The sequence below is a fragment of the Gouania willdenowi genome, chromosome 3, assembly GCF_900634775.1.
Source record: "Gouania willdenowi chromosome 3, fGouWil2.1, whole genome shotgun sequence".
In the NCBI taxonomy this organism is placed as follows: domain Eukaryota; kingdom Metazoa; phylum Chordata; class Actinopteri; order Blenniiformes; family Gobiesocidae; genus Gouania; species Gouania willdenowi.
The window spans coordinates 31712761-31834656 of NC_041046.1; the positions used below are offsets into that span (position 1 = coordinate 31712761).

Below are 121896 nucleotides of genomic sequence, written 5' to 3' on the forward strand. Positions count from 1 at the left end.
ATTACTCCTAGTAGCCAAAAGTTACACAGTGAGCCTTTAAAGCTACCTTTTGCACTGTAAACTGGTAATATATTGGTTTTTTTTTTTTAAGCAATGCAAAAGAAATACAGACTTTTACCTAACATGATAAATAATTGTGATCATAATCGTGATTACGATACTGATCAAAATAATCGTGATTATCATTTTGGCCATAATCGTGCATCCCTACCTGGAACCCATGTTGTGTACTTTTTGTCTTGAGCAGTTCATAATATTTGAGAAGCAGCTGAAAACTTAATGCATGGGTACATGCATGAACCTTTGTTTCTGTCTTGCTAAATAAATACTGCATGTGTGTAACGTGATCCGCTGACCTGTCAATTACCAGCATGAACGAGCATCAACATTCATCCGTTCACTAACCGTAACAAACCGTAATGTTTAAAGACGCAGAAGCTACAGGAGATTACTTTTGGGCTTTGTCTCCTGTTTATTTTTCCAAGGGCAGAAGCCGGGTTTGACTGATGTCCAGGCTGAGTTGGACAGGATGACTCGCAAACAGGACTCCATGGTTTCAGCTAACAATGTACCACCGCCAACGGAGAACGAAGTGTGAGGGCAAAGGAAGCTGCTGCATCGTTCCCTGCGTTAATACTCTGGAAACCTAAATGTACATGTGAGCATTAAAAAACAAAAAACAAAAAAAAAAAACCATTGACCAAATTTCCCAAACGCCTGTATCAGTGTACGGACACACTGGCTTCACCAAACGAGTTCCCGATGCTATCAAAGGTTTTGGTGAGATTGGAAGAGAGAGCTGATGTTTGGCTTGGTTTCTCTCCTCTCTCCCGCTGCTAATTGTTATTTTATGAGGGATGTCAGTTCATAGGAATGTGCTCTGTTGAGCTTTGAACCCTCAGTTTTAAGGGGTCGTACACTCTGTCGATGTGGGTTTGCAGAGTGATACTATACTGTTTCTGTGGCCTCTGGTTCAGGTGATCTCATGGAAGGAATTTGATATAGATTGGAAAGTTATTGAAACATTACTGAAATTTGTGAAGGAATTATTCAAATACTGGCAAGAATGTGTTAAAAGAAAAAAGGTGGACATGATACTGATGTATTTATACAAAGTTCCACTAGTTTATTTACTGTATGCAGCGATTTATAAGTATAGGGACTCATTCATCTATATCATGTGATAAGTTAAAGCACCACTGACATCATGACACTAATACCACATGTTCTGATAGCCGATACCATATCATTTCTCTGGTCAATTCAAAACAAATGTAAATATAAATCCATGAATAAAATAAAAAAATCAGGGTTTTTTTTTTCTGCCAAAATTCTAAGCGCAGCATCTTAGATCAAAAGTGACTGGTTTAAATTTCACAGGATTTGAGGTTTGCAGCAGAAAGCCTTCTTTAGTTAGCGCTCTTTGTTTGGGGGGGGGGGGGGGTAACATCTTTTCCTACTATTACTCCTAAGTGCCTCGCACAGTCAGCAGCTTGTTATAGCAGAGGTTCTCGTCTACGCAGGAAATGGATTGTAGCACCATTGGTTGAGAGGTTTATGTCCATTTCTTATCATCCAAATAATTTATTTTACATTTTTGTTTATGTACAATAAGTCTGTGGTCTGATTTTTGTTTTTTTTTCCCTCCTTAAAAAATGTCTGTGGCCTAGTGTTTAATAAACCTAATGCCTTCACGTAAACTGCATAGGCTGTGGGTAGCACGGAGAAACCACACGGTGGAGCCTATGAGTTACTAAGACTTACTGTGGTTAAAACCACCATTTGCAGCCAAAACACACAATTCTTTGCTGTGGTTTGGACAAAATGAGACGACGTATCCTGTGTTCGCGCTCTCCTCTGTTGGCTTTCATGTGTCCGATTCACACGTCTGATAAAAACATTCCCACTTTCTACATGATGTTGCTGTAGAAACACATTTGTGTAGGAAATCCTGGTGTGCAGTCAGGTCCGTGTTTGTCTAATCCTTTTCGTGCCCATTTATGAATACAACAGCCTTTGACTTCAATGTACAGCTAATGCTTTGTCACTGAAGAAACCCTCATGCCTTTGACGGGAATTTTCCTAATGATTTTTATGTCCTCTAAGAGTTACTTATTTGTTTTGTGTCTTTTATTTTTTAAATGAAACATTATACTGTACTATATCAAATTATCTGTAACATTCTTTATGGTTTCAAGAAAAATAACTACACATACACTCCTCAGTTGAGTCGGAAGGTCCTACTTAGTCCCCTGAATCAGCTACATAAATAGCTTTTAGACATACTTGCATACAAAAAGCAGCAATGCTGAAAACTAAAGTGAATTTGAACAATAAACCAAAGAACAGTTATTGTTTCATACATTCATTGGTAGGAGCCATCTAAAGTGTAACCAGTTTTTGTTTTGTATTACGCCCTTTTATTCCAACCAGACCTGCCTCTAAATTTGTGTTTTAAAAACAAAGCCTGAAAAATGGCAAAAAAGGGCTGATTCTACGTCGAGATTCAGTTTTGATCAGTTGTGTAAAAAAGAATCATTTAGGACATGTTTGAGGTTGAAGATCTGTTCGTCACATCATCAGGTTGGTAACAGCTGCACTGCTTCTGTTGTGGAATAAGCACATATTTATAATCAACCAGCAGCAGTGGGGTCACATGTTGGAATAAGTACTACTTTTTTTGAATTTTACATGGGACACTTACATTAGTGTTCTGTTTTACAGTTAAAAATGACACAATCCATGCATTTTTTCTCACTTTTTGTTAGCATGTCACAAATCCAAGAATGGAACCTAAATGTATTAATTTATTATGGTTTGCTGCTGATGCACTCTTCTGTGCTTTTTTTTTAAAAAAATAAATAAATATCCATCGATATGTCATCCTTCTGCTTTTACTCTGAGAATTAGGATAGGATGAACCGAACATGTCCATTCAGACCGAGGTTGATTATTTTCTATAGATTCACTCCTTTATCTGCATTTGGGCCTTGCTTTATTTTATTTTGTTTTTCTTGTCAAATATGATTTTGGTTAAATAACATTTCCCTTTAAACTCTAAACCTGACTGATTACCTTGATTTTTGTTGATACTTGGCCACAGTTGGGGAGGCAAAAAAAAAAAGGCCTGTAAACCAGTGCAGTAAAGAGCGCTCATGCTACTTTGTTTCAAAGTTGCACTTATTCATTGTAGAGGAAAAAATACAATGTTACTCTGGAAGTTGAACAATGAACAAACATAGATTTTCTATTCAAATGTCTCTTCACATTTTAACACATTCGTCTTTGACCACTTTATGAAAGTCGTTCATCTGTGTGAGACTTTGAGCTTCTGCTTCCAGTCCTTTTGTATATCATGACTTTTTTTTTTTGGCTGCATTTTTATGTCCTGGATTAATTCAGAAGTTTGATTGTATATCTTTACTACAACCCTGTAACTTCTAAGCGTCCATGTGGACTCAAGCTTCTTTTGCCATCAGAAATGAGGAAAATGTTTATCAGACTCCTGGCTTCAATAAAACCAATAATTTAAATTTGTTTGCTTTTTCTGATTTTCTTTCAATTAAGTGGTGTATTAATTATCTACAGGATTATCAGAATAACCTTATTTTTGTCAAAGAAATAACCGATTCATGAAAAATGATTTCTGTTTGACTGCATTACACACTGACATGATTATAGACTAGGTTAAAAAGTAAATCTGGGAATATTATTTGGAGACGTTGTTAAGGCAACAGATGGACGCTTCCGGTATCTTTAGACGATTTTGGTCTCCAGGGCAACCGATGATACCCAGATTAACCAGTGGAGGGAAGTCACGAGCAGAGACTTGATATCAGGAGGTAAATGAATGTGTTGATCAGGCTTTCTCAAACTGTGGTCCACGGGGCACCGGTGGGCCTCGAGCGACCTTTAGTGGTCCGTTAGTTTGTTGGGCAAATATATTATTTCAAAGCTTCACCACTTGATTTGTGAAGTGTTCCTTGATTTGAAAATGTTTGAGAAACACTGCTGTAGAAAATGTTAGACTATTGTTGGTCAGGGTATGTTTCACTCTTTGATGCAGCAGTGTTTAAAATTCTCCCAACTGAAGCCTGTCTGAAGGTCCAACATGAAATGCATTTAATTTCAACCATTTTCTGTAACTTCATCATTCCTGGCAGAACGTTTCAACCACTCTGAGTTTTCTGGGAACATTTTCTGGGATTATACAAATTAAGAAGTGGCGATATATTGTGCAAATATATATTGTGATATAAAAAGTCACAAGATCAATCGTCAGTGGTGCTACATCTGTCTTGTCAACTTAAGGACACATTGTCAATGCCCAAAGGTCTCAATTTCGGCCTGAAATACATGCTAATATTGTTGGAAAAACAACATATCTATATCATAAATCTGTGCTATGTAGATATTAAAACAAAAACTTGTGCAATATTCATATAGAAAATATAATAAGTAACAGGTAGACATGGAAGCCCATTCCCTCCAGTAAAAAACAAAACAAAAAAAACAACTAGAGAAAAGTAAATTAATAAAAAAAATAATCTAATCATAATTATGAGATACTAAGGATATGCTAATTAAATTCATAATGAGTTACTATCTCATAATGATGACTTAGCATCTCATAATTATGACTTGAGTTCTTTTTTTTTAATATTTTACTTTTCCTAGTTTTTTTTTTTTCCCCCTTCTTCTACTGGCGGGAATGGGTCGACAAAATGATTGGTTTGGGATCCCTGGTATAAATTGGACACTGGGTGGTAGAGAGACTAGCAGTGGAGACAATGGAGGATGGACAGCTGGGACTGAGGGACAGAAAGGCGGCGTGTCCCGGGCTGTTAAACCTGGTGCTGGTTCCAGTGGGCGGAGACAAGCTGGCTCTCATCCACCGCCTGGTAACGCGGTGACTACGGGGGGGACAGTCGTGGTTGTCCACTGTGTCCAACTGAGCCCAGACAATAGGACAGCACACGGAGCTCTCTGGGTCCCTCTGAGCCACAATGGCTGCATGTTTTCGGACCGCGGGAGCGGGTCACGCAGTTCGACACTCGTGTTTTTCAGCGCTGTGGAAGTAACCAGGCTCGTCCACGGGACTCGTACAAGTGACCCGCCCAACATAGTTATAAGTGCGTCCGTGGAGCTACAGACGCAGACGAAGATCCGCCGTAGGTTAACATCACACGGACCTCAGTCCGTCATGTCGGAGCTCAGCCACCGCGGTGGGCTGTAGAAGTGGACCTAGTGCCGAGCGTTCTCCATCCACCTCCACGGAACAAAGTGTGCTCTGCCTTCACAAACTGTGGGCCGGGAGCTACATCACTCTGTGTCGGTTTCACCCTTTTCTACATAACCGTAAAAGCTACTGTTGGAAACATGAGGACCAGCGAGGACACCGAGGGCTTCGACGGAGAGGCCTCCAACACCTCGATGATCTCCGGGGCCAGCAGCCCCTACCAGCCCACCACCGAGCCCGTCCTCTCCAGGAACGTCCTGGGTGGACTGAGGTGCGACGTGGAGTACCTCAAGTCATACTTTGGGATTCTGAAGGTGGTTGAAGTGGTGAGTGAAAGAATTACAACACACATGACGTTACAAATAAAGCATGTAGTATTACAGAATAGCTCTAGGTCGTGGTTCTCAAACAGAGGTACGTGTACCTCTGGGGGTACAGGAGCACATTGCAGGGGGTACTCGGAATGATTTAACAATTAATTTTAAAATAATATGGACATGTTCTTAGTTCCTTTTTAGGCTTTCCCCTCCCCTGCAAACTAACTGTAAACATACTCAATAAAATACCATATTTTCTTGTAATTTATTGAAACAATGTTATTGTACGTTGTAGAGGCCAGTTCTATCACACTTTTGACAATAATTAGCTATGTTTTACAAAGGAGACTGTATTTACTTCCTATTGAAGTAATCACAAAGTAGTAGTTTAACTAAATTCCACTCATTGTTTTGAAGATGAAGCCTTAGGGAACCAATGTTTGCGACACAGGGTATTAGGAGAGCCCGCTGTTCCACAAATGAAAACGCATATGAAATTATGGTGCGGGTACTTATGATATGAAGAGGGGGTACACATGATTTCACAAAAATGAAAAGGGAGTACACGGGACAGAAAAGATTGGGAACCATTGCTTTCGGTCCAATGTGTTAAACTCGAGGCCCACAGGCCAAATCCGGCCCTTGAGGTCATCCATTGTGGCCCACAGGATAAAGTAAAAATGACAGAACTATTGGGTAGGGTGACTGTCAAAAGCTTTGAGCATCCGTGCGTGCACCCCAAGTACAGTTGTATCTGTGGATTTTATTTCTTTGAATATAAATCAAGATAACAGATAAATAATGTATCAAGGTCTCAGGCATTATGTGTCGTTTAATGCACATGCTGCATTTCTAGTTTCAAACACTAGTGGCATAACATATCAAAATGCTGGATGCCAACTGCTGCTTCCAAGAAAAAGGACAATGGTTGACTTCGGCATACTCAAAAAGTACTCGTTTTCTTGAATCTACCATGTAATGAGAAAATACAAGATAGTAGACAAATAAGTTGTTTGTTTAAAGGGGACATATCATGGTTTTAAATCCTTCCTTTTAGATATAAATCATACAGTTGTGGTCTATATAAAGCGGAACTGCACTGCTTGGGTCTGAATTCCTCATTATTATAGCTCCACAGGCCCCTTTTCTACCCCTTTTCTGATGTGCTTCTAAGAGCAACTCGTTTTGGTGCGGTCTCTTTAAATGCAAATGAGACACTTCATACCCCGCCCCCTCTCCAGGTTCAACTCCACCCTGCTCGGCCATTTTTGTAGTTTGATAGAAGAGATATGGCTATGTAGCGGTGCAGAAAAAGTTTATTCACACGTTATTTACACAATGTCAACAACGGAAGACTTGTCCATCCAGCTTTACATGTTTGAGCCAGAGTCTGACCCGGCGGAGCGAGATGAAAATGAAGATGATGAATCTGCAGAACCCTAACAAGTGAGCTAACACAAGCACCGAGCTAACGCTAGCGCCAAGCTAACGTCACAAAATGCATTTTAATACAGTCTTTTTGGAGACGAAAACGGCAAAATGAAATGACTAATGAAAACTTTAGATTTAAATTAAACCACGTAGGCCATATCATCAAGGATCTAAAACGAGCACACAGCGCTAACATATGAAGACGGTGCAACTGCTAATGCTAACAAAACAATGACAGGGACGTCTTATCACACTTTTTAGCGTTATTTACAGCTTACCGAAGTGCTCTGTTCGTCGTCTCCAAAGATAGAAGGAATTGAACCCTCAATCAGACAGTCTTCGGCAAATCCTTCTTTATACTGGCGGAGGTTGCTGAAGCAGTCATCCTTGAAGTGCTGCGCGCACACAAAAATGACCGTACCCACAGATGTGGGTACATTTCCGTGAAAAATAAAACTCAACCAGGCACTTTGAAAAGGTTCTGATGCTGGGAGACGGTGTAATGAAGCCTGTGGGTTACTACATCCAACAACCGAACATTTTAATTTCTCCTCTCGTAACTTCTGCATCCTGGAGCTTGGACTACAAAATAAAAGCGAGAAATAAAAATGGCGGATTGCTCGAAGTGTTGGGCCTGGAGTCGATGTCCTAATTTGGCAGTTCCGCTGACGTTATTGTTCAAAAAACGTAATAGAGAATCGAAAAATCGAAACAGATTGAAAAATATGACCAAAACAGAATATAAAGATATCAACGGAGCACCTGAAGAGACTAATTTGAACTTTTCTGTGCTTCTAAACGATCTAAATATACTTCAAAATGCATTTAAGGGCTAAAAAAGTGGATTTAGCATGATATGTCCCCTTTAAAAAGCATACAAATGAATGTAAAGACTAACTACAGAAAAGCAGAACATTTATTCATCCAGAAATTGAACTATTAAAAATATTAAAAAAAATCACATAAGCTACAAAGTTAGTATTCTACCTAAGCCTGTAGGCTGACCATATCTATGGCTAATACCTTCAAGAAATCTTTCCAAAGCCTGAATTTCAATCTGTGTAAAAACAAAATAGTGGTAATATATTATACTAACTCCACCCATATGTGGAGGTTTTCTGACCTTATTCACTACATTGACATCCTTGGCTATCACAAAATACTGGTATTTAATCAAATAAAGCAGTTTTACAGATCTGAAGTGTGGACATGACCAAAGCTGTGACTGAAGCTAGGAGAGTTACACTTATTGCTGTTACCATCACCACAAAGTTGATATACAAATGTGATGGCAGCGAGGAGGAATGGTTTGCACTTTGGCCTCTTAGCAAAAAGATTGTGTGGATTTTGTGGATCAACAATTGACATTACTAATCAAACACAGATGTTAGGGATTTGCTCAAGGTTATCCAAACATGGAGGTGCATTCAGTTTTAGCAGCTCAGATCAATCAAACACTAATGTGTTGTTTTCTTCAATTCATATGCATTGCCCTCACATTATTCATATTTAGATTGAGGAAAACCTACCAATACCTATCAGTGAAAATATTGTAATCATACTGTAAATCCAAGTTTTGATAGATTTTTGTCTTGAACCACAGCTCGCTGCGCTGGTGACTCAGGATTTTGTAAACAGCCACACATTTATACTAGCAAGCTAAGCTAACCTTTGAAAGGCAAGGCACTTTGTCTTTCAGGGGTGTTCAATCGATTCACACTATGAAAGTGTGTTCACACTGTATAATTGTACTTTTTTTTGTAATTTGATGTCTTTATGGGATGCAGAAGCAGTTTATTTGATTTGCTGATAAATTTTCCAGGGTAAAACATTCTCTTTGCATTACCATTAGTAAACCGGAGGTCTGAACTGAGGGAATAGATTTAAAATGGGAACTATCTCTTCTTCTAGAACCTAATGCTGCACTCTTACACATGTGATTCAGTTTTTTGACTTCTTTCAAATGCCAGTGTTTTACATATTTTCCCAGCGTGTGTGGCTGCGTGTCCCAGATTAGGAACTCTTGCACTGTGCACACACCTGTAGCGTTTACATGTGCTTGTGGGAAGTCAGGATAGGAAGCCATCTGCTTTGAATAAATTGAAGTTAGAGACTAGGATGATTGATAACCACAGTCTTTGGCTGTTTAGTCACTGATCATATGATTCTTTTTCACGATATACAGGTACCCATTTCCGCGTCATGTAGTTTAGATAACTGTACTGGCTATTAAACTTCTTGAAATCACACTAAACATGTGAAATAGGGTTAATAGAGTCAACTGCTGTTGATTCAAAATGCTTCAGGTGACCGTGGCTCAGGTGGTAGAGGGTCGTCTTCTGATCGAGAGGTTGGGGGTTCGATCCCAGTACCTGACTATGTGTCGAAGTGTCCTTGGGCAAGACACTGAACCCTAAGTTGCTCCCAGTGGTCGACTAGCGCCTTGCATGGCAGTCCTGTCCCACTGGTGTGTGAATGTGAGAGTGATTGGGTGAATGAGCTGATATGTAAAGTGCTTTGAGACTGCTTCAGTGTGGTGATAAAGCGCTATAAAAAATCAAGTCCAAAAATCAAGTCCAAGTCCATTCAGAGAATTTACATAAATGAGGTAGTTGCACAGAAATCACGCATGATTAAGTTTGCCACACTGCTAATCCCTTAGCTACCAGAGTAACAGGAAAAATACCAGGACATGCATGACATCATCTAACTACCATCAATCGGCAAATCACTTAAAGTAAGTTTTGCATGAAATCCCACTCAGCCATGTGATGAGAAGTACAATTCTTCTCATGTGTCACCAGGTAAACTCATCACCATTTGTACTAATACACCAACAGCTAAGCCTGTCTTTGTGCCAGTGCCTCTACTAATCTGAATGGGGTTTTAATCTGAACCGTTTGTTCATCACGATTCACAACACATTAAAAACACTTAAGATGATGCTTTAGTCTGCTTTCATTTTCAGTCACAGTAAAACATGATCACTACATGAACGATTAGCAAGATTTTCAATGAGATTATTGGCAGAATTGCATTATTTCTCCGTTTGTTAGATTTTCTAGACATCCAATCACCCGTTTTCCAGTTGAAAATTATGCATAAATTAGGGATGTAACGATTCACTCAACTCCCGATACTAGGTGGTTCACGATACGATTCTCTCCCGATTTATTTTACAAAATGGGACTGTCGGCAAATGATGACCAAAAAATATTCTTTTTTTTTTTCTTTGAAAATAAAAATACTGTACTATTTTCTTTTATCTTTCAGTGTCAAAAGAATCCCTTGATAAACTATGCAAAACAATGCAATTTAATTAAAAATAAATCCTGAATGAAATAAATAAAGGAATGGTACAAATGACGAAGAAGCTTATTCATTTAAGTTCTGGCTCTACAGTAAACTATGCAAAACTGCATAATAGTTCCTTTTCTTTTTAAAAGTGCAACTGAAAATGAATTTTGTGCCTTAACAATTGGACTGTAAAACAAATCTCATATCAAAGAAATAATGTGCCACTCTTACCTTGGATTTCACATGTTCTTTCATTTTTGTCTTAGAGAAGCCAAAATGCTTCCACACTTCTGATTTAAAACATGGTGGTGCGTCCTGAATTTCAAATTCTAAAAAGATAGTGCCCTTTTGAAGTACTGCGATTCAATTTCAGAGTATAGACGTGAACCGTGACACCTTTGAATCGATTTTTAACTGCCTCACGATTAATCTTTACATCCCTAGCATAAATGCTTGATTTTGTACCAAAACATAAATGTGAGGCATTTCCGTGTCATGTTGAGGCCTGATTTTAAATAAAGAGCAGGAAAAATTAGGTCAGATTGCTTTTTCCGTTTTAGAATGTGAATTCTGTTTCTTCCGTCCGTTTTCCACGATCCTAGAAAATTGAAGGTCCAATAGTTTGAATTGCATATTTTCCAATATTAAGCTGCAATGCATACACAGAGGCCTAATGTCATTCATAGTTTGAACAATGGGTCTGGAAACATTCAATGGTTTCACGCGTAATTTCTAGCAGTCACAGTACAATGGGTGAACACCAGTGAACCAGCATAATCACCTCCTTTATCTACCACTGTGTGAGTTTTACGTTGGTCGGTGGTTCAGTTTGATACTGATTTTCTGACCTCTGCCATTTTCTTCCTCTGCTGACAAAGTCATCCAAGTTCATGCTCGTTGCTGTCCCAGTGGAGGCCCTTTGAGATTTCCCGCCAAGCATTAATGGCTTTGCTGGCTTTCGTTTTCACCGTTCTGTCCTGTAATTGTTTCACTGTGTGCCAGCTGGGGGTGGGGGGGTTTGTGATGATGTTGGAACCAATAAATGACAAAGCACAGTTGAATGGCGTGCTTTAAAAGTTGTTAAAGAATCTGAAAACATCCCTTCCCATCATACAGGATCTCTCCACGAGTCAACAGACAGCGTGTCTTTAGCTTAGAAGGCAGCAGTTTGTGTTAATGATTGTTCTTTGTGAGTACAATAATGATTAATAGTTTATGCACTTCTGAGTTGATGTGGTGGTTTGCCTAAGACTTTTGTAACATGAGATTAAGCAAAGGTTTGGTTCTTTTCACAGCTTTACTAGTCATTCTTTCAGGGCAGAAAGCCTAAATTTCCCCACCCACCTTTTCTGCCAAATCTTATACAGTTCTCATTGAGTCTTTTTGAATAATTTTAAGCCTATCATCCTAACAGTCGGGTTGGCTTGCAGTCAAAAGCTCTCTGACCTCTGTCACATTTCACTCCACGGACGTTAGAGCTGAGAGTTAATTTCATTCCAACTCTGAAGGTTACAACTTGATGTTTGAAGGAGCATGTCGGTCCTTGGATGACTTTATAGACACAGGCTGCTGATGGTGCTGCTGCTGAGCCTGTACCACTAACAAGCAGCTCCCTGAAGACTGTAACCTGATCAAGGTGTGTCCATCCAAAGAGCGGGTTTGTCTTTCTGCTCAAAGTGGGACCAAAGTCCAACTGATATACTTCACTCCATGTTCCTCTAAACATTAATGGGTCTGATGCATTGTTACTCATTATATTCAGTTTGTTTGACAGATTATTCATCATTGTTTCCTTTACATTATGGGGGATATTCTCAGGTTGCTGTGTAATGAAGATAACAGCTGCTAAATGTCAACTAGCACTTCCTTCTATTAGCACAGATGATATATGGCTTTGTGTTTAAACATTGTTTACTCAGATAGAGGAAGATGTAAAAACAATAATTCTTGTCATAGGTGTCCAGAGGTCTCCTTTTGTGTTTTCTTCAGTGTGAAACTCAGCCTAAGGTGATGCTAAATTCAGCTTTTCACAGACAGGCTCACAGTGTAGCTCATTTATGCACTTGGATTTTTTTCCCCCACAATGTAGCTTAATGGATAGCTGCGTATAATGTTGCAGAGTCACCTTTAGTGAGGCCTCTTCTCCCTTTCTTTTATTGTTCTAGCTACAACAGATGGCCTCTAAGAAGGGGATCTTAGTCCATGACAGCTTTTTAAGACTACTTGTACCATAATCCCAACAATAGGCCTGGGCAATATATCGAGATTCAAGATAAATCGAGAAATATCTGTTTTGGCAATATAGAAAATTACAGTATCGCCTATAACAGTATTTTTTTTATTTTATACCCTATTTTGTATTAAAATGCTTGTTTCAGGAGTCGCTGGTTTTGCTACTTGTTTGAACAATACAACATGAAAAGCACAGTGAGAAGGATTACTGAGTGTTTCCTAACCCAGACTTAAATAACACATATTACAGAACTCAAGTCACTCACAAATGCTGTCCTTTATAGTAGAGAAAGCCTAAAGAGGCAGATGTTGTGCAGCTGTTTGTTAATAAATGTGCTTGTGTGGCATTTTGCCTCATCAAATTTAATCCAGAATTTTCTTTCCGTTATGACTTTATTGCATTATACGATATAAATCTTGATATTTTTTATCGCCATTTTGAGAAAAAATATCAAGATACGAGTTTTGGTCCATATCACCCAGCCCTACCCAACAATGACGATATTCTCTTCTTTTGAGAGAGGGAAGATTAACTTGTGCAGATCAATCTGTCATGAGTTGATAATAAATATAAAAACCACACTTGTCTAGTATGGCTCTTTTCATACTGCGCCCACTCCTCTGTGGAGTGGCTGACACCTGCTACACAGAGGTTTCTGAGGAGTGGTGTGCTTTCTTAAAGAGTGATGTCATCATTGTGTAGCCTTAGCAACCCACTACTCATGTTTGGGTGTAATTCATTTAGTCAGATGGAAGTGGGTTTGTAATCAGAGGGTTACTGGTTCAAATCCAACCTGTGCCTTCACTGTGGGATGTTGAGCAAATCCCTTAACCTTAACTGCTTGTGTTGTATGTCGCTTTGCATAAAAATGTTTGTTAAATAAAATTGTAGAACTACAAGGTCTATACACAAAATTCAACTTTCCAGTCTAGATCAAAACAAAAGAGCAGGCTGTATTTGGTCCTGTTTGCTTTGCCACATTTTTCAGAAGACCAGAGTTTGCTTGTTTGCACTACACCAGAGTTCTAGTGACCTTTTACATCTTGCCAAAAGACCGGATTATCTGAAGAAACAAAGCAGGGTTCGGAGCAAAGAGGTATGTGTGAAAGCACCCGAAAAGTCCCAAGTTGATCTTAAAGCAGTATTGTTGGGGGTTTTTTCTAAACTTGTTTTTAACTTTTCCATTCCTAATGCAGTGAAATAAATGACAAAGTAACCTGGTCTCTTGACTGTAAGAGCAATTTAGGAACAGATAGGTTAATTGTGTCTTTCGTATCAGTTTAACTCCCTTAATGGCATTCAGGACCAGTTTGAGACTACCATACAGTATGTTTGTGTTCCAAAAAACTTCCATGTTGGGCTTTATTCCCATACTGCATCTATTAATTATGCAAGCAACATACAAAGCGAGATAAAGTTTTAATTTATTATTTTTAACGTCTTCATGAAGAACCCAATGTAAATATAGTTGTTTTTTTCTATCCGTAGATCAAATTATTGCATTATCCTAGTTTGCATAAAAACATTAATTACAAAATAACAGAATTTTGAGCAGTTGCTTAACTGCTTTTATTGACATACACAACTGGTTAAAAGTTTTAGAACGCCCTAATTTTTCCAGTTATTTAGTGCAATTCAATTCGTGCAAGTCCAACGAATAGCTTGAAATGGTACAAATATAAGGACTGAACAACCAGAGGTAAAAAAAAAAAAAAAAAAAAAAAAGGTTTGTCACCCAAAACTGAAAAATAATGTACATTTCAGAATTATACAAAAAGGCCTTTTTCAGGGAACATGAAGTGTGTTAACAATGTAAAGCTGTTGTGCAGCAATGAAGGTTGAATCAGCCTTTAAAGCTGGTGCTACTCATTCCTACAGGTGTTCCAACTTTTCTTGGTGACTTCCAACCCTCTGTCTGCATAAAAGCAGTGGTGGAACAGTCTCACAGTCCTTATAAGATAAACAAATATGATCAGGAGGATATCCTGGTATTTAAACTAGTTAAAACACTGGGTAAATAACTTGTTCTCCACAATCAGATGTGGTCTAACTTGATTTAATGTCAGCTGCTTGGGGTCAGTCCTGTCACAGTGAACATTCCTGTTTCTCTCTGGGGTTCCAATCAGTTTTCTGTGTATAGTTTTGCTTGGGTCTCTAGACAGACTTTCTTACATCACAGAATTGTAGGAATCAGGGCTCTTGAGTTGGGTCAATGGGTCTCTGATCTAATCTTGGGAGCAATCAGTTGACACACATCTAGTTTTATCATCAACACTATGTTTAAAGAAAATGCTTGACGACTGCATAGTCCAAAGTTGCATTTCAGAAAGAATTTCTTACTTTTTTTTAAATTTTTTGCATGATTCACAAACATGTCAGTGTATGTAAATGTCTGTGTTTGGCATACAGACAGTGCCAACTGAAAGTATTCCCACCCCTTCACATTCTTCACATTTTGGTTTGTCACAGAACAGGGACGCACCAAAGTGAAAGTTCTTGGCCGAAATCCAAAACCGAAAACCAAGTCTGAAACTGCAAAATAACTGTTGTTGACATTTAGTATGATTGTGTTTATGGCTATGAATGTGTACTAACCTCCTTAGAATGGAAGCATTGCTATTGCATAAATTGATATTAACGCTTCAATGAATAAATGAATTAATAATATACTAGCCCTGACATTCCAACAACCTACAAATAAAAAATCAAATACTAAATGAAACTTAAGCCCACTCTTGTACATACAATAACATTAAAGTACAGGTCTATAAGACTATGGTCTACATCAGTGGTTCTCAAACCTTTCTCTTATTTCTGAATCCAGCTATCCCCTTCTCAGACTCCAACATTTTGCTTATAAAACAATTTCAAAACAACTATAGAGCGCAATGATGGAATGAACGAGTGATGACACACATTTTAAAGAATCTCATTTGGTAAATAAGTGGAACTAAACAGTATTTGGTGCAATGGTTCCCAACCTTTTTTGGACATGACCCCATTTTGATATCAAGATTTTCTGGTGACCTCATATTAGTTTTTGACTATGTTTGAGCAGAGATATTTTAGTTTAACTAGATTCACAAAGTGAAAGTATAGAAATACAGTTTAAGATTGTTTTAATTAAAAAAAAGAATATTTAAACATTTTCATAAATCTATTTAAATTTTTCTGAAATTTCAAGCGACCCCACATGAGGTCCCGACCCAAAGTTTGAAAAACACTGATTGAGTGGCTCTGAATAGATTTATTTTTATAGTTGTTATAATTTTTTGTCATATCACATCTGGGGTGGGACCAGCACTGACACTTTATTTGTTAATTTTCCACTCTCTCTCTCTACCCCCTGTAGTGCCGTCGTGTACCCCCATTTGAGAAACACTGGTCTACATTTATCACTGTTCGCTCCACCTGACTTTGTCCATCTTGTCCCTATTTTTCCCACTTCAGGCACTGTCCCTTCTTGGGTTTATCTGCATCGAGACCATCATGATGTGCTCTCCCTGCGGAGGTATCTACTTCTTTGAATTTGTCAGCTGCAGTGCCTTTGTGGTGACCGGAGTCCTCCTCATCATCTTTTGTCTCAATCTCCACACCAAGGTGCCACATATCAACTGGAGCCTCACGGTATGCACTGGGAACCATTTTCTTCGCTACAGTCTTTGAGTGTGGTAGAAATTAGGTGTGTTTAAAATAGACAACAAAGGTACGGGAACTATATTGTTTGAAATATGAATAGCCTGCATTTTAAAAGCTTTATTGTAGGTTTGGTTCAATGCACAAAAGTACTGTTCACCCTTTAGTACATCACGTGTGTACTAAACATTAACAGTAGTCACGATGAAAGGTCAGGGGATGTTTTTGCAACAAAAGACAGTTGTTTTTCACCATCTTTGTTTTAAATACTGGTAGTTGTTTGCTAAACTTCACTTCTATGTAAAACAGTTGCAGTAGACTTTAAAGTACTACTATGACTGAACTTTTGTTTAAAGACTGATTTTGTGTTTTTTTTTTTTTGTTTGGTAGGTGCCTCCTTTATTATTCAGTAATTTAATCTTGTTTGATGTCTTTTTATCTTTCGGCCCGCTGTTGATTCAAGAGTGTGTTTGATTTTATTTCCGATAATTGCCACTGCTCTTCTCTGGTGATTCTGGATCACAAACTCAAACCACTGCATTGCAAGTCATTTCCCACTGAATAAAACAATCCTTCCTGAAATTCAAATTAGGGGTGTCCCGATCCGATATTGATGCCTGATATAGGTCCAATATCAGCCAGAAAATGAATATCGGATTTTATCGGACTGCATCTAAAATTTCCGATATAAGCGCACCGATTCGTTTTTGTTGTTTTTTGAGTATTGGCAAGGATGTTGCAATACGATGCGTATAACGATACTTGGGTCGCGATGCGATATTATTGCAATATATTGTGATATTCTACCCAGTTAATATCAAAATTAATGTAGAGATGAAAAATCAAGTTGCTGTATATGTTCGTCAGAAGATATTGCTCATTCAGAGGACAAATTGAGTCAAAACCATTTGCTTCAAAACATCCTATTTATTATTTATTATTAGTGTTTTTGCACATTTTCACTGAACAAAAGAAAATGCAGTGTTACACACTGCCATCATAGAATAAAGTGCAACAAGTTTCTTTTCACTGAAACTACTGTGTAGAAGTCTCACAGTAACCATGACAACAGGTAGGTGAGAACATTAAGGATAAAGCACCCTGAGTTACTGACAATGCACAAAAATAAGAAAAATTAATTTATCCTATTGTCAGTTTAAACACTGATCTGAACAGATTATATGAAAATAAAATGTCTGTGCATACATAAATATTGCAGGCATTACACACTGCCGTCATAAAATCAAGTGCATCAAGTAACTGTTGCAACACATTGAAAGCATTGTAACCACTGAAAATATTGCACAAATACACACAAATATTGATTTAAAAAAAAAAAAATCGATTTTTTTTCACAACCCTAGCCCTCAGTTGTTCCCACCATATACTGTCCGTAAAAAATAACTGAAGTGAACTTGAATTGCTGACTGTTGTTCTCTGTTTGAGTGACATCACTTGATCAAGCCTTTTCTAACATTCCACACTACAAAATAAGTAATAAAAGTATGTATGATTCATGCTCATATCAAATCAGATCAATATTGGTATCGGCTAATACTCAAGGCTTCAATATCAATATTGTATCAGAGGTGGAAAAGTTGTATTGCGACATATTTAAAATTCTTTAATGTAAGTCCTGTTTCTATGTTCACCAAAATAAAATAAAAATAAAAAAAAAAACAATTTGTTTGCAGTTGGCATTAATTAGATTCCTATTTTCTGCAACAGATTAGACTGCTCACTTGCAGAAAACATGAAAACAAGCACATTTTTACAACCTACCAGATAAGCGTGACCATAGTATTATGAATCAGCATCACTGCAAAGAGCTCAGCTGGGGAATATTCAAATAGATTTTCACGCAAGGTAGAAATTCCCACAAACCTGTGGGCGCATTTTCAGTGTTATGACCAGGAAGTGCATAGTCAGCTGTAAGCAAATGAGCTGGTGGGTGTTTCCCCCATAAATGATGGTGTACGCTGTGCTGCAGCTGATTATATTTTCCACACGCTTTGAGGAAACGCATTCTTTGAGCTTTACTTCCAAGGGCCACACAGCTTGCATCTGATACTGTACTAAAATACAATAGATGTTTGTAAACCAGAAGTCAAAATCATAGCATGGCTATCCAGTTGCATTCTCTAGTACAGGGGTTCTCGCCAGGTCTCACCCTGGGACCCACATTTTGCCACGTTCATTAAATCGAGACGCACTTTTGTTTTTTGTTTTTTTTTGTTGTTTTTTTTAGGAACTCAACCAACCAAATTTAGTTTTTTTAAAAAATAAAAAAAACTTTTGAAAGCACACTTTTATAATCTTATTTAAAACATAAATCTATATATTTTCCAGTGCTGCATGCCCATCAAAAGAAAGGTTTCTTTCAAAATAAAAGACTAGTCCAACATGAGACACTCAAGTAATAATTTATTTTGAACAGCTCTCCGCGACCCACCCAGTACAGGGCTGTGACCTACTTTTGGGTTCTGACCCACCAGTTGAGAATCGCTCCTCTAGTACACGTTTATATGCCAAAATCAGCCTATGCACTTTTTCCTGAGACCTCTCTGTGTCACTTGGAAAAATTAGAGCCAACTGTTTAACCTAAAAAAGAAGAAACCTACTTATTTATCGATACAATTTATTTATCAGAAAGTAGTAAGCCCTGGAATAAGGTGAATACCCATGAGCATTGTAAACATTACCAGTTAAAGGCTAAAACCAGGACTTGATCCAACATATTCTGCACGGAGAAGCTGTGTGATGCAAGCCTTTGCTACAAAGTCCATTTAATTCTGCATTCAGTGATCAAGTCCATGTTTTTGATGGCAGGCCACCAGTGCTTTCCTCTGCCAAATAATAGTGGGAAGCCTGAAGTTCAGGTATTTGGGGATAGAAATGAAGCGATGGCAACGATACGCAGGAAAGTTCCAAACCTCAATGGAAGAGAAACAGACATTCCTGCTAGTATTTTGTGTTGAGAAGGAGAGCAGCAGTTTTGCATACTATGCCCCCATGTCTCATGTTTTCAGGTCGTTTTGCTTTGAACAGTTTCTCATTACATTGAATGCATGAACGAGTCTGTTACAGTAGACGAGGAACCATGGGTGTCTCTGAATAGAGCTTTCATAATGGTAGCAGATGCTTGGATAATGATGGTTCAGTAGTTATTTCATGTCGCCTCTGTGAAGACCACAATCATCTGCATTTTCCCCTTTTGTCATCCGTCTATCGCCTACATCCACTTCAACCAGATGAGAGCCACAGTGGCCTGAGTGGGAATTGTAGGTTATGACATAGTCTGCATGTCTCGCTGTCCATGCTTTTGTTGACGGTGCTCCAGCATCCTGACAGAATGCACAGGTATACTAAAGGGCTGGATTTCCTTTTATGCAACTAACTTCCGGGATTTAATCGGTGTGTTCTGTCCTACAAAGCTAGCTAACGTCTTACTGGGCTAAATCGCCGTGGTTACTTAGGCTGAACTACTAACCTGGTCAGGAGTAGGTTTTTTTTCTGGCTAGGAAATGAGCGAGTATCAATGTCCCGCCGCCTGACCAATCAGTTATGTTAGAAAATGACCTGCCAAATGAATAGAGGATCATTCTGTGAACACGTCAATGTGTGGATCTGATGTGACACTGACAGAGACAGAATATTTAGACATCAATGTAATCCTTTCATTTACTTAATGGCCTCCTATAGGAAATGTATAGATTTGTATCTGATAGACTGACCTACATTCGTCAGCTGATAAAGCCTGCGTGCATTGGGCGCTTTCAGACCAATTAATTAGTTAATTTATTTATTTATTAATGTATTCTGTGGTGACGCAGAGCCTCATTCCTGTAAGATAATACAAATATTGTCCACCCTATGATGTAGGCTGAGCTGTATGAATGCAGCATCAGAGCCACAGACAAGGTGAAAGTGAAACTCATCAGTGTCCGTTTACTCTGTGTATAATTTCTCTAATAAATCAAGGAAGTTCTGCGTGCGTGTGTGTTTGTGGAGCAAATTTGTCCCCGACGCTGTGTCTGTTCAACCTGAAACTTTTTTGACTGCTTGCACATACGCCGAGTGTGTGCATTCATTATTTTGGACTTATTTGGCGATTACGTTTGAAAATGTTTATTTTCAATTTATTTTGACCACAACCACAAAGAGGAAAGGTTTTATCAACACCTTAACACCTACAATAAACAGCACTAACCATATCACACACACACGCACACACTGGAAGTGTGAGCCACACACATGATTTATAGATTAAGTTATTCTCAGTCTGCTCGCTAAGTTACATCTGTTTGTAAATTAATTACTAACCTTGGATGATAATCACCCCTGCACTAAGAAATGTTTAATGCTAAATAAATAGTTTTATTTGTACGAATGTATGTCTTTTATCAGATTCTATCTAAACAGCCGCATTGGTGCAAACTTTATCAATTCATCATGCGCATGTCCCATTGAATTAAACCAGGGAAATTGCACACGCTATTTTACTTTGCACCTGCAAAATATACCCCTTTATAACACTACAGAGTACTGAGTATGTACACCTCTTTGTACATCCAACCTTCAAACACATACTCATTTGGCCATAATTGACAACTCTTCTTAAGCTCCTCCCACTATATGAACACATACATCCGACGGGCACTGTACTAGTCACTAATTTAAGGATTAACCACTCATCAATTCTTGCATTAATTCCTTGCTGCTTTTACTGCAGCAACAGTGTTGTTTTTGTTCCGAATTATGGATTTAAATGCTTCATATTTTTAAAGAATTATTCCTGAATTGTGGCGTAAGTTGCTCTGCACAGTTTCTCTGTGATTGTGGTTGGTCTGACGCTATAATCTCCACCTCTGTCACAAGATCGCCCAGTTAGCCAGGCTGAAATCAACTAGCTTAACTTAGCGAGTTGTAATCGAGATTCGTAGGACAGCTTCTCTCTGACTTACAATGTTTGGTTAGCTGAAGCCCGCTAACGGAGATAAATCCAGGATATAACTATCTAGCTTAGTAGTACAGGCCCTAAATGTTTTCAGACTTGAATGCATTCTTCAAAAAATGGCATCAAGCAGGAAATGAAAGCTTCATCATGACCCACTGACCAATATTTTCAAACACTTGAACTAATATAACAGACAGCAAAGTCAACAACACAGAAACAAAGACAGCTGATTCTGATCACAATAGTGTGTCCTTTATTTATTCTTTTTATAGCTTCAACATGTTAGACTGGAAATAGTTATATGGTCTTAATACTATTTTTTGTTATTATTAATCCTATTATTTTTAATGGAAGCAAATGTGTTTCTAAGCATGTCATCTGGTATGCCTTTTATTATTATAATAGATTATTTAAAAAGTGTTGTAATTATTATAGTTGTTGTTTTAGTTGTGTGGTGGTCATTGTGCTTCATCGACTGACGGCTGTGGTTGTTTTTAGCTTTGCTCATCAAATAGATAATCACCACTTGATTCCAGAAACCAGTTTGACTTTAATTTTGATCCAATAAAAGCTTTCTTTGTTTTCAAAGCCCAGTTTTCTTTCCAAGCAGTCAAATGACCTTAAATACCCACTCTCTGTATTAATCCCCAAAGATGAATCAAGTTGAGAAACATGTGGGAAATGCAAGAGGGGTTTGCATTTCTGGCCATGTGCGATTTGCTGTCAAAAGAATGATTTCATAATTGGTGCTCTTCTGCTCCTCCAAGAGTTTCCATTGTCGCGCTTGAATGAGTCACTGTTGTTTCTAATATGAGAGCAGAGCAGTAGCTGAGAGCTCGATATTCCTAGGAGACTAAAGGCCAGGACTATAGCAGAATTAACAATTACTTTAACATGCACCAGTAATCAATAGAAAGCAGTGGCAGCTTTTACAGAACTGCTTCTACTCCATTATTCAGTCTTTTATGAGCAACGTATCTAGTTTGAACCAAAAAAATAGGAGTAGTAGTAGAACTACCTGAGATGTTAAACACTTATAAAGCTGCTACGTCACATTGTTTAATAAAACAATTGATAAAAAGTCCGCAGCTCTCCAGATAAAATCCTCGTTAAGTTTAGATAAAACCTACAATAAAACCAAGAATAATTCTCACCTTTTTCTCATTTTTTTAAAATTAATTTTTAAATTGCTGTCAAAATTAACAGTGGCGTGTGTTTTTTTTGTGTGTACTTCTGTTTCCACAAGGCATTAACTGGAAGCTTGGGTTAACTGAGATCAGGGTCGGGGTCAATTATAATTGTAATTGATAATTCATTACAATTATGGCATAGTTTTAGTCATATTTGTAATTTTAAGAATCTGTCGCCATTGTAATCGTGATTGAATTAGAATTGAGTTAAGATAATTGACTTTGTAATTGTAATTACCATGGAAATTCAATAAAAACTTTCAATTACAATTCAATTAAATGCAAAACAGGTCAATGGCTTACACATATGTAGTTAACAAATGTTAAAATATGTTTCATAGGAAGTTTTACCACTAGCTGTCAGTGATTTTTCACACTCATACAGGTGGTAAGGGTTAGAGTTAGGATATAATAGAACAGGGATGATACATTTTTACAGAGTAACAGTACTGTGAATGTAACTGATGCTTTGTACAAACAGTTTATAGTTATTGCTAAAATCCAACTCTTTTCCCCAGTTGGTGTTTTACATAAGATATTATAATAAATGCACTAAAATTGAAATGTAAAGATGCTAAAACGACATCATACACACGCAATACATAAAAGTTAGTGGAATTGTAATTCAACTTTAGTAAGTTTTAGTGGAAAAATAAAAATTGTGATGAATTTGTAATTTGGAAAAAATGCCGGTTATTGTAATTGAATTGTAACTGAACATGGATAATTGAAAACGTAATTGTAATTGACTCCAACCCTGACTGAGATGGATGGGTGGATGGCTTCACGCACAGTGTAATCATTTTAAAATCATTAATGATAATATTATTATTATCATTATCATATACCTCTACTTTTTTTTCTAAAAAAAACGTGCAATCCAGATCTGATCCCAATGAAACGCGGTGAGGTACGGTAAGTGAGAGACCAAGCAAACATAACTGAGCCAAATATCACAATTATCGGTCAATCACGAACAGAGAAATTAATTTTAAAATGTTGCCGAAAATGACAGATAAGAATAATTACATTTTTAAAACTAATGCAGAATCAGTATTTTGATCTTGATCCTCTCCAAAATGTAATGGAATCTTCCATTTCATCAGGTCTATCGTTAGTAATTGTGATGTAATCTTCCTAAAATATTATTAAACGCCACTGAAAGTTTTACCTCCATGGTGGAGGTAAAAAAAAAAGTACTTAGTTTGGACATCCACTGATTTTTAGAATCCAACTCCTTTTACATGTTGAATCCCAGCCGACTGGAATGACTGGATGTTAGAGGCTCGGGAGTCGGTGGTTTGGTTGATTCTGTGCTTGTGTTGGTCTGGTGAACGTGAGGAGCTGAGGCTCAAATTAAAACCGACTGAGACTAAACCAACAGGAACCTGAGGGAATGTGGCGTCTTCAAGTTGTGTAAATGGGACACTGGATAGTTTGCCATTTCCTGTTAAACCAGTTAGGCAAGACAAATGGAGTGTGTGAGTGTGAGTGTGAGTGTGAGTGTGAGTGTGAGTGTGAGTGTGAGTGTGAGTGTGAGTGTGAGTGTGAGTGTGTTTGCTTGCAGTATGGGACAGAGCTGACTGTGGAAGTAAAGTGGTGAGGCTGGGATGAAGGTGTATAGAAGTAGCTGTGTGTTCTGTTTGATAATGTGTCACTAATAAAAAATACTTGATCACACTTGTGCGCTTGTGTGTGTGTGTGTGTGCTTGTGGTCATCACCTTTCTGGGTCATATGAGTGAGTGACTCGTGATGCACCCAATCACGAGGGCCCAAGTCCCATTATTAACCCTGTCCTCTCTGTGTGGGCGGCCGTAAACAGGAGTGGAAAACATGAAAGGGAAATATCTCATGTGTAACAATGAGGGGGATGGTGTGTGTGCGTGTGTGGGGAATGTTTGTGTGTAATAGGAGGTGCTGGCTGTTGAATGTGGGTCATCGGCCTCTTTCAGATCCTACAGTGTTCAGCTGCCAGTGAAACTCTCCACATAAACCCAGGCTGATAACTCAGCAGTGTGGAAGGGGGACATTTACATTCCACCAACTTTTCATAAATTAACAAAAAAAAAAGAAAAACTAAATTATGGCAATTTTTTGGCAGTTTTGCCGAACTTGACGACTTGGAAAAAGTACAACTGTCTCTGCAATAGTAAATAAACCCCATAACCACTTTTTCTTGGGTATGAAGTAGTTTTATTGATTGATTTTTGTCCAACTCTTGACATTTCAGTCAAAGTATTTGAATTTGATGTATTTTAATGCTGAGTTCACACCGAATGCGTCTGCTGCACGAAACGTTTCGCAGGATCGAAAAAATGTCCCCATTCACTTCATATGCGCGTTTGAAGCGAAGCCCCGCCCACCAGCGACACATCCAACTTGGTGAGTTTCACTGCCCGCTGAAGCGAGGAGCTGCGCTCCTTTTTCTCCTCTCACAAACATAAACAACTTTCAAAGATAAAAACTACAGAGAGAACTTTTACCTGCTACTACCACCTCTTCGCTGATTCTTCTCCACACCTAGTCCTTCCTAGTCCGGTCTCGGTTATAAAGGCCGTGTTATACAGATCCAGGTGGTCACACACATACTCCATGGTTGAATGGGTGAACAGACAGGTGGCCGAAGTGTGGCTTTTGTCATGCGAAACACTCGCAGGAGTTCAATATTTTAAACTCATGCGAATGTGACGAAAAATTGGGAGGGCACTCGCAAGGCCAACGCACTTGACGCGTAGATCGGACCGCTCCGCCGCACAGGAAAGATTTCACCTCTGGGCCGCGTCTATCCATTGACTTTGTATGTAATCCGGACGCACGAACATTTCATGACGCATCCGGTGTGAACGCAGCATAAGAGTGAGTGCCCTCTATGGGTTTAATTCCAGTTATTACAATCACATTTAGAAGTGATGGCCAGCTAATGCAGTGGTTCTAAAACTTAAGTACCCACTTTCTCTTATTTCTGAATCCAAGTACCCACTTTTTCCTACTGCAATATTTTGCCTAAAAATCTATTTAAAAACAACTATAGAGCATAACAGGGTCCCCACGGTCATGAAATTCCTGGAAAAGTTAAACATGTTCATAAATGATTCCTTACCCCTTTAGCACCGAAAGAATATCTGTAATATTACGTGAATATCTGTAAAAGTCACGTTTTTCTATTAGCTTTGTCTGCTAGCGCATAGCATCTCTTCTTCACTGCACAGAATAGCTGCATCCCAACCGAACACTGGGTTACAAGTGCCCTCTGCTGGTCAAAACAAATATCTGGCGGCTGCAACTGAAGGAAAACAATCATTCTCTCTAAACATTTCCCCATTAATATAATACATCTTAACATTCACAACATTACTGAATTCAACTAAATTAAATAAATATTAATGAGTGTTAGCCTTTTACATTTTTTTTCTGGACATCCATTTGTGACATTTTGGTGGCTTCTATGTTGACCCCGCCCCTCTTATAAAAACTAGCACTCTACAATCTGTGGTGAGTAGTTTGGATTGAGATATGTGAATGGAGAGCTATCGTTAGTATTGAGTAGCTAGTTAGCATAGCATAGATTGTTTTTTGGAGATTTTATAGTGTAGACTGGGCGTGCCTTAGCTGCTCCAGTAGCCCCGCCCACAATCAAGGCATTAAAAAATATTCCGCCGAGACGCTAGGGCTTCACAATCAATCGATTTTCAATCGTGATTATAATTTGGGTTACCACGATTAACTTAAATCTGATCGTTGGCAATATTTACATTAAAATACGGGCTCTGCAGATTTGAAATTATTGGGTTATTTTTTTTTAGTATAATTCTTATTTAATTTTGCTCTGTAAACAGCACACATATTGTTTGTTTAAAAGTAGTGTTTTTTTTCCCCTAACATGATATGTTTATAATCGTGATCGCAATAACAATTAAAATATTCATGATTATAATTTTGGCCATAATCGTGCAGCCCTACTATAGAAGCACGTCGACCAAAACCTCGGTTCAGTTGCTCTTTAATCAACATGACACTATAAATGTGCTTCAATGTTATCAAGTGTTCTAAAAAAAACCCACAATAATCAAAAACGCACGACAATATAATGAGATATTTAGGTTTAATTGCTGAGCTCTAATGGACTGTAATGACTGATGTGACTTGAAGCGTGTAATTAATATAATATACACATCAGTCAGTGTAATTTTAGCGTTTTTAAATAATTTTCCATCCACTTTTCAGTCGTAGATATTTCGTCTAATTTCCTGTTCTTCTTGCTTTCAGGACCTGATTAATACAGCTGTCAGCACCTTGTTCTTCTTCCTGTCCTCTCTGGTGTTGGCCTGCATCAATCACAAAAGTGGAGCTGAAATAGCAGCAGTGGTGAGCAGCCAGTGTTTTTATACCTCTTTCTGCATACTGGGATCTATATCTGAACGATTAATTGCATTTGCGATATTAATGCGATAACATAAAACGCAATTTTCTAATCGCAAAGGCTGCAATTTTTTAATTTATTTAATTTTTTCTTGTCCTGTTAAGTTCAGAGAGTGTTTAAGAAGTGCAGTCCACATTTAAGTTAATTATATATGTTGAAGAGGTAAAGCCACGGATTTGTTTGCTTTATTGTTCTACTCGTGCTTTAAAATGTATATTTTATATTTATTTAAAGTTTAAATAAATCTGAAATTGTTTATGTAAACGATTGATTACAATTCAATTACGATTACAGTGACCAGCATTTTTTCCAAATTACATTTAAATTACAATATTTTTTTCTCCTCAGAAAGTCAATTAGTTACGTTCTCAATTACTAGAGTTCAATTACAATTAATCACAATTACTGAGCCAGAAATAAATAACCTAATAAAAGTTAACCTTCCTCTTGTGTTAGCTTTCTGTTAGCATCTCTTATGATAACAGGTCCTAAATCATCAGTAAAATACACGAAAAACAAATATCTATCATCTAATTAATTTCTTGTCTAGTAAAAATAAGCTACCTAATCAATGAAAAATAGGTTTTAATATTTTTATTAAATGGTAAAATGTGGGAAAGCTTGATATGAAACATTTTAATAATTGTTAACTACATATGTGTAGAACGTTACATAGAACTGTAACATGGTTCACCTGTTTTGCGTTAAATTATAATTGACATTTTTTTTTTAATCAAATTTTCATGGCAGTTACTAAGTAAATAATCTAAACTCAGTTCTCAGATACTCAGATTTTTTAAATGACAATTATAATCACATCAAAATTGTAATTCATTATGAATTACGGGATTACACCTTATTCATACTAATTACAGATGTCATGTCATAATAATGACAGCCTTTATGTATAAAATTTAAAGTAAAGTGTGACCAACTTGTCTCTAGTTCCAACATTATTATTCTGCTTCCCTTTCCTGCGTAGATCTTTGGCTTCCTGGTGACGGTTGTATACGGGGTAAACACCTTCCTGGCGGTGCGGAGGTTTCGTCGGGGCAGTGGATGTCAAGGAGCAGCTCAGACCAGCGAGTACATTCGAGCTCGCACGGCGTCCCGTGGAGAAGTGGAGGCACGGTCGGAACTTTCGTGAGCGTGGAGCGGATGATGAGGAGACTGCAGGACGCCACACCACAGGCAGCTGGAGGACAACGCTCCACCTTTAGATTAACATGACATTCAAAGTCTAACCTGTAACAGCGACCTCATGCTGTTAAGGATTACGTTCCAGGCTTTGGTTCTTTGGTGTTCTGCTGGTCTTTGTGGCCCTTTTGACTTTTTAAAAAATATAGTAAGAAAAGAAAAACACTTCCCTGCGAAGTCACAGACTAGAAAGTTTGTCAATGTGGATGAAGTTTAGTAGAAGGTTTCTACATTTTTTTTTTTGCTAATCTGATTGTGGATTCTGTGGTGGATAACGTGAGCAGGGATTCAGGATTCCATAGAAGTTTTGACTGATATCTGTGAGTTGTGCAGATTCAAGCTTTTCTCTCAAAAGATTTTCAACTTTAACACACAAAGTTGTCTGTGTTTTGTCTTTGCTCTGTTGGAAATGTCTTTTGTTGTGTGACCTTCAGATAATTTTCAGACATTTGTGGGTTTGTACCGTCTGTACAAGGTTATATCTCACTTCAATAAAGCAGAGATTACAGGGTTCATTTTGAAGTAAGTATAACAACATACTTTGCAAAATCCCTAAAATTGATGAATTTCTGACGCTCTGAGTCAACAGGATGCAGCACTAAATGTTCATGTGTAAATACCTTTTTGCACATATTACAGGCCGTGGTTGACTTAATCATTATTATAAGTGAATATAGTATATAAAAAAAAAAAAAAAAAAACAGGTTTTAGGCTTAGCCTTTACGCTGTTACTCAGGAATGAACATTCCTCTCACCAAAACAAAAAGCCCAGGGTGCCTCGACCTGAACGCTGTGTCTTTATATGCCTTTATAATGATCAGAGGGAGAACACTGACGCTACGCTCAGCCGTCACTGTCTCTATTCTGTTAGGTTGAATTTAAAAGGTTTGTATATGTATCTTATATATAATATATTATTACACTCCATGTATGGTAACATTGATGTCATTCCACAGTCAAGCTGTTGTAAAGCTCTCTCTCAGCTTCCAGAACAATACAGTGTTTCATTCCTGTGATGGTTTCCTGTTTGACAAGCAGGTTGAAGAATTATTAGCTTTTAGCATGAAGGAAAAAACAAACAAACCAATGATGTCAATATCTGATGTTACGTAACATTCTTATGTATTGCATCTCAACTACATCCCTGCATTTTCATGATTTGGGTACTTTTCCTCACTTGCACTCTGAATTGACTCTATAGCCCCATCTTGTGTTCTTTTAAACTATGACATGATGGCAGTAGAAAGTAAAGAATTAACATAAAGACAATGGATCATATGTAAACATAATTGTAACTTTGCTTCTTCAACTTAGTAATGTTAGATTTTTGTTATTTAGCTTTATGACTGAAGGAGGTATATACAAGACAATCACTTTTTGTCGTTTACAACCACTGTATACATTCTACCAACTGAAATATTTGTGCAGTGACAATATCCAAAATGTGCTAATCCACTGTGATGATGAGTGACCAAAATCTGTTTTTTTTTTTTTTCCAAGTTGCAGCTCTCTGTGATGGGTACGCTGATATGAAGAGAACAGTCTGTATTTATGAATAGGATTTCTGCTTTTTAGAGGCACATTTCACACTATTGCAACGCTCTGTTTTGTTTTTCCCAGTGATTATTACTAAAGGCTTGTTCTGTGCAGCATGAAGCTGTAAATAGTTGTATTTTCATATTTCAAATGACCAGAAGGCATCACACCAGTTTAAGTGACTATTTGAATAAAGTGACATCAAACAATCCAGGGTTTTGATTGGTCTATATCATCACAGGGGAATATTTACTACAGTATTTGTGTTTTTCATATTTGAATGCAAAGGTAAAGGTTTGGATATTTATCTCCAACTAACCTATTTTGTATCTCCATTTCAGTAGCTTCTTCTTGGGCCTATGATACGAATGTAGATAATTATTTCCTGGATTCATCTCCGTTAGCGGGCTTCAACTAACCAAACATTCCCTGTCAGAGAGAAGCTGTCCTACAAAGATCAATAACAACGCGCTTACGTTAAAGGTGCAGTCTGCAACTCTTATAAAAGTTACTTTTTGTCATATTTACTAAAGCTGTCACTATGTAAGGACAGCTTTACATTAAACTAGTAGTTTGTGTGTTAAAAAAAACAGACTCATTGAGTCCCCTCTGCTGCTCCTGCAGCCTTTGGCAGATAGCCAGAATGTGCCACGACCGAGCAAAAAGAACCAATCAGAGCCAGGATTGTGTTTGATGGACTGTCTTGACAGCTGTTGCTCACAGGCCCCGCCCCTTTCCCAGGGCTGGAGCACCGTCTTTTTTACAGGGTATGGTCTGGAGGAGTAGAAGATGGAATTGGTGACTTTTCTGCTTGAAGGGTAATTACTGCTGCTTGATTTACATTATGTTTGATTTGTAATTATTACACTTGAACTTTGTGGTGCATGTGGTGTTCATGTGCACACAGCAGCCTTCGTTTGAGCTGCTCTAAGTGACATCGTGTTGTTGCTGCTGCTGCTGAGGTGTGTGCACATAGAGAGAGAGAAGCGTTGCAGTAGTATGCTTTTAACAGTGCATGTTATATTACTGTGATGTTGCTGTCTGACTAACGTTAGCTTGTTAGCTCCTCTGTGGGAGGGACTTTGGAAAGTTTGGAGGCAGGGCAAGAGAGCAGCGGGGAGGGAGGGGGAGAGAGATCTGAGAGTTGCGGACTGCACCTTTAAACAAATTTGACTCAATCTCACAGCGAAAATGAACATTTAAAAGGTGGTTAAGTTAATAAAACTCTCTAAACTACACAATGCCTCTGTTGTTTCTCAGTGTAGTAGAGTTTATCACATGAGATCTCTGTGCACCCATGTACTGTAATTAAAACACCTGCTAGTTTAGCTTGTTAGCAGCTATGTTGCTAATGCTAAAGTGCCACTTTACACTCACTCACAGGGAAGAAACAGTTCAACAAGCAAGTATGGCAACACAGACTCAATTCATAAAAAGAACAACAATCTATCTGCCGGCATGATGTTAAAATAATAGAAATAATGTCTTTAGATGTGAGAAGTAGCTGTGTGCAGCATACATCATTCTAGTCTTGGGTTAGCCCCATGACACAAGCCTATGGAAACCTTAAAGTGGGAAGTAGTACATGTGTCTCACCACCAGAGGGAAACATTGTTTCCTTGACCTACGTTTTTTTTTTTTTTTTTAATATATTTTGATTTGATGTATTGTATATATTTGTATATTAATTTATTTCTCAAACATTAAAAGCAAAGTTGTTATGCAGAAAGCGTTGATTTGTTTTTTTTTAAAAAAAAAAAAAATAAATTAAAGTTCAGTTCACTTCAGTTGATTTGTTTGTTTCAGTCTCACAAAAATATTCAAACATAAATCACAATTTAAAAATCTGTGACTGAAACAGGCAGAAGCAAACATGCTTATATGCCCAACATGAATTATTAAATAAATGTAAATAAATAAAATGTTTAAACGTTCAATTTTTTCAAATAATACACACAAAAGAAATGCAAGCATTTAACAAGTATATTTGAGTTGCCTTTTGTCAAATAATGCTATATATATATATATATATATATATATATACACACAAACACACGTGTATTTTCTTTTCTATACAACATTTAACAAAGAACACAAAGAAATTTCTAATGCTTTACATCACTCGAAAATATATTGTGACATTTTCTTTTTGAAATTAATTAGTGTGTCACTCATTTTTATTTTATTTTTTTTATCAATAGTATTCCACAAATTAATCCCTAGCACAGACAGACATCTTTGTTTTGCTCCTACTCTTGAATTAATGAATTGCTTTTATCACCAACACTGCTGCTGCCACTGGCACTACATTCTATTTATTTAAGATGATAAGCATTTCCTCCTGCGAAGACCTTCGCTCTGCCAGGTTCTCCATTAATTGGTCATACGATGTAGTCTCCTCCCCCTTTCACGTGAACGCGCACGTAGAGAGGCTAAAAACACATGACTTAAATTAGCGTGTTGGGATCGACCGTCGTAAGACAGGGAATGTTTGGTTCGTTGAATCCCGTTGACGGAGATTAATCCAGAATATAATTATCTCGATTCGTAGCATAGGGGATTAAAAGTTTTGATTTAACAAATAATGGATGCGTGTATAATTCATTATGGTTTTAAAAGTGTGGCTCCCCAGAGTATCAAAGTACAATAAATTGTAAATATGTTAGTTTCAAACAAATGATTGCTATTAACTCGGTTGCTGCGTGATATTTAGGTCAAAATCAGTGTTTCACGTGCGTCGATCACAGCCAATCAGGATGAAGAATGTGTGCGTGCTGAGGGGGCGTGTCAAGGAGCAATAATTGCCCCTCCCTCCATTGGACGACACTTAAATCTCATCAACCGCAGCTGAGACTAATATCCATGTCCTTCCTTCACGTCCGCTGACGGACCTGAAGCCAGCGACCGGGACCATGACAGGGGACCACTGGGGCTATGGGGATGAGGACGGTAAGACACCACACATTGTGTCCCCGAAGGCAGCACCAGTGCCACCACCAGCACCAGTGCCAACCCTCGGTTATTCTAAGGCTTTGTTTCTTTTCTTCTCGTCCTGCAGTGTTCAACGTTAAGATGGCTGTTAATGCCAGATTAACCTTTTTCTTAAAGGCATGACCAATGTCCCTCTACCATTATGTCCCCCTGCCTCTAATCCCACCCTGAGTGGGAGGGAAACACAGTTTCATTAATGGACTGATGCTTAATTAAAATACAAGTTGCTTTATTTGTGTTTTGATTGTAATTTAGTTGAGTTAACTAAACGTTAGCTTAGTTAACATTTGTTTAGGAAAATGAGCCAGTCATATTTTTGTATTAATTACATTGATGCAATGATTTCATAAGCTTTAATAGAATTAAAATCAATAATAAACCCCCCCCCAAAAATTGTAATTGACCGGCTTTGAAATTTTGCAGTTATTTTTATTTGTTTTTTGTATTTTTGTTCTTTGTCATTATTTAAAAACATATTTTAATAACTTTTTTTAATTATTTTTTTTAGTGCCTGGTAAATTATAAAGGAAACCAATTGAGTAACACATTGCAAAAATGTCTTTCTGTTAGAAAGAAAATAAATAAACACTTGTTTTTTTTTGTTTTTGACTGAAAAATGATGGCTTGTTTTAAATAGGCTATGTATTTGATAAAATAAAGGAAAAAAAAAAAATATTTTCTTTAATTTTTATTTCTTATTGAAAATTAGGTATTTTTTTATTTCTTCTCCCAGTTATTGTACACACACAGGATTTGTAAATATCATTTTGAGTGTCCTTATTTGCCATCTTACACTGTCTTTGTCATTTTCTTGTATGTATGTTGCAAAGTAAAACAAAGGAAATAATAATAATGGACTAATTGTGTTTGTTCATCATGTCTGCCCTTGTTTAGGTCCTTCTGCATGGCATAAGAACTACCCTGTGGCCAAGGGGAACCGACAGTCCCCGATCGACATTATTCCTGAGGAAGTTTCACACGACACCAGTCTGGGTCCGATTATTGTAAACTATGACCAGTGCACCTCCCTTAACATTTCCAACAATGGCCACTCTGTAGTTGTGGAGTTTAACGATACAGATAACCGGTCAGGTAAGGGAAAACAAAATAAAAGGTGTCATGGTTGACATTTGCTCATAGCTTATCTAATAAAAACTCAACCTGGCACTTTACTACCTGCCAACAGTCATAAACAAGTTAAATGTAGACCATATCTTGTCAGACTTTGCTCAGTACGTTTTATTAAAAGCCTCTCCTCATGTCACTGTTTAGAGATAATCATTATCTGGTTCCTGTTGTGTTTACTCACTGTTTTAATGCTAACTTTACGCAAACATCTTGATATTTGGGGAAAAAAGTGCAAAACACATGCTTAGCTCAGGGTTTCCTATAAAATCCAATGATTATTCAGCTGCACTTCCAGAAAAGATACTTTTTGTGATCTCATGATGATGATATGCATTTTTATTGCTGGCTGATGCCATGGTAACTAGTACTAACTACTCTGTCATTACCATGCATGATAAGCTCAAAAATGGTGGTTATTTACCTCAGGCAGACAGAAAGCCAAAAAAAAAAACATCTTTGGAAGAAAAACAATATTTTTTTGTCCATAGTTCATGTTTGATACATTTCTAACTCATTAATGTGTAAATGCCATGATACAGGTTCATAACTTCCATAAAATCACTGCTATCTTATCTGATGCTTCATTATTGTGTTTTATTGTCACTATAAAGTGGTCTCTGCTCAGAGCTGCTATGTCATTAATCAATGGGTAATAATCATGATTTTTTTTTTAATATTTAATCAATGTTTAATTCTTTTTTGCGTTTGTTCTTTCTATGGAGAGGACTGCTATTTGTGCTATTTCAGTTCTGCATAGTGAATCTGCTCTGTCTTGACCCATTTGCTAAAAATGATGTCGGCAGTGTCGCAATGAATAACAATCACACAAAAGCAGTGTTTCCCAAACTCTTCACAGTCCTGTACTCCTTCAGACATTTAACCTGGAGCCATGCAACTTCTACTCCTGCACACTTCAAAAACATAATAATGTAATGCAGAGTTTTTTTTTTTTTTTTTTTTTTTTTAACCTTGGGGGCGTGACCCAATCTGGGGTCGCCTGGAATGTTTAATAATTTAGATGAATAAAACTACTGATTATTACACAGCAATTTTAAACAACGGTTTTCTATGCTTTCACTTTCTCAAATATAAATCTAGTTCAAATAAAATGCAGCATGAAAATATCTGAGCTGGTGCGTTTTGTTACTTTGTGCACCAAATGAATCATGGCAACAACAAACATGATCAAAAGCTAATTCTAGAAGTCTCTGGAGACGCAAAAAATGTGATATTAAAATGGCGTTGCGACCCAAAAAAGTTGGGAATCACTGATGTACAGTAAAATGTGTAGGTGACTTGTACCTATCCTGTTGAGGAATAATATATAATAATCTGTTACCATGTGTAGTCTTAAATCGGCTAATGTGTAATTTGTGGCAATGCATGGAGGCTCCTGACTGCTGGTCGATTTATATTCTAATTTCCAACTGTAATTTATTTATTTTTTTATTCATGTACCCCTTTCGACAATTTGCATATCCCTAGGGGTACCCGTACCCCACTTTGGGAACCTAGGCACTAAAGTGAACTATAAAGGTTTATTCCCAGAAAACCAGACACATTACACTATACTTTTAAGCCTGAGAATTGACAGAAATTAATTGGTAATGCTTTTTTTTTTTTTTTTTTTTTTTTTTTTTTTTTTGGGGGGGGGTTACATATTCGATTTTTGCGTGTCCAAGTTAGCATCGGTTCTGATCATTGTTGCAGCTGTTTTCTCTCAGCTATGAGTCTCTTGAATCTCTATTTGTGGTGTGTGTGTGTTTCCTCTGCTGACACTGAGATGCTTTGACACCCACACAGAGCTCAGGGTACATTAAATGTACCCTAAATCCCAAAGCTTTTTCGAGCATCTCTCGTCTCTTGCAGTGATTCAGGGAGGACCTCTGGAAAACCCTTACAGACTCAAACAGTTTCACTTTCACTGGGGAGGAAAGGGCTGTGAAGGCTCAGAGCACACTGTTGCAGGATATTGTTATGCATCGGAGGTCAGTAACAGCAGAAAGTAAATTATACACGTAACAAGCATTTTTTTTCTATCAGTCATGTACACAACAGTGTTTAAATGTACACTTTATATTTCTGTGTAGTTGCATTTAGTTCACTGGAATGCTGAGAAGTACAGGACATTTGGGGAGGCAGCAGCAGCTCCAGACGGGCTTGCTGTTCTTGGAATCTTCTTAGAGGTAAGATGAGTCTCCACAATCACATCCCATATCTTACATTTCTCTTGTATGATTTTTTTAACAACTTCTCAACAATAAATGTTTTAGACAACCTATCCTCTCATTGACTGTATATCTGGTTTTGTCAAACTGGACTCGAGTGATCTTTGCTTTTAACTTGTGATTATGTATTTATTGTTGTTGGTTCCTTTTTTGACTTGTGTTTTTGAAAAACACTTGTGAATAAAATTGTATTTGGCAAACAAACCGTTAACTATTGGTTGGGGTCCACTATTTAATTTCCAGGAATTAAAGTCAGGAATGATAACTAATATATTTCATCCAACTGTGGCAAAGTCCTAGTTTATACCGGGGAACATACATGTGCATTAAAAATGTGATGGTTTCTGATCTTTTCATTCATTCTACATCCGATTAAATTTGACCTGTTCTGAGGCAATAAATAAATGACAAGTTTATTATAAGATGGTCTAATGCTCTTAAAAAAAATCAATTTTAAAAATGTTTTCTTAAATTCTACTCGGTGGTATATGGTTGTTATGCCTCCCAGCCAGATAACAATAGTGTGAGATGAATTCCATCATTTAGTTTCCACCAACTCTCAAAAAACATGCAGCGAACATTGGTGACGTTCGAGCCTCTAAACGGATTTAAAGAGGAAATGCTTATGACGTTATGGTAATTTTTAGTTTGTCTCGCACCAATTTAAGAAATAAACAACAATTAAGTTGCACCGGACTACTGGTTTCACGTTTAAGCCTTAATCACATGGTCTGGATATTGCCAGTAATGATTTGCATGAATCATAGTCTGTTACTGTTGACTTTTCCTATGTTTTATCCCCGTAGTCGAGTCACAGGGGAAGACTTTAACAGTCAACTCCCTCAGTGTTGGAGTGGTGGAACACAGAAAGGAATGTGATATTTCTCTAATCTTTCTAATAATCTGTATTATGAATGCACTTTGTGCGCAACACACATCACCTGCCACACCCAGCATTTAAAGGGACTCTGCACTCTTGCAACACTACAGAGATTTATGATCAAACCCCTTTTTTTTGCATATGGACATCTGATTAGAAAACAGACAATTGATAGATGATGCTACTAGCTGAGAAACTGACAAAGATGGCTTTGTTGTTTTGGTTTTAACCCTACATTTTAAATGGGGGAAGAGAGAAACATTGCAGCTTATTCTGCAGGAGTCCTGGTATAACACGTGAATGACTGTACAATGTTTTGTCAGACAGGCGATGAGCACCGGTGGCTGCACACAATAACGGATGCTCTGTACATGGTGAAATTTAAGGTGATTCTTGAATATTCTATTCTTTATTACAACCATCATTTAGACAGTATTCTGACACTTTGCATTTGTTGGTGATGCAGGGAAGTGTCACGGATTTCAAGGGCTTCAACCCTCAGTGCCTCTTACCCAGCAGCCTGCACTACTGGACCTACCCGGGATCACTGACCACTCCGCCGCTGCATGAGAGCGTCGTCTGGATCGTCCTCCAAGAACCCATCACAGTGTCAGAAAAACAGGTGCCATCACAACTCGTTTCAATCTTGGTGCAAACCTTAACCGTTAGTTCACCTTTATTTTGTTCTCCATAAGAAGATCTCCCATGGTGCTAATTTAAGCACTGATTGCAACAAGAAATGAGCAATTTGATATGTTGATGGTTGGTCTCAGATTGTTTTACTTCTCACTGAAGTTGGATCTTTAATGTCTAACTTCCAGGTCACAGTATATCTTCTTAATTCATTTTTGAAGAATTATTTTGATCTAAATAAGGGAAACAGTCATTACATTGACACATGCACGTAGCTTTAAAAACATGTTAAATGTGTCACAGCAACGCTACAAAATGCATCTAGGACTTGTGTAAACATTAAAATACAAGGATGGCGAGAGAACAACTTATTGTTGTGATTCAGCAACAAATAAATGGTCTTCATTACTGTATCCAAGGAAACGATAACTATAATTATCTAGTGACATTCAAGGACACGTCCATCAATGGTAATGTAAAAAACAAGTGTTTTCAATAATGTTTATACTGCAGTAACTAAAGGAAAGGCACAGTTTACATTATATTGATTAGTGCCTTTTTTTTTCTTCTAAAGCATCAAGTCAATAATCTGATCTCTAGATCCACTTAATTCAGAGATGTTTGGTGTCGATGTGGTGCTAAATTTAGTGCAGAGAGCAACAATGAGCACTATTTAGAAGGAGCACCATACCTCTGTCTGTTGTATTTCATGAAGTCAAGTGTAAAAATGTTTTGTTTTTGATGGGTAAAGTTAGCTGGAACCTGAGACAACTGCTGCCAGCCTGTTGGTTAGTTCGGGGATTAGTGCTGGAGTAAACAGGTCGTAGTCGTGAACTATTCCTAAACCCTCCGCTGCAGCATTGCTGGTGTAGACCAATCAGCTCAGCTGGCTCCACAAACCTTAACTCCAGACGTCAAGCTTTTGATCCCCTCCAGCTGATCATCCTGATGAATGCATTGTTGGAAGGCTGCACGGCTTTAATTCAGAAATACTTGCATGGAGACCCCACAGTGAAAAATTTAAGTTGTACAACTTGGAACTTTTTTCATTTCCCCATGAAGATTAGCAAAAATAAAACTGCCAAAGGAAAACTTCACAAATAAAATATGAATAATTATAACAATTACAGGCTAACGCTTAACAGCTTTTACTCATGTTTCAAAATGGCAATGGTCTATTTAGCATTGTAATACAGTAATTTTAGTGTCTTGATGGCTATAATTCATGATATATTGATTCAAGTTGGTTTGTCTGTACTTTTTGTACTCTTTATTTAGATTACCATTGGCTCTGACCTTTTATTGACGTCTTAGTCTCCTATTTGCCTATCAAATGTTTTATAGAGCAAGTTGCTATTTATACTCTTCCTGGTTTCCCTAATGCAGCTGGGAAAGTTCCGAATGCTTCTGTTTACTGGAGAAGAAGAGGACGAGCGTATACGCATGGAAAACAACTTCAGGCCTCCTCAGCCTCTCAAAGGCAGGAAAGTGCGTTCGTCTAATTGACTGAAGTGATCTGACACTGCAGTGGACCAGATGTTTTTTTTCTTTCCAGACAGCAATGAATGCATTAATGTAAGCAAAAAAAGAAAATATAAGATGTAAATTACATCATTGCAATAGCATCAGGATGCAGTTCTTCCTCTCCTGGTCAGGAAGTTGTACGACAAGGATGAATTAAAGGAACCTGTCTCGAATTGGAATTGCAAGTTATATCAATATGATAGATTTAGTCGGGTAACTGTCTTTAAAAGTCATTGTTAAACAGTCACTTTTGCTCAAATGCTTTATAGTGACGTTATGATGTTGTACAGTGCAGTATTTTCTTCCTGTAAATCACTTCAGTGTCTAAGGCTCGTCTTTTAGACATGGCTCCAATACACATCTTTGAGGTGTTTTTAGTGCAAAAATAAAACAAAGAAAAACTGTTCAAAAACTACATAAAAAAAATGAAATAAATAAATCTGGGCCCTAATAAAAATACTGCCCCAGTATCAACAACCTGAATCCACATGGCTGTTCCCCATGGATTGTATTCAATTTTAAAATTGTGAGAAAAAAACCAACTTTGAATGTGTTTTTTGCACATATTTATGTTTATTGGTAATACTATAGATATATTTTATATACATGACTAGTGCAGGTTATTTTAACTGTTAAGTCCTTGTGCTGCACTAAATGCATAGATTATTGTTTGCCATAACCTGCAGCAGAATGAAACAGAATTAAAATGTCAAAGAAATTCCAATGACCGCTCAAGATAATTATCTGCATTAAATGACTTGTTTAGTATCAAAACAACCCCCCATTTTCTTGGTATATGGTTTGAAATATGCCTGTATGCTATTTTCATGTGTACCTCTACAGATATAATCAAGTGTTGCTAAGGCAACGATGGGGTACAACAGCAAGGAGCAAATCCCCCCCCCGCAGAGCGATTTCTGCAACTGCTTGTGCAGCCTTGTTCATCCCAACAGATCCCAGTTGATCCATCCTGTTGGTGGAAGATTCCCAGTCATTGAAGTCATGAGTTCTATTCTCAAATTCCTTTGTACCATGACTGTTTTAAAATGAGCAAATCTGAGATTTTAAGTGTGAGATATTGTTGATTATTTCTAAATTAAGTCCAACTACACTCAAAAATAATTAACTGGACCACTTCCAATCCTGTTTATGACACTGTACTGCTCAAAGTACAACATAGTGTTTGAGTTTCTACTATGCATAATATCCTAATAGTTTATTGCAGGTAACTGCACTTGCAATAATAAACTGATGCACAGTCCGCTTTGTAACTGCCTGACAGAGGCCTTGGTGCTGTAGATGAGTGACTTATGGCAGCTTTGTCTAATGCTGGCATCTTTGAAATGGAAGCACTGGGATTATCTGAATGCACACACAGAATATTTGTGATTGTGGTTTCACATTACCTGGGAAATAACGTTTGTAATTTGAGTTGTTTAAATATTGTTGTCTCTTTAAAGTTCTGTAATGTTTGCTGAATTAATAAAATGGATCAAATCAAGTCATTATTTTAAAATGTGTAAGTTCATTTATTAATGGGTTGTTTAATGTAAGTCTTTGCCTTGAACAGAAGCAGTTTCATGTGGTAAGGGAAAGTGAAACATGTACTCGGTATTTAGAATGAAGATAAATAAATGTTTAAACCCACTGATCTGAAGAAGGAAATAAATTTTAAAAAAAACAAAGACCTCAGGGTAATTAGTAGCCAGGTTGCACCCAAAGGGAACATGAACCAAACGGCATAAGATCAGAGGTGAAAGTAATAGATTACAAGTACTCAGGTTACTGTAATAGTTTAGTCTTTATTTGAAGGGACAAGTGCATAGATTAAGATCATTAAAGACAAAGATGTTCTACACCAGATTATAGCTAAACAGCTAGTTTACATCTGTAGTCCCTGGTTACCTGTATATAACATACAGTAAATTACAATAACTGAGTTGCGTTTATGGGTGAACTTTTTTAGTATATTTCAAAATCAGTAATTTTACTTGTCCTAAAATGTTTTAAAAGAAGTAATTACGTTTCTACACCCAACAGTTAAGTATTTTGTTTTAATGAATCGATGATCAAGGGACATTGTGAAACTACAGTAAATGACATTAGCAGACAATCATTGCATCCCATCATAGCTGGCCACTTAGATTAAACGTAATGCAGTGTTAAAACAGCATTAAATGGAGGTAATGTTCTTAGTTTTAGAGTCCATAAATATATCTATACTTAAAGCCTGATCATTTATTTTGAATTGAATTCATTGGTGTTATTTTATTTAAACATTTTGACAAACATTTTATTTTATACAGTTGCCTTTGGAAAATAAATTGGGTTCTAAATGTGGTAGATTTGTTCTGAAGTTTATACATGAGTTGTTTACTGTATGCAAGGGAACCACAAATAATTGTGGGGGGTGAAAGTAACTGGTAATTTTTACTTTGAGTACTATTTGAGTTTTTACTTGTACTTAAGTAGGAGGAAATCGTTCATAAAATACTCGAGTGGTAACAGTACTTTTGTCAGTACTTTTTACACCTCTGCATAAGATGGACTGATCAGTTATTCAATCACAGGTTTTACTTTCTCTGCCCTGTAGGGGGCAGTGTCCACCACATTTAAAAGCCTGCTTTGTTTATTTAAACAGAAATGACATTAACATTGTGATACATCATAGGTTTGTCATACATATAATCATGTTTGTACAAAGTGAACGAGGATTAAGTTGTGTGAGACTGCAGAAGAATAATGACCAGAAATGTATGTATTTATTTATTTTTTTTAAATGTGTTTCTTTTGGCTTCAGCAGCACTTGACCTTGTCTGTGTCTCTCCTCCATCACCTCTGAAACCAGATGATGCATTACCACTTCAGGTTTCATTTGCACTTGTTTCCTGTGGAAAACCCAGTTTACATGTATTGACTAAAGACTTAAAGGGAGTGTGCATGGTATATTTCACACACATTCCTAAACAAGCTTTCTAAATGGTATCATTAATAAGATTGAAAACACCTGAGCTGCCACATCATACACCGTGCAATCGATGCACTATGAAATAAGATATTACAGTCAGGCCCCAGGAATAGATGCAGTCACATGTATTTTTAGCACCAGGGTATCTTCTTGCCTGTTCATGTGATTTATTATTATTTATAGATCATTGAGAAATACAATCCCGGAAGTATCGGGTCGATGAGAAAACTAATGGTCAAATGAATATAAAGGAGAGAAATAATACACAAAATTCTATTTAATTGTGATTAAACCATATCATGGTAATTCTGTGGATCTTTAAAGATACCTTCAAGATGTGAATAAAACCACGTCATGTATGAGAATCTTTATCAATGTAATAGTACAATTTATTGTGACAAACACCAAAAATTCAGTATGTGTACACCTGGGTTACTTGGAAGCATTTCTGATTTTAACCATAATGAGTCATTTCATATGCAACACCAGACATGTTTTCTACCCATTGGCAATAAACAGCACTAATGGGAAAAAAATAAATAATAATATTGTTGTCTTATTTAACTACAAAATCATTCAACGGGTTGAAGGTTGTTAAACCTAAAATCAAATATTTAAGCTAAAATCAAATATTTAAGCTAAAATCAAATATTTAAGCTAAAATCAAATATTTAAGCTAATATCATCCTTGGTGTGAAATGGATGTTTGACATCTGAAGACGATTGATATTTAGTCATAGAACGTCAGAGAACAAGGCACACACGTACTCGATGGAAATAAAGATCTGTTCTAAATCGTATTAAAACTTTACCGTTTGACATTTATGAGCTACTGTGGCTCTTGCTACACAGAAGCATTCATTACATGTAAACAGTATATAAATAAAATAATACTAAAGGAGTGATGAGGTTATAACAACCTGTCATTTGAAGAGAAGGAAAAGTCCTGTTTCGGCTTCAACTTCATCCTTTTTGGGAGTTTGTTTGGCTTCTAACTTTTCATTTATTTGGACTTTTCACATTTGACTAAACTGTAATTTTACTCCTAGTAAGCTCTTCATATGGGCAGGGATGGAGCAGTGATTTTAAAAGTGAGGGTGTTCTAAGAATGGGGCAACCGTCGACTCTTTAGTTCATTAACTTTAGTTTATTACATTAATTTACAAAATAGATAGATAAAGCTGTTAAGTCAGTGATACTCAACATGTGGCTCTTTATGTTTTAATTGTAAATATTATTATCCCAGAAAAACTTAAAAGGGGCCATTTTGCAACTTTCTTTGTCCCATTTTTGCCCTTTTTTTTTTTTTTTTTTTAAAAAAAAAAGACACTTTTTAGTTTTTTCAAATTTTAGCTTCCTTTGGCCATTAAATATCTCTTTTTCCCAATTTATGTCAATTTTTCAAGTGGTTTTTGACACTGTTATCCAATTTTTGTCAGTTCTTTAACAATTTTTTCTTTTGCCACTTTGCCATTATACATATCACCTGTTTCCTCTTTTTTGGCAATTTTTTGCCACTTTTGAGCAGTCACTATTCACTCTTTTACTCATCGCTGTCAACTCTTTGTTTACCTTCTCGGCTTCGTCATGGCTCGATCACCATTCAATCAATCCTACCAATACATTTTCAACAATGAATCCCTCTGTAAAATGTGAGGGGGATGAATTTTTGTTTTTATGAAAGTGCGGGTGTCGCATCCCCCACGAGTGAGACGTGCCTGTATCTGGGCCTGGGTGCTGCCTATATCATACCTAATCCAGCAATATTCAAAACTCCCATATCTATTTGGTATTCCAACTATAACAGTGTAGGTGTGAAAATTCCATAAGTGAGGCTTATGTACGTATTTGATCGTGAGGTTAATGACCTTGGTTATTAAAGTCTGTGTTTTTCTTTTTCAGCAGTAAAACCTTCAGATATCCTAATCTTTCAAGTTTTTCCCAGTGTTGAGAGGGACAGCGACTCTGTCTGGCAATCAAAGGACACCATGCATGGGTGCTAGTTGCTATGGATACAAACAGCCCATGTAACACAACACGCACCATTGGCCTGATAATATCTCCTCTACTTGTCTATGAGCCACTAATCTATCGCTGTCACCCTGTCAGAAAATAAAAGCGTACTACAGAAATATCTAACCCCTCTTTATGCTAAACACCCCCCCACCCCCACCAGCAGTCATCCCCATCCAACCACCTGAGCCAACACGTTTCTGTTTCTGTATTTATTAGGGAGCTGTTTTTAGCTGTGAGCTATCTAGGGTCCATTCAGACACTTGAACTCTTAACTTATTCCATTCAGAAGGGCCACATTCCCAAAGCGCACCCATTTATCACAGTTCGCCTTCACCCGTGTTCAGGGTCGCATTTAAGGTGTAACAACAAGCCCAATAATTTACACCTTTTATGGGTTGTGTACAGACAACAGTGGCCTTGGTTCACATAACGCAATATATAAATCACTACGGAAGAAATAGAGGCGAGGCCCTGCTTTGTTAGGCAGGCTGTTGGTGGTCTCTTATTATAAGGTAGGAAAACGGCAGCAACTACAGAGGTCATGACCTGTAAAGTGCCATTACAGTTTTATTCTGCTTTAGAACCTTCGTATCTTCGACACACACGGGACACTCGCAGTTAACGCAAATTGACACACAAGCGCCCTAAATGTGAAGCATGACAGTCACATTAGGATTTTGACATTTGATCTACAGAGTCAGTGGTTACCCAGAATTCATCTGTGACATCCTGAGTAAGAGTCGAAATAAAAACCCACATAGTCCGTAAATACTTTTTTTTTTTTTTTTTTTTTTAACTCAGTGACCCATGCAGGACTTTGATTCAATGCAACATCCACTGTTTGTACTGGGTGTCCATAGCAACAATGAGAGTCAGAGCTGCATCAGAGCCCTTTTTTTCTTTTTTTTTTTTTTTTTTTTTTTTTTTTTTTTTATCACAGCTCTGTTTCAAATCAATGTCACAGTCGTGGGCTCTTGGTATTATCAACTGTTTGAGATTTTATTTGAGATTTACATCAAAAGCTACTTCAGGCTGAGCTGAGTTTGTATAAACGAGCAGAGAGAAAAGTGTTGTGCTGTGAGAAACAAGAGTTAATATCCCTCTACTTGTAGCCTATACTGTAAACTGAGTTTCTGGATAAAGTACTGGTCATTCATTCAACAAAAAATACAAACTAATTGTCACTTATGTCTCCCCTGATAATAAATTATTAAATATATAATGAAGTGCTTATTTATTCATTGTCTATAAAAACTAATATTTGTTACAGCAATGTAATTTAGATACAAAATTTATTAAAAAGCCATAAAATTTTTTTTTTTTTTATTTTTAAAAAGGATTTTTTTGGCTCTAGTGGCCTTTATATGACAGTTGCTTGACAGGAAGGGGGTGAGAGAGAGTAGGGAATGACACGCAGGAACCGCTGCAGATGAGGAACTACAGCCTCCGTACATGGGGCGGGCGCTTAACCCACTGAGCTACACACCGCCCCTAAAATCTTTTTTTTTTTAATATAATTTCTCTATCTTATTAGCCCATCAGGGACAATTGTAGGGGTGGGAACCTCTGGGTGCATCACGATACGATCCGCGATACAAAGCTCACGATGAGAAAAAGTGTCCTATGAACAGTGACACTCTTTTAGTACATTTCTGTAAATAAGTGTCAACATACCAATGTAAACTAATAAGTATCTCCAGTAGTGCATTCTGTAAACAACAATAGGGTCTTTCTTACCAGTGACACCATTATAGTGCAATATTCCAGTACACAATATATTGGTTCCTTCAACAAACAGTGACAAAATTTCTGTGAAGACCTACCTGCACATTTTAGTGAAAAAGCAGAAAAGGTTTTGAAAGCAATAAAATAAATCTTAAATCCAAAATAAATTAAAAAATATATATATATACATTTTTTTTATTTTTTTTTTATATATATATATATATACACAGCAAGAAGGTCCTGGGTTCAAGCCCTGGGGTGGACTTGGGTCCTTTCTGTGTGGTGTTTGCATGTTCTCCCCATGCTGCGTGGGTTTCCTTCGGGTCCTCCGGCTTCCTCCCACAATCCAAAAACATGACTAAGGTTGATTGGAGTCTGTAAATTACCCATAGGAGTGAATGAGAGAGTGAATGGTTGTCTGTGTCTGTGTTGCCCTGTGATGGACTGGCGCCCTGTCCAGGGTGTACCCCCGCCCAGCGCCCTATGAGAGCCGGAGATTGGCACCGGCAGACCCCCGCGACCCTGTTAAACGGGAATAAGCGGGTATGAAGATGGATGGATGGATGGATATATATATATATACAGTATATATTATTTTTTTAAATTGATACTTAGTGCTAGCATATCGATAATTGATCGTGCAAAACAATATACCAATATAGCACCGTATTGAGATTTTATCACACTCCTAGACAATTGAGTGCTATATTAAGAGCAACAAGCAGTGTATCATTGTCAACTGAAAGAAACCAAAAGTCTTGAAGCAAATCTAGGTTTTGTTTGTCATTGATGACATTAAAACTAAAGTTTTTCTCCTCCACATTGAAAAGAGATGAAAAGATGAATGAAAAAGATGAGAAAGAAGTCAAATGTATAACATTTGCCCCTTCCATAAAAAAATGAATTACAGCAAATTGTAACGCAGTCATTGTCACGTCTCATTTGAAACTAATACAGTTACACTTTTGTCTCATATTTCTTCAGCGAAATACATTTCACATTATTTTTGAACATATTAAGTAATCTCGATAAATTGATGTCATTTAGATTATGTCGTCTGCCCCTGACCTGAAATGAACTTACTTTTTTTCACTATTCTCAATCTGGGTTTTTCAAATATCTCTATTCTGCAAAAATTATAATTACTTTCTCTCTTATTTATTTGCAGATTTATGGGTAAGACTTTTAAATGAGCTTTGTACATGGTTTTTAAAATGTTGTATTTCCTGTTGTGAATTGCAAACCTATACATCTCAGTTACAAAATTACATTATTCAAAACTCTTAAATATCCTGCCATGTGCTCTGAGGTAACTAACATTACCATCCAATAATGTCAGGAAAAATGTGTCAGTGAATAAAGGTTTTAAATATGGGTTTGTCTCTGTACAAGCCATACTGTAAAGTTCTAGGTGAATTATATTGGACGCAGCTTTATTAAAAGTGTTCGCCAGACACCTCCTCCATGGCATTCTGATAACTTGACAAGTGTGACTGGGATAGACCCATGTGATCGCCTCTCCGTTTGCCCCCTGGATCTCCTCCAAAAACATCACAGGCCTCTGGCCAGTTTGATCCATGTGCATCTGCTATCTGCTTCAACTCTCACATCCAACCACTGCTGACACATCTGAGTCAGAGAGGTCACTCATGCACAGACTTTCCAAGATTCCTGTCCCCCAGGTCCACCAGTGTAAAAATAGCTCCCCCCGTTAGCCTTTTATAAACCAGGGTTCCTATAAAAAGCTTCTGGTTGACAGGAAACCTCGCCCAATGTAACGTCGCCGCTGTCTTTAGCTTTATTTATGCCCTGGTGTTGACAGCGCCACTTGCAAGGCTTTCCAGTCACTGTTCAATAAGTGACATGTTGTGCAAAGACGTGGGCCTGATGTTGGAAAGCACCGCATCTCTGCAGTGCGGCCGAGCCCATGCGTCCCTCCCAGAAACCAGCAGCCCAACAGCTGCTCAGTTAACGGCCTGATGATTCTAGCCCTCAGATTCTTTCCATCTACTTAGTGTTTATAGAGCTCTCTTCTGATGACAGATAAGCCTTCCCTCTGCTGTGAAATAAAGATTGGCACTAGCACAACTACCATAAGACAACAACTACTGTTACATGGTAACTGTAAGTAGAGAAAAAGTGCCTTTGATTTGACGTGAGTAGGTGAAGACATGAATGATGAACAACACATTAAACAACAGATAAGACCCTGACTTTTTATTCTGAGAGTTTATACACTTTAAAGAAATTGAATTCATTCCGTTGCACATTTGGAGACACCTGTGTAAAATCACAGTATTTTAAATTTAATCAGAAACTACTAATTCAAAGCCAGTTTCTTCAAAAAACTGTTGCTTTATTTTTCAATTTTAACCTTTTTGCCCATATGTATATAATGCATATGTATACAGTATATACAGTGGGTTGCATAAGTATGCACTCCCCTTTAGCGTGGCAAAATGTCCAAAAGTTATAGTCCATAAACAAATATATTTCATTGAAATTTTATGAGAAAGAGACATACTAAGTCTAAGTGACACTCAATAGTGAAATGAAATGAAATTTATATGCGATTTTTAACTTTTTTTATGAATGAAAAACTGAAAAGTGGGGTGTGCAAAAGTATCTACCCTCCCTGAGTTAATACTTTGTAGATGCGCCTTTTGCTGCAATTACAGCTGCAAGTCTTTTGCGGTGTGTCTTTACCAGTCCTGCAGATCTTGAGACTGGAATTTTTGCAAAACAGCTCAAGCTCAGTTAGATTAGATGGAGAGCGGTTGTGAACCGCAGCTTTCAGATCTTTCCACATGTTGATTGGATTTAGGTCTGGACTTTGACTTGGCAATTCTAACACATGGATATATTTTTTTTTTTCAATCATTCCATTGTTGCCCTGGATTTATGCTTAGGGTCGTTGTCTTACTGGTAGGGGAATCTCCGCCCCAGTTTCAAGTCTTTTGCAGACTCCAATAGGTTTTTGTCCAATATTGCCCTTTATTTGGGCCCATCCATCTTCTCATCAACTTGAACTATCTTCCCTGTCCCTGCTGAAGAAAAGCACCCCCAGAGCATGATGCTACCACCACCATGCTTGACAGTGGGGATAGATTGTTTTCTTTTTAGCTTATATTTATTAACCTGATTCTGGTAATGAAATGTGATCAGTCTGTAGTGTAGTGCATGTATGCCTTGGAATAAGTAAAGACGGTGTGTGTAATGAGTAGAAAAAGCTAATTAGAGCATGAGATCTTATCTCTCAGATGAGGCAGGTCTGTCTTTGAGTTAGTATAAGTAATATTTGATATAACATAAGATCAAAAGAGGTTTAAGGACTTCATAAGCATTCACAACTAAAAGAACCAAATGTATTACATCAAACTAGATGAAATCCATATCCATAGCTGCATGGACCCTTCACCCTAAGCCAAGTAGCATCTGAACAGATGGATTTTTTTTTTTGCAATGTAGCATAATATGGTAATAACTGTCATGACCTGAGATTTACTCTGTCATTAGTATAAATAAGGTGTCATGAAGGCATCTTATTAAGTGTTGTTCGCTTAATTATGACACCTTTCACTAAATTCTAACACCTTTGGAGCTATGTTGGCATTTTTTGGGTAAGGTGGAGGGATCTAGTGTAATGGAGGGTTAGGGTTAGGATAACGAACGACACTCAATGACAGTCTTCATGACACCTTATTCATGTTAATAGCAGTTATTATGTCGTAATGACAGCGTAATGTCAGCCTTTATGTGTACAGCATAGGATTTAGTAGTTTATTTGCAACCCATATTCTGAACTTCTATTTCTTCATACGTGCCTTGCTCAAAGTGCTGTGCCCAAGCCCTGAGTATTTTAGCTGTTGTGGATTTGTAAGCCCTGCTCATTGACAGAGTAGATAAAGTGGGACGGCCTAAATGACTTGCAGTGGAAAAAGTGAGTGTGTCATTCATTTCACTTCTCCACGGCCATTTTATTCTTCCTCCTCTGTGAAATCATCTTTTGTGTGTTTGTACGTCCAGAATAGATGTTCAGCACATGTTCAGCCCACACAAGGACGGTGGGTTTCATCCCACTAAAGCCTTATTCATGACGGATGGCCAGGGCTTAATTCTCAGACAATAGAAAGAATACACCATTCAAACTTTGTGGGTCTGTCATCAGTTTCAGTCTTGTTTTTGTCTTCTAACAGATCACAGCATAAGGTCAGTGGACCTCTGTGATACTCAACCAGCCTCACAAGGGTCCGTTTTTTAAAAAATGTTTCCACAAAAGAAATATTTTTACCATCCTTTACTGAACTTTAGATGAATTTGTGCCGATTGTTGTTATTGTGCAGTTAACGGTGCCAACACAATGATTTGTGTGTGGAGATGAGATGTGTGGGATGAGCATGTCTGATTGAAGGAATAATTATTGCGTCCCCATTGCCTATTTTTCTGACACATGGCACTGTGTAATCACACTTCTATTAAACACCGTTGGGCTCAGAAAAATAGGTATTAGGAATACATTTGAATATCATCATGAAACCTAGAAACTAGGTCGTCATTAATTGTTTCGTCCACGCATGTAAAGTCCAGTGCATGTTTCAGTTTGGAATTGTATGGATTGAAATGGACTGGAACTGGTATCTCTGACACACTCCCTGCTGTTTCACACAGCTTAGGATGGTGGTGACACTCAAACTGACACAGGTCAGTGACTGTGTAACTATCTGACAGTGTTAGTAAAACTGATGATTGAGACCAGATCATGATTCTCTAATGAAATGGATAAATATCACATTACAATCTCAAGTAAAGACGTCTGTTTTTGTTGTTGTTTTTTGTCTGTGTGAAGGTTTCTCACTATTCAATACGGATGGAGATTTCTCCTCACTTCTTTCTTTTTTTTCAATTGAAAGGAAACAGAATCGTTCCGTAACCATGGAAACTGGTTGCCGGGTGATGGTGCTGAGGCAGAGCACTTTGATACATTAAGGAATAATCAACAAAGGTGAAGAAAATTAACCCGATTCTTCAATCTTTTTCCTTTACTTGCTGTACTATGTAGTATGTAGCAGAATGTTGCAGTCAAAGCTGTTGAAATACAATTTTCACAATTATCTGCAGGTTCTTTGCCTTCCAAGAGTACATAGTAACAATATTGTAAAATATATTTTTTGTATATATATATATAAATGGTGAAACAAATCTCACTCTAACAAAGTTTAAGTCACATAATGTATATCTCCATGGTTTTAGACACGGGTAATAAAGATTGGGTTGGTAAACTTTCACTAAACCTAGTTTTTCAATGTTTTTATCTGCAGTATTTAAGATATTTGGAAGGAGATTCGCTAATGCCAACAAAACACATGCAAAACCTTCAATCACATTGCACAGTTGACTTAATAAAGTTGTATAAATCTAAATATCCTATAATTTATACATCCATTGGAGCACCTACATTATTACACTGTGGTAGTCTCACTAACAACATAGTATAGTTGCACTTATTCTCTCTCGTACGTTCATAATTCAGTTTTGAATCTTCACAGTAAAGCTCTTTCTGAACATTATTGATATTTTGTGAACATGTTTGTTTCAGTCTTTCTAAACTGAAATGAGAGATGACTGATCATCTGAAGTGTATTAGACCTTTGCAGAGCAGTGCTTAAATTGGGTCCTTCATTGTTCACTTGAGCTCTGTTCAAAGTGTCAGTGGTTTTAAAAAGCTAAAAACTCCTGTTAAGTAGCTAGAATTGGTACTTGCACAGTGTCCTGGGGGTGAGTGCTTTTACTTTTATTGTGAATTGATGATTTGCAGCTTCCTGTCTGTGATTACAGTATTTCAAATGCCATAAATAGCAGGAGTGACGCACACACTCTGTCAAACATCCATTTTTTTGACAACCAGTATATGGCACGGAGCCACTTAGCAACATTTTCAGAAAATTTGTACGTCCATGTGCAATATCCTGTTAAAATTGATAATTTAGTCAAAGTGCATTGTGCAAGTGATAGTGAAAAACCTTTCATGGCCTAAGAAAAGACCACAGATTTGTTCAAAGGGCTACTTTTATGTCCTGGGCACGAATGTAGTTTAAAATCTAAATAATGCACAATCGATATATCTATTTATCATACTGTTAATTAAAAAGTACAACAGATAAGGTACAACAATAGACAATCTATTAATTTATTAAAGTACCACTAAAATTGGTAGATGGGAGCAGATTCGGCACCAGGCAGCATTAACTGAGGGGGCATTAAGAAAATTGCGGGGGGCACCGAGTAGCATGACTTTTGCTGCCGGTCCGGACATAAAAAGAAGCAACGCATAAGTCACATTACTGTTGAATTGAAACATTATTAATACATAAATAAATCAAAACCAAAGAATGGATGTTATGTAAAACATGCACATATGTGGTGTAATGAATTTACTGGTGCCCCTCATGTCTTATGATCAACTTCTGTGTGTGTTGACGGCTGTTGTTAGCGGTATTTATAAAGTGCAAAATATTTTTTTTACTACCCTAAAAAAAAGCTGTATTTTTTTTGTTGCAAAAGTGTCAAATGGTAGAAGTTCTAAAATTGTTCCTCACACCAGCCTCACAGTTAATAGCCAGTCACCAGTTTATTTAGATCAGGGGTCCCCAATCCTGGTCCTCAAGGGCCACTATCCAGCATGTTTTAGATGTTTCCCTCTTCCAATGTAATGATCAAATACAGTTTAGAGTGTTTTCATAAAAAGCTATTACTATTACCAATAGTGTTAAACATGGTAAGAAGTACGGTGGCTGAGAAGTGAAAAACACATTCACAAATACCAGAACAAATGTACATTTTTGAGCAAAACACTTTTGCAAATGGCCGTAACACATTCTACAAATGCTGAAAGCAAATTTACAAACTACTGTGACACATTTACTAAAGGTCAAAACAAATAAAAAAAAAATTCTGGAAACATTTTTACACTAACAATGCACCATTGTAAATCTGTTTCAACATTTGTAAAAGTGTTTTGCTATTTGTAGTTTTTTTTTTTTTTTTTTTTTAGCTAATTATGTACATTTCTTTTCAAAAAATGTAAATTTTTTACGTTGTGTGTTTTGCACTTCTCAGCCACCGTAAAGAAGTCTTTGCACATTGTAAATCACCTGAAAATTGGTATCAAAGTGAATGTGTGTGTTTACATGTCATGCTTGAGCAGAGCTGCTTCTGTAGCCAATGGGATTAACAGCTTCTCACGCTGCCAGTGACAGTGTTATTTATGTGAAACAAGGCAGCCTGGCAGCCCTCTGCAGTCAGAGGTCAGATTCCTGCACCATCCTCTTAAAGTTGGAACATGCAATGTTTTGCTTTCTACTGTATTATAGTAGGTCTAAATGTTCATGACAACTCATGTGGTAAAGAGGGGTTTTACCATAAACGTGCGCACCACAATGATGTAACCCCTAACACACAGGCACGCGGCACCGTTCAGCCTCTTAATTGCAGGCAGATTTTATTTTAACCAAATATCATTTACTGAAAGAGCAGGAGGTGCTTGAACATTTACCGGTAGGCGGACCACCACATGTTGCCAAACATTAACTGCAACATTCAGGAATTCTCAAAGCTGGAAACTTGTCAAGGGAAATAACAGGAATTTATGGGTTAAGGGAATTAATGGGAATAAACAGAATATACAAAATTGAAAGGGGCTTTCCCTGCGACCCTGAAAACAGCAACAAGAGGGTCAGAAAATGGATGTATGGATAAAATTATAGCATCATCTTGACTTAAACAACCAGATTTCCTGTAAGAATACTTGAGAATAGGAAGAAATACCTGAAAGAGTTTTGAACACAACTTTTTTTAGTGGGGGGTCTCTCGTTTGATCTAATTTTAAAATTAGGGGTCTGGAAAATGAGTAATATTTTACACAACATTGATGGTTTTTGTGTGTGAAATGAATGAATGGTCAGTCCAAAAAAAGCTTCACTGTTGTTGTCAGTGCGGTTTTTTTTGCCACAGAGAAATTTGGTTATAAATGTTTTGAGTTTAAATCATATTTTTGTTGTTTAACATTTCTGTAAGACTTGAGTAAGCACCCGCTGATCTGCCGGTTTATAAAGGGAGCGTGCAGGCTTCTCCCTGTCGTGCGCTCAGCTCTTTCCGGGCGATCTGAGGATGATCTTAAAGCCCAAACGGGCCTTTGTGCCGAAGGTGGTTGGCTCGTCATCTTCCATTGACCTATTGGCCTTTCTTGCCCCACAAGATCAGCAGTGGCCTCCTGTGTTGAGTCCAGTCCATGCGTTACGCACATACATGGACATGACGAGAAGCCTCAGCAAGAGCGATCAGCTGCTGCCTCCTGGGCTACACCCCACAAGGGGAAGCTACTACTAAGCAACGTCTGTCACTTTGGGTTGTGGAGGCTATTGCTTTGGCTTACAAGAGTCAGGGTCTGCGGCCACCTGAGGGTCTGCCCGCACACTCGACTCAAGGTCTCGCCACGTCCTCGGCCTTGTTCAGGGTAGTGTTTGTTTAGGACATTTGTGCAGGGGCGAGTTGGACCTCGCAACTCACGTTTGTCCAATTTTACATGCTGGACGTTTCCGCCCCTGCGTGGCAAATGCGTTTCTACTGTGCTGATGTGTACAGATTCTGTCCTGGTATTTCCTCAATAAGCACGTCTGCAATACAGGAGTTACCATATCCCATAGTGAGACATCTCTCGAAATATTATGAAATAGAACTTTAGGTTATTTATATAACCCCGGTTCTATGAGTAATATGAGTGTAGTGTCTCACCAGACAACCCTTCTTGCTCGAACGAGTGACAAGAGATCCTTATTTTGAACGAGGAACTGCACATCCGTCCTTCCTCTTATAGGAGGTGTGAGTGTCCCTGGCGGTTGGACAAGTTCCACCAGCCAATCAGGGTTGGCGGATTGAGAAAAAAAGTGCTTCTGAGGGCTGCTGGGAGTGTGCATCCCATAGTGAAACATCTCACTCATATTACTCATAGAATCGGGGTTATGTAAATAACCTAATGTTTTTGATTGAAATTTGTTTGGATACAGTAAAATTATTTCAAATTACTCAAAATTTCTGATTAATTCCAGTAAAAGTTTCTATTTTTGATTGTTCCCAATTGACCGGAATTATACAGGAAATGTTCAGCCCCTTTTCCACCCTACTTGGATTGTGGAGGTTTTACATTTGTGCTCAATGCTGCTTTACTTTGTTGTTCTGGATTTTCTTCTCAATATATTTAGATTTAATCCTGCATAATTTAAAATGCAATCAGTGATACTAAATAAGAAAAAAACAATGTTTTCATCTCCTGATGAAATTCATGTGAGCACAGAAAATGAGTCAGATTTTTAATTCTCCAATATCAATGAAAATACAACAAATCCATCACTTTCCACAGAAATAACAACATAATAACACAAACTCATTACAACTAATCATAGCATTGGTATTTAAAATAATCAGAAAAATATCAGACTTTATTTAATCACCTAATGAACATGGGATAGTGATAAGAACTTAGATTGTAAACGATTATCTATTCGTTTCTTGTGTAAGAAAGGACACCTTGATGAAATATAATAAAACTCTTTTAAGCACTTTATTTCTTTCCCATAGGTGTGATTGACTGCTGTTAATTAACTAAATCAATAAACTGAAGGACGCCTACACACTGCTGCTGTGATAAGTATTAGGCCATTTCTGCTTATTATAAAATATTCATTTTTGAATCAGTAGTTGCGCATTGGTGTCAGAAATGGCCTGGAGCTATAGATGGCAGGTCTAAATCTGGGTTTCCATTACCCTTGGAAATGCGCTAAATCTAAATGGCGTTAAAAAAAACGTAATGAAACACCTGAATTAAAAAAAAAAAACACTCAAATATTGTTAAAAAGTTTTTACGCTCTCATGAGGAGGAATTTCAGACTTTTGATATTGAAATATACTGCAAAAGCGTAATGGAAACACTTTTTTCGCAATCACACGTCATAGTGTGACGTACGTGGTCACGTGACCACTTCTCACCGAGAAAACATGGCTTGTTACGTGTAGACGTGTAACTCCCATGAAATCTCATTCCGTGAGACTTTGCTGCAGGTAGATGAACGCTCCATACCGCCTTATAAAAAATCTGTATCCTTTGTTATTTCATGTCTAATGTGCCAGTAATAATTTTCAAGTATACAGTAATGCTAAGAAATGTCTTGGTCTCTTCTTTTGTTCATAAGTACCGCGTCATGTTTTCTCTCTACCTCACGTCATGTGACCATATACGTCATGTTCTGTGATGTGTATTTGCGGAAAAAGTTGTTCCATAGCGCTTTTGCGACACATTTCAATGTTGAAACGTCTGAAATTCCTCCTCGTGAAAGCTTAAAAACTTTTAGCGATATTTGAGTGTTGCTTGTTTTTTTTTTTTTTTTTTGAAATTCAGGTGTTTCCTTTACCAGTTTTTATTGGGCTATTTAGATTTTACACATTTCTAAGGGTAATGGAAACCTATCTACAGAAACAATGTGATCTTAAAACAGCCTTAAAATAGAAAAAGCTGTGGAGAAAGTCACATCAGAGGGAAGAGGGATTAGGAAACACTCTAGTCTGTGACGGTAATTGGGCAATGGAAAAGCAGCCAGCCACTTTGGGGGAAACCGATCAGTGGTCCAGCCCTCCTGCTCTTTAGCATCTGCCCACATGGGTTGAATGAGCCCTCATTTCCCAAAGGTGCTTGAAAGAGATTGGAAATCTCATCCCCACTTCTCTCTCTAGTCTTGTACCCCAAAGTCAGACGGCAGAGCCAGGCTTGTCCTCAGAAGGTCCAGTGGAACATATCAAGTCTAAACTCAGAGGCTCATTACCTCCTAAATGTAACGCTTGACCCTGTGTCACAAACTAATCCTTTTTCCCACTGCACTCTCGTCTCCTTCTGGGGAAATTTCAGTTGACATTTCTTCTTTCAGTTGGAGCTTGCTTTGATTGCAATGGTTTACTGGGGTATAAATAGCTCATAAAGAGTGCTTCAGCTATCAGCAGCAATCACTGTATGATTGGTGAGTCAGACCACAGTCAAAACGTCTACAATCTCCACAAGAATGAATGTGTTTTTAAAATATGGAAATGAGAGTGTTATTTTTAAATCGCCCACGCCTCTCTAATGAGTTTGTCCATTATTTTACACATGCAAGAATTAAGAGTGGAACGGTGAATGTGCTGTTATCGTACCGAGGAACCTTTTAAAAAAAGTGTCCTTTTTTAAAATGTAATCTTTGGTTTATTTTCTATCTTTGTGTAGCCACTATATATTTATTTAATGAATGAATGTGTGTGTGTATGTTTAGTCCAGGAGTCTGGTCCTGCATGTTTTAGACCCTGAATCCAGCACACCTGATTTTTAAGGGTAGCTTGTTATCATGATGCAATAATTAGACTCTGGTGTGGTGGAGCAGGCAGACTCCAAAAAATCTCTAAAATTTTGGAATGAAATGTGTTTACGTGAGTCTTTTGGATGAAATGAGCACATACTGATATTCTACTCTGTCACTTTTGTGCTTAAAATGTTTTCAGAACTTTCAAAGGTGGAGAATCAATGGAGATATTTAGCCTCATCGTGCTGCTGGTTTTTGTCAATGTAGGTTTGAAATGCATTTTGGGAAACTTGGGGGTTTACTTCAGTGGGAATGGTCATCATCCTAATCATACTTGTAGTATAAAGCAGACAGTATATACTCAATGAGTTTGTACTGTATAGTACGGAGTGTGCCATTTTGAACACAGCCATCCACAACATGCTGGATAGGGGATCTCTGGGAAAGGACATGAGCGACCAGATTAATGCTTCTTACACATCATTTAAAAAAAACACAAAAAATAAATTAGACAAGAAATAAGAATAGATGGTTTTACAGGATCCCATTAGGTCAAAGCTGTCACTCATTTTCAATCAGCGGCCAAATATGGAGCTGGTAGACCTCGCAGTTGCTATATTACGAGGGAAAAAAAGAGTGTTGTGTAATGTGGTTTGCACTTCCACATATTTATAAAGTATTTAAGGCACCGACAAGATCCAAGCACTAAATTACAGACATAGTTGCTGCATGGTCTTTTTATGTGTGATTTATGGCAATTTTGTGGGACTATTTTGATAAATTTGAGTTCTTTTAATAATTTGCAATTTAAGTGACTGCGTTCATGTGATGTAGGCATGGAAGAATTGTGAGCTCCTGCAAATACTTCATTGAATTTGTAAATTTAGTAAGACTGTGATTTTTTTTTTTTTAACTTTCTCCTGCAGGACAAATTAGATGCTGTAAGGGGCCACATTTGGCCCTTGGGCCTTCTGTTTAACACATGAGACACATATAATCCTGTTGTAATAACACAATGGCACATTTTTTTTCACTTGAACTAGTGCAGTGCCCATATAAGACGTATGTATTGCTCTAGAAAAGTGGGAGGTTAAGTAGCTTTTTCAAAGATGGCCAAATGAGGCTGTGTTTGTAAATGTGCATAGTGATAACTATTGTTTTCATATATTTTTACTTTGAGCAAGAACACTGTAGGGAGTTGAACCCCATCTATTCCCATTCCAGTTTGTCGTCCTCGTAGATCTGGATCTCCTCAGACTGGAACAGACTCAGTCTGTACTCGTTTAGTGTCATTAATCCACAACAGTCAGTTTAGATGCAAACGGAATTTGAAAAGCATTTATGAAATTTCTTGCTTTTTTAGAGAGATAGTTTATTAACGGTATGATTGCAGTTGAGGTAGGACTGATGACACCATCACTGGAGGACCACTGTTCTAACTGATGACATCACTGCAGAGGTAGGTCCAATGTTCTCAATGATGACATCATCACTGTAGAGCAAGGACTGATGACAGCATCACTGAGTCCGTCGACTGGTGGGGTGTGGGGGTGGGACGTCCAAACAAATCCAACTTTGCACCTTGACGTTGCATTCCCTTGAACCAAGCAGCAGCCATGTTGAAAGTCAGGTCAATCTGAACATGATTCACAGAGATATTTGAGGAACACACACACACACACACAGACAGATTCCTTGCTTTTATAGAGATATGGTGTTCTGTTCATATAGACTCACATTAATATACCTAGTACATTACTGTACATTGTTTTTGTTAAAGAACATATTTGACAACTATCTTTAAGATGTTTTAGGATTACAGATTTTTTTTTATTTTTTAAAAGGTTATGTGTACAGATAATTTAAGTGACAGGAGGACTTACAGTGTACATTTAGTTATTTAGGACTACAGGTCAAAATACTTGATTTAAGTTTATAGTAAGTGGGAAATTACTCTAAAAATTCTATATCTAATCCAGAAGATGACCTTTATTGACCTTTGACCTGAAAAAAGCAAGTAAACAATCGCATTTTTTTCTTCTCACAGCTGAATATGAACAATTATCCACCCCCAGTCACACTGTTCTTACAGCGGTCTAACGGATTAGTCTGTAAAATCTATTCAATCCCAACAGCTTTGTCTTTTGGTGAATAAGAGGCAATTACTTCACTAGACGCTGCAGGGCCAGTGTCATTCAGTGGACCTTGAATTGTTGTGCTATGAATAGAAACACTTGTGTCTGAATATAGCTGTCTGGGTCAGCCTTTATGAAGTCTTAATTACAGAAACTGGAGCGTGCCGCTAATGCAGTTAGGTGCACAGGGTGAATATATATTTAGATATATGTGCAGCATGTAGAAAACATCAGTATTAAATTACATTAGTAACCTAAATAATGTTATTATCTGATCCTTTCATGTGTGAGGAATAAAGTTAAAAGACAAAAAATACACAGGTGTACGGTGAGCACGCAGCATGTTTATTTTCTAGTGGTTAGGCAAAATATACAAAGATTACATTTCAAACTCTACAGACGTTTTTCTTTTTTAACTATCATTGTTTTTCCCACCAATTCTGACCTTTTAAAGCAACAAATACTTCACTGTAAATATGTGCTAAATATAGGTGATAACATGTAAATACAGTGCATAACAAAGACAAAACACTTAAAATAGTAACTCGTCGCTATGGAAAAAACTGAAAACGATTACATTTTTAGCTTAAATGCTTATTTCTGTTGTTCTCGTGCTGTAATTGCTGTGTTTTTGGGCTGAAAAAATGACACAAAGACCAACTGTGAGAAGCACTCATTGTAGGTGCCAGAAACCACATAAAGAAAGCTACAGAGCACAGTATGTTGTGCCTATTAATGAAGTGATTCCACATCAGTATATTCATCTTTAAACATTCATGGTCACGTGACTTTGCAGTTGTGAAAACGTCATTTGTTGCAGTAGTGCAGTTAGATGGAAGTCTTTAGGGGAACTCTCTCCTGGTTAGTTTTACTTGGCTCTTTGGGGTTCTGGTATGACAGCCTCACAAAGACAACAGTTAGGATTGTTCCTGAAACAACACAGAAAACAAGGAAATACTCAAAATTCTGACACTTTGCACAAATATGTAAAAACTTAGGAAAATCCAAGTTATTGCACAGCAAACTGCTGTTTCAGAGTATTTCAAATAAACCTTTCATTTGTATAACATTGGCAAAGCCTGAATTAATAACTGCCTTAGTATGTGCAATATTACACATAACTCATTGTAAACCCCACTTACTGCTTATTTATACACTGTTATCTTGGCCAATATCTATCATTTATTTTATTTTTTTTATATATAGCTTTCTTGCTTGCTATGTGCATCTTTGGCTGCTGTAATATGTTATTTTGGGATAAATATAGTATAATCTAATTTGGCTACACCCACTTCTTACCTATAACTGCAAAGGTGCCGAGAAAGATCCCCACTGTGGACTGAATAGTAGGCATTCCCTCCAGCTGCTTGGCAGCTATTTTGCAGTTACCTCTGACGTTACATGGACAGACTGTAACTAACAAAAAGAAGGCAAACGCAACAAAGTTACGGATCACAGACTTTTAACCAAAAAAAAAAAAACAGTTTTGGATGCAAACACATTATTATTATTATTCTCACAAATAATGTTAATCCCTATACTTTAAATCACTCCATAATTGAGTGAGAATGAGTGTTCAATTATGAAATGAATAGTTTATAAGTCACATAAATGTATAGCTATAATATTAATAAGTTGTGAAAAATGTGTTGTTTTTGCATTGACGATACTAAAGGAAACCCTCAATAGGGAAGAATTTAGCAGTGTGCCTCTGAGGAATATCCACGGCAGCAAATGGGGGTACGCGATGAGAGAAAGTGTGACATTTATAAATGAAAGCATTAAAAAATATGGGGCTTTATAATGTTTATTTTTTTATTAAAATGATAATCAGAATAATGATTAGGGTGTGAGAAAAAAATTGATTTCATGATACTGTATATATTGCAATTTTTTGGGTACTGATTTTAAATTTAAATTGAATTTTTTATTTTTTATATTCAATCAATATATTTGTGTATTTGTGCAATATTTTCAGTGGTTACAATGCATTCAATGTGTTGCAAAGGTTATTTGATGCACTTGATTTTATGATGGCAGTGTGTAATGCCTGCAATATTTATGTATGCACAGACATCTTATTTTCATATAATCTGTTCAGATCAGTGTTTAAACTGATAAAATATGATTAATTGTTTATTTTATTTTTGTGCATTGTCAGTAACTCAGGGTGATACATCCTTAATGTTCTCACTTACCTTTGTTACAATGCCGTCATTATGTTGCCATGGTTACTTTGAGACTTCTACACAGTAGTTTCAGTGAAAAGAAACTTGTTGCACTTTATTTTATGATGGCAGTGTGTAACACTGCATTTTCTTTTTTTCAGTGAAAAAACACTATTATCAAGATGTCTTGAAGCAAATAGTTCTGACTCAATTTGTCTTCTGAAAAATCAAAATCTTCTGATGAACATATACAGCAACCTGATTTTTTATCTCTACGTTTGTTTGATATTAACTGAGTAGAATATTGTGATATCGCGACATATCGCGATATTATTGTATTGCAACATCCTTGCCAATACTCACCCCTAATAATGATGATGGAAATGATCTTGATTGGAACATAAACTGAAAATACAGAAGTCAGTCTTGGTCCAATACCAGGAGGGAGATGACCAAAAATAATAAAAACTAAAGAAATAAATCTATTCAGGAGGCACTAAATACAGTTTATTTTTTACTTATACCACATATTTTAAAGATCCAAAATTTGTAAATAACTCAATTATTCCATCATTGTGCTCTATAGTTGTTTTTTCATAGAATTCTGAGCAAAATGTTGTAGTCGAACAAAGGGGATACTCGATATTAGAGAAAGGGGGTACTTGGACCAAAAAAGTTTTTCAGGAGCAAATGGCCATTGTTTGTCTGTATATTTGCCCTGCATTAAAATGGGGACTTTCATAAGTTTAACCATTTGTAAATAGGACTTTGTATATAAAAAAAACGTGTCATTTAACATGAACTTTTATGCACCAGGATTGCTGTGTTGGTTGTGATGTGTAGAAAGTGTCTGATGGCTAACAGAAGCAGAACACAGTTCAAGGAAAGCTGTGCAATGACAGCAATGGAAAAATCATTCACAGAGCCTCATTGCATCATGAATAAACAAGAGCAGAGTGAGGACAATTTGGCCTCAGCAGAGGCAGATCTCTATTGATTGTTTCATGGCTCTTGTACTACAACCTTTACGTGCACATGCTCATTTAGAGGAGGTGTCAGCACTACCTGGCAGGTTGATGAAGGTGCTTCTGGGTGGAGAGCTGCTGTCAGAGATTGTAAAGGGTACGGTATAGATCTCAGGGGCCAAGTAGGGGATGTTTAGTGACAGGTTAGTATGCGTATCTGAAACACAGAGGAGAAATACATAAACATAACATACTGTACATGTCACACATTATTTTGCTGTAAAACGCAAGCTTGCTGCACATAAATGTGCAACGCCAATAAAGATCTATCAATCTTTATTTCTTCTACTTGTTAGACTAATATCCATATTTGTTTCTTGAAAAAAAAATAAACTTTACTGCTTATAATATGCATACAGAGGTGTAAAGAGTATTGATATATTTCCTACTCAATTAGAAGTACTGTTACTTGATTGAAATTGTAATCAAGTACAAGCAAGTCATACTGTACATGGAGTAAAAAGTAGCTCAATTGAATAGTACTCAAAGTAAAAGTTACTAGTTACGTTCACCCCGGTTCCCTTGCATACAGTAAACATCTCATGTATAAACTTAAAAAGGAAGAGATGAAATCTTGCACACTGTACTAGTTATAATAAACAATACTAATTGTGTTGATCTTTTAGAAAGATGGGCAGTCGTTATATTGTGTTGTATAGATGTATTTGTGCTTGTGTTGTGTTGTAGTATAATCAATCATTCGTACACATACATAAATCAGTCCGTGCAATAGGAAATCCATATCTTCAGAATATACAAAGTAAAAAAAAAGGCTGTTGGAGCTGTGCTTAGGGGTCTGGAGTCTTTGCAATTGTTTATCTTATCTTTGTACATCAGTCTAAAACACAAGTCTGGCTGTGTGATGTAAAAACACTGTTCCTTTTATCAGGCTGTTTGAACCCTTATCTGAGGGTCTTAAACTCTGCACTTGCTCTTACCGTCATTCCCCTTCATGTTCCATTTGTGCGTCAGTGAAACACAAGCCGTAGCTCTTGCTAATGTAAATAATGTTTGTCCGTCTGCACACTTTCACCTTCACCTTAATGTGGTGATATTTTTACAGGTTGGACATGCGACTGCCTACCTTCCAGGAACTAAGGATAAATGTGACAAAAATACCAGAGAGCATTTTTGACACGAGTTCAACATTATATGTGCCACAGGGTCAGTAGAAATAGACATCATTGTCAGTGCAACTTGGTTTTTTTTTTTTTCACTAGAGGTGTCTGTCAAAATCCGCTACAGTCAGAAGTGACAAGTAACAAAGTACAAATACTTTGTTACTGTACGTAATTATTTATTTTTTTTGTAGTATCTGCACTTTGAGTATTTATTTGTTTTTTGGCGACTTTTTAGTTTTACTCCTTACTAAATCATTTTTTATTAAGTATCTATACTTCTATCTATCGCATTCATCTTCCATTAGCGGAAAGGAAACAAGTGATGACAGCAGGAGGAGGAGTGAAAGGGAAAATTCTGCAAAAGTGAGAGGAAATATGATATACACTACATGTACTGTACATCACTTACTTCCATGTCTTATTTATGCTTCTGTCACATAAAAACTTGATTAGTTTAAATCTATATGTTAGAATGTCTCAATAACATCAATTGATCCAAAATGCCCCACTAAGAGTATAATAACAGGTACCAACGGGTGAATGCATATGTCTAGAGTAAAATAGATTATCCTGTTAAATTACAAAAATGGAAATAAAATTTAATTTATCCAAAAGATATATTTCCAGCAGCTGTGTTGAAAGCGAATGGCGAAAAATGCACATTTCTCTCATGAACAGCTTGCACATTACCCGAGTGTGTGAATGCATCATTAATGGACTTATTTGGTCATTTCAAAAGGTTTATGTTCATATTTGTTTGACCGTTCGCTGTTTAGACTTGAAGAACGGGACCAGGAAGGAAACCAGGACAGGTAGCGAGTCACACACAAACACACACACACCTCAAAACACACCCTCACCACACATAAGGTATTTATAATTAAAAAAAATATATACTAAATGAGTAAAATAAAACAAAAAATCTAAAAGTACAAAATGTACACAAAACGACAAAAGAAATGCACAGAAATATACCAAAAGGCTCCAGAAACACACAAATTTTTAGGTAAATAAAAAAACATTTTACTTACAACTGCATTTTACTTACATTATCGATTATTTCCTACCACTAGTTTTTAAATATATATGTTTTTGCATGGAGACAGCTGGAAAAAAAAGCATTTTACTGAAGTAACAGTTTCTTCTTCTGGGGTGAATGCTTTGACTGAAACACATAATGTATCTGAGTCATCAATCACAGACCTTTACACTTGCTGTGATTAAATGTCCCTTCAAAAAAGAGGCTTTCTTTCTTTCTTTTGTTTATGCGATGTGGGCTGATTCAGGTAATTACATCCATTAAGCAGCACCTGTGTCACTCTAAGTACATGTTGGCCAGTGTATACTCAAGGATAGCTGATAATGCTACTAAATGGAGGACAAGGTAAATGGATAATGTGCTTTTATTTTATTTTTTTCCTTTGTAGCCTAAATGTGTGGTTTCAAAGAACCTTTAATGTGACACATTCTGCAACTTCGTTGTTTTGTCAAAACAAGTTGGGTTTTAATGTAAGTTTAAGAGGACAGTTCACCATATCTGTAAATCGGGTGGACTGGGACAAAAATCCAGTTTTAGCTTTTTTTGTCCAGACAAGCCCACAACATTAGAAGCTGTTATTACGTCAGTAATGCTCAACATGTGGCTTTTTATCTCTTAATTTTTGCCCCTTTTCAAAAATGTCTGATGCTTTTTTCAGACTTTAGCTCCTTTTGCCAATAAAAACCCTTTTTTCCCCCTATTTTTTGTCCACGTTTGCAAGTTCATTTTTGACACTTTTATCCAACTTTTGTCCTTTCTTGAATTTTTTTGGCTACTTTTCATCCACTTTTGCCCAATAAATACCACTTTTTTCCTTTCTTCTGTACATTTAGCCTCTTTTAGTTTCACATTTTTGCCCTTTTTCACTATTGTTTTGCCACATTTTGCTCATTAAAGCTGCCCTTTGCCATTAAATACCACCTGGTTCTTCTTTATTGACCCATTTTTTTTGGTCATTCTTGACTACTTTTTTATTTTATTTATTTATTCAGTTCATTTCCGACATGGTTGCATTCACAGAAATTCATTTGACATTCAGAGCAAAATCACATCATTATTTTTTTTTTTTGTCCTTTTACATGCCGGAAAGGGCGACGGAAAAAAGCATTATGCTTATCCAGATCCGTCCCCTAATTTGAACACAGATAATTTTACATCCAACCTCGTTTTGGCCGATTTTAGTCACTCTTTTTTTTTTTGCCACTTTTGGACCATATTTGATCGCCTGTTACCATGTCTGACTCCACTCGCTCTTCAAAAAGAAAAAAAAATTGTTGTAGACCGGACCGGCCCACTCTGGGTCGACCCTTGTCCACCCCCGACATGAGTGCAGATAGAAATCTACCATTACTTGCTGTAAGAGGAAAACCTTACCGTTAATCTGTGTTAATTTCCAGTTCCGTCGCACAGTGACATCACTCCTTAGGGAAAAGTTTAGTCGTCCTCCATGTTGGGGTCCGTCACTGTCTCTGGAAGCCAGCACCAGGGCCTGGTCCTCCCAGCGAGGCGTACACAGGTATTTCCAGGAATAATCTCCCACCAGAACTGGACTGTTGTCATTCACGTCCAGGATGTGGACAGTCACCAGGGTGGATGCAGATAACGAAGAGTTCCCTTTGATGAACACAAGATGCAGCAATGACACTAGAAGAGCTTTTTAAATACACAGAATTTATTTTGTTTATTCAATTACTGATGAAAACTATCTTACGTCCATCCACTGCTATGACCTCCATGGTGTACGTGCTGTTCTCCTCTCTGTCCAAGGCCTGTACAGTCTTTAGTTCACCAGAGTACTTCCCAATTGAAAAATATTTCTTAGTGTCCCCTTGAAGAGAATATCTGGCCAAAAAAATTGTGTTTAACTTAACAAATACAAAAACATAAGCATGTATGCCTCTTTTTTAATGAAATAGTTACCGTATTGGATGAGAATCAGGGTCATAACCTCGAATAGTTGCGATAACTCGTCCTGGTTCCTCCCCTTCTCTGACCGTCACCTCATAATGACTTTGAGAAAGAACAGGACCCTCGTTTACATCATCAATGTAAATGGAGACTGTTGCAGTGGACGCAGGGCCGTATCGCCCTCTGACTAAAGCCACTGGATTCTGGGCACTGAGGACCAGGATGTACTCGCTCTCACGCTCAAAGTCCAACACCTATGGAAACACAGGAACAGAACGAGTTTAACCTCAAGATACAAAAAAACGTCTTTAGATAACTAACACACAACTAAGGAAATAAACAAACATTCATTGCACTGTTGCACTATGTAGCATTTGTACTGTTAGTAGATATTTATGTGCTTTGAATTTATCAAGATTTTATTGTTGCTTTTTTTTGTGTCGTAACACTATTCCAAGCTGCTACAATTTCATTGCATGACTTTTCTTGTACAATGACAATTAAAAAAAAGCTATTTAATCTGATATAATATGATGAAATTAATGTTGCAAAATGTGATTTCAAATCCAGTGTTGGATGATTCAAAAAACCAAAAAAACACAACAATGAAATCCCGTTGTCTTCAAAACAAGCAATAAGACCCAATCTCACCATAACATCTGACTACTATCTACATATAAATAAACTAGTTATTGAGCTTTTTGACATATTTGTCACCCTCATCAAAAGTCCCCAAGTAATTTTTTAAGATTTTATGTAACTCATTTAATATTGTACTATAACAATTTATAATTTTTAAAATGATAATTAAAAAATAACATTAGAACATATAAAATAAATAAATAAAATTGAATTTAAAGAAATGACAATGTTTCAGCCGTTGTTGTGTTAGAGGGAATACAATGAGGAAGTGAGGAACACCTGAATAACAGAACACTGATGAGACTGTGTGTGACGACCCAGACATGAATGCTTTACAAACAGAAAAAGACAAAACTAGGTACTAGAACCTAACTAAACACATTATCAATCAAAAAAGTAACAAAACGTGACTAACGGAGGCAAAGACCACCCAACTGAAAAAAGAGCCCCAATGAGACTTTAACCGGCAACTTATGCCTAACAAGACTGAAATTACCCCAAAGTGCCACATGCAAATCATGAGTTATTATCTATAGAATACAAAACTATAGGTGGAAAAATAAATCCTTTTAACAAAATTAGACCACATAATCACCATGCACACATGCAGGAAAATCACTGCTTGAGTAATAACACTTTACATGTAAGTGTGTTGGTGTATTATTGTATTTAAAATGTAAAACAGACACGTTGATTATAGGGTAAACATGATGCTTTACAGTATATACTTTATATAGATAATAGAACATGGAATAAAAAGAAAAGGAGGTGAATTCTTTGTCACTCTATAATGATGAATGTGACATATACAGTATGTGACATGATGTACTGTACGTGATTTATTGAATCTAAAAGTAATAAAATATTAAAAAGGAAAAAACAACATTCTCAGCAATCCCTTTTGTAGCTGTATTGACATTTTTTTTGCAAAATAATATAAATTGAGTGCTGTGTAGACATTGTTTGGAAGGATTAAAAAAAGCTGTAAAAGCACATGATTTTCAAGATTCAGAGGCAAAAGAAAACAGCTGAAAGGACAGGAAACCAGCTTTTTTTAAATTTATTTTTTATTACCTTAAACTTGAATGAATTTGATTAGTTCAATACAATCCTCTGAATCATGTCCCTGGGCTTGCGTCTGCAAAGAGCTTTTTCTGTTAAATGTGTTCTGTCTTCCTTTAAAACGAGTCATTATCAAGCCAGCGCTGCCTGACATCATGCTGCTGGGGCTGAAAGTGTCTTTGTTGCCAGGGAGAACAAGTGCAAACCTCGGAGGGCATAACTACTGCTATCGTTTGGAAGTGACACATCAAACTACTCTGTTTTCATCAGAACATGTGGGTGGACTCAATGGATTCATTAAAATCTTCATCTTTTTAATTCCGAAGTATACATATATTCCTTAAAAGACTTTAAATCATATATTAACGGAAAATAACAAAATTAAGATACTACTTAAATATGTGAGTCCAGTTTGACATTAAAGGTCCCACATCATGCTATTTTTCACCCATCTCCATTTGTTCTAAGAACCCCAAAAACATAGTATTTGAGGTTTATTTTCCAAACTCATTTGTTTTCCAGAGTTTTAGCCTCTGAAAAGTCACTTTCTGAGCAACTCTACACAAACAAGTTGATTTGTGGCCTACTTATGCATATTCATGAGTGGGCGTGTCTATAGACGTGACACTGACTTCCTCCTCCCCGCACGGTGACGTAGGGCCAGAGAACAGCCCGCCCTCCTCCCACCCACTCCGTAGTCGAGCTCATGCTGCTTTCTAAACACGAGACAGAGCGTGGGGGCGGGGCGTTCACCGGTACATACATAGACTGTAGAGAATACATACATAGCACTGTGCGAAGGACGCTGACATGCTCACCTTCGTGGGCGTGTCTGTTTACATGTCAATCACGGCAGAGAGCTTTTCCAGCTCAGTGCCGTGTCAAATTTGTCATCAAAATGAGAACGCGTCGTCAAATTGGAGCGAGGTGTTTGGGCTCACCCTGCAGTAAGAAAGGAGCAAATCACCCTCTAACTAACGATTGAGGGACTCAATGATAAAAACACTTTGGGCATGTGTATGAAGCCTAAATAGCACTTTTATCATGTTTAAAGCACAGAAAAGGTGATTTAGCTAAACACGGGCCCTTTAAATCTAGTTGTTTTTTAATGTCTACTCTTCAAATCAACTCACTTCCTATCTTTCATTATACAGTACATTAAACTCAATCAACAGTCTTGAGAGCTACACTGCCATTAGTTTGCACTCACATAATCAACCTATGTACTCGAGCTGTGAGGGCTATGTACCGGTAGTTTCTATTAATGAAATGTGTCTACCTTCTGCTGCTGACCTCACACCGCAACTCAATGAAATAGAGGATTTATAAAAGCCCCTTTTAATCCACTAGGGTATTACTTTCCCAGGATTTATGTTTTTTTTTCCCCAGTAAACTAAGCTGCATAAACAGCGGTTTCATGAGAGCATTATTTCCCAAACTCAATATGCTTCAAAGCTATCTACAGAAAGAAGTAGAAAATATAAGTATTTCCTATATAAAATAAGACTATTTGTTATGTGTTTGAAGTTGGTCACTTTGATCCACTTTTAGGGTTCAGATTAGCTACATCTTAAGAAAAGAGGCAGAACATTTAATAATATTCATTCACCGTCTCTTGCAATACCGGTTTACAAAGAGCTGACTGATTCTGTGCATGCATCATAAACACACACAGCAGGAGATATATTCGTAATCTCTCTTTAGCCATATACATACATTGATGTTGTGGTTTGCACTGCCTCCTTATAGCAAGAAAGCTTGAGTAATGGAACATTTTAATGTGATTTTTGCACGTTTGCGTAGGTTTTTACCAAATACTTCTGTTTTTCATTTCCATTATGACAAATGAGGTGGACACATTGATTAGTGTTCGCTAAAATGTTGCAGCACATTCAGTCACATGCAGGCTGGGATCAACTTCTTACCCAGACATGGGCAACTGGCAGCCCGGGAGGGGCCACATGTGGCCCTCAGTATAATTTTGCGGGGCCACCGAAGCAACTTTACAAAATGACTCCAAAAACACACAACGCTGCAACATGAACACCCAAAACAACGACTAAAATACACAAAATGACTCCAAAAATGTAAAAAAAAAAACAGCAACAAAAGCTCACAGAACAACAAGAAAAGCACCAGAATGACAACAACACACTAAGCGTAAAAAAACCCCAAACAAAATAGCAATGAAAAAACATACAAAACAACTAAAATAATAACTAAAATAATGAGTAAATATACAACACGACAAAAAACAAACAAATCAATTTGTTCTTTTAATGCTCAGATTGTTCATTTTTCTAAATGCTAATGTAAATTCTAAACACGTGGTGATAAGAGTTGCCCATCTCTGCTCTGCCCTGTCATTTCTTTGTAAAGTCAGTGTTAGCTGAGACGTTTGTCTCACATTTACCTTTGAAAGCACAAGTGACACCTCATTTGTTTGCTGGTCTGTCACCAATGAGAAGACCTCCTCCTCATTTCCCGACTCTAAACGGTACTTCACTTGCCAGCTGTCTCCACCTCGCACATCAGCATCCCTGGCCAGCACAGCTGTGACTGTGGTGCCCACTGGAGCGTCCTCTGGGATGTGGATCGGTCCATACTGAGTGGAGGAAGGAAGAAGACAGTAATTGTACAATCACTTAAAAAATGACAATAGTTTGATTAAATTGGACACAACCATGTGTCATACAAAGGACTTAAAATAAAAACACTTAGTGGAGAGTTCGGCAATGATAATTTTGGAATTTTCACTTATCTATAGAAATGTTTTTAAATAATGGGATTTACTTTGTTAAATTGTGATTATATCACGTTAATATTGTAATTGTCTGCTTATTGTACATTTTTCACATATGAAAGTGGTTGATTTGTTTTTCACACATGATTGATCATCCAATTTTCTAGTCATTTGATAATGTGAGTATACGTTTGGCCCCTCTTGGCCCTGTGGTGCTGGCTGACCTTTTTTTCTACAGAGTTCTGTGTGTTTAGACAACCGTTTAATCTGCCACTCACAGATGTCCTCTGGTGAAGCAGCCCGGCCCTGTGATCTGGCTGCAGTGTCCACAGGGCCCCTCAATCGGCTTCTGTCACCACTCACCCTCCACATCAGCCCCCGCAGGGCTGCCTTCACGTGGAAAAAGCTGCTCTACTCAGGCGTGACCTGCTCAAGAGCATTTTCCACCTCTTCTGTGAGTATGGGCTCTAGTGTGTGTGTGTGTGTGTGCGTGCGTGTGTGTGCGTGTGTGTGCAAATAGCCTTTTTAATCTGTGAAAATGAGTAATCTTTTTGAAAAACAAAAGTATGAAAAAAAAAAACACAAAATGTAAGAATAACGAGAACCTCTGCCAAGCACCAAATATCCTCTTTCCAGATATTGGCAGTTATCTAGTAACCATGATCATTCAAATACAAATTTCTATCCCCATTAATAATGATACAGTAGGTCCAAATATGTAGGCACCTGTAGAGCTTAATTTTGACTTGCACTTGTTTGATTGGATCCAGCACCTATTTTATTTTATTTTTTTCAGCACCTCATTTGCTTTTAGGTGTTTTGATCAAAATTAAAAGTATTATATTTGGACAGCTGTGTCCTTTAATTGAGTTGAAATCACTGGAAATGTCATTGTACACACAACACTTAACGTAAAAACTGAGCGCAAGTAAGGAAGAGAGGGGGAAGTCGAGCCACGCCCACGTTATGTCAAAAGTGTGATTTAGCGCAAAAATTGTTTTTCTGCCAGCTTGAAAGACAGTAGAAAATGGCTATTAAAAATAAGGCAGTTGGATTTAAAGAATCTTTTTTTAAGCCAATAAGTGAAACTAAGCCTGAGGTAAAGAATTCCAAGGTTGTTTCTGTGGAAATTGTGGAAGAAATCAGCAGCACGACGACAGTTAGCGTAGCGAGTAGCAGCACCTGTATGGAATCACAGGAGTGCCAAAATTAAAAGGAAATGCATATGGAAATATAAAGTGAATTAATAATACAAATTTGTAAATAAAAAGAGAATCAACAATAAAAATGTGGAAATATAAAGAGAATCAATAATGAAAAAATATACAAATGTACTATATTCTTTTTCCATTTTGCTTTTGCTTTTTCCATTTTGTCAAGCGGTCGGTGAAAGCAACGTCAAAGTAATGACCCGCCCACAGCAGGAGCCGTGGGCGGGTCTTTCTGTCCAGGCTGACTAGTTGATACCTGTTCACACGATTCCTGCTTGCAGTCGCTATGTATTAGCAGGCTCGGTGAGTAACGGATTACAAGTAACAGTGCTACGTGATCAGTATACAGAAAACATGTAACTGTAATCTGTGACAGTGTATTAAAAAACGTATAATCAGATTACAGGCTTTTTTTTTTAATTTTTTTTTTATAAAAACGGATTATTTTGGGGGATTATATTTTAAAAGCAAGCAGAATATGCATCCGTGCATCAACACACAGTGCGCGCACACGCATTTAGACACTTCACGGCAGTTCACTACAACAAAAGAACACGTAAAACAAGCTGTAACAATGTTGTGATGACGTGAACATGTCTGGCTTGTCTGGAAACGGACCAACGTGTCCGTGGACTGACTCAGAACGGCTGAATTTAAAACATCTGATCACTGAAAAGTTTTCTAAGCAGAGTTGATGGAGCAGTACGTGTGTTTTATGTTTCTGTCACGTCATCACTGTCGTACCATGGGACCCCTACACAACAATGTTTTCGGGATCTGATCTGGATGAAACTCGGTGGGGTCAATAAGTAGCCAACTCGACACAACTAAGTCAAATTTCATAAAGATTGGTCAGTTACAAACTAAGATGTACATTTTTGAAAATTTGCTAATGATGAGAGATAGGGATTATTAGATGTTTGAAACTGATCCAGAATCAGTATTTTTATCTGGATCCCCTCCAAAATGTAATGGATTCTTCCATATTTTAAGGTATTTCTTTGGTTAAAATTAATGTTCAAAGTCTATTAAGTACTTTTGACATAATCCTGCTAACAGACAAGCAAACAAATAAACGGCGTTAAAAATATGACTTCCTTGGCAGAGGTGATATTGTTGAATGTGTGTAATGGAGTGAGATTTAACATCTGCTGAAATTTTCAAAACCCTTTATTCTGTCTTTTTATATCCTAGTCTAAGCTTTGCTGAAGTAGCTCTACAGTCAGTTTCCAATCGTCATTCCATCCATACTTCAAATAAAAAGAGGAAGGCCATAGGAATTCACAGCTGGATGCCTCTGCACAGAGGAGACCCTCGGGCAGGACACCCCACCCCTCCCCTGCTTTGTCCTATGGAGCATGTGGGTGGACGTGAGGGGATTTTCTGCAACAGTCTATCTTTAGTTCATTTCTTTTTCGCACCAACACCTACACCTAAAGAAGGGAATCCAGCGACTGGAGCTGGCACGACTTCGTAATGAGAAGAAAAAACACAGCTTTTCAAAGTAAAACCAATACACCATTAAAAAACTTCCCACACACAAAACAAATACAACAAAAAAATAATTGAATCTGAAAACTTGTTACATTTGAAAATAATATATACACATAAAATAACTATTTAATTCAAAATTCACTGCAAACGTGTGGAAACAGAAAATGATGTTTGTGAGGATATTAGATATTTAAAAGGCTGATATTATCTATTTTACATGACATTTTATAAAAGGAGAGTGGTTCTTACATCATGTCCACCATGTTGATGGTACTAACAGGCATTTGTTTGTAATGCTGAGGATTGTTATAAATAAATAAGAAGTATCTACTCCCCAATGAAAACTTTATCAGATAAAACTCTAAAAACCAGTCCATTTAGACTGTAAAGGCCTGAATATAAATCCAGTGATGTAATGCAATAACAGCCTGAGTGTCACGAGACTGAACTGAGGCTCAAGCGCAGACAACACAACAGGAGGCACAGATACAATTAAATGATTTATTCCATAAACAGAATATAACAGAAAACCTACCAGCGCCCTAAGTGGGGTGGTGGAGAAACTAAAGAAGTGCTGAGCAAACTGAGGGAGACCTAATACTAAGATTAAATAAAAACGATCAGGAAACTACTGACGAACAAACAAAATCCTAGGTCTAAAGGCATAAACTCAGAATGGGCTAAACTAACAAAGAAAACCTCTGAACCCCAAATGGGCAGGAACACGGAGACGCTCGAGCTGCAGTCAACACGGAAGAAATGACGGAGCCTGGCACAGGAGTGGGGAAGAACCAGCTGAAGGGTGGAGTGAGCTGAGGGATTTCAGAGGTGATGGTAGTTGCAGGTGGGAAGGAGGCAGGAGAGATCCCAGCGGCAGAGAGGGTCAAAGTGAACACTGTTTATGGTTTGGCGTTGGTTTGTGGTCTGCCGATGTCTTAAGTAGTGGTGTGAATACTTGCAGGTGGGGAGACCACTCCCCGCCGCAGCTGGAAGCAATCCTGATGATCAGAGGTGAGTAGTCCGGACAGTGATGAATGGAGACCACCAGATGGTGCCAACGGACCAATTCAGGAGATGCCAGAGGTAGAGGGCATGACAGTACCCCCCCTCCTACGTGCGCCTCCAGGCGCACGACCAAAACGTTCAGGACGCCGCCGCTTGAGATCCCTGATTAGGTCAGGGCAAAGGATCTGACTGCGGGGGACCCAGCTCCTCTCCTCAGGCCCGTAACCCTCCCAGTCCACGAGAAACTGGAGGCCGCGACCCCTGCGGCGGACATCCAGCAAGCGCCGAACCGAGTAGGCGGGCGAGTCATCCACCATCCTGGGAGGAGGGGGGGGGGGGACAGGAGGAGCCAGGGGGGAGTCCCTGGCGGGCCTGACCTGCGAGACATGGAACGTGGGGTGAATTTTCAAAGTTCTGGGAAGGGTGAGACGTACCGCTGTCGGACTGATGATCCTCTCCACGGGGAAGGGACCGATGAACCGGGGTGCCAGCTTTCTAGATTCGACCTTCAGAGGGAGGTCCTTGGCCCTCAACCAGACTCGTTGGCCCACAGAGTAGGTTGGTGCCGGGCAGCGACGGCGGTTGGCCTGCCGCTCCATCCTCTCAGTTGATTGTATAAGTCCGGCCCTGGCCCTGTCCCAGACCCTTTTGATCTGGCTGACGAAGGCTTGAACAGAGGGAACGGAGAGTTCTTGTTCCTGGGAGGGGAACAACGGAGGTTGGTAGCCGAGGGAGCACTGAAAAGGAGACATCCCCAGAGAAGAGTTTATTTGTGAATTGTGTGCATACTCCACCCAGGCCAGATGCTCAACCCAGGCAGTGGGGTTGGAGGAGACCAGACACCGGAGGTACGTCTCCAGAGACTGATTGGCCCGCTCCGCTTGGCCATTAGACTGGGGGTGAAAGCCAGAGGTGAGACTGAGGGTGGCCCCTAGGGCAGCGCAGAAGGCCTTCCAGACTCCGGAGATGAACTGTGGACCACGGTCCGAGACAATGTCTGCTGGTATCCCATGCAACCGGAAGACGTGGTCAACTAGGAGGGATGCCGTCTCCCTGGCTGAGGGGAGTTTGGGAAGGGCGACGAAGTGTGCTGCTTTGGAAAAACGATCAACAATGGTGAGGATGACCGTGTTACCTCCAGAGGGGGGTAGCCCCGTGACGAAATCCACAGCGATGTGTGACCAAGGCCGAGAGGGCACCGGGAGTGGTTGAAGGAGACCCGAGCTGGGTCTGGAAGGGGTCTTGCCCCGGGAGCAGGTGGGACAAGTGGCGACAAAGTCCCGAGTGTCCCTTTCGAGAGAGGGCCACCAAAACCTCTGCCGAAGGATGGCTGTGGTCCGGAAGCCCCCAGGGTGGCAGGCGAAGCGAGAGGTATGAGCCCACTGGAGCACCTGGGTACGCACAGACTCAGGAACATAGAGAACATTAGGCGGGCAGTTACCTGGGATTGGCTGTTGGGACTGTGCTTGACGGACCTGATCCTCCACTTGCCAGGTTAGAGAGGCGACAAGACGAGCAGGGGGAAGGATAGATTCAGGGTCACCAGAGGGTTCGTCGCAGGAGAACTGACGAGACAGGGCATCCGGCTTTATGTTACGGGACCCCGGGCGATACGTGAGGGAAAACTGGAAGCGACCAAAAAACAGCGCCCAGCGGGCCTGCCGAGAGTTCAATCTCCTGGCTGAACGAATGTACTCCAAGTTCTTATGGTCTGTCCAGACAATGAATGGGTGCTCTGCCCCCTCCAGCCAGTGACGCCACTCCTCTAGAGCGAGCTTGACCGCCAGCAGTTCCCGGTTCCCCACATCGTAGTTCCGTTCTGCTGGGGTCAGGCGGCGAGAGAAGAAGGCACAGGGATGCAGCTTTTGGTCAGATGGGGTCCTCTGGGAGAGTACGGCCCCAACCCCGGAGTCAGATGCATCCACCTCGACCACAAACTGAAGGTGGGGATCTGGCTGAACAAGGATAGGAGCAGAGGTAAAGCGTACCTTGAGGGACTGGAATGCTTGCTCGGCCTTGGGGGTCCACTGGAAGGGAATTGAGGTGGAGGTCAGGGCTGTGAGAGGGGCTGCCACCCTACTATAATCACGGATGAAGCGGCGGTAAAAGTTAGCGAAGCCCAAAAAACGCTGTAACTGTTTCCGGGTCTCTGGCTGGGGCCACTCGGAGACAGCCGATAGCTTGGCCGGGTCCATCATCACACGTCCTGGGGAGATGACAAAACCCAAGAATGATACAGTAGTAATGTGAAACTCACACTTCTCCGCTTTAGCAAAAAGGCGGTTCTTCCACAGGCGCTCCAAAACCAAGCGGACATGGCGGACGTGTTCCTCCTGGTCTCTGGAATAAATCAGGATATCGTCTATGTAGACAAACACAACGCGGTTGATCATATCCCGGAGCACATCGTTAACCAGGTTCTGGAAGACGGCGGGAGCATTCGTGAGGCCAAAGGGCATTACTAAGTACTCAAAGTGTCCCAAGGGGGTATTAAAACCCGTCTTCCACTCATCTCCCTCTCTAATTCTCACTAAATGATAAGCATTTCTCAGGTCTAGTTTGGAGAACACTTTGGCCCCGTGGAGAAGGGTGAAGGCAGAGTTTATCAGAGGTAGAGGGTACTTGTTCTTCACGGTTATATTATTTAGGCCCCGAAAGTCAATACAGGGTCGCAGGGACCCGTCCTTCTTATTAACAAAAAAGAATCCCGCACCTACCGGAGAAGTGGAGGGCCGAATGATACCTGCTGCCAGGGCGTCCCTGATGTATGTCTCCATGGCAGCCTGCTCGGGTTTAGAGAGGTTGTACAGACGGCCAGAGGGCAAGGTGGCTCCAGGCAGGAGCTCAATGGCACAGTCGTAGGGCCGGTGAGGAGGCAAGGATAGGGCATCCTCCTTACTGAAGACTGGAACTAGGTCATGGTAAACCTCAGGAACGCCGGACAGGTCTGGAGGCCGAGGATCTGGCCTGGGATTTACAGGAGCAGGGGATGGGGCTGAACGGAGACAGTTAGCATGACACCCAGTACTCCAGGACTTAACCTGGCTGCCGCACCAGTCAATAGAGGGGTTATGTTTAATCAACCAGGGGTGCCCCAGCACCAACTGTGGGCGAGAATGCTCCATCAAGTGAAAAGTTAGTGTTTCGTGATGGTTACCTGCTAACCGGAGGGTAACAGGAACTGTCTTCCGGCGGATCGTGGCCAGGGGGAGGCCGTTGAGAGAACGGGCCTCTACGGGAGAATCCAGTGGCATTGACGGGATGTGGAGCTGCCTGGCGAGGTCCGAGTCCAGGAAGTTCTCCTCGGCCCCAGAATCCACCAGCACGGTCACAGAAAGTGAGTGGTTCTGGTAGCTGAGTGTAGCGGGTAGCTGTAGCAGATGAGGGGAGGTGGAAGCAGTCCGACTCACTCGTAGACTCCCTGTCACGAGTGAGCCCTCTTTTTTGCTGGTCTCTTGGGGCAGGAAGCAATGAAGTGCCTCCATGGCCTCGGAGGCAGCCTCAGGGAACGGTGTGGGCGTAGCAGGCTGGAGAGTGGGACTCAGTCGGCGGGAGGGTGCTGAGTCCCTCCAGTGTGAGCGCTCTCTGCGCCTCTCCCTCAAGCGATTGTCAAGCCGGATGGCGAGGGAGATTAGGGCCTCCAGGCTGCCCACCTCCTCCTTGGTGGCGAGTTCATCTTTCAGAGCCTCGGACAGTCCCCCATAGAATGACCTCTGGAGGGCCGGATCGTTGAACCCACTGGTAGCTGCCAGGGCCTGGAATTCCACGGAGTACTCTGCAACACTGCGGACCCCCTGCCTCAGGGCCATGAGGCGATCTCCAGCGTCTCGCCCCCGAACTGGGTGATCGAAGACGCGCCTCATGTCTGCAGAGAAGCGGGAGTAGGAGGTGCAGATCTCCCCCTGTTTCTCCCACACAGCTGTTCCCCAGTCCCGTGCAGGCCCTCGTAGAAGGCCAATTAGATATGCGATTTTAGCCCTATCGGACGCGTAGGAGGTCGGTTGTAACTCAAAGACGAGTGAAACCTGAGTCAGGAAGGCCTGGCACGAGCCGAGATCTCCAGCATAGCGCTCAGGAACCGGAACCGTGGGTTCACGGCCTACTGTGGCCAGAGCAGAGGGAGAACCTACAACCGTCGTCTCGGGGGCATTACTGGGGGTAGGCTGGCAACCTGACGCAGCTAGTGAAGATGCTAACACGGACTGCTGACCAGTCAGGTGAGACATTTGGCTGATTAGAGCTTTAACGCTAGACACGAGAGTCTTGAGTAGCTCCTCATGCCGGCTTAGAGTCGCTTCATGACTAACTACAGCATGATGAGCGGCTGAGGCCTCATCTGTAGTGCGGTCTGCTGAGCTCATTATGGCCAAACCATACTGTCACGAGACTGAACTGAGGCTCAAGCGCAGACAACACAACAGGAGGCACAGATACAATTAAATGATTTATTCCATAAACAGAATATAACAGAAAACCTACCAGCGCCCTAAGTGGGGTGGTGGAGAAACTAAAGAAGTGCTGAGCAAACTGAGGGAGACCTAATACTAAGATTAAATAAAAACGATCAGGAAACTACTGACGAACAAACAAAATCCTAGGTCTAAAGGCATAAACTCAGAATGGGCTAAACTAACAAAGAAAACCTCTGAACCCCAAATGGGCAGGAACACGGAGACGCTCGAGCTGCAGTCAACACGGAAGAAATGACGGAGCCTGGCACAGGAGTGGGGAAGAACCAGCTGAAGGGTGGAGTGAGCTGAGGGATTTCAGAGGTGATGGTAGTTGCAGGTGGGAAGGAGGCAGGAGAGATCCCAGCGGCAGAGAGGGTCAAAGTGAACACTGTTTATGGTTTGGCGTTGGTTTGTGGTCTGCCGATGTCTTAAGTAGTGGTGTGAATACTTGCAGGTGGGGAGACCACTCCCCGCCGCAGCTGGAAGCAATCCTGATGATCAGAGGTGAGTAGTCCGGACAGTGATGAATGGAGACCACCAGATGGTGCCAACGGACCAATTCAGGAGATGCCAGAGGTAGAGGGCATGACACTGAGATTAGAGGCCATATTTAGTTCCCTAAGAGGAAAATTAGATCAGTGTTTGATGCATTGAGTCCGTAGTCCAATAGGCTTTCATTTTTTTCAGTGATTTTTATGTCAAATATTAGGGTTTTATTGTAATTACGTCCAATAATTACTTGATCTGTGCGTGCGTTTTGCATGTGACCCCGTACCTCGTGTTGGGAGAAGACCGGTGGGTTGTTGTTCTCATCCTGAACCGTCACCACCACAGTGCAGGAGCTGTTCAGACCTGCCAGGAAACACCGTCATAGCTTCTGTCAGTGACTCAGGGTCAGCTCGTCACGCAAATAAACAAGGAACGGCAAGTACCACATCCTGCCTTCGTATAACACCCTGTGTCCATGAGTCATGAAGACGACATCATTTGTCACCCCAGGGGCAAGCGTGTAAACATCTTCAGAGGAGCTACTGACACAGCAGCTCCAGCAAAGGGGTGACCAGCTACTGTGAGTGATGGTCAGAAAACTCCATGTGATGATTTATATGATGATTTGATGTTTATCGTCAATCAATGTTGTTTTTCCTTTTTTAATTTGCACCTTCATATTATGGATGCAAATTCATCTCTCTGATGAAAGCCTTCCTAAAGTCTGAGGACAGTTATAAATATATCTAGGTACATGTACAGTATTTTATTATTTAATAATAATTGTTATTTTAACTACTTCCCTTCTTGACAAAATTACCAAACAAAAATGAATATGCAGTGTTTGTATGAGTATTATTGATCTGTGGCTCCCTCTCAGCCTGTTTATTTTGTGGGTGGGGCTTAAGTGGCTCGTATAGTAAAGGCTGCCTACTGTTTCAGATTGGATTCCATTTTTGATGGTTTTTCACAACAACAACAAAAATAAAACGAAATACCCAGAATGAGAACAAACAAACATTCTGAAAATCAAATGTCCTTTAGAGAGGTTAAGCAATGTCATGTGTAGAGTCACCCTTGGCGTCCTCAGCAGTGATGGTCAGGGTGTACTGTGGTGCAGTGCCCTCCATACTGTCTGCTTGGACAGATATGACTCCAGAATCACGGTCTACTCTGAAGAGTGCACGAGGACTCTCTGGAATTTGTCCAATTAGACGATAAGAGATCCGCACGTTGTCCGTCTTTGGGTCATCATTGTCAGCTGCCTGCACGGTCAGGATTTCTGCTCCTGTGGGGCGAAAAACACCACATATCAGTCAATGGAGATCCATAAAAGCAAGCTTAGCCTCAAAAGGTTTCAACAAACCAACATATCATACTAGAACAGTGGCTCCCACACTTTTCCCAGTCCCGTACCCCTTCAGACATTTAACCTGAAAGCCATGTACCCCCTACTCCTGCACACTTAAAAAACATAATAAGGTAATGTCATATACAATGTAGCCCTACTCTACAAGGGAGGATGCAGATGCTGGCCCGCATCACACTGCATTAGCTTATCATTGACATTAGCTTGCATTAGCATTAGCCTAGCAATAACCTAAAGCAATATCATTAACCTAGCATCATCATTAATATGAGCATAGCAATAGCATTAACCTAGCATTAATATTGACTGAGTAGCTTTAACCTAGCATTATCATTATCCAAGCAATAGCATTAGCCTAGCATCAACCTAGCATGAGCTTAACAATAGCAATAACCTAGAATTAGCCTAGCATTAGCATTCACCTAACATTAGTTTTAACCCAGCAACAGCATTAACCTAACAATAACATTAGCCTTGCATTGACATTAATATGAGCATAGCAATAACATGAACCTTGCATTAATATTGACCTAGTATTATCTTTAACCTAGCATTATCATTAGCCTAGCAATAGCATTTGCCTTGCATCAACCTAGCATTAGCTTAACAATGGGAGTAACCTAGCATTAGCCTAGCATTAGCATTCACCTAACATTAGCTTTAACCTATCATTAGCATTAGCCTAACAATAACATTAGCCTAGCATTAGCATTAATATGAGCATAGCAATAGCATTAACCTAGCATTAATAATAACTGCTCTATTTATATTGTAGTTTTAATGTTGTCACTGTTTGTCATTTTTATCCACGTATCTCCTATGACAATTTGCGTACGTGTGGGGGTACCCGTACCCCACTTTGAGAACCTAGGTACTAGAACATCTGTGTATCCTCTTCCTGATCAGTGTCAAAAGGGTGCAGCAGAGTGTCCCAGCTGATGTTTGGTGTAAGTTAGGATACATTCACATGAAACCAGACCATTGTTAAACTGTCATAAACATACTTAATAAATGGACTTTTTCACTGCATTGGTAAATTAAAGTAGATGTAAGCTATAATAATCCATTTAAACTCATATTTGTTTGTGCAATGAAATAATAATCCTTTATTTAATTTTCAGTTTAATATTTGAAAAAAAAAAAATGTTAAGAATTTTGAAATATTAGGTGAACTTTGTAACTGCAGTAAGAAAATAAATTGTAAACTGACAAAATACATGATGTATGTTTTCTTGTGCAGTGTTTCTCAAATGGGGGTACGGCACTCTACAGGGGGTACTTGAGAGAGAGGGAGTGGAAAATTAACAAAGTGTGAGTCTTGATACCGCCCAGCAGGCATGAGATGACCAGAAATGATCAAAACTATAGAAATAAATCTATTCAGGATCCACTAAATCAGTGTTTTTCAACCTTGGGGTCAGGACCCCATGAGATTAAATGGGGTCGCCTGTAATTTCAAAAAAATCATAATGAATTTTTGAATTTTTTAAAATTAAAACAACACCCAGTTTTAAACAACTGTATTTCTATACTTTCACTTTGTGAATTTAGTTAAATTATAATGCAATTAAAAAAAAAAAAAAAAAAAACATGATCAAAAACTAATTCTTGGAAAAAATGTCTTTGGAGTCATCAGAAATTCTTGATATCAAAATGGCGTCACTATCCAAAATAGCACTAAATATTGTTTCTTTCCACTTGTTTACAAAATGAGATTCTTTAAAATGTGTGTTATCAAACTCTCCTTTGTCATTGTCAAATCCACTGTATGTACAAGACATGTAGAGATTTGAAATTGCTGTTCTCTCCGCCCCTCACTCGTCCTCACTCTATAGTTGTTTTTAAATCATTTCTCAGTAAAATGTTGTAGTCAGACAAAGGGGGTACTTGGATTCAGAAATAAGAGAAAGGGGGTACTTGAGCCAAACAAGTTTGAGAACCACTGTTCTATTGTATTGGTAAAAACCCAATAATCTACCTCGTGCAGCCAGCTCTTTAACCACAGTATGATACTGTGCTTGTGGGAAGGTGGGTCTATTATCATTGGCATCTCCCACCATCACTCGCAGCTCAACCGGCTTGGCAATTTCTCTGCCATCTGGACGCTCGACCACGATACTGATTTGAAACTGAAAAGAGCAACAACAGAAACAAAGAACATTATCATCAGAAAACTGATGCAGGAAAAGAAAGAAACCATTCAGTTGATCTAGTTAAACGGTGAGGTGACAAGGTTTCTAAAAGACATCCTGATTCAGATGTACTGGATTTATCAACATGTCACTTTGAGTTTATATGCTGTGAATATTTATTACTTTATGTGAGATGTTCTCCTGCCCAGTACATGATGTAATATAGCCTTGTAAATTACAAAAGCAGTAAAATAGAATGGAAGCACATTATGTTCAACATTCTGCATATTCTATGCTTATAAAGGGACTATTACAGAGTATTCTCAATTTCTACAAAAGAGAAGAAAAGAGGAGAAACATTTTTTGTGTTCTTCAAGGTTTATTATCTTCCAATGGTTATTATATCAATGAAATGTCCTGTAAAATATATCCAGTTTATAAATCTGCAACATGCACTTGCCTAATTCTAGGTAAAACTGGAAGGACAATGACAGTTAATCAATGCATTAAAGCATGATGAAATCATGCAGATTACGGGGCGCCGATTGTAAAGTTGCGCATGCTAAAGTAAACAGCAACTTTTTGCAACGTTTAGCAAAAAAACATGTTTTTTTGTTTTGTTTCTTTACACCAGATTTACAACTGAAATTGTGATTGTGAAAATTTGTGATATTGTTTTCTTGTAAAAATATAAATCTAAATGTTACGTTTTATCATCGTTGCGCTATTTTTCGGGTGTCTTTTGGGTTTTTCTGTGTGTTGCTTTCTGTTGTCTTTTTATTGAGCTGTCATGTCAGTAAATGAATAAATAATCTCTATCTATCTAATATAAATGTTAAATCTAAATGCTGAATGTTATATCTAAATTTAAAATCTAAATATAAATGTTAAATCTAAATGTAAATTTGTATAGTAGCTAAATATTTAGTTTCACCTGCAACATTTAGATTTAACATTTACATTTAACATTTACATTTAACATTTACATTTAACATTTACATTTAACATTTACATTTAACATTTACATTTAACATTAAACATTTACATTTAGATTTAACATTTAAGATTTACATTTAACATTTACATTTAGATTTAACATTTAACATTTACATTTAACATTTAGATTTAACATTGAATGTATATTTTTTACGAGAAACAAATATCACAAATTTCCCAAATATTGCTGTAAATCTAGTCAAAAGTTACATACAAAAAATTCACATACGTTTCTTAAATGTGGTTTGTTGCTAAATGTTGCAAAAAATTGCTGTTTGTCTTAGCATGCGTAACTTCACAATTGGCACCCCATACATGACAGTTAACTTTGCAAGTCAAGAAATATTGACCTTCTCTAATGTAAAGTCAGATTAAAATTGACATCGGGAAAAGAACCAATGAGAAGATGATCCATTATCTTGACTACTCCAGCTTTTTGAAATAAAGCAGTATCTGTGACCCTTTATGTAACTGTGTTAAATCTGTTCAGCCTGCATCACTGCACAAACCTGGTCCTGGGTTTCTCTGTCCAGAGGAGCATTAAGATAAATCACTCCTTCTCTGCTGATGGTAAAGAGCATCTCTGGAAACTCCCCCTCCAGACTGTACTCTGCCTGGCTCCCAAACCATTTCACCTAAAACGAAACATAAAAACCCACAAGTTTTTAACGCTATTAGTTTAAAAAAAAAACAAAAAACTTTACATCATTGTAATCTTTAGCATTACCCTAATCGTTTGTCTACCAGTTTTACAAAACTAAACAATATAATAGTGTGTGGGATGTTGAAGCCCAAAGCTAGGCTGTTTATTTACATGACAAGGAGCTAACCAAATACACTGACAATGACAAGAAACAGAGAGCAGAGCTAAAAGTAACCGTGTAGCCTGAAGGGGATTTTCCACTCAGCTTTACAACTTCAGACAGACAGTAGAGCACAGGCTGAAAAAGCTCTCGCAGTCATCAAACAGCACCCAACAAGGGCAGGGGCTCGCTCAGAGCACATGCACACACACTGAACGTGTGTATCTCCTTCACTGAATATCACACTCTGCACACAAACAAACTTCACACAGATAAGTCGGCTTTTAGATGTGCATTTAGATGTCGAAATGTGGAAAAAAGTATTGAATGATGAGTAGTGGTTGTATATGTTATAGTCCAAATATCTGCAATAAATTCTCACCTACTTAAGGTACTTTAGTCTGGGGAGTAGGTATGTTGAATTTCAAAATGGCAGCACAAGGCACTGCTTGTCATTTATCATGTGCAAAAAGCAAACAAACATAAGAGCAAATTGTATTTAACTAACCAAACAAAACAATGGCACTCAATTATACATTTCTGTGCATTTTGGGTGAATAGTTTCAGTTTCAGTGTATTTGTTTGTTTCAGTCTAACAAAAAAAAATATTCAAACATAAATCAAAATTCAAAATATATAACAAGACTGAAACAAGCAGGAGCAAAAAAATGCAACAAGGTACCCTCATTCTATAATACACACTATAGAAATGTGAGCATTCAACAAGTACATTTGAGTTGCCTTTTTTCAAATAATCAAAAATATATATATACAGTATATACACATACTTTCTTTTATATACAACGATTGACAAAGAACACAAACATATCTCTACTGCTTCACACAACTCTCTAAAACAGTGGTTCCCACACTTTTCACAGTCATGTACCCCTTCAGACATTTAACCTGAAGCCATGTACCCCCTACTCCTGCACACGTAAATAACATAATAATGTAATGTCATATACAATGGAGCCCTACAGTTAATTTTACCTATAATATAATAATTAAAACATTTGCATTTCCTGAAGAAAATACAAGTGAGGATGCAGATGCTGGCCCGCATTACACTGCATTAGCTTATCATTGGCATTAGCTTGCATTAGCATTAGCCTAGCAATAACCTAGCAATAGCTTTAACCTAGCATTACCATTAGCCTTGCATTACCATCAGCCTAGCAATAGTATTAGCCTAGCATCAACCTAGCATTAGCTTAACAATGGCAATAACATAGCATTAGCATTCACCTAACATTAGCTTTAACCCAGCAATAGCAATAACCTAACAACATTAGCCTAGCATTAGCATTAACTCGGCATTAACATTAACTGCTCTATTTATATTCTAGTTTCCAATGTTGTTTGTGTTTTTAATTTTTATCCCCATGACAATTTTTACCCGTATATAATGTCACTAATTTTTTTTATTTTGAAAAAAAATGGAAAATGATAATAGTGTGGTATTATTATAGCAATTGGATACACATTAGGACGCCATATAGGCAGGAGCATTTTGTTGTTTGAAGATTCTTTGTTTGTAGCCATTGTGAAATGAAGCTGTAAACACCACACTCCCACTATCGCTTTCTAAAGTAGAGATGACCATCTGGCCACAATGAGGACGACGTCCCAATGATGTCCTGTGCTTCACATTAGCCACACACTTGATAGCTTGTATCCCTGTGTGACTTCAAACATTTAGGTATATGGAGTTCAAATCATGTAAAAAAAAAACACAAATGTTTTACTCACAACCAACGATTCAGTGTGGTTTGCAAATATAAGACATCATTCATAAACTTTTTTTAAGCTTTAAAATAAAAAAAAATGAAGTAAAATATAATTTTTTTATTTTTTTTGGAGGCCAAGAGTTCCTCCCTGCCCTCCAAAATAAAACCCCATCCTGACAAAGGGGTTTTTTTTTTCATGGAAAAATTTGAGTTTTTACTTGAAGCACATTTTTGTAATTAAAAACATATTTATTTTTTATGTATAAAACTTGTAAAAATATTTTCTATTTGTTTAATAGGTCTGTTTCTTATTTGCAAAACAAAATGCATTACTTTGTTGCATTTCTAAACAACGCTGAGTTTGTTTGTGAATGGTTGGGCATGAATAAAACATAATATGTTATGGTTTCAGTTATTCAGAGAACTATTTTTTTTTTTATTTATTTTTTTTTTTAAGGAAATTAACTTTGATCTCCTGACATGTTTCAACTGTCAACTGCCAGTCTTCTTCAGAGACGTCTGCTGATCGCTTTGATGTTTCCTGAAAAACTGTTGTATGAATAAAGGAAAGCTTAACATATTCAAAAAGAAGACAAAAAGAACTTGAGTGAATAAAACCTGTTGTGTTTCTGAGGTTTTGGCATAATTGTAACTCCACTACACAGAGGTGTTTGCATTGTTCTAATGACAAGAACAGGGCTCGTTTAAATACAAGGAAGAATTTCTAAAGCCTCAGTTAAAAAGTGACAAAACAGCTTCGATTCTCCCAGTGTTAAGGATTGTTTTAGAGAATCACCTGCCAACAACTGCTATTCACACATTTAACTTTTGTAAATAGGCCAAATCTGAATTAATGATATTATTTTTGTGTTTTAGTGATTTGCTGTAGTGCCACACTGATATAACTATCATTGGAAACGGATGGCTGTGACCACGATGGGCGAATAATCAGAATTCATCCAACTGTGAAAACTGACGATTCAGTCCTATTAAAAGCTCTGACTTCTTTAATCACAGTCTCTCTTTCTTACTCAATAGATTCCATTACTTTCAAGTGATTCTGCTGATTGCATTAAATAATATGAGTTTAGGAAAATTGGAGAACACAATTAGTAGATCTTGGAAATCAATCCTTTCTGTAACAAAGGGAGAAAAATAACCCATGCATTTTGTATTCAGAGTTATAGACAAATTGATCTGATCAGATAATCAGGAAAAATGACCAGTTATTCAGTCGTTATTCATTTTGATATTCATCTGATCTAAGTTGGTGTGACTTTGAAACAAGATGAATAAGGAGAGTGGGAAAGTAAATGGTTTTGAAGTGTATGATTTTGTAATGGACTTTTCACCCTTTTGACATGTATTTCATTCAAAGTTCAAAGAAACACACACACACAGACACACACACACACACACACACAGGTATTAAACATATGCAGGCAATCACACTTGCACTGAGACAAAATAATGTAATTCTAAAAACAATATGCACTTAAAAAGAAAAACACACCAAGGTGTGGATTATTGAACTTATTATTTCAGATGATACCAAAAAGATCAAATCATGAATTTCACTGAAGTGAACTGGCATTTGAAGATATGACAAAAAAATGACTCCTTCATTGGTGAATCCACACATTGTCAGTGGGTGGCAGGAGATGTTTGAACAGCAGATATGAGAGGCTGAGGGCGGGTGTGGGGGAGGTGGGAGAAGGCCGGGGGTGGAGAGGCATTTCAGTGGCCACAGATACTCTCAAAATGGACGTAATGCGTTCACTTTTTTAAAAACCGTACAATCCACACTGGTTTTTACATATTTATATAAGATAAAATAAAGCACAATAATTCACCATTAATTTAAAGAAAAAAAGATAAAACTGAGATGATGAAGCTGCCTCTGTTCTGGGATTTTTCCCCACGTGTAAGAAAAAGCTCTGACTGCTTTTAGGTTATTTTTAGACTTGGAGCTGATATGGATAATACTGTACCAGCCAAAAGGTTAAACCAGTAAGAAACCCTTAGACAGGATTTACAGTAAGAGTACAATAATGGATGGGATCTGCATGATTTTGTATGGGCTTTATTTCACTTTTACTACTACCAGTACATCACTAACATTACTATTATTTCTCAAGGATAATAACTAATATTAATATTTTGTCATATTTTCTGTCTTGTCTGTGTCTAAAAGATAATAAACCTGTATGTGATGTGATTTTGTGAGGATATATTTCTTACACAGGCATTAAAAGAAGTAAATAAACATTGTTCATTTTTCTGAAATACAGGGCATTGTTCCACTTCTTCTTTGTCTGTGAAGACATTAAGTTATTTTCTCATATTATTTATATTTGAATGCATCGCAGTCATTTCACAGAAGAGGAAAGTCTGTAATATACTGCATTGTACAGAGTAAATAAAGCCACTTTCTATATGACAGATCAGATGCAATTACAGTGATTTTTGCCTGTGCTGTTCAATAATTTATAGATTATTCTACAGAGCAGTTTATTGGCTGGTGTGAGATTTTAAGGGACTTAATCAGAAGGTAGCTTTAAAGGATCCATGGCATTTAGGAATCATCAATTATTCAACATTTGGTCCCTTGGGAGATCCAGAGCTGTGCTAAAAACAGCAACTAGCAACATGATGCCACTTTACTAGCTCTACGGTATTGACCATCTTTGGTTTATGACATGCATAAATCTGGTGTGTAACTGCATTAAGCATTGATTTAAGATAATAACGCTAAAGTGTCAAATGATGCTGTGATTCTTGGCTCTGACCTGTGAGATGGGGATGGGGTAAGGGCCGGGAAGGTTCTCCTGAAGTCGAACAGGGTCAGGTGATGCCCAAGTGTTTCCAGTTACCTCCACCGTAACGATGCCTGTGGTGAAGAAGGCGTTTGTCCTGCCGGCCATGTCCTTCACCATCACTGAAAGCTTATAACGGCCGCACATCTCGGGGTCCAGAGCAGAGGCTCCTGGGCAGTCACAGTGACATAGATATTACATATGTTTACGAGATCACCTTAATGATAGCAATGCGAATGTGATCGTAAACAGTCGCACGCAGTGAAAATCAATTAAGAGGCTAAAAAGTGTGATTTTAAAGTGTAAGTTAAAGAGTAACTAAACCCTGATGTTTTGGCTGACATGCGTGCCATACGTAGAGTTTGAGATTCTTGCCAGGAGGGGCAAAGGTATTGTCTGAGATTCGTGCAAACCACAATGTGTGTAACACATACAATAATGCCAAAAATGATTAGTTACATAATTGATAATGTTGACTGCAAAAATTTGCGTCGACGCCACGTTTAATGTTGTAAATTCATTATAAAATCAGACGGTCGGCGGCTTTCTGCTTCATTTTTTCTGCAGTACCATAAATGAACTGCTGGGTGCAGTGTCGCTTCACTGTTTCCTCTGTGGAGAAGAATTGTGCAACAGAAGAAAACGGTGGTCACATGACCCGAGTGCCAAAAAATAACCTTGCATTTTTTTTAAAAAAACAAATAAATTCACATATATGTTGTACACTCACTGTGTTGTACAACTCTACAAACATTCGTATATTATGTACATGATAATAAGAATTGTATTTTTTTGAATGAATTTGGGAAAACTGTACTGAAAACTTTTGACCACATATTGCAGAGTCAACAGGTGCTAGTTTTAATAGGAGGGGCGGGGCCAACAGTGGTGATTGGAGTCGTAAGAAGCCACCAAAACATCATAAATCACAATTCTCAGCCAAAAGAAAAATGGAAGTGTAATAGCCGGGTTTCAACCCATAGAGTGCATTCATTCTTACACATTTACAGGAAATTACACCAAATTGAAATATTTGGACTAAAATGTCAGGAGTTTGACAAGAATCCACTACTTCATACCAAATTTTTAAAAAATCAGCAGAAAAAAAATAGATTTTGGGGTTAAGTTCATCTTGAATAAATTGACCAATGACCTTTTTAAAGTAAAGTATTTTTCTGTAAATTTATTTTGGATAAAAGAAATCTCACCATTTCCATTTCTGAACAACAGGATTCATTCCAGATTTACCTTCCTCAGTGAGGGAGACCTCTCCAGTGTTAGAGTCAATAAAGAACATCTGACTTGAGGGAATTCTTGGCGTCTGCTCCATCAGACTGAACCGCAGCTCAGCATGGGCTGTTTTACGATCATCACGATCTCGAGCTTCCACTTGCATGAATGGGATTCCTGTGATACAGGAAGAAGGAGTGGCAAATGAAAGTCTTCCATTTTAACTTACTGTAAATATTCATCATAAACATGTATCTTCAAGCCTCTCCTTGGAGATCAAATCATCATAAAAGCTGTGAGATGGATGATTAGAAACTGAAAAGTGTGGAATTGCAGAGCAGTCAAAAAGACCCACCCAGTTTGGAGACAAAGTATGATGCAAACATACCATTGTCTTCTTCTTATATCTGATTTTAGTAATGTTGCTTTTTTTTTTTAATATTGCAAACATTAAACAGTGTTTGCTGTAGATCAGAGAAATGCAGGAAGGAACTCGAAAAAAGCCTGTTGGACTGTGAGCCCTGTCGGTGGTAATATAAAAAATAAGGTGTGATCAGACACAATTCACAATTCAATGGGCGGAAGTAGGTATTACATGATTGGAACCAGTGGCAAAAAAGTATTGTAAACCCAAGTTATTTAAAGCGAGAAATATTTATTTTATTAAAGTTTGGAAAATGTACGCCAAGAAGAGGGAATGCTACCTCCACTCCCTATATAACTACCTTAGTATGGGTGGAAAGTTGTTTACTAGTAGACCTTAAAAATGTGCAAGTAAACTCGCAGATTTACTAGTAAGGGCTACTCATGCACTAGTTTACTCTTCAAATAAAACAAAATGTTTGTTTACTAGTAGCTACTACTAGTGAACTCAAAATATCTCACTGATACTCTTTTTAGTACTAGTAGACCTATTGCAAATGAAGTAGGATGGATCATAATATATAATATTTTTGAAAACAAAGGGCAAGCCTAAATTTACTTTCCCCTGCCCCTTATTAGCGCATCTATCTATCTACCTATAAAAGCAAGAAAGTTCCGCATACGTGTGTGTGTTTGTTAAGCGAATATCTCCCCGACGCGGTATGTGTTCGACCTGAAACTTTGTCAAAGGCGTCCAAATACCTTGAGTGTGTGCATCCGTTATGTTGGAGTCATTTGGTCATTTCAAAATGTTTACTTTCATGTTTGTTTGACTGTTCGCTGTTTAGACTGGACGGATTGGACCCGGAAGTTATTGGAAGTTATTGGCTGCCAATGGTCGCGGTTATGTTGAAAGCGAACAGCAAAAAAGGAAATTTCTCCACGGATTCGGAATTCTAAACGCTGATATTTTCACCATGTGGTATATGACCTAATGTGCACCCTGGATGTACATGCTGAACGCTCCCTGAGCTGTTTAGAGAGAGAGTTGCAAAGAGTTCACGGAACTCTTCCGTGAAGTTGCAAATACTTCTCGCGGGTCCGTCTTTTTTTTTCTCTACACCCGCATTTCAACATCCTGTGACGGAGTATGTGCACGTGCACAGCTGATGCACGTGCATGTGTGGAGAGAAAACCCACGAAAAAGATGGAGAGAGTCCCGCACGATAACCAGGAGGGCAGGTAGCGAAAAAACACATCCTCTTCACACATAAGGTATTTAGAATACAAATATACTAAATGAGTAAAATAAAACAAAAAGCGAAACAATATTTTTGTTAAAAAGTACGCAAAATGACAACAGAAATGCACAAACATATACAAAAAGGCTCAAAAAACACACAAAATGACTCGAAAAAACATGTATTACAGAAAAATTCACCAAACGACAACAAAAATATGAAAATGACTCAAAATTCACAAAACTAAATATTTATACACCCAGAGTGACAACAGAAATGCACAAAACTACACCAAATAAGATGAAAAAAAAATACAAAATGACTCCAGAATCACACTACAATGGCAACAAAAACAATAATTATACAAAAAATACTCAAAAAGACAGCAGGAAGACTTTGCAACCTACAAATTAACCATCAAACACATACTTATTTAGCCATAATTGACAACTTTACTTAAGCTCCCACTGTATGAATACATACTTCTGACAGGCACTGTACTAGTAATATATAAGTCTTACTAGCAGTACTATGGAACATTTTTCAGTATATTAGTAGTACTAGTTTCACTTCTTGCTTTACTGGTAATGTGTACTTGTGGACTAGTAAACCAAATTTGAATACAAATATGGAGTAGTTTGTAACTGTATGTTTGGTGTTCTCTGAAATGTACCACCACTCTGCAAAGAAGAAGGAGTTTTGAGATTCCTAAATCTTTCAAGGAATGTTAAACCAAATTCACCCTAAATATACTGCAGTATGTGTTAAAGTGAGGATTGGATCAGGCAGTGCAATGGGGACAACATATTCCTACCACTGACGAATGGATTGTTGTAGTTGTCACAACTTCAATAAAAGAAAACCAGTCTGTACACAGCAATTTAACGTTTATACCCTTCATATCTGATTACAGTTGCTCCTTAAAGACCTGCTTGTCACAGCAATAAAAAAATAATGTGACAGTTTCCTAAAATAGTCACTAACGTAGTAGATTGAATATTTTGTCTACCTGAATTTAAATGGTTAACATAAATTTAAAAAAAAAATAAAAAAAATTCAAATGGACTAAAGATATTTTATGAACTGGCAGAACCATCACTAATCAAGTTTGTAGGAGCATTAAATGTACACATCCTGATATTAGCTTTGACATCAGCTTCTTTTTTCATGGTTAGCCACAAAAATCATGTGGTGAAAAAGCAGAGCCGACAGACAAATGTGTCTCACGCTGAAAAACTTTTGTATTACAGAATCCAATCAGAGCTCAAGGTTTTCATACCTTTCAACAGCCCGAGCTGCACGCTGCCTCTCATGCTCTCCTCAATAAAAGTGGGGACATTGTCATTCTTGTCAATGACACACACTTCAACTGTGAAGGTCTGACGATGCACCGATGTTCTGAAGGACACCTGTACCGCGTAAAAACACGCATATCCAAATAATGAGAGCTGTATTCTCCATGGAGACACAGTTTGTCTTTTATGAACTTTGTGTAAAAAATTTCAAATTTAATAACACAGTGTTTTTTTTTTTACCTGAAGAGAGTAGGATGGCTGTTTCTCTCTGTCCAGGGGCTTCAGAGCATACAGAAATTGAGCATCAACTCCAAATATCCCTTCGTCATCACCTGTTACTACCAGGTCACTGTAATTAGCCGGCAGACTGTGGAGCTGTGACAAAATGACACAAAAAAACCAGACAGAGAACCTTGTTAACAATTAAAGATGGACATCCCTAAGAAACAAGAACTTTTAGCTGATGATGCTGTTAATGAACCCAGGATTTAAGCCTGAATAAGTCGTTTTGGTTTTGATGTTTTCATTTGAAAATGCTCGGCTTTTTAACGTTTCTGATTTGAAGATGTATGTTGTTTAAAAGCATCCATGAAATCAAACAGCATCACTCAACACTTGGTGGAGGAAGGAGGTTAAGAATGGCAGTATAGGCCTAAGTGAGGATGCTAGGACATCTAAACGGGTGCCTCCTAAATTCTTGCCAGGGACACCAAACAGCTTATGACAGACACTGATGGCTTATACCAGGGGTCTGAAACCTTTACTTTCAAAGGAGCCATTTTTGCCTCATCTTACCTGGATTAAAGTCCTTCTGGAGCTGAAAAAATACCTTCTCAGTGAAGACAATATAGTGTATAAAATTCTATACAGTTAATACAATATCAAATAATTTTATGAGTTATTGGATTTGAAGGGCTACAGAAAATAACTTAAATTAGATAACACATGATCATGTTGGTCAACACATGCTAATTTCTTGCAACATATCAAGCAATGCTTATTTAGCCGGCATGTTGACATTCAAATAAATCTTTTCTCACTCACATAAAATCTCAATTTTCTTCTCGAATAGTCTTTTTGTTAGTTTAGTTATTTTACCAGGGATTTCAAACTTAAGGTTAGCCCCAGGTGCAAGGAAAGTTGATGGTCTCTATGTTGCAGGAGGTGATGTAGGTAGTGCATGGCAAAGTTATTGCACAATGTGATTTATTTTTAGGTTAACCAATTGTTTTATCATAATTCTATTTGAAGTGAATGCCATTAATCATCATTTTGTGATGAATGCCCCTCTGTAAGAAATAATTCATTATTTTAGTATATATTTTTTGAAGCTATAGGGAGCCATTACAAAAAAAGTCAAAGAGCCACATGAGGCTCCAGAGCCACAGGTTGCAGACCCCTGGCTTACACTAAAGAAAATAGCTCTATATACTAACTTACCCATGTTTGTCTAACCATACTGTACATATTGATTGAGTTATTATGATTGAAGTAACTGAAATAAGAAGAAATAACTGATCAGGAATCAAACTCTTGGCCATGCAGACCAAAAATAATAACTGAAAGCACCAAACAGTGTCTTGCTGATCAATTGATCCCAAACCCTCAGAAATGTCTGTGAGGGTGATGTTATGACTATATCAGCCGATTGATAATCTTGAAAACGAGCCACTCATATTTCTATGGAGTCAAATACCTACAAAACAAAACCTAATATCAAATCAATGATTAACTTGAATTTTGGCCAACAATCAATAATTCTAGGGGTAAAACTATTGGAATGTCAATACCTTATGATTGATGCCGCTGCACTTGCTTTGTTCAAAAACCCTTTGAGGTTTTTTTTTTTTTTTCAAATATTACCTATAAGTGGGTAAATCTAACGGTATTATAGGTTTTTATTTTTGATTAAAAAATGACAAAAGGTTTTTGAATTTTAACAATAATCTTATTGACATTTGATGTAATTTGGTGTTTGTTTTAAACAAAATAATTCACTTTTTTAATTAAACTGTTCAATTTGTATGTGCACAGTGAGTAAAACATGATGTATAAAATATCTATAGTGTATCTTTGCAACATCAATGTCTCGTTAGCATGAAATCAAATAACTGACAGACCTCAGTGAGGAAAAACATTTCATGAGGACATTTTACCCTAAACGCATCTGAATGAATGGCGCTCTTTCCATTTATCACCCAAAGAGAGCTTCATTTTGTCCATTTATCATGATTGGTGAGTGAGTCATGCACTAATGAGTCTGAGACAAAGACTGAGCTGACTGCATCATACACAGAACGAGATGACATCACATTACCGCAAAAACAACCATGACACAATCCAATGGATGTCTGAGTGACATATATGAACAGAAACAATCCCCCTGCCACACAGTCCGACTAATTGCAGAGGCTGAGGCTGACGTTGGATGAGCTCTATTATTGTACCAAGAATAAAGCTGAGATGACGTGCATTCAAATAGCACTAAAGTTTGACAAAAGGAAATGGAAAAAAAAAGGCTTTGATGCAGTTCTCACTTCTCAATCACCCAGATTCTTTGTCTGTGTCTTTCAGTGGTGTTTTTTTTTTTTTTTTTTTTTTTTATCATCACCAAATAATCAAAAAAACATCAATGCCATTGGCTGACTATAAATGTTGAATCTTCAAATATAAGCACAAGGATTTCCTGGTACATCTAGCATTCAAGCCTGATTTGTATGATTGTCTTCATGGATCTAAAATCTAAGAAGTGATTTAACAGGCAACATAACAGGCATCACCCTAAGGTAGTCTCTATTCATTTCCAATGAAAATGCATGTGACGATACCTCCTTATCCCCACAAAAGCAGATTGCCTTACCTTAGCTAGATACCATGGGAAAATACCGTCGTAGTTTTCAGGGACACCAATTTTAACATTTGCCCCCGAGCATGGTGCCTTTGAGCAAAGAACTGCAAACTGGGAGACAGTGTGTTAAATGAGTTCTACAAAGAGGAAGTCATTATCCAGATAACTGAACAAAACCTGACACTTTAAACTCCCAAGCATCTTACCATAAGAGCTGCGACGATCCCTGGTGTTAGTCCTTTGTTAGCCATGCGTTCCCACGGAATAGTTTACTTCAAAGTAAACAACAATCAACACCGATTCTGCACAGTTACAGATTTACCAGTCTAGGAATCTTTCATATGCAGATGTCACTGTTTTTACATTCAAATCAATGAGTGCAACAGAAGGATCACAGAAATACGACAGCTAGCAAAGCATGATGCTTGACATGGCTGATTTAAGGGTTACTGAACAACTGTCACATTCCATGTAAACAAAGACGACTTATTTCATTAGCAGTATGTTTATTTGGTCAAAATTACAACTTTAGTCCAATTTCAGCAAAGATGCGTCATCTTACCTTCTCCAAAAGATGTGTGAACTCCTTCACAGAAACACCAATATGTAAATTTGGTGGAAAATTGGTGTTCTTGTACTCCCTCAGTAGATTAATGGTTAACACCTTCAGAGAACATGCTTAACTACCTTGTTTCCTGCCTGTAAAACCAATGGCCAAGTCAAGCTCCATTCCACTGATACAATCTCATGAATATTAATGTCATTTAAATCAGTGAGACAACTTTTGGTTGTTTTGTTTCACCTGACCGAGAAATTTGCTGAAGTATAAAGACCAGAAGTCATGCTTATTATCATCATTTCTTTTCATTTTATTGAAAAAAGGAACTCGACGTAAACAAAGTCTTTTCAAATCATGTCATTTTTCACAAGACTAATATAACTTATTGCTTTACTTATACATTCACAACCTGGATTCAATGTTTTATAACAACAAAGAATAACAGCAGTTTTCAGTGAGCCGTGATTGGTTCTCAGTAACTTGGCAGTAGTACGAACCTGCGTACCACATTTCAAGTAAATATGACTCCAGATAACCTAAACCTATAGGATTGCGATCCATTAACTTGTCTTGGAAAATATTGAGATGTCCATTCAGCATCATTCATGGTACAATATATACACAAACCCCCCCCCTCCCCAGATAAAGGAGCACAACAATACCCCAACCCCCAAGTCAACCTTTGCAATCAAACAGAAACAACAAGCCTGTGCTGATTTCTCTTACTGATGCAAATATGATGGCACCATGTTTAAGGCAAATAAAATATAACAAATATATCCAAAGCCTCATGCAGGTTATCATCTCTATCATGATATTATAATCAGTGCCAGTCATTGTTATCAACTCTGGCCTCCGTTTGGACTTGTTTAATGTCTGAAAAACAAAAATATATCTCTGTACAACTCTATTAGTCCTTTAGGGTTAGTGTTAAAACACACACAGCGTCTGGTCTTCAGAGGCTAAAGAAAGGAGAAGTCCTTGTGTCGATTGTGTCCCCTCAGAGAACTGTTAGGTCATGGCAGGACTTTGATTTCTGCCTGAAAGCCATCTTCTTGTTCTTGCGTGCGACCATGCGCCCCAGAAACCGCTTGGCCTTCTTGCTGATGCTCTCCCTGCGTCTGCAGTTGGCCATGCGTCGCGCATTCTCCTCTTTGCTGTCTTTTCTCAGGCGGATCTGTCTGACAATGCCCTCGAATAGGTCCTGCACGTTGTGGTGAAGGGATGCAGACGTCTCTATGAACTTGCAGTCGAAAACTACGGCACAGGCACTTCCCTCTGCAATAAAGAATTAAAAAGAAACTTAGAATTGTACTGATGCATTTTTAACAATAAAATGTTTTTATTAAAAGTCCTATGTGGTTAAAATCTCTTTCTCTCTCTTTCTTATTTCAATACAAGCCATTATTGGTTCTGGTCAGTCAACTGGAAAGCATAGATTTACTGTAATAATGTCAAAAACCATTTCAAAAATATAATTTTTAATTTAGAAATACTGTTTTTTCCTTTTATTCTATCAGTTCTCTAAACGTTGTACACCTTGAAACAAACTTACCATCTACAGACACCTCTCTGGACCGCACCAGGTCACTCTTGTTGCCCACAAGGATTATAGGAATATTCTCTGACTGCCTGGCTCTGCGCAGCTGAATACGGAGCTCCGACGCCTTCTCAAAGCTTGATTTGTCCGTCACTGAATAGACAATGATGTAGGCGTCTCCCATCCTCATGCACTGCTCCTTCAGCCACTGACTGTTATCCTTCAGGAGGAAAGAGTATATCTACATCAGCACGGCTCACATTCATCATTCTCATTGTTTGAAATATCATCAATTTTCCCATAATCAATGCCAAATGTGTCAATAATGTTTGATGGTTCTCACCTGTTCCCAGATATCATACAGCACAATGGCTGTCTCTTCCTCATCCACCACGATGGATCTGTCATAAGTGTTTCCTGAAGGGGAACAAAAAAATATATCTATATATATATATATGGTGAAACACACTATTAATCAAAAAATATATTGATATCATTTTGTGAGCATGCGTCACTGTTCTTTCATGTTCTCTTCATATTATGCATTTGGATTCGTGCCTGATAGATGAACTACTGAGAGCAAAATTGGTGCCTGGGTGGAAATAGCAATAATCAATGTCAACTCTTTTGTGTCAAAACAAGAAGCCTGTAGTTGGAAAGCTCTGCTACAAACAGCATAAAACACATGATAATACTGTTACACATTAAAATAAACAGGAGGATAAACCGCTTTTTCTGCTTTAAACACTAATCTGAAACACTGAAAAAAATAAATAAATAAATTTAAGACAAAATAAAATGGAAAAAAAAAAAAAAATCAACACTAATTTTGAAATTCTAACCATCTGTAATTATATGAACAAAAAAAAAACCACTAATTATTTTGTTTGGACACAAATTGTTGAAGAGAATCTGAATATTTATTTATTTTTGGTTATGATATTTTAACCAAATGCCAAAAATACAAGCAGAATAACTGAGTTAAAATGTTTTTAATTCCACCTTTTATCTGCAATATGAAATAAAATTAGCAGACCTCTGGTTTGTATTCACATTGTGGCCCCACAGACAATGGCCATCTATTCATCAGTGTGTGCTGCCAGGACAGATGACTCATCATTTACCTGCTTCATCGTAGTCGTGACCACAGTCTTCATCTCCTCCAAACACCCTCGCCAGGCTGGTCTTGCCCACTCCGTGCTCCCCCAGGAGGACCACCTTGTAGACCTGGGAGTCGGTCTCGCTGCCGGTGGAGATCACTGAGTCTGAGGAGTCGGACGCGCAGCTGTCTCGGTGCTGCTGCTCCCCCGGAGAGTAGGAGGTGGATCTCAGCAGGTTGGACAGTTCGTCCGTCTGTCCCGTCTGGGGCGTCGTGGCGCGCAGATCGCGGTCGTCCACCGGCATGCTCCTCCTGTGCAGGTTGGGCAGGTTCATGGGGAAGGGCATGCTCCCCCTCCTCTTGTCCATGTTCCGCAATTTGTCACCTTTGTTCAGAGTCATTGTGTGCGCTGATGGAGTGTCTGTGGACAGACGCATCTGTGCGTAAATTTGTGATACTTTGAAAGATAAAACCTCTACCCTACACACAAATCAATGCACTGCAACGAATACTTCCATCAAAAGTAATAAACTATTACACTTCAAATCATGGTATATTTTCTAGATAGTTGACTCTTTGTGTTAAAGCTCCCAAATAATGTAAAAACCAAACATTAGTTATTCTACTTACCACAGTCTTGGAAATAAATCCAAAGAATAAAAAGCAGTAATCCTCAGTTTGGACACCGGTGCTAGTTGTTCAGAGGTTTTTGCTACAGTGTGAGTCTGTGTTAGCAGTATTTATATGGGAGTGAGTGACGTAGGAAGGGAATCGCCCCACAGTGTCACGTCTCGGCGCGTGACATCACGGAGGAGTAGGAGGGGGGGTCGGCTTAGAGCTGAGGAATCTCCCTTCCGCTTCACCAAATGGAGATCTCTTCTGTGGGGGCGTCCAGACATGCATCTCTGAGAAGGGAAAGCCCACTTAAAGCCAGGGAATGAATATTTGATGTAGATTTAGGAAATACAATTAGAGATGGGGAAAACCCACATTCATTTTTAATGGCGGTAGATGTAGACTATAGTATATGATAAAGCATTGACCAAATTGATTCTTTAAATATACAAATATGATTAATTACTTCGATGAGTACCATGGATCCATATGTAGATATTCAGTCCAATGGTGTTTTTATGCCATCTTAACAAATGACAAAGCATATCAGGAAACATATTTATAAATCACACACTATAATCTTGATTAAAGCCTGACAGATTGGCGATAGGGTTCAATTCGACCCGAAATATGAAGACGTGACTGTGCTTCCATTCAAATTCTATGCACGTACCACGAATTTGATGGTTTGATAAAAAAGGAAAACGAGACTCAACGTTTTACTGATCAGATAATCTAACAGATCCATTTCACCCGGCTTTGTTTTTAAGTGTAAATTATATTGCTATTTATTCAAGCGCTCACACATGAGCTGTTTGTGTGATTAACGTCAACAAGTGTTGACTCAAATAATACTGAGGTTTTCAACATACATCTTTGGACAAAATATCCCAGACAACCCGCACAAATTATGGTACAGGGTTTCCAGTGTGATGTTTTTCTGCCATCTGGTGGCGTTCAGCTGTTTACTACAATTAAAAAATGAATAAATAAATAAAAAAAATTAAAAAAAACAGTTCATATGTTGTGCTTTCCCTTTATTTAATTTCATTCATTAATTTGCAGACATCTGGGAACGTTTTTATACATTTAATTTTAAACATGAATTTGTACCAGGAATTTATTGGCGACATTGTCTTGTTTTTTTTTTTTAAAGGTTTTTATTTTCAACTACTTCAGTCTACTTTAACTGGTGACTGACTCCTGATTGTGTCACTATAAAGTAAAAGAAGAATGGTTACTTATTTAAATGTATTTATTATTGGTTGGGAGTTGTGGCACACATGTTCAGTGAAAATGACCAAATCCTGCCTTATCGGAAAAAAAAATTGTTGTTTTTGTATTCAGTATTTATTTATTTATCTTTAATAAATAACACGTGAATTTGTATTGTTACTCAATTGGATGCATTAAAAACATAATTACAATTTGAAATAACTTCAGATTTACAAAAAAAATATTAATGTAGTTTGTAGAAAGATATTTGCCACGTATTTTGAAGATTTGAGAAAGGATTTCTGCCCTTTATGTTTCCTATTTTCATTGTTTCATACATTTGACTGGAACAAAACTAGCTTAATTTTTATGTTTTTCTTGTTTCTTCCATTCTTTTTTCTTTTCTTTTTTTTTTTTTGTTAACCATGTCTGCATATGTCGTCAACTAACAAAACATCCTTTCAACTATGCATTTTTTATTCTATAATATACGTAAAATAATAATACATTTATTATTCTTTGCATAATTTTGACTGTTAAGTCAGACTTTATTATGAGGAAAGATATTAAAATAAATAAATAAATAAATAAATAAATAAATAAAAAAGGAGAGGGCAGATGTCACATCTCGTGTTTAAGCTGTTTTTTTTTTTTTTTTTTTTTTTTACAGGTTTTGACCAATGTTAGAGAGAAGGTTGCATGCAATTGTGTTCTATACTGTTACTATTACTATTACTATTGTAACCGTAATATGTTTTTGTTTTTCAGATTAGCTGAATATTTTGCTATTGTGTCTTTTGCTCAACATTTACTTCGCCTTTATTTAATGAGAATATTAGATATTTATAGATATTTATTTATAGATATATATTTAGATCAGACCCCTGCTTTGAGGACACCGGGCCCCATTGATGAGCGTCCCCGCATTTACGTCACCGGAAATCAAGTGCTAAGACGCGCCTCTGCGCATGCGCATGTCTCTCGTGTGTTCGACCTCTACCTCAGACCGGTGAGAGCTAACCTTCTCCTTCTTAAACTCTATTATACATACTCATAACACGGTGACGTCTCTGTGTAATTCAGGTATTCTGTTATTATTACAACATTAGTGCATCTCAGCGCTGCAGCTGTTTCCAAACTGTCTTTTTTCAACCATATTGAGCGTCATTATTGTTGATCTTGACCTTACTCACGAGTCTGTTTAACTTGGTTCACCGTGTTCTTTCTTAGTTTACCAACTAATTATAGTGTAACCTAACCAACGATCTAATGTGTTTAGTCGTGTGTGCTGTTTCCTGCAGATTTTACCGCTGCTTTGGTTGATCTGACCCAGACGTCCCTTCACTATGTACGCCTGTGCTAAGTTCGTCTCCACGCCCTCTCTGGTCAGTGTGTATGAATCTACTGTGTACTGCACATCAACACGTTATCTGTCTGAAAATGATGTATTACACGATGCTGGTTGAAACATTGACTTTAAGCAGTGCAGACTAACCTTAGGCCTGCTCTAACCCCATGTTAAAGTATGGTAATGTCAGCTCCTGCATCAAGGACATCTGACTTTAACCAGTTTAAACATGCAAGAATTATTCAGGACATTTTGAATCTGGGACTTAAATAACGTCAAAGCAAGATAAGTGGCCAAGCATTAGTTTTAACTGTCTGATGTGGGAGTTCAGAACATTCATGCATTTTCATTTAATTTAGGTTGTGGCTGTTGATACGGAAACGTATCAATAGACATCCAGTCTATTCTCACGCAGCGCCCCTCATTGGCCAGTTTAGGTGACGTGATAGGTGCACCACGTGACTTAAACTTCCGTCAGTTTTATTTTAGTTAATTTATTTGTAGCTACCCAGCTAACCCTTTTATTTTAGCCCTAACCCAGGAAATATCCTAACATTTTTATATTTTTCGTATATGTGTTTTTAAGCCTAACCCAGGAAACACGCTAAAATGTAAATTTTTGAGATATGTGTTTTTAAAAGTGGAATTTGCCGTGTTAAATATGTTAAAATGAAAAAATATATATATGACAAAAGCAGGATTCGAACCCACGGCAGCAGAAGGATTCATTAATGGGTTCGGGGCCTTAGACCACTCAGCCATCCTGGCACGGTGGCTACCCATAGACCCAGCGATACAATCAAAAGAAAAACTACGTTAAAGGTGCAAGGAGGGAACTAATCCCAAAATGTTTGTATAAGAGTTCCAACCTTTTCAATAAATGCATACAATTTAAAATAAAGGCTATCAAATTGCACAAATAATCTTTGATGTGTGAGGAAAAATAATATATAAACATAAACATAGTAGTACACACAAATCAATTTCAAAAGACAATGAAAATATTGAACAAAATCTAAATTGAAAATAAAAAAAGAAATGCAAAAATAAAACAAGCATACACTCATGTACACATACGAATACAATCATACATATTTCACATGGATTGTAATGGTGGTGAAAAGGCGTAGAGTAAAGTGAGAGGACATGAAGTTGTAAAAGATTACAGGTAGATTTCAATCAGCAGCAGAATCATTTGCAGGTTTTCAAAACCAATCTGCTCAGAATATAGTGGCTAAAAATAGCAGATCATTTTTCAAAGTCCTCAAACATTTAATCGTCCTTTTCCATGTTTATGTCCTTTAGCTTTTTTGGCATGTGTGATTAACTTTCATTCGTTGTTGGGATAAGGGCTCACCTGATTCATGGCTATGAAGTTCAGGCTACTTCTGAGTTCTCACCAGCATGCCTGGAAAGCTTTGCTGTCTTTGCCCCTGCCTTGATCTAATGTGGATTAGTCAGGTCTGAAGACAGACTGAGGATTTACCTTAGGGCTGTCCCTTTGACATATATACTAATTATATGTTGTGCCATCATTCGACCACCACTAGCTCCCTATAGTTATCTGTTTTGCCAATAGCCCTGCCATCATCCATTGCTGATTAATAGGAGCGTCCCAGTAATACCCACTAAATCATTAAGGCAGCAGATAGGAAAGAGATGGCTTAGATCAATGTTATCCTTTTAGTTAATCATTGTTTCCTGTAAATATCATGTAGCTCACAATTCCAAGTGGATGTTTTTATAACTGTTAAGTCCATGTCCTGTAAAGCCCAAAAGAGCCATCTGTGTCTTTGTGTGTTTTATGTATATCTTCATATTTCTGCAGGTCCGTGCTGGATCCCGGGTGCTGTGCAGACCAATCTCTGCAGCGGTCGTGTCAGATGGCAGGAAGTCAGAGGTGCGATACTTACCTAATTTTATAACCCAATAAAGTTTCGACGAAGAGGATACTCTGCAGTCCAGGGGACTGATAAATGTCCTTATCTGAAAAGCATGTTTAAGTTTTAAAGCAGGAACCCAGCATGTGAGGTTGTGAGGTAGCAGATCTAGCAAAATTCCTTTGTTACCCTGCTTGGTAAAGACAACTTGGCCTTTTGTTTTAAGGTGCATTCACACCGAATGCGATTTCAGCGACTATAGTTGCTTAAATCGCCCCTGATGAGTCGCTTGAACATAGTGATGCTTTTTGCTTACTTTGTCGCTTCATTGCTCCAGTGACGTGACAACCCTGAGAGGGCTGCACTTAATTTAAAAGGCTGTAAACATGCAGCCGTAGAAATGTACAGCCCTCTCAGTTTAGCCTCCAGCTCTGCAGACATACTCTTCTCTGACCTGAGGAGAAACTCAATTTTCTCAATTTTCAACTTTGAGTGACTTGTCGTGCATAATCTAGTCGCTGGAAGGGCGGTCGCTTGATGTCATTTACATAGATTTTAAATGTAATCTAGTCCCTAAAGTTGCTGAAGTTGCGTTCGGTGTGAACGCACCTTCAGGCTGTAATATAAAACAATTTCACCCATAAATGAGAAATTACTTTACACAACTATTTTATCTGCATTTTTTCTCCGATAATTTAAATTCTCCACTTACCCGTTTTTCCCATTTCAGACTGTTTCACTTTTGCCTCAGAGCGTCGCCCCATCCATGCAGCAGCTGGCAGTCCGAGGCTTCCAGACCAGTGCTGTGAGCCGGGACATCGACACCGCTGCAAAGTTTATCGGAGCAGGAGCTGCCACAGTGGGAGTGGCTGGATCTGGAGCAGGGATTGGGACCGTGTTTGGTAGCCTCATCATCGGCTATGCTAGGTACATTAAAGCCAGAGTACTAATGGTTTTAAAAGGAAAGAATAAGGCACAATGACTAGTAGTAATATTTTGGGGTAAAGATGACTAATAACACACTGTTATGAATCTAAATGCTTGTTACACTTAAACTATATCCAAGTCTTATTTTAAGTGTGTGCGTCTTTTGTTACAGGAATCCTTCTCTGAAGCAGCAGCTCTTCTCTTACGCCATCCTAGGCTTTGCTTTGTCTGAGGCTATGGGGCTGTTTTGTCTGATGGTTGCATTCCTCATCCTGTTTGCCATGTAGACCACTTTGGCACTAAATGTGAATTAGTGCAACACAATGGTAACAAGAATTAGCATTAAGTTGGTTTTAGCTAATGGTGTCGCTTCTTCTTGTTCTTTTAGTGGCTTGTGAACCTATCATTGTACACAACTCTGGCAGACACAAATGTTTTCAATGATGGTTTTGACATCATATTGTATATTTCCCCAAAGGTTTTTGTCAACAAACATGCAACCATTAACAGAAGTAAAAAAAAAAAACTATTCAAATGACCCAACTGTCTACATTTTTGTGCGTATTTTTCTCCACAGGTAATTGGACCCAGGGGAAATCTAATTTCCACGACATATAAATGTAATCAGTTTTGTCAAAAACTATTTCAGCATAATTTATTTTCCAGTGGTTAGACAGACATGAGGATGGTGGTTTTTTTATGTGAAAGGATGATGATGAAATTCAAATAAATGGAATATTAAAAACAGAAAAATTGCAAATAACCTATACCTGCATAAAGTTTAAATTGCAAGTAAAATATCTTAAAAGACAAGATAAGAAGTGATGTTTTCCCAAAATGACTAATGTAAGAAGTTATTTTACTAATTTAGTCCAGTTTTTCCATCTTTAATGCGTTATGGACAGGACAGAAAGCAAACAATAGATTTTAGAACTTCTGCGAATAAACACTTGGAAAATTAATTACACAGCTTTTATGAGGGCAGTAAAAATATACTTTATAAATATACACGTAGGGTTTCTCTGCATCAGCGAGGACAATAGTCTGTTGCAGGACTGCATAAAACACATGATCACACACTAACTCCTAGACTATATCAACTACTCTAAAAACTTGACAATTATTGAAAATTACTTTTAAACTATTTTAAAAAGCTTAAATATTAATATAAATGCAATTTCAACAATATAAGGGTTCAGCTTGCGTGTGCATTCCAAATGACAAACCCAAGATTTTTAAAATAATTTTTTCACCTCGTTTCTTTAATAGAATCTTATATATACAAATTAACATTTTCAAATGCACATTTGGTCACATACCTGGAAATGAAAAAAAAAACCTTATAAGTTATGAACAGAATAACTGCACTGATCTTTAATGTACACAGTTCCACATCTTTGGTAATATTGATCACATGTACTGAAAACAAACTAAAGTTTGTGTTGCAGAAAAAATTTACAATTTCCCCCCTACATTGTAAATGATAGTTACATGTAGTAATGAATAAAAAAGATGATTTCACTGAACAAAAACATTTATCATTGAAACTATTAGTCATTTTTGCATCATGTGTTTTTGACCAAAGCGGCTTAAAACAATTGCAATTTAAAATATTTACACGTATACCAACAATATTTTGCGGTTTTTTTTTTCTTAACGCGGGATCTAACGTGGTGGACGCGCATGCGCAGTTCGCCAGGTGCGCCTGCCCAATGTTGACCGTAGGAATATTTTGACGGTTGGATTATTTTACGCTACACCGGAAGTGACCATCATGGACAAAGTAAGTCGGAACTGAAAAACTATAACTCCGCGTTGATTGGGGACGAAATTGGACGACGCACCCAGTCAGTGCCTTCATTTACCGACTAGCGCTACACGTTAAACAAACATTATTTTATTTGCAGACACGCTAGTCTAAGTAAATGCTTGTGTTGAGCCGCTGTGACAGATTTTGGAGGAAGTTGGGATGTGAAACGGGAGGAACGCAGACGATTCTACGGGCGCTGAGTGACTGTCAGACGGATCAACTGAGTTCACAGAAAACTGAATCCTCCAATAAACAGGTACAAAACAATGAATGAAGGTGAATTTATGGCGTAAAAGGTAAAATTCGGATTTAAAAAAAAAAAAAAAATCGTGAAAATATAATGCATATAACACCAGCAATCCGATGATGATGATGATGAAAATAATGAAATAATTCGTCACAACCACCAAAATTACCCCAACAAAGCTCAATTTCTAACCGTTTCATACTGTAGCTGTAACATAACCCTAATATAATAGTAATAAATAATTATTCTCACGCCAAAACTACCTAAGTCATTCAGACTATGTTTATCCCATTATTTAGCTCATATGAAATATTTCTTTAAATATATTGCTTAATTTTAGTGGCTTAATTTTATTCTAACCCAGCCATTTCAAACCCTATTTCCTCCTTTATTAATTCATCTTCTGTACCTGCTTTATCATTTTGTTTTTGGGATTTTATTTATTTATTTCAAAGTCACCTTTATTATCAGTTTTACAGTGTGTACAGGATGTACAGAGGAATAAATGTGTGTTACTCTCAGTCCCTTAGTGCAGAAAAATAAGAACGTTCAAATATATTAACAGGGACATATAAAACTGAACCAAAGAAGAATGCACAGAAAAGTAAAAAAGCACAATGCAAAAAATCCAGATGACTAACGGTGCAGTAGTGAATTGAGTTGGGAAAGCTGTGTTAAAGGTTTTTTTTTTAGCTGGAGAGCACAGCTAGCTTTGTCCCACAAGACCTCTCTGAAAATATAATGTTTTCCTTCTTCATGAGCTGCAGACTGGAACACTAGTATTTGATGTTTTGCTGTTGTAGTTGACAATGAGATTTCAACTGATTCAGTGACATCAATCTGTATGGCTGTCATGACCGACAATTGTCAGATAAAACAAGTTCTAATGAACGACGGCCGAGCCCGCGGAACGTCTCCGTGCCCAATAGCACATAACACCATCCCAGGAATTCAGTGAAATGACTCGGTTCAGTGAAATCAGTGAAATGACTCGGTTCCACCAAGTAAAACAAATGAAATTGTGCGATGTAAAACCTTAATCTACGTTGAATTGCCTTTGAAATGATATACCACATGACTATGTTCTGATACATTTAGAAATTACCGGAAAAGGGGGTGGGCCTTTCAAAAAGGTCTCCGAAAAGTTCTTGACATCCGCTCATAGAATGTCCATGTCAAATTACAGCCAGATTCAACAAGCATTAACGGAGGAGTAGTCATTTGAAAAATGGGGCCCCTGTGGCATATATGGAGTAATGGGCCCCATTCATATATTGGTATGTGTCAATGATTCGGTACAACAAACTGTCGCAATATTTCACTCACAAATAAATGAGAAAATGACTTTAATGGAAATTGCCTAAAAAGGGGGTGGGCCCCCGGGCCCCTAATCAAATTGTATGGGGCATAATCGTAATCTACGTTGAATTATCTTTGAAACTATATATCACACAGCTATGTTCCCATAAATTTGGAAATTACCAGAAATGGGGGGTGGGCCCTCGGGCCCCATTTCAAAAAGGGCTCTGAGTGTTTCATCATATTTATTCATAGACCATTCATACCAAACTGCATTCTGATCTAATGAGAACTAATGGAGTAGTAGTCATCTGAAAAATGGGGTCCCCGGGGGGCCCCTGGCGTCCCCGTGACACGTACGGGGTAATTGGCCCCATTCATACAGTATATTGGTATGTGCCAATGATTCGGTACCACCAACCGTCGTAATATTTGACTTGCAAATAAATGACAAATCGACTTTTGTTTTTTTTCTTTTGTTTTGGGGCCCTAAGAGGCCCCTCTGGGCCCCAAATCGAAAATCGGGCTCCGAGCGTCGACGCGTACACATCCATAAATTATACTATTACCTACCAAATTTCAGCCCGATCCGTTCACAAATAACAGAGGAGTAGCGATTTTAACTAGTGTACACAACAAGAAGAAGAAGAACAACAAAGTGAGAGGCGTTTTGAGTCTGGTAGTCCGGTGTCATGGTCTGAGTTCACATCGTACTGAGATTGTATATGCGCATATATATGTACATGCGCACTACCAAAAAATGAATTTTTGCTAAAAAACAATTTTACTTTTTTTGTTTTATTTTCAAAGTGAACGGACACATGTTTAATTTCTTTATTGGATTGTGTTAGGGTTCGGGTTATAATCTCATCACGGAGGAAAACTCAGACCGTGACACCGGCGTAAAAAATGCTCTACTCACCTCTGAGATCATTGCTTTCTTACTTTGTCAAACTTTGCTTTAACTTTACTTTTTACAATCTCTCAGCAAATAAGTTTAGCTCGCAGCTTTATTCTAGTTGGAGTTTTGCAAATGTGTCCACCAGATGGGGCTGTTTTGTGACTTTAAAGTATGTAAAATATATCTATTCTTTTTTAGGGGGGTATCATACACTACACAATGCTAAAGATCTACACTGACACCACAAACCATATCATAAATCTTGCAGTTTAGTTGAGGTATTCTAATATATGTCCTGTTTCCCCTCGTCAACATTAAGCCCCCATAATAATGCAGTTCAATCTGATTTTAAATACATTAGTTTTGCTCAGAGAAACAGCTTGACATTTGATTTTCCACAAATTGTGTGAATACTTAAGTGTCCTCTCTTTATATGGTTGATATATTGTATTTATTCTAGGTACTACAGTTATTTCTATGACACTAATAATTGTTTTCTGCATTGTATACATTTCTGTATAAGTGTAAAGTGTATAAATATATAGATTTTCTGTAGCCTAAAATAGAAAACATGCACTAATAGTTTTAAATGGATTTTACATTTTCCTAATATGGTAGTTCATTCTATTAATTGTATTTATTATATTTTTCCCCCCATAGCCAAGAGAATCAGAAGAAAACTGTGAAGCGCAGAATATAACGCAGAGCACAGACTCAGCACTTTTATTTCACCGGCAGCTCACAGTGTGTGTGGCAATATTTTTACATTTCAATCTCGGGAGCCTGGCTGTTCCCACATTTCTAGAAACTTCTCTTGCAAGCAGGATAACTAGACCCTATGAAGGAAAATATTAATGCATAATGATGATAAATATAGATTCATTGTCACTGAACTTCCCCTCCTTACCTGAAGTTCAGCACGTGTTATATTTGTGTGTGTATTACGGATTGATCCCGAATAGAACTAAAGCACCCTCACTTTGTTATGGTGTGTGACTGTGATTTAAGCTGGAAGATCATTTTGACAACATTAGTACATATTTGTAAGGCTTACTGTAAAACTATAAATAGAGGTAACACTTTCACAATCCAAGAAAAGTCATTTGCTTTCAGTTGAAACGAGCCAAAGACGATGCGTGTGAGAATACTGCCTGCTGAAACACAAAGACCAACAATAACATTTTGTATTGGATGAAAATGTAATTAAATAAAATAAAGTAGAATAAATAAAATAATTAAACAAAACAAAGTAACAAAATGAATCAAATAGAAATGAAACAAATTTAATAAAATAAATATGTATAACAAAATAAAATAAAATAAAAATTACCGATGCGTACACATCCATAGATTATAGCTACCAAATTTCAGCCCAATCCGTTCACGAATAATTGAGTAGTGATTTTAACTAGTGTGTGCACAACAAGTAGAAGAACAAATAAATAATAAAAGCAAAACCAAGTAGAATACATCAAAATAAATTAATGAAATACAAGAAATAGAAATTAAACAAAATTTAACAAAAGAAAAATATATAACAAAATAAAATAAAATGAAAATAACCAAGTACTTTCTTAGCCTCCCTCCCTGCAGAGTGACGCTGCAAAAAGGTTAAAAAAGTTGTTTTGTTTTTTAAACTTTGAAGTACTCTGATTGGTGAAATCAGATTAAAAGTGGAGGACCCTGGACAATTTAACTGCCAAAAACAAAAGTTTTGATTACGGATTTATAATACAATGATAAATGATAAAAAGAAACAATTGTGAAACAGTTGTGAAAAGCATTCTCACAGTTATTAGTATTACATCATTTTCCTCTGCTGTTAAACCCTATTATGAGTAATGTGAGTCTCTATTTTCCAAAATCTTTATGAAGCTGAGCAGATAAGTGCTCATGCTTAACACTGCCAAAAAAGGACTTCCAAACTTTCAGTTGTTCCCCATTAACTGTCAGTGTTACCCAGAAACCCTAGCCTTTTGCCATTTACATGAATGTAAGTTTGACATGTATTATCCATCTTCACATTGTTCTAGACCTTATATACCCTCTTAAATGGAAGCATTAGCCCTTAAAGGCATTGGCATTTTTCCTCTGAATAATTTTTCCTGCCAATGAACCAAAGATGGTTCAGATCTCAATTTTAGAGGCAAATGAACTGTTTTTGCAGCTTAAACAGACCTGTGGTCATAATGTTATGGCAGGTTGGAGTGGATTTTTTGGGACTACATCGTCTTAAAATAATACATAATGAAGATCCTTTTCACGGAAAGATTGCATTTTCATCCAGCTGTCTCAAGCATTCAGATGCCAAGAAAATCTCTGTAGACACAGCTGCTTATTTTCTATTTGCAGTCAATTGAAAAGAAAATCCATCAAAATGTTCCTAAAAGAACTTTCCCTCCCACTGAGCAGAGCTGGTGTAGTGCACATATAATGCTGCTTTTTGTAAATATAAATTGACTTTTTAATTTGTTTTCTTTTGCAAATGATTTCACCCACAAATCTACACGAACGGTGATAAAAAAGACAAAAGCCAAATCTTCATGTCACGCCCTTCTGGATCGCTTTGATCAACAGTACAGCAAGGAACTCGGTGACTTGTGGGCGTCTGTGAGGTAAAGTTTATCTAAAATATAAGCTGTGAGCAGCAGAGAGCTTTTTCTTCTTTAACGTCTCTGATCTCTCTCATAGGTCGGTGCTCCTGGAGCCTCGCTCTTGGCAGTATGGAGTCATGCTCAACCGCTTCTGCTCCGTAACAGACACGACGCAGATTCTTCAACTGCAAGGTTTCTCTACCTTGTTGTTGCAGAAAGGTGTGACGGAAAAGCACACTCTGCCTGATTCAGGCTGCATCTCCGAGTGTCCGCCTTCTGACTTCTGTTGTCCCACGGACGGCGCATCTCTTGTGACGAGTCAGCATCCTCAATCAGAGCCCTCGCTTCCTCCTTTATTGCAGTGTTACGTTCACCCGAGCCCCCTGCGATTTCCCTCTCAGGCTCACAGGCATGGCCAGCTGAAGCAGTATTACCTCCTCAATGCTGCCTCCCTGCTTCCCGTGCTGGCTTTGAACGTCAGAGATGGGGAGAAGGTTTTGGATCTTTGTGCGGCCCCTGGAGGCAAAGCTTTAGCTATAATGCAGAGTGCAAACCCAGGTAAAACAACATGTCACAGATGTTTGTGGGATTGTGGATAATATAGCTTGTTTTTTGCAGCTGGTCATGGGATGGGCTAATGAGCTGCATTGTGGGATGGGGTCGAAGGTCACAGGAACCAAAATACATGCATGGTAAATGGCAGACACGGGAGAAATACGGTTAAAAAATAGGGTTTACAGTTTCTGCAAAGCATTTAGGTGAACTTGCAGCACTTGTATGCTGTCAGAGATCTGGGCTGTGTTCAAAATGGCATAATAATGTACTACTCATACTAAGTTTGATGTCAAAATTAGTATGTAGTGCGTTCCACATTAGATAGTATGAAAAAAGTGAGTACGTGAGAAATACCCAGATGTATACTATATTGGGAAACTAGTCATACTTGACCGCCCCACGATGCATTGCGAGCTGAATGTAAAATCATCCTGGGACCGCCTTTCAGCTAAAAATTAAACATCTATTCAAAATAAATGCATTTCTACTTGTCTTACATTGGTTTTTAATAGAGGTCGACCGATATGGGATTTTCAAAAGCCGATACAGATACCAATTTAAAAAAAAAATAATAGAATAATCGGCCGATATCTAAAGCCGATTTTGGAAGCCAATATTCGTTTTTTTTTTCCTAAAGCACATTGATATAGGATAGGATAAGGATATTTGATCAGGTACTGTTATATCCTTATTCTATTATATTGGCTTTTTATTTGTAAGACTATTGGCTTTTACCTCTCCCATGCACATGCTATTCTTATTACTTTTTTTGTTGTATGTCCATACATGCGAATGGATGTTTTTTATTTTCTTTTTTCCTTTAATGGCTACTCTAAAGTGCAAAAAAAAATGGGCTGATGGCCAATCTTAAAAAAAGTCCATATATCTACTGGCCAATATATCTGTCGACCTCTAGTTTTGAACTCTTTTGTAAATAGGGCTCTTGTTTTGAAGTGAACGGAAAGTTTTGTCAGTAGCACAATGGAGCGTCTCCAAAATGTCAGAATGAAATGTGTATATGTGTGTTTTATTGATCAAATGACCACGTGTTGATATTCTACTCTGTCACTTTCGTGCTTAAAATGTTTTCAGAACTTTCAAAGGTGGAGAATCAACGGTGATATTTAGCCTCAGTGTGCTTCAGGTTTTTGTCAATGTAGGTTCGAAAATGCATCTTGGGAAACTTGTGGGTTTACTTCAGCGGGAACTCTTATCATACCTATAGTAGACAGTATATACTCATTGAGTGTGTAGTGTATAGTATGGAGTGTGTCATTTTGAACACAGCCCTGGTCTTTTGGTGAATTTTACAATACTGTAATCACAAGCATGTACATCGCATTTCTACTGTTTTCATTTCACCATCGCTGAAGTGTCGTTAGAGAAGTCCTGAATCATATAATGTGGGCCAAACATAAGGTTCTTTAAGTACTAAAAACAACTTCAAAATTCAATAATCGCACCAATATAAATATGGCTCCAAGAGATGATTTTGGTGACTGTGACGTTTGACTGCAAAAGTCAAAATGTCAAATTGATCAATTGATTGAAAGTACTTTAAATTATATGAAACAACTCTGTCCAGTGTATGTCTTTTATCTTTTTGTTTGCTATAAATATTGAATTTCTTTCAGCGCTTAGCTTTAAATATTAAATGCATGCTGTGTTACATACTGTTGAGTCCTTATTATTTTTGATTTATTCATTAATATTTTCCTGCATTATATTACAGCACTTCTCTGCTGCAATGAACCAGATCGTCACAGACGAGACAGGCTGGCCAAAACTCTGGAGTCTTTTTTACCAACGTCACTAAATAGCGGAGTGATTGTGTCTGCAGAAGATGGGCGGAGCTTTGGGCAAAATGAGCCTGGGGTGTATGACAAGGTGGGCAAATAATTTTTGTCTGTGCATGAATTCTTTTACTTCATTATGCAGCACAGTTTTTGTTAGATTCCAATGAAGGAAATTTGAAAGGGTGAAAAGAAATTATTCTGGTTGGAAATGAGAAGCTATATTTAAATGGAAAACAAAATCAGATACTAATGCATTTAAAGCACACAGCATGTGTCAAACTCAAGGGCCGGGGGCCAAATCCGGCCATTTTAGAGCATCAAATTCGGTTTGTAGGATAAAGTTGAATTTACAGAAAACATTAATCATTGTGTAAAAATACCAACTAATTCAGTTATCAGTTATTAGTCAGATATCTCAGCCCTTCCAAATACATAATTTCAATGAAAGTCCACAATATTTGCCAGGGTTCACAGTTTACTCACGTTTTTATCACCTGATGGCAGTCATTTTTAATCACAAATTGTTAAAAGAAAAAAAATCCAAGATCCTACAATTTTATTCTAATTATTCGAAAGCTTTTTTCCCAAATTGATTAAAAATTGTTCACAAACTCAAGGGAATTTAAAGATTTGATATTGTCTCTAACTTCCATTACTTTACATGTATTTATATATTTATAGGGCAGAATAATTTTGAAATTGCTAATTTTCCCACCTAAAATTTCAAACTGGTCCATATTTGGCCCTTGAACTAAAATGTTTGACACCTCTGGTTCAAAGGAAGATGGTAAATAAAGACATGAGTGGTAATAAAGCAGCTCTCCGGTGTTTATTACTTGGGAAATTAGTGATTAACAATCGTATATTTTAACCAAGCTTTGGTGGAAATATGCAAGCGAAGCTGTTGTTTAACACCCATGTTAGAAGTTGTCTGTAATCCAATGCCATGAGGAAAACCAAAAGGTAAACTGTGGTTGCTGTAGATAATCCCCTTGTTAGATTATAGATTTTTTTTTTTTTTTGTGCATTCCCTCACTTTTACATCTCTGTCTCTCCCTCACAGGTTTTAGTGGATGCTCCATGTTCCAATGACCGCAGCTGGCTTTATTCTAGCAGCAGCCAGCAGGGGGAACAGAGGCTGAGGGAACGAGCCATGCTGCCAACTCTTCAGGCTGAGCTGCTCAAGTAAGTCTGAACACAGAGATAAGAGTGGTCCGCTGAGGGTTAGCCTCATGGTGCCGCTGCATCCTTCTCACATTAGCATTTGATGGCGCACTAACAATCTGAAAATGTGGGGGGAAGCTGTTTAGATTCAGCGCTGCAGCAGAAAAATGTTTGAAAGTTTCCCACCGTGCTAGATTACTGTTGGAGGATGTTCAGCATGTTGATACGATGGTTGCATTGTTGATTACTCAAACTTGAGTTGCAAATAAAAATATGTGGATTAAATAAGAGGAGGGTTATTCCATGTCATTTTTGAAGTGTTTTTTTGTTTTTTGTTTTTCCCTCATCTGTAAATAATAATGTTCCTCCACAGCCTTGTTATGTGCACTATTACTCAGTACCCATTGTAAAACCCCACTTACCGCTTATTAATATTTTTTTATGTACTGTTATCTTGACTAATATCTAGTATTTATTTATTTATTTTCCCTTAATGTTTCCTTTCTGTATTTGTATTTAGCTTGCATGTTAGCATTGTGTCTTTGGCAGTTGTAGCCTGTGAATTTCCCCACTGTGGGATCAAATAAAGGATAATCTAATCTAATCTAACACATTTTCAGGACATCCCACGCACCTCAATCTGAAAAAATTCTGAAATTGAAATAGCCTCAAAATTGGGGTCCAAAATAAAAATGAAGAAGTCGCACAAAGAAAATCAGTTTTATACTGCAAGAAAGAGTCATTTTTATACTATGACTTCAAACAGAGATCAGTGGGTTGTATTTTACATTCCCACATGCATTTATTGACCAATGAAAATAGTTAAAAAAAACAAAAGTATTTTTTCAGTTTTTAAGAGACAAAAAAACCAATGCATATATGTGTACACAGCTCAAAGCTGATAAAATTGCAAGGTGCTGAGGCATATGCAAAGTAGTTTACTGAAGGTAAACATGTTTGAGTCTGAAACCCCAACAAATGTTTTTTCCATATTTGAGGGGCTGGCATGTCCACCAGACAGGATGTACAGCAGATATGTTTGTATATTCTGAGAGAGTAGGTGAAGCTGTATTACTATACCAAACTTCAGTTCCCTATGTGGTGTAGTTCTGAGATATTGGAAACTGAAAATTGAAGAAAAATAAGGATGAGCAAAAATCGACACATACCCCTCTTTCACTAAATTGTTCATATCCCCATAATTATTCATCTGATCAAACCAAAAATGTACAGTGTGCCTATTGAATCATTAAGGAACAATTGGTAAAAATTTCAGATTTTTTTTTTTGCCCAAACTGAGTGGTCCATTTTTTGGAATGACCTAGTAATATTCAGCGATAATTACAATCTAATCACATTAAATAGGACACTTATATGGTTGCGTTTTTTTCTTTGCGTAAGTACACATCCTTGTCTTTCTTTGCTTTCAGTTTTGTATGTAATATTCTTAACCTGTTTCAAAATAAAGACAAATCTTTCAACATGCGTACAATCCATTAATTGCAATCACATGCTGTATTTGTGCTCCTTTTTCCTCCCAGGTCTGCTCTTTTAGCAGTGCGTCCAGGTGGCGTGGTGGTTTATTCCACCTGCACGCTGTCCAGCTATGAGAACTGTTCTGTAGTGAGGTCCGTGCTCAATGAGTTCCCAGAGGCTGAACTGGAAGACCTGCAGGAAGAGATCGCCTTTCCTTTATCTCAGTACTTTGCATTTAATCCTTACGCCACCCATAGGCCATCACCTCATGAGCCATCCCTGCAGCCTCAGAGGTGGAAGGAGTCATATCATCACCCACTCGGTATTTTAGTGCTTCCTCAACCTGGCAAGACCTGGGGGCCCATGTATCTATCTCGAATTAGGAGGAGGAAATAGCACGCATCAATTTAAAGCAAATAAGATATTCCAAACATGCCTGCAAGTTATACTCTTAAAAGTTTTGTACAGTTATGGAAATCTATTGAGTGTACTGGAAATTGACATGGCATGCTGTGAAATTAAGTCTGCTCAGGAGAAAATAAACATGTCAATGTCAACCAGTTACAGGTAGAGGGAAGTTCCAGAACAAACAGACACTAGACTGTCAGGGAAGCAGCTTTAGTTTGTGTTGTTTACAGCTGCAGGCTTCTTGGTGCGTGTGCATGTGCGTGTGCGTGTGCGTGTGCGTGTGTGTGTGTGTGTGTTTCATGAGACTTTACATTCATCAAGTAAATAAATATAGAACAAGCTCATGTCAGTCACACTCCCCTCCAGCAATCTGCTTCAATGCCAGTTCTAAAAACAACCTAGTTGTAGTTCTTCACTTTATGGAGCTTTATTGCTTGTTTCAGCTCATTGTAAAATGTCCAGCTCCCTCCATCTCTGCTTTAACAGCATCATTAGATCGCTGCGAAAAGAAAAAAAAAAGATAAAAGGAGAGCATTTAGCAATTACAAGACAGATACTTTACTTTTAAACCTGAAATTTCTCACAAATGGAATGTTGGAAGAAGAAAAACATAAGCGAAGCACACACACTATGTGCAATTAACTCCAAAATGACTGGGAAGTTAATGTAATGAGTGTTAATTTAGAAGCTTGTTCTCTTCCAGGAATTCGTACTGCAATCCTAGCAGTTTAGCTTGGGCCTCTGCAGTCTACCTTCTTTTTATTTATTGCATATGAACTTTATTAAATATTGATCGATAATCACACCACCTTCATTTATTCTCTTTAAGCACCCAGACAGAGCATCTTGCAGCAGAGGAGCCTCTGTGAGACCGTACATGCAAACACCCTTACACTGTTTTTAGAGACTTTAAAAAATGGGATTTTACAACAATATTTTAGCTTTTTTTTTTTTTTTTTTTAACGACAAAATGATTAGAATGACCAAGTTATTCGATATGTTATTTAAAACAACTTATTGTTCATCATGAATAAGGATTTTTTAACATTATGTTTTAAATGTACATTCCTGGTGAGCATGAAGTGTTAATACAAACACTTAGTGTGTGAAGCTATCTCAAAAATGCATAATGTCCACAAGGTTCAACAATACGTTTTTATTATTTAATGTACTTAAATGTGAGACTGTTTAAAACTGTTTTAAAGATGACTGTTTAAACAACTATTTTAACCCGAGAGTCAAAAGTCTGAAGAATGTTTAATCATTTACCGTCAGTTTTGCTTTTGTTTTATTTTTTTACCAGACTGGGATAGCCTCAATCAGAAGTGAAGTCATGTGTAAAGTAATTATGAATAGAACAGAATAGACAGTTATTGATCTACCAGAGGGGAAATTCACACATTGCAGCAACAATAGAATAGCACACAGTAAGAACAAAATAAATACCAACGTAGATTCATAAAGCAAATTTACGACTGTGAGACAGACATAAATTAGAAAAAACACACAAATAAAATAAAATGAAATTAACATTAAAAATAAAAAATCTAATGTGCAAATGACAAATGAAGGAATATGGATGGGGGGTATCAGATTGGTTACAGTTATTGAGTTAAACAGTGTTGTTGAACAGTAATAGAAGTGGGAACAAATTAACGCCTGAATTATTGTCAGAATTAATTATCAGAATAGTTTTATTGCCAAGTAGAGTTTAAAACATAACCAGGAATATGACTTGGTGCAAAAACACACAGTCGTATATTATCTTGCATTTTAAATGTGATAATGTTAACAAAGTATAAAGTGTGGGTATTATTGTGTGTGAGAACCTGAAAAGCTTTGTTTTTCCCTCTTAATTAGAAAGTGTAGTGGTTCTGAGAGACCCAGAGTCACAGCTAAAAAAGCAATTGCTGAAGTAGAAAAGATGCTAAAGCTTTGCACCAGTTTCATCCAAGTGCCCATAGACACAAGCATTGTTTGCTTGATTTCTCTGCCCATTTTTTTTTTTTTTTTGGCCGTCCAATAGGCTAGTGATAATGCCCCCAATTGAGATACCCTTACCGTAGGTGGGACAAAACCTAACAATGTTTTTCCTCCTGTCTAAGGTCTCCCATATATGAAATGGGTTCTTAGATTAAAACATTGTTAAATTGATGCATATTGTTATACACTCCAAACCTAAAACAGAACAAAAATATAGCCTGGCCTTATATGGAGTTAAGACTTACGAACTTGTGTAGATTAATAACACAAGCTCTGACAGCTTTAAAACTTAACATAATTGTGATCAGGAAGTTGCTTTACCTATTAGAAAAAAAACTGGATGCAAATATCTTGATGTGTGTAATATATAAAGACCAATGAACACTTGCCTAAAATAAGCAGATGTTAAAAAAATTAATATCTATGCAGAATATTCTCATTTACTTTATAGTTGCTTGGCCAGGGATTGTCATAGAAACACATATGATGGCTTGTTGAAAAGATGGGGTTGTATTGAATCCAGTGATACCAGATATGTGAATATAGCATGCATAGTCAGCGTGTTACATCACTAAATGTATGATTACTAATTGATCACATCACTAAATGTATGAAGTGAAACATGGTTGTGCTGAATCCAGCAATACCAAATATGTAAATACTATGCATAATCATTCATCACTAAATATATAAACTGTCCCAAATAAAGCAATATATGCATTGCATAGCAACAGCTCAGCAATAGCACACAAAGGAGACATGGTGACAGGATTGTAGTTTGACCTTGATGATCTTTTTAATAAAACTATGACTTAACTTCACACAGTACAAATTAAATTACTGTTTAAAATCACACAAATGTTCATCAAACAAAACACAACCCTTACTCCACCCATAGGCCATCACCTCATGAGCCATGCCTGCAGCCTCAGAGGTGGAAGGAGTCACATCACTGAGGAGGAATGAGCCCTCTCTTCACGCTAAACTCCCCAGCTCTTTGGCTGGTTTTCTTCATGGGCTGCTTTTAGTAGCCATCCCTGTCACTCATCTGCATTATTATCAGTGACAAAGTGGGTCATATTTGGGCAGTCTGAGAAAGAGCAAGAACAAAACTCAGTGTAAGTTAAGCCCACTGAAAGACACTGGCATTTGCTGGTTTCATTGTATTTTCCATCTTAACAGTACAAGTAGGTGATGTCTCGAACATTCTTCAGGTGCTGGTGCCTTCTAAAACATGACAGGTTCAATGGTCTCATCTTGTCTGAGCCTCCATCCTCTACCAACTGGGTGCCAGAGATGAGGCTTGGCCAGATGGCTGTGATGTTACACTACTGTTTGGTATAAGGCTCTTAATACATCTTGCTGGAAGGCATCTTCTGTTGGGGGTAGAATTGCTGCGGAATAATCTGTGGTAGATGCTAGTGTGTACCTCAGCTCATCTAGGTTGGTGCAAGGATGGCCATTCTCCTTTTTCTTTTGGCCATACAGGAGGAGGGCATATTTTCTTGCCACAGGCAAAGCTTCTTCTAGGCTTCCAGACAGTCCAAACTGGGCCATTTCCTTTAAGTTAGTCAGATGGGTCTTCAGTCTTTTGAAGGCAGTGGTCTTATCAATTCTGTACAAGCTGCTTGTGGTATCGCAACTCATGACGACGTGGCATGCAGGTAAACACTCGCAAAGAGCTGCTCCAAGACTCTGAGCAATTGAACAAACTGGGACAAATCTATACTTTAGGCCATGTCCAGAATTTGCTTGAATAGTACACAAGCAAAACCAATACATCTGTATCATCATATTTGACAATGAGACGAGAATAGGAGTCTGCAAGGTGTATTGCATGTAACACCAGTCTTGTCATCCTCCTCCTTTTTACTCTATAGATTTGTCAAAAAGTCAACTTGCTAACCCTCTTGACTTCCTCACCATTTCCAAAGCCACCTGCCAATATAACTGTGTTCTCTGAAGCGATTCTCTCTGGCCCAGCACTAGTGATGTAGTTGCTGACAAAGCTACATAGAGCAGCCTTGTTCCAACTAATCCTCAGGTATTTCCTGTGTTTTGCAACATTTGCTTGTCCTGTGATAATGTGTCCACCTGCTGGTTTGGATGGTGCCTCTTCTTTGTGAGTGTTGATGATCATATCTGTCGAACACTAAAACAACACAGCTGATGTCTTCCTTTCTCATTAACATTGTGATCTTATTCCAGAAAAACTTACCAAGGTGTGTGTATGCCTGGA

At 37.9% G+C, this 121896-nt stretch overlaps 7 protein-coding genes across 17 annotated transcripts in view; 5 read left to right on the top strand and 2 right to left on the bottom strand.

Annotated features, from left to right (window-relative positions):
• dync1li2 (dynein, cytoplasmic 1, light intermediate chain 2) overlaps nt 1–3533 on the top strand; it is a 16315-nt gene extending 12782 nt beyond the window's left edge. Inside the window, exon 13 of one of the 3 annotated variants that reach the window (XM_028439676.1) lies at nt 486–3533. In XM_028439676.1, coding sequence (XP_028295477.1) covers nt 486–598 — 113 coding nt within the window. In that variant the 3' untranslated portion in view covers nt 599–3533. The remainder of the gene's footprint in view (nt 1–485) is intronic. The other 2 variants (XM_028439669.1, XM_028439686.1) reach the window with 2 other exon arrangements.
• A 1338-nt stretch (nt 3534–4871) lies between these two features.
• On the top strand, nt 4872–28638 carry cmtm4 (CKLF-like MARVEL transmembrane domain containing 4). Its single transcript, XM_028437480.1, has 4 exons — nt 4872–5565; nt 15968–16144; nt 26568–26666; nt 27704–28638. Exons 1-4 carry the CDS (start codon nt 5380–5382, stop codon nt 27866–27868), a joined length of 627 nt encoding a protein of 208 aa, XP_028293281.1. The 5' UTR covers nt 4872–5379; the 3' UTR covers nt 27869–28638.
• A 3632-nt stretch (nt 28639–32270) lies between these two features.
• On the top strand, nt 32271–40354 carry ca7 (carbonic anhydrase VII). 3 transcript variants are annotated; one of them, XR_003673669.1, is made up of 8 exons: nt 32271–32403; nt 33340–33537; nt 35443–35561; nt 35664–35759; nt 37005–37067; nt 37148–37303; nt 38701–38889; nt 39682–40354. XR_003673669.1 is itself a non-coding variant. In XM_028442437.1 (7 exons), the coding sequence occupies exons 1-7, from the start codon at nt 32367–32369 to the stop codon at nt 38818–38820; spliced, it is 789 nt and encodes a 262-aa protein (XP_028298238.1). In that variant the 5' UTR covers nt 32271–32366; the 3' UTR covers nt 38821–40354. The 3 variants fall into 3 exon arrangements, 2 of the variants coding, with proteins under 2 accessions (XP_028298238.1, XP_028298250.1); XM_028442437.1 differs by having other exon boundaries at nt 38701–40354; XM_028442449.1 differs by lacking the exon at nt 38701–38889.
• An 18115-nt stretch (nt 40355–58469) lies between these two features.
• cdh16 (cadherin 16, KSP-cadherin) lies at nt 58470–97405 on the bottom strand. 4 transcript variants are annotated; one of them, XM_028443263.1, is made up of 18 exons: nt 96804–97405; nt 96448–96513; nt 96254–96352; nt 93634–93768; nt 93378–93507; nt 90513–90671; nt 89238–89434; nt 84425–84550; nt 82766–82916; nt 80494–80706; nt 79705–79781; nt 70439–70630; nt 66334–66575; nt 66125–66255; nt 65788–66027; nt 62294–62410; nt 60360–60476; nt 59700–59989 (listed from the first exon to the last, which is right to left on the bottom strand). In XM_028443263.1, exons 2-18 carry the CDS (start codon nt 96490–96492, stop codon nt 59889–59891), a joined length of 2472 nt encoding a protein of 823 aa, XP_028299064.1. In that variant the 5' UTR covers nt 96493–96513; nt 96804–97405; the 3' UTR covers nt 59700–59888. The 4 variants fall into 4 exon arrangements, with proteins under 4 accessions (XP_028299067.1, XP_028299064.1, XP_028299065.1 ...); XM_028443264.1 differs by having other exon boundaries at nt 96448–96543; nt 96804–96825; XM_028443266.1 differs by lacking the exons at nt 59700–59989; nt 60360–60476 and adding an exon at nt 58470–58561.
• A 38-nt stretch (nt 97406–97443) lies between these two features.
• Nucleotides 97444–100157, bottom strand: rrad (Ras-related associated with diabetes). The gene is made up of 5 exons (XM_028439274.1): nt 100070–100157; nt 99465–99860; nt 98684–98757; nt 98356–98560; nt 97444–98078 (listed from the first exon to the last, which is right to left on the bottom strand). The coding sequence occupies exons 2-5, from the start codon at nt 99838–99840 to the stop codon at nt 97801–97803; spliced, it is 933 nt and encodes a 310-aa protein (XP_028295075.1). The 5' UTR covers nt 99841–99860; nt 100070–100157; the 3' UTR covers nt 97444–97800.
• Nucleotides 100158–102186: 2029 nt separating this feature from the next.
• On the top strand, nt 102187–105962 carry LOC114454899 (ATP synthase F(0) complex subunit C3, mitochondrial-like). 2 transcript variants are annotated; one of them, XM_028435783.1, is made up of 5 exons: nt 102187–102278; nt 102571–102654; nt 104446–104517; nt 105228–105424; nt 105597–105955. In XM_028435783.1, the coding sequence occupies exons 2-5, from the start codon at nt 102616–102618 to the stop codon at nt 105709–105711; spliced, it is 423 nt and encodes a 140-aa protein (XP_028291584.1). In that variant the 5' UTR covers nt 102187–102278; nt 102571–102615; the 3' UTR covers nt 105712–105955. The 2 variants fall into 2 exon arrangements, with proteins under 2 accessions (XP_028291584.1, XP_028291594.1); XM_028435793.1 differs by having other exon boundaries at nt 102229–102352; nt 105597–105962.
• A 1235-nt stretch (nt 105963–107197) lies between these two features.
• Nucleotides 107198–118545, top strand: nsun3 (NOP2/Sun RNA methyltransferase 3). 3 transcript variants are annotated; one of them, XM_028439107.1, is made up of 6 exons: nt 107198–107490; nt 112208–112296; nt 112373–112833; nt 114563–114717; nt 115690–115811; nt 117332–118545. In XM_028439107.1, the coding sequence occupies exons 1-6, from the start codon at nt 107350–107352 to the stop codon at nt 117660–117662; spliced, it is 1299 nt and encodes a 432-aa protein (XP_028294908.1). In that variant the 5' UTR covers nt 107198–107349; the 3' UTR covers nt 117663–118545. The 3 variants fall into 3 exon arrangements, with proteins under 3 accessions (XP_028294908.1, XP_028294907.1, XP_028294909.1); XM_028439106.1 differs by having other exon boundaries at nt 107198–107489; nt 112195–112296; XM_028439108.1 differs by lacking the exon at nt 112208–112296 and having other exon boundaries at nt 107422–107490.
• Nucleotides 118546–121896: the final 3351 nt, after the last annotated feature.

Bases quoted from the DNA above. Each gene is read 5' to 3' on its own strand.
- rrad (XM_028439274.1), bottom strand. From the start codon at position 99,840: ATGACTCTGAACAAAGGTGACAAATTGCGGAACATGGACAAGAGGAGG. The intron at 98,561-98,683 runs GTGAGAACCATC...TTCCTCCTGAAG, and splicing joins TGTATGATATCTGGGAACAG to GATAACAGTCAGTGGCTGAA. The intron at 98,079-98,355 runs GTAAGTTTGTTT...TCTTTATTGCAG, and splicing joins CAGAGAGGTGTCTGTAGATG to AGGGAAGTGCCTGTGCCGTA.
- cdh16 (XM_028443263.1), bottom strand. From the start codon at position 96,492: ATGGCTAACAAAGGACTAACACCAGGGATCGTCGCAGCTCTTATG. The intron at 66,256-66,333 runs GTAACTATTTCA...TTTTTTGGCCAG, and splicing joins CCTGATTCTCATCCAATACG to ATATTCTCTTCAAGGGGACA. The intron at 66,028-66,124 runs GTAAGATAGTTT...TGTTCATCAAAG, and splicing joins GGTCATAGCAGTGGATGGAC to GGAACTCTTCGTTATCTGCA.
- cmtm4 (XM_028437480.1), top strand. From the start codon at position 5,380: ATGAGGACCAGCGAGGACACCGAGGGCTTCGACGGAGAGGCCTCCAAC. The intron at 5,566-15,967 runs GTGAGTGAAAGA...TTCCCACTTCAG, and splicing joins TTCTGAAGGTGGTTGAAGTG to GCACTGTCCCTTCTTGGGTT. The intron at 26,667-27,703 runs GTGAGCAGCCAG...TTTCCTGCGTAG, and splicing joins GAGCTGAAATAGCAGCAGTG to ATCTTTGGCTTCCTGGTGAC.
- ca7 (XM_028442437.1), top strand. From the start codon at position 32,367: ATGACAGGGGACCACTGGGGCTATGGGGATGAGGACG. The intron at 32,404-33,339 runs GTAAGACACCAC...GCCCTTGTTTAG, and splicing joins GGGCTATGGGGATGAGGACG to GTCCTTCTGCATGGCATAAG. The intron at 33,538-35,442 runs GTAAGGGAAAAC...CGTCTCTTGCAG, and splicing joins CGATACAGATAACCGGTCAG to TGATTCAGGGAGGACCTCTG.
- nsun3 (XM_028439106.1), top strand. From the start codon at position 107,350: ATGCTTGTGTTGAGCCGCTGTGACAGATTTTGGAGGAAGTTGGGATGT. The intron at 112,297-112,372 runs GTAAAGTTTATC...TCTCTCTCATAG, and splicing joins GACTTGTGGGCGTCTGTGAG to GTCGGTGCTCCTGGAGCCTC. The intron at 115,812-117,331 runs GTAAGTCTGAAC...TTTTCCTCCCAG, and splicing joins CTTCAGGCTGAGCTGCTCAA to GTCTGCTCTTTTAGCAGTGC.
- LOC114454899 (XM_028435783.1), top strand. From the start codon at position 102,616: ATGTACGCCTGTGCTAAGTTCGTCTCCACGCCCTCTCTG. The intron at 102,655-104,445 runs GTCAGTGTGTAT...ATATTTCTGCAG, and splicing joins TCGTCTCCACGCCCTCTCTG to GTCCGTGCTGGATCCCGGGT. The intron at 104,518-105,227 runs GTGCGATACTTA...TTCCCATTTCAG, and splicing joins CAGATGGCAGGAAGTCAGAG to ACTGTTTCACTTTTGCCTCA.